Genomic DNA, 121,896 nt, shown 5'->3' on the forward strand with positions numbered 1-121,896 from the left:
TAGTATTTACCCAGTTCCTGTTACATGCCAGGCTCTGGGTGGAACATTTCCTGTGTTGTTGTGTTCTTCACGCACACACAACATGGACATACAACCTTATGAGAATATCCACTTGGTTAAGCTCGGGTGTTTGGATAGTGAGCAAGCGAAGCGAGATGTTGTCTTTTCATTTGTTTTGCTCTATAGACCATCACCGTTTCATGCCAGGGACTGCACTCCTGACAGACAGATGGGGTCAGCCCAGACTTCCTCAAAGCATGTTTGTGACTATCAACAAGGAGAAAAAGAGGCTGAAGTCACTGTTAGCAAGGTGACAGAAAGTACAGATAATTAATGATTGTTCTGTGTACACATACACCCAGACCACCCCCAGGAAACTTGGGGTTTGGATCTGGGGAGATGATCCAGTAAGGAAGTGTTTGCTGACCGACAGCATGAGGAATGAGTTTGGATCCTGGCTTCTGCATAAAGTCTGAGCACTCAGCACCTCCAGTGCTGCGGGGTCGGGAGGGCAGAGACAGACACATCCTCGGGGACGCCAACAAGCAGTCTAGCCAAAACAGCAAAGCCTCAGGTTTAATGAGAGATGCTGTATCAAAAAATAAAGGGAGAGGTTATTAAAGAAGCCATTCCAGCTGGGTGCGGTGGCGCACGCCTTTAATCCCAGCACTCGGGAGGCAGAGGCAAGTGGATTGCTGTGAGTTCGAGGCCAGCCTGGTCTACAAAGCCAGTCCAGGACAGCCAAGGCTACACAGAGAAACGCTGTCTCGAAAAACCAAAACAAACAAACAAAAAAGCCATTCCAGTGTAAACCCCCTGACCTCCACATATACCCAATGGATGAATGTACCACCCCCCCCATACACATATAGTGAGACTTGTCTTGTTTTGTTTTTTTAAACAGGGTCTGAGCCCTCCAGTGGTAGTGCACATCTTTAATCCCAGCACTCAGGAGGCAGAAGCAGGTGGATCTCTGAGTTTGAGACCAGCCCGGTCTACAGAGGACAGCCAGGGCTACACACAGAAATCCTATCTCTGGCCCTCCTCAACAAAACAACAACACGGTCTGCAGGCCAGGCAGCCCTCCTTATGTAGCCAAAGATGATCTCCAATTTCTGACCCTCCACCTCCATCTCTCAAAAGCTGGGGTCACGGGCATTGTACCCCCTTGCTTGCTTGAGAAGTGCCGGAGACCGAATCCAGGGCTTTAGCGCTGCCAGGCAAGCACTCTACCAACTGAGCTACGTGCCGGCCTTCCCACAGAAACAAGACACAAAACAAACGCCTCAAAGTCCCATCTTCTCCCAGACAGCTGAAAGCATGCTCTAAGTTCTATCACTCCAGAAACACCTTTGGGCCCTGCCCTGCCCAGCAGGAGCCACGCTGGGAGAAAAAGAAATGTTTGTTTCAATGGCACTGTCTTATTCAACTGACTTTTTCCCCCCCCAAGCATAACAATAATGCTCAAACATCTGAACACCTAATTATCACTATCTTTTTGTTTTCCCTGTCATTAAGCTCACAGCTGCCTTGTTGGTGTCAAGTGGGACCACAGTGACGTCAGTTCCTGAGAGGCAGAACAGGAAAGAGGCTGGACCTGTAATTCTCAGCAAGGCTGCAGCAGCGCATGCATGGGAGAGACCACTGTGGAATAGACAGATCCTTTCCCTCTACAGGAAGGATTCAGGCTGGGGGCGCTAAGCAAGTCGCCTAGGCTCACACAGCTAGTCACCTTCAGTGCTGGACGTGATGCTCGCCCCTGGTTCCTTGATAATTCTCTTCAGCTGAAGCATGCGCATAGAAAAGTGTGCACATCTAAGGTGTATGTATGGGCATGGAAGTTATCTTTACATGAACACATCAGTAGCACCCGGGCAGGTCAAGGGGCAGATCGTGTGCAGCACCCCGCAAGGCCTCTGGTGCCCCCTTCCCCCTTCCATGAGAGTTCCAACCAGGCAACCGCTGTCCTGGGACCACAGGTTAGTTTGGTGTGGTGATGCGCCTCCCAGAACCAGCTGGCTTATCTGCTCTGCTGCTATTCAAATCTAAAGAAGTGAACTTTGGGCTAGTGAGGTAGCTCATGAGGTAAAAAGGGCCCACTACCCAGACTGACAACCTGAGTTTGATCCCTGCGACCTACATGGTAGAGAGAGAGAGAGAGAGAGAGAGAGAGAGAGAGAGAGAGAGAGAGAGAGAGAGAACCGGTTCCTGCTGGATATCTTCTGACCTCTCAAGAGCACACCAAACAAAAATGTAAATAAAAATTAAAAAACAAACTTTATCTTTCTTTTTTACTTAATTTTAACTTATGTGCATTGGTGTGGGGGTGTCAGATCTTGGAGTTACAGACAGTTGTGAGCTGCCATGTGGGTGCTGGGAATTGAACCCAGGTCTTTTGGAAGAGCAGGCAGTGCTCTTAACCACTGAGCCATCTCTCCAGCTCCAAACTTTATCTTTCATGAAATATATTAAAGTAGGTACTGAGATGGCATCTTGGAGTGAGTAGAGCACCAAGATGGTGTCTTGGAGTGGGGACATGGCTCAGGGGTCTACCATTTACCTACAATGAAGGCAAATCCAATCTCCAGGATTCTGATACAAAATAAGTCAGTAAAGTCACACAAAAACTTGTCTTCAAAGAAAGCCGCCTGCCTGCTAAGGAGGAAGGAGGAAGGAAGGGTCTCCTTCTAGGAGCTGCTTTGGAATAGACAGAGGGGACTGCACTGCACCTCCCAAATACTGGGCAAACCCAACTGCTTACTTTTTAATGGTTAATTCTGTGTTATATAAATTTCATTTCAATTAAAATAAAACCTCATCACTTAAGACATGTGTTTTATAGCTGGGAGCGGTGGTGCATGCCTGTAATCCCAGGGAGGCAGAGGCAGGTGGGTCTCTGTGAGTTCCAGGACAGCCTTGTCTACAAATCAAGCCCAGGACAGTCAAGTCTACACAGAGAAACTCTGTCTCGAAAACTAAAACCAAAAATAAAAAATAAAAAAAGACATGTGTTTCATTGTTTGTAAATTTAAACTAAAAACAAACAAACAAACAAACAAACTCTGCTGGGCAATGGTGGTGCAGGTCTTTAATCCCAGCACTCAGGAGGCAGAGGCAGGTGGATCTCTGTGAGTTCGAGGCCAGCCTGGTCTACAGAGCTAGTTCTAATATGGCCAAGGCTACACAAAGAAACCCTGCTTCAAAAAACCAAACCGAACAAACAAACAAAAAATATACAATTCTTGGAAAAGGATGTCTTCTCTCTGCCAGGGGCCGTCAGTGTATCCCAGATTTTACCAACTCCCCACAGCCTGGCCGGGAAACTTCCTGAGACCCGCAGGGCACCTTCCTCCAGCTCTCTTCTTGCTGTCATCCTCAGCCTCCACCAGGCAGGGGCGTCTTACGAAACCTCATGGTTAGGTCTCTGTCCTCATCTTAGGCAAGTGAGCATATCCCCGCGAGGCAACAATGCACTCGCCTAGGCTTCTGTGACACCACATTGGTCTGTTTTTCTTTCTTCTTCACGGGCTCTTCCTCATTCTTCTCGTTCTCAGAATGGGCTGTTTGTAACTGTATCCCCGCTGTCCTTTAACTGGGTGACCCTGTTCCACTCCTCTCTCTCTCTGTGTCTATGACTTACACGTAAGTATCCCTAGACTAAACATCACCCCTCAACTCTGGGCGCGCTCTGTCTTATGGCCATTTGTCATCACTGCTTGATGTCTCACTGGGCTGAGACAGATACTCTGAATCCCTTCCGACCCTAGAGAAGGCCTTCTCATTTTTGTAAATGACACCAGCATTCGTCCAGCTGCTCAGGCTAAATTGAGTCACGCTTGAATCATCTGCTTCCTCACACCTCGCTTCTAGCCCACAGTACCTCCGATCGCCTCTGCCTCCAGTGTGTCCCGGCCACTCTGCCCTCCCCGCATCCCTCTCCAACCCTGGTCCACCACGCCTTTACATCCTCTCCCAAGCTCCACCCCCCACGCCCACTGCTCCCCTTACTGCAATGCAACCTTCACCCTTCAGCCAGCCGGATGTTTCCAAAGGTAAATCGGGTCTTGGCAGCTCACTGAGTGCCCACTGCGCTCAGAATGAAGTCTAAACAGGATCTAGGCCACCACCTCTGCATGTCCCTCCAGCCTAGTTTCGCTCCTTGTTTCCTCATGCACAGTGCTGTAGCCACAGTGCCTTCTCCGTGTCCCCAATGCTGGCTGCTCTGGCTCCTGCTTTGGATTTGGAGCCTCCCTCCTGCCTGGGATACTCTACTCCAGTCTTTAAACAGCTGCGTCTCCTCATCACATGGCTGCCCCAACTCGAACTCCCCTCACAGAGAACAGCCTCGCTGCTTTCACAGGTGTCTCCTGTTGACTCTTTTTAAAAATATTTTTAAAGATTTGTTGTTGTTGTTGTTGTTATTGTTGTTGTTGTTGTTGTTGTTGTTTGTCGAGACAGGGTTTCTCTGTGTAGCCTTAGCTGTCCTGGACTTGCTTTGTAGACCAGGCTGGCCTCGAACTCACAGAGATCCACCTGCCTCTGCCTCCCAAGTGCTGGGATTAAAGGCGTGCGCCACCACACCCGGCGATTTATTTATTTTTATTCTATGTATATATGACTGGTTTTGCCTGGATTATATTTCTGTGCACAATGTATACAGCCCTAGAGCCCAGAAGAGGGCACAAGATCACAACACAGATGGTTGTGAGCCAACGGTCGGTGCTGAGAATCGAACCCAGGTCTCCTGGAAGAGCAGCAGCAAGCGCTCTTAACCACTGAGCCTCTCCTGTTCAATCTTGATAGTTCATTTTCAGATCTGAATCTTCCCTAGGCATTTATGGCTGGTGTTGATGTTACTGTTAATGGCAGTCTCTTGCTGCTGCAATACAAGGTCCCTGAGGGCAAGGACCCTCCCTCCCTCATGCTCTCTCACAGCGCTCTGGCCGGCACCTTGTAGCAGAAAGCACTGTAAAGTTGATGAGACGGACCTCAAGGACTCTGAGACGACAGAAGAACAACACCTGTGAGGTGTGTCACACAAGGCTTATCACACACCTCCTACTCTTCGTAGAAGGTAACCTTTATCAGGCTCCCTTCTGTCAGCTGATGTTGAGTTTTATGACAAGAGCTGGTTGTCAGGACCAGGTCAAAGGTCTTCCTCTTGGCTTCCCCAGTGCCCAGGCTTCCCAGCCTCCTAGGCTTGAAGCCGGCTGTTGCCTAGCACCATTGTTGGTCTCTCCTCCCCGCCCTGCTCCTTGGAATCTGCTCTCTGGTCAGGCCAGACCTGCCTTCATTTCTTTGGTTCACTTTCCAGGCTACTCTTCCTCTGTCCCTGTGGTGAACCCTTAGCCTAGCTGCTCTTCTCTGGAGATGTTACAGGCGGGCCATGCGGTAGACTGATCTTAAGTAAGACTCCCAAGCAAAACTCCCTCTATGGGAGATTGTCAATCAGTTTAAGGGACACTAGATGGTCTTTAAGTAGAAGGCATCCTCGTGTTGGCTGATTTAAGTAGACAGAAGTTGCAGGCCTGAGCTGGGCCGACCCTCCTGATCCCTTCACATGGACGTCCACACTGGGTAGGCTGTTAGTTTCCTGGGTATGGGAGCATCTTAAGCCTGTAATCTCAGTACTTAAGAAATAGAAGCAGGAAAATTAGGAGTTCAAGACCAGCCTTGGCTACATAGTGAGTTAAAGGCCAACCTGGTCTACATGACTGTCTCAAAACACTACAATAAAACAAAGTGAAAAGAAACAAAGTTTTCCTAACTCTTTTACACTGTGGCCCCCAGCCAGCTCTTTTCTACAGTTCCCTGTCTTATGTCTGGGGGCTGAGATGTCGGATCAGGAACATTGTAGCTTTTCCTCTGAGTCATAAACTCAAGGGACAGAGTTTTCTTCAAGATCTCAGCTGTCATTTCCTTTTTCTTTAACTGCAGAAAGTTATCCTGACAATTAGGTGAATTCCTGAGCAGTCAGTCTGTGGCCTAAGGGTTTCTAGTCTAATCTCTTGTATTGGTGGAACCTACTTGCAACAGTAGAAACAAAAAGCTTGTTTATCTAGAAAAGCTGCTAACCTGACACGCAAGCCAAGTTTTATTCCCACAAGAACATAGACTTGAGGCAGGCATGGTGGCACATGCCTTTAATCCCAGCACTCGGGAGGCAGAGGCAGGCGGATCGCTGTGAGTTCGAGGCCAGCCTGGTCTACATAAGTGAGTCCAGGACAACTAGGGCTACACAGAGAAACCCTGTCTTGAAAAAACCTTAAAAACAAACAAAAACCTGAACAACAACAAAAACATAGAATCTGTAAGGACAGCATCTTTGTTTAGTCATACTATATCCTCAGTCCTCGGCATATTCAATGACTGAATTCATTCATTCATTCATTCATTTATTCATGTCTTTCCTAAGCAGAACACTGTCAGGTGACCCTGAAATAAGAGAAATGAGGGAAAAGGTATCCAGAAGTGTAATTTGGCTACAAGTAATAGAACCAGCTTAATCAACTAGGCAATAGTATCTACAAAAAGACAGCCAAATTTAGACAACTCAGGTATCTGCTCAACCCACACCATTTAGGACCCGAGTTTGTCTGTATGTCTGTATGTATGTTAACATGCGTGGTCCTTCAGTGATGGCAAAGGAGTGGGTCTCCTCTCAGTGGGTTGCCCAAATCACCAATAGAGTGGTTCTCCTGGTCCTCCAAAGTGACGAGCCTTTAGACATTTGTAGTTTTGAGTGTGTGAACACTGCAAGTTCAGCTGCCTAGCCAGCACTGCACACTTAGCTGTCAACTAAGCAGCACCATCCAATGAGTGTACAAATGAGAACTGGCCTGGTCCTCAGAAGAGCTATAGTAATGCCAACGAGCAGATTTTTGACAGATGTCCGAGGCGGTCAGAGGAAAAGCTCCCCACTGGGCAAGTATAGATCAGGGAGCTTGGGAGACAGCGGGGCCTCAGGAGATGAGTAAGTCTTTAGAAGACAGGGGGAGCAGTGTAGCCAGAAGGGCACAGCATGAGCAGGCAGGGGAGACAGGGAACATTTGTCACACTCGTGTGTCATCTTTGTCAGAGGACAAGCTGATCTCTGGCTCGTTGACATATTAGTTTGTGGGAAAGGGAAGTTTGCTCATCTTGAACCAACAACTAAAGAAGCTGAGGTTCATTTCCAGAGCCCAGAGAATCAGTGTGCCCTGAGATTCTTGACGCTTTGCCGAATTGTTTGCTAAGCTTCCTCTTTGAGCACAAGGGGATTTTAAAAGGCAAACCTGGGACTTTCATACACTCGTGTTTTTAAAACCCCATTCACTAAATGGAAAAACCCTGCGAGGTCACCTCTGCAAGCTACCCAGTCATCTTTTCAGACAAGATGGCATGGCCAGTCTTCTTCAAAGCCAACGAAGATAAACAGGCAGAACTAGAAGCTTACTGAAGTGATTAGGAAGGCTGCTGGGAACAGTTTGCAGAGTACCAGAAGTCGGCACCTTGGCTGGTGATTGGATTTCATGTTAGGATGCAATTAGCTCAGATTCGGACCAGAGATGTCTTCAGTAAGTGAGCATGCCAACTACCAGGCAAGGACCAGCTTTGACGATAACACAGAATGTGATTCAGCCAGCCCTGGCTGAGTCAGCCAGGCTGGGACAAATGTCACCCACTCGCTTTGATGGATGCACCCCATTCATAGAAATATGTGGAGAGATATTGATTTTTGTTTTTTTGAACTCCACCATTACTCACTGTTCTTGGCGACAACTTGCTTCCTTGGCTTAGCTTTGTTGATATTATTGTTGCTGCTAACAAATTGCAGGTTAGTGAACCACAAAGGAGTTCCCTGCACGACCTGGACTCCTGAGCAGTGGTCCTCAACCTGTGGGTCACGACCCCTGGGGCTTTCAAATGACCTTTTCAGAGGGGTCCACTGAGACCATCAGAAAACACTGATATTTACATTATGATTCATAACAGTAGCAAAAATTAGTTATGATGTAGCAACAAAAATAATGTTTTGGTTGAGGGTCACTATAACATGAGAAGCTATATTAAAGCGTTTGAAGCATTATGAAGGCTGAGAACTGCTGCTCTGAAATACTGCTTCTCCCAGGTTTCCAGATCCTTACCTGTTATCTAGGATGTAAGAACTCTGAGCTGATCAAAAGAAAGCTACAGGGAGTGCTAGGGTGATAATTAGCTTCTGAAGCAAAAAGAAACCATCTGTGTATCTTTCTTTCTTTCTTTTCTTTTTCTTTCTTTCTTTTTTTTTCTTTTTCTTTTTTCGGTTTTTCTTTCCAAGACAGGGCTTCTCTGTGCAGCCTTGGCTGTCCTGGATTCACTTTGTAGACCAGTCTGGCCTCGAACTCACAGCAATCCACCTGCCTCTGCCTCCCGAGTGCTGGGATTAAAGGCGTGCACCACTACCACCCGGCTCTGCGTATCTTTCAAGTAAGGCCATGACGTAGCCTCTAGAAGAGGTGGCTGCCATTTAGGAGGACTGTGAGAGAGAAAGGAAGAAATTCCTCAGCACACGTGCCAAGCTCCTCTGTCTAGGCTGCAGGCCCAGGCTGTTCTCTCGTTTTCTCACCTGGATATTTTTATCTGGAAAGGATTATTGTAGCAGAACTTGGCTGCTAAGAAATAGACAGGCTCCCTGTAGGCAGCCAGGGTTAGCGCTGTCCCACTCAGACGTTCTCACATCCAACACACCCCATCACCTTCTGTTGGCCACGTTTGGAAGTTCTCTACAGACGGGCACGGGGACGCGAGCCTCAGGGAGAGGACAACACAACACCAGACACAGTAAGATGTCACCGTCTCACCGCGGAGCAGCAGGGAGGACATCCAGTTCCAGGGTGACACGTCAGGGATATTTCTCAAAATGACATGATTCTCCAGCTGAGAGATAGGTACAAAGTAGTCAGAAAAAAACAAAACAAAAACACCCTGATCAACGTCAACAACCCCACAGAGGCTGACCCTCAGCTCAGTCCACAGCAGCGAGGCCCACTGAAGGTGGGACCCTGTCAGGCCCAGTGAGAGGAACTGCCATGGCACCCTAACTGCTGAAACTTGATTTCTGAAGGGATGGGGCCAGCAGGGGACCACTGAACAGGGATAAAAAGTGACAAGATCAGAATTGAGGCTTAAAATGACCATTGTGGCGGGAAGAAGGAGAGAGCAGGGTGACATGTTAGGAGGCCCCTGGGCCATAGCTCCTAAGCAGCTGCGACAGGCAAGGCAGGTAAGCTCTATAGCGGCGAAGCTGGTGGAGCTGACTCCACTGAGGAAAAGAGGATGAGAGCACAGGCGTCCCGGGTGCCCGCGCTAGGACAGCGTGGCAGGTGGCATCTTTGCTGAGGAAAGACATACAGAGTGGGTGCAGGACGGAGGAAGGACAGTCAAGTCCCTTCCCCTGACAGGCCTGAGGAGTGAACCTAGGGCTTCACATAAGCCAGGCAAATGTCCTGCCACTGAGCTGCGTCCAGCTGCAGTTCCACTTCTGACACGTGCTTAGAGGCGCTCAGCTTCTTCTGCTTTCAAAGCGAAAACTCCAAGTAGAGTTCCCAGCCTGTGGATCTGGCTTAGCATTTACTAAGATTCTTGAGCCTAATTTTATGTCTTTTACCAAGTCGGGGAAAATTCCAGGCTCTATTGTTAAACAAACAAACAAAATTATTATTTTCTCTGGATTGCACTAACACGTGCTTAAGATTTTGACACTTACCTAGAGGCCAGTGTGGCTCTATTCTTTTTATTTTGGTCAAAGTATCTCTTATCTTCCGTTCTAATCATTGATATGTTTTCAAAGGTTTACTTACATACATATATATACACATACATACATACATATATATGTACATATATATACATACATATATACACATATATACATACACATATATATATATGTATTCTATGTACATGAGAGTATGACTTCACATTATATAGGGATGGTTATGATCTGCTGTGTGGGGGCTGGGAATTGAACTCAGGACCTCTGGAAAAACACTCAGTGCTCTGAACCACTGAGCCATCTCTCCAGCCTCCTTCGATGTGTCTTCAAATTCACCAACTCTTTCATCTGCCAGCCACAATCTTCTGTGAAGTTCATCAAGTTGATTTCTTTATTTCTGATACTTAAGTGATAAAATTAGAAACAAGAACCTAGGGACGTAAATTATTGGCATGAACATTATTCAACAGAAACTGGGATAAATGCAAAGATTCATGTGAAAAAAAGAGGCCATGAGCTGGAAGGAGAGCAGGGAGGGGTGTGTGGGGATGTTTGGAGGGAGGAAAGGGGCGAATACTGTAATTATAATCGCAAATACAAAAAATACAAAAAAGCAAAGAGGAATGGTCTGTCACCTGTAGCTAAGAAAAGTGAAAAGCCACGTTTTAAAGTTTATTTTTGCTTCTGGAAATTTCTTTCTTTCTTTCTTTCTTTCTTTCTTTCTTTCTTTCTTTCTTTCTTAGTTTCTGATCTTCTGCTAAGATTCCCTTGTTCAGTCATGATGAATGTAATTTTATGTTCCTGCACAGAGTTGCTGTAGCCATTTTAAAATAACTCCGATTTCAACTTGTGTGTCATCTAAGAGTCACCAGTCTCCGTTTCTCTCCTTTTCTCTTGGATATATCTGTGTCGCCGTTTTCTTTCTCTGACTGTACAGTGAACTGAGATTGTGATCTCCACATCATGACTAATATACAGGCTGTAATTTCCGTTAATTCTTCTGGAAAGCTCCAAGTCATCTGTTTTACTGAAGAGTTAATATTGGGATCAAGTAATACCCTCCTCGCCGCTATCTCAGGCTGAACATGCAGCGGCTTTCCAGGTGCTTTCTTGCCCTAAGTGGCTCCATTTTACAAGCAGCTTTTGACTCCACTTTGCGGGAGAAGCCCTAGGTGGACACATGGCACCATCCGTTGGTATCGCCAGTCAGGCACAGACTGATATATGAGTCATTCCTGGGAACAGGTAGGGAGCCTCCAGGTGAACTGATTTGTGGGCACACCATGAGTGTCTTAACATCCTATTAGCACACTTATTGGATATAGCCGAGCAAGGAAAGGATATAACTCTCTCTCCCTTTTGTGAGGGACACTTTTGGCGATAGACAGTAAACCCTGGTGTGGGCAGATTACACACCAGGCCAACACCTAATAGGCCTGGTGTGTGCATAGAGGACCAAAGACTTCCGGACTGTTTCTGGAGCTCTGGCTCAGCACAGTCTCCTGCTGTTGATGTGCCCTATTCAACTGCTTGCCCACCCACCTGTTTGCCTGTCTGGACCTCACCAGCCATTTCTGCTCCAGGCCTGGTTTGGCCTTTACCTCAAGTGTCAACTCATTGTGTCTTGTCTGTTTACTCTTTGATTTTTGTAGATTATTTCCTCCTCAGAGTTCATCATCGTTGTCTGCAGAACAGTTAAGCCGGTATGAACCACTCACTCCATTATTAGCAAGCATAGGACTCCAGGTTCTCAATAAATACTTGTCAAATATAATAAATTCAAGTACATACTTCATATTTCTAATTGACATGAGTAGCTACCACACACTTAATATAGGCAGGTTGAGCTAAACCTCACGTTGTCTCTCTCCTACTCCCCACTTCAGAACATCTGCTCTTCCTCTGGTATCCTGTCTGTCTGTCTGTCTGTCTATTATCTTCCCCATGTGCCCTGACATTTCCATGTGATCCCTGGTCTTTCAAACTTAACAAATCAGAAATGAGCGATTTCACCTGGCTGAGCTGCCTGCACAGACTGGCCCTTCACCAGCAGCTGCCCGCCTCATAATTCCTAATCAAGTCTCATCCTCGGCCATTTTTTGGATGATACTTTCCTGACAGTTCGTTCCAAAATGAATATAATCTATTCTTTCCTTTTTCACAACCTCCCTCTTTTCATTTTCCTCTATGGCACCTATTTGCTAACAATTACAGATCTGCTTTAAAAACTTCTAGTTTCTCCCCTAACAAAGCGTAAGCTCTTTGAGGCACAGCCTTTCCAATGTTGAAAAAAGAGCAGAGCTTGGGTGCGCCTTTAATCCCAGCACTCGGGAGGCAGAGGCAGGTGGATCACTCTGAGTTCAAGACCAGCCTGGTCTACAAAGTGAGTCCAGGACAGCCAAGGCTACACAGAGAAACCCTGTCTTGAAAAAAAAAAAGCAAACAAACAAACAAAAAAACATAGCTTGGACTAGGTGTTCAGTTAAAAAAAATATTTTTTTAAAATTAAATGACCATTGAAGCTACCTGGTTTAAGAGCGAGAAAAGCTGGGCTTGGTGGTACACAGCTTTAATGTCAGATCTCTGTGACATTCTCTCAAGGCAGATCTCTGTGAATTCTAGGCCACCTTGGTCTATATAGCAAGTTTTAGGCCAGCAATGGATACATACACCATGTCTAAGGGGGTGTGGGGAGAGACACAGACAGAAGGTGGACTGATGGACACACATAGAGGGAGGGAGGAAGGGAGGAAGAGAGGGAGGGAGGGAGGGAGAGAGAGATCCTGGTAAGGGGGAACAGAAGCACAGAGGCAAGGTTGAGGAGAGATTAATGTCACAGAAGCTGCATTCCATATGAAAGAGGTAAGGATTCAGAAGATTGCCTGATGTGGAGACTGCAGTGGCTTTGGGGAGTTAGGTGGTTTGGTGACTTTGATTGTGTATGACATTTATTTTGCGGGTGTAGCAGAAGGAACCAGACCACAGTGGGGTATAAAGCAGCAGCCAAAAGAGACACAGGCTCAGAGGCTGGAAGAAAGGGCAGGAGGGGAGTCAAGGGTGCAGCTGCGAGAACAGAGGAAGCAAAGGCAAGAGCGGAAGTGATGAGCTCAGCTCAGTGTTTGCGGCTGCCGGGCGAAGAAGGAGAGAAGATGGTCAACCTGTTTGCTGCAGTCAGGGCTGCTACCCGAGCTGGCACTGCCTATGTCATGTAGGCCAGCTCTAGACCAACTGGAACCTTCTGTCCTCCAAATCACAAGCCCTGGAGAAGAGACGTGGGTTTCTTTTTTTTTTTTCCCGAGACAGGGTCTCTCTGTGTTAGCTTTGGCCGTCCTGGACTCACTTTGTAGACCAGGCTGGCCTCGAACTCACAGCGATCCGCCTGCCTCTGCCTCCCGAGTGCTGGGATTAAAGGCGTGCACTACCACCACCAAGCTCCTTTCTTCGTAAACATGCTAGGCACACGTGCTGAACCAGTGCTCCAGCCCTCTTTAATGACCTTTTATTGACATCTTTGGTTCTATTTGTTAATGAAAGTTCAATATGGCCATTATCACAGTTTATACTCAATAATATAGACTGGATAGTTTATAAAGAGCAATGGTTTATTAAATCATAATTCTGTACTTACAAACTGACTGCTAAAAGCCCATGACCACTGCATCTGGGCTTACAGACTGACTGGTAAAGCTCATGACCGCTGCACCTGGGCTTACAGACTGACTGCTAAAAGCAGTTACTATGTTTACATCAACTCATGAGAGTTCAGGGAAATGTCTCATTTTCATATTTTTCTTTCATATGGGACACAAAAAAGTAAAGTGACTTGACCCTGGTCACTTAACAAGTCACAACAAAAGACAGCAAATGAACGTGGCTTCCGATGAACCCAAGACCACGAGGCCCTTACATCACAAGCACCTTCCTGTCTCAGTTTCATGGAGTTAGTCCTTCAGGGTGTCAGGTTAACTGGCTCTACTTCCTTTTGCCTGTGGAGAAAGTACCTAGCTTAGGCATATAGTCACTAACTGAAAAACTAAACCAGAGATAATGCTGACTAAATGACTCATGACCAAGCTGCTCCTGTGGTCCACACTTTTTCAATCTCTGTCCTTCCCAGCATGTACAAGATTGTAAAACCTACTTCCAATGGCCTGCAAGAGAAAGCTGTAAGTAGGCTCAACCAGACGCTTTGTTCTGAAGATGCCTAAAATACTACTTTTCTCTATTGTACTATAGATCCGGCACATCCTAGTGTTAGAGAAGCTGAACACCAACCACAATTCAGAATATTCACCAATGTTCAATATAATGTTTGCTGATATTGAAAAATTGATCCAAGATGTTCTCAGGAATAGTTCTCAGTCCAGCTAGGTAGGTTACAGAGCCTCCACTAGTGCCATGCAAACCTTGCAGGGGTTGGAGGAGTGCAGCGTGGTTACTGCCCCATGTATGAGGCCAAAGGGGCCTGCTTCTAATACTACTAACTAAGTGTGCTTGTAATAGATGCAAACCCCAAGGGAGTGGAAGTGGGAACTCCAACTCCAGCTCTGAGGCTCGGTGCCCTGGCTTCCCCATCTGGATTCTAAGACATTCTTTTGGGCCGAGTGGGAAGAGGCACCTGAGGTGGAACATACATTAGAGGCAAAGGTAGTAAGGTGCAAAGAGGCAGGGCAGGTCTGTTTTTGTTTTTGTTTTTTGTTTCTTTTTTTTTTTTTTTTGGTTTGGTTTTTTGAGACAAGGTTTCTCTGTGTAGCCATGACTGTCCTAGACTCCCTCTGTAGACTAGGCTGGCCTCAAACTCACTGTGGTCCACCTGCCTCTGCCTCCCAAGTGCTGAGACTAAAGGTGTGTGCCACCATGCCCGGCTAGAGGCAGGGCACGTGTGTACATGGAATACACCGCTGCACGTGGTAAAGTCTGACCACAGCACTGATGTGCTGTGTTCTGAGCTGCTCACAGTCTGGGTGCATAACAGGTGCGTGCATATCTAGAAGGCCAATCTGACTGACACGTGTGGAAGGCAAATCAGGGAAAGAGTCCCATTCTTACATGACAGCATCAGGCCACGCGGGAAGTGCTGATGGCCTAGCGCGCAGAAGAGGAGAAGGAATGCATGCTAGAGACTTTTAGGGGTCACCAGGGGGTGGGGGCAACGCCTCCAGTGGAAACGGAAAAGAAAATAAAAACAAAACGGGAAAAATTCCAGTGGTAACAAGATAAAAGAGAGGCTAAAGCCGGACAAAACTTTCACCATCTTTTGTTTTGTTTTGTTTTTTTAGGTTTTTCCAGGCATGGTTTCTCTATGTAGCCTTGGCTGTCCTGAACTCGCTGGCCTTGTACCAGGCTGGCCTTGAACTCACAGCGATCCGCCTGCCTCTGCCTCCCAAGTGCTGAGATTATAGGCATGCGCCACTAAGCCTGGCCCTAGAATCTTTTAAATAAATGGTTAGACAAGCATTCACTACCTGCGAAGAGGCTGTTTCTGGAGAATATGTATTGCTCTCCACCCCTTCTGAAACATAAAACTCACTCTCACGATGTTTGGTATGCTGAAGTAAATAATCACCAGTCATAGACCGGATGTGGTGGCACACACCTTTAATCCCAACGCTCAGGAGGCAGAGGAAGCCGAATCTCTGGCGTTTGAAGCCAGCTTGGACTACATAGTGAGCTCCAGGCCAGCCAGGGCTACACATTAAGGCCCCATCTCAAAAGAACAAAAGAAAACAAAAAATGGTAATAACTAATTATGTTTAAAAATAAGAAAATTCTTCAACAGAGGAAATGCTTGATTTTCATACCTGAGGTGCTTATGCTTAAGAAAACTCTTCTACAGTCAGCCGCAAACTGGGGACCACCGTGAACCAAGGGGCAATGTCTGCAGGAAGTGCACAGTCATCTCCCCATTAGCTGTCACTCAAGAAAAACACGAGAAAAGGGGGGTGTCTGTCACAATTTCTTTTTTAAAAGTATTATTTCTCTAATTATATGAATGGGGGATGTGTGCACATAAGTGCAAGTGCCTGAGTAGGCCATAAGAGAGCTCCGGAGAGTCATAGTTGGTTGTGAGCTGTACACGTGGTGCAGGGGAACTGAACTCGGGTCCTCTCTTGCAACACTCTGGTCTGCTGGGCCATCCCTCCAGCCCAGGCTTTCATTGTTTCTGATATGGAGAGCTTCTGAGACAAAACTTCCACGAGAGACATCAAAGTCAGGATTCTTGGCTCCTGTGGTGTACACCTGGTCTGCTGTCCAAACTCTCCTTTAGAGTAAGCGGCTTGGGTTTCCCAGCAGCAGGAGCCCTGGCTCTTGATGGAGCAATTAACGGGCTGATGGATTAGGATGGGTGGGGGGATTCTTCTACAGGATTGCCTAGGCCTCCCAGAGCAACTGCCCTTTGCCCCCGCCCAGCTCACTCTCCAATGACCTTAAACAGAATATAAGTAAAAAGCCCAGCAGGAGCACAGAGGGCCTCTCTGGAGCAGCGGTTACAAAACATGAGAATGGTGCTGTAAAACATCTATTAAACGTAGCAGGGTCGGAAGCAAAGTGAGCTGCGCGTCCTAAGCATATTTTAGCAGCGCACAGCTGTGAACCATATATATGGTGGTCTGAAAGGTTTATGAAAGGAGTCGTGAGACGGATTGACGGACCTCGGCAAGCACACATCAGAACCCGTGGATTCACCTACAGCCAGAGCTGGGCGCAGACGCGTGCAGTCTGCATCCTTTGGTTATTTATTTACTTATTTACTATACTAGCCATAGTTAGTGTGCGTATTCATTTTTCCTTCCTCCATCTTCTCCAAAACTTCCCTTTGGCAATGCTTCTAAACCATGGCTTCATCACTGTTAAAAGAGGGGGGAAAAAAAAAATCAGGAGGCCTGGATCTTGACTGCCATCTAGTGGAATTTTTGTTTTGTTTGTTTTTTGGTTTTCCAGACAGGGTCTCTCTTTGTGGTCTTGGCTGTCCTGGACTCACTTTGTAGACCAGGCTGGCCTCGAACTCACAGAGATCTGCCTGCCTCTGCCTCTTGAGTGCTGGGATTAAAGGCATGCGCTACCACGCCTGGCTCTAGTAATTGTTTTATTTTCAGTAAAATGGCTGAATATGGCCACATCAAACTATGGGCTACTGGTCGTGAAAGTGTAAAACTCTGAGGCTCATTTTGGTTCCCGTAAAAACAGGAGTTGCTGTGGTCTTAGGAGATTGCTTAGTTCAGTGGGTCTCAGCCTTCCTAATGCTGCGACCCTTCAAGTTCCTTCTGGTGTAGTGACCCCCAACCTGGGATTATTTTTGTTGCTACTCCATAACTGTAATTTTGCTGTTATGAATCATAACATAAATACCTGATATGCAGGATATCTGATATATGACCCACAGGTTGAAAACCACCGGCTTAGGGGGCTGGAGAGATGGCTCAGAGGTGAAGAGCACTGACGGCTCTTCCAGAGGTCCTGAGTTCAATTCCCAGCTACCACGTGGTGGCTCACAACCATCTAGCATAAGATCTACTGCCCTCTTCTGGTGGGTAGGCACACATGCAGGTACAATGATGCATAGATAATACATTTTTTTTTTAAAAGAAAAGAAAACCAGTGGCTTAGTGGGTAAATCATTTGTCATGAAAATACAAGGACCAGAGTTCTAATCCCTGGAACCTGTGTAAAAGCTGCGCACGGCAGCGACTCTGCAATCCCAGGGCTTCACTAGCAGCACTGGAGGCCAAGATGGGAGGATCCCTGGACCTTAAAGAACCAGCCAGGGAGTCTGGGGCTGACAGCTGTGAGCAAACTGTCTCAAAGTGGAAGACAAGGACTAACACCTGAAGCCCTCTTCTGGCCTCCACATGAATGTCGTGCCATGTGTGCACTCAGGGTTAGGGTTACACACACAGACACACACACACACACAATTACACATAAAAAATTAAAAAGTCAAACGGCTGCCTTTTCCCCTTTCTTTCTTTCTTTCTTTTTTTTTTTTTTGGTTTTTTGAGACACGGTTTCTCTGTGTAGCCCTGGCTGTCCTAGACTCTCTTTGTAGACCAATCTGGCCTCGACTCACAGAGATCCTCTTGCCTCTGCCTCCAGAGTCCTGAGATTAAAGGTGTGTGCTACCACGCCCGGCTTTTCCCTCTTCCCTCTTCCTACAAGTAGGAACACATACCACTGTCACCTGTGGTTTATTAGCTCAATAATCCTTTTGAAAAAATGGTTGTTCTGAGCTGGCCATGGTAGTGCATGCCTTTAATCCCAGCACTTGGGAGGCAGAGGCAGGTGGGTCACTATGAGTTCAAGGCCAGCCTGGTCTACAAAGTGAGTCCAGGACAGCCAAGGCTACACAGAGAAACTCTGTTGCAAAACAAAACAAGGTTGTTCTGCCATACACTGTGCAGTAAAAAATGATGTGAATTATATCCCATTTTCTCTTTGTTCTAAGAGAACAGACGTATAGGCTTCCTGCATGTGGAGGTGGGACATGCCCCGTAAGGAGGATGCTCTCTGGACCTGGGATGCTGAGTGATACAGTAACTCCACTTTCTTTCTTATATTTTATTTTATGTGCATTGATGTTTTGCTTGCATGTATGTTTGTGTGAGAGTACAAGATCCCCTGGAACTGGAGTTACAGACAGTTGGGAGCTGCCATGGGTTTGCTGGGAATTGAACTTGGGTCTTCTGGAAGAGCAGCCAGCGCTCTTCATTTTGGGGTGAACTATCTCTTCAGCGCCAGTAACTCCACTTTCAAAGGCCATCTTAAGGAGTTGGAGAGAGGGCTCAGCAGTTGGGAGCACTGGTTGCTCTCCCAGAGTACTGGGGTTTGATTCCCAGCATCACAAGATGGTTTACAACCATCTTTAACTACAGTCCCAGGAGATCCTGTACCCTCTCTGGCATCCATGAGCACTGCATGCATGTGGTACAGACACAGGCAGGCAGAACACCTGTACACACAAAATAAAAAGTGATGGCTTTAAAAAGCCCCATCAAAGACCACCTTGAATAACTCCCTTGACTGAGTACTTATACGTTCCGTTCGAGCCTTCAAAGCACTCCTGGTGACCACCGCCTTCACTGTCACATCTTCCTGCTGTCTTTCTACTGAAAGGCCCCAGTCGGCTGTCTTTTGTTTGTTTGTTTGTTTGTTTGTTTTGGTTTTTCGAGACAGAGTTTCTCTGAGTAGCCTTGGCTGTCCTGGACTGGATTTGTAGAACTCACAGCGATCCTGCCTCTGCCTCCCGAGTGCTGGGATTAAAGGCGTGCGCCACCATGCACGGCTTGTCTTTTGTTTCTGAGGACCATGTCTGTACTTGTAATCTCACTTTCTGTGCTTACCAAGCAATCACCCAGAGTTTTCCTCCATTCTCCATCTTTACACACACACACACACACACACACACACACGCACACGCACACGCACACGCACACGTGCACGCACACACAATCATTTAAAATCTATTCTTGCCAGGCTATAAATACTTTCTCTCATATTTTCATTTTGAAAATTGTCAAATATACAAGAAAGTTAGGAGGTTAGTACCATGAACTGTTATATACATTCTCCATTAAATTCAATGACTCTAAACAGTTTGCTTTTTAAATTTCATGTGAACACTCACATGAAATATGAGCACAGATATAAGCATATATAAGTATATGTATGAAGCTGGGTGTGGTCGCACACGCCTTTAGTCCCAGCACTCAGGAGGCAGATGTAGGTGTGTCTCTGTGAGTTTGAGGCCAGCCTGATCTACAAAGAGGGTCCAGGACAGGCAAGGATACACAGAGAAATCCTGTCTCAAAAAACAAACAAACAGCCTGGCCTGGTGGTGCACGCCTTTAATAACCCAGCTTTTGGGAGTCAAGAGGCAGGCGGATCTCTGTGAGTTCCAGGCCAGCCAGGGCTAGAGAGAAACCCTGTCTCAAAAAACCAAAAAAGAAAGTATCTTTATGTTCAAATATATGTAAATATTTTACATAATTTTTATTGCTTGAGAAGTCTCATGTAGCCTAGACTAACTTTGAACTCACCACATACCTAAGGCTGGCCTCAATTTCCTTATCCTCATAATGCCAACAAGCTATAGGCATGTGCTGCCACACCCAGCTATGTAATGTGGTATTTGCCCATACCACTTGAAGGTATCCCTAAAGACCTAACCATGAGCCTTTCCCCTAAGTAACTAAAATAAATTTCACACCTAACTAGCAGTTGAGCATCACAGAATATCAAATCCTAGCATCATCTAATACTGTTTATGTTCAAATTTCCACACATAATGGTTTGGGTATGTGTGTTGGGAGGATAACAGGACCTTGTGTGTGTGAACATCACCAGCCTGTCCTGTCCACAGTTTTATTTATATCATCATCATCATCATCATCTTGGTTTTTCCAGTCAGGGTTTCTCTGTGTAGCTTTTCCTCTTCCTCTTCCTCTTCTTCTCCTTCTCCTCCTCCTTCTTCTTCATCATCACCACCATCATTTTGGTTTTTCCAGTCAGTGTTTCTCTGTATAGCTTTTGCTGTCCTGGAACTCACTCTATAGACTAGGCTGGTCTGGAACTCACCTACCTGTGAGTGGTGGGAATAAAGGTGTGACACTACCACCTGGTTTGTTCAATTTTTATAGCCATAGTTTTTTGTTTTGTTTGTTGTTGTTGTTGTTGTTTTTGAGAGTTTCTCTGTGTATCCTTGGCTGTCCTGGAACTCACTCTGTAGACCAACTTTTCACTGTGATTATTTATCCTCTGTGGAATATGGTACTTCATACTTGTGACACTTTGTGTAAATAACCCCTTTCTCTACTTCCTTTCACCACATGACTTTTAGCTCCCATGTGTGATGTCTACGCACTCCAATTGGTCACTATGTCACTTCACTTACTTTTACTGGCTACGCCTATTTTTTACACAACAAAACAAACAGAACTTCCCTTCTCTTGGCGTACAAGGTCCCGCTATTGCAGCCTTGGCTGGCCCGGAACTCTCTATGCCTGCCTCACACTCAGATCCCCCTGCCTCGGCCTCCGCGGCGCTGGGACGGAAGGCACGCGCTGTCACGCCCGGCCCACCCTCTTTCCTCATCAGCGCCACCGCTTGCCGGAAAAGATCACACGAGTTAACGCCCCTGGGAACCACAACAGAGCCACTCGCCACGCCCACCACAAGGCGGAACTGACGTCAGACCAACCCGCCCTGGGCTCCTGGCGCAGCCCAGGCACGCCACTTCCTGCCTATTAGACCCCACCCACTCCGCGTTCTGAGGCCGCAGACGCAGGCAGCTGAGAGGACGCCGCGCGTCACGTGACTCAAGCTCCCTTTCGCGAGAGTTTATATGTTCGCGAGATCTCGCTCGCCTTGTCTTTTCCTCTCGCCTGAGCCCGGCTCTCCTCCCCTCCCCCTTCGCCGCCAGAGTTACTCCCTTTGCGACCGAATCTTCTCGTCGTCGTGGGTGTTTTCCCCGCCGCCGCTGCCCCTGCCGCCCCTGCCGCCGCTCAGCTCGCTTCCCCGACCCCTGCCCGCCGTCCCGTCCCCATCCCCGCCCAAGGTAAGGCGCCTCTGAGGGAGGGCGAGCCAGGCCGGGCCGGGCCTCGGGCTGGAGTTGGGACGGAGGCCCGCAGCCGAGGCGCCGGCACGGGCAGTGTTAGGAGCCGGCTGTCCTCGCTCCCCGGGCGGGCGGCCCTGGCCTGCGTCGGGGCTTCCGGGCCGACGCGGTGAGCGTGGCCGTCCTGGGGGAACCCGTCGTCGGCTGGGCGAGACGCCCGCGCCGTTCCCACTGGGTCCCCTGGGAGGAGGACGGGCCCCGCGGTTTCCATGGGAGCTGAGGGCTTGAGTTTCCTGCTCGGATGTGGTCGGCAGGAATTAGTGGCGGGGCCTTGGAGAGCTGAGTGACCGGGAGAAAAGCTGGCTTATTGAACCCTAAACACCGGAAGGGTCAGCTCGGACGGATTCCAGGGTTCCGGCAAACAGGAATGTTCCAGAGATGGTCCGCAGAGGACGCGTATGTTTTCGTACGCTTTTAGGAGGAAGGTTTCTCTGTGTCTCGCTGTTTAGGGCATCGAGCTGTATTTTGGATTTGGCGAAAGGCGGGTTCGCCTATGTATGAAGAGTATTCGTGTTCTGAGGCACTACGTACACTTGGAGTTGGGTAGTAGAGAAAGGAATTTGTGTAGTTAACCAAAAAAAAAAAAAAAGGTTTATCTGCTAACGTTTCCGATTTTGGCTTTTCCAACTTCTTGTTTTTGACACAGGGTTTCTCTGTGTAGCTTGGCTGCCCTGGAACTCAGGACCAGGCTGGCCTCAGATATGTTTGTCTGTCTCCCAAGTACTGGGATTAAAGACGTGCTCCACTACTCTCTGGCTTCATTTTTTCCCAAAATTTAAGTATGTTGCAACCTTATTTATTTATTTATTTATTTATGTTTTTATTTGTTCAATATAGTGTTTCTATGTGTGGCCCTGGCTGCTGTCCTGGACTTGGCTTTGAAGACCAGTCTGGCCTCGAATTCACAGAGAGACATGCCTCTTCCTCCTGAGACTTGGCTTTCTTCTTCTTCTTTTTTTTAATAGCATGCTCTTTGGGAGATTTTTTTTTCCCCGATACAGAGTTTCTCTGTGTAGCCTTAGCTGCCCTAGACTCATTTTGTAGACCAGGCTGGCCTGGAATTTACAGAGATCCGCCTGCCTCTGCCTCTTGCGGGCTGGGAGCTGGGATTAAAGGTGGGTGTGCCACCACGCCCAGCTGGGAGATCTTTTTTTGTGTCAGATATCTGAAGTATTTGTAATTAAGAGTTTATTGCCTTGAAGTTTGTGGATTAGCTAAATAAATCTGAAGAAAGTAAAACTGAATAAAAAAATTTGGAGCAAAAGTGATTACATTAGGCAGGCCAGAGAAACATTTTTGTGATTGGTATTTGACCTGATTTGTGTGGTCCATTTTCCTTAGATGTCAGAGGATCTAGCGAAACAGTTAGCTAGCTACAAAGCTCAGCTCCAGCAAGTAGAGGCTGCTCTATCTGGAAACGGAGAAAACGAAGATCTGCTGAAACTAAGGAAAGATTTGCAGGTAAGAATAGTGCACAGTTGTAGTTAATGATGTTTGGAAAGAATATTTGTCTTTTTTTAAGTCTGATATTGTTCAGAATCCATAGGCATTCAAAGCATCTGTGAGGAAGGTGCTCCCACTTGACTATACATGTGCACCTGTGTATAGGCACTGAGATTTCTCAAGTTGCTTCCTATATTTGGTGTACATCAACATGAATGAAAAACACAATTTCATGAGCAGAAACCTTGGAACTGGTTAAGTTTTTAGTTTTAAAGACATGAGAAGAAAACCTAGTTCAAAAAGTAGTACTATTAAAAGAGGAGTGTATAACCTGATTAAGATCCCTTTTAGTGACATGAGATTATTTAAAGATGAAATGTGGGCTTATTTTACTAAGCTAATGAGCTATTCTTTTACGTTGTGAACATGTGTTAAGAGGTAACATTCTGTCTGGATGTTATATAGGCATTTGAACTTGACTGTGCTTTGTAGTTGTTGAGCCTTGTTGAAGTTGAATTAGTATCAAAAGAAGATTTAGCCTTTTACTCTAGGATTTAGGAAGAATGAAACACTGGAATTTCAGGACAAACTTAAATACCTGTTGTTACTCAGAACACCAGGTTAATAAAACTACTTGTTGGCTGTTTCTTAATAATTAGACTTTATAAAAGCCTATAAAAGTGGTGGTGCACACCTTTAATCCCAGCACTTAGGAGGCCGAGGCAGGTGTATCTCTATGAGTTGGAGGCCAGCCTGGTCTACAAAGCGAGTCCAGGACAGGCAAGGCAGCACAGAGACCCTGTCTTGAAAAACAGACAAAAAACAAACAAAACAATTAGACTTTATTATACAATCCTATACAAGAAGGAAAAAGGGTTAAAGGGAAACAAAAGTGAACCTTCCAGTATCTGTTTCACGGGACGGATTCCCCAGGTGTCTCTGGCCTGTAAGCTGGTCTCTGCCTAAATCCACGTGCGATCCTGCTCCAAAAGATGCAGCCTTCTCCTCCACCTGCGTGTCAGGCTTGCAATGGCCGATCTGGGTCAGGATCCCTGCCCCCCATTGATTAGAACCAGAGTCCCCCAGTTTACTTCCTGAATTTTAGATCCAGGGTGGCTCCATTCAGTCTGTCCCTGGTGTTTCAAGGACAAAGCCCGCCAAGACTGCTTTCACCTGGAACAAAGTTTACAGTCTTTCCCACAAATACTAAATGTAATTAATAGTGTATATGAAAATTTTGATATTTAGAATGTTCTTGACCGGGCATGGCGGTGGCACATGCCTTTAATCCCAGCAGTCCGGGAGGCAGTGGCAGACTGATCTCTGTGAGTTTGAGGACAGCCTGGTCTTCAAAGAGAGTTCCAAGACAGCCAGGCTACACAGAGAAACCCTGTCTTGAAAAACAACAAAGAATGTTCTTAAATTCTGAGCCTGATCTTAGAAGTTTTCAGATCATGTTTTGATGATCTCTGCTTATTCTGTGTCCCATCTAAACAGTCATTCTTTTTATCTCAAAACAACAAAAACCCAAAACAAAATCTCCCTCACAGAATTTCCAGTGTAATTTACTTGGAAGGGCTTAATAAATTTGGAATTCTGAAAGAGCTTACCTGTAGTTTAAAATGAGTTGAATTTTTTCAAACTCAGATTTTATACTTAAAGTTGTTTTAAAAAAAGATTTATTTATTATGTATACCATGTTCTGCCTGCATGTGTGCCTACTACACTCCAGAAGAGGGCATCAGATCACGTTATAGATGGTTGTGAGCCACCATGTGGTAGCTGGGAATTGAACTGAGGCCCTCTGGAAGAGCATCCAGTGCTCTTAAACCCAAGTATGTGTTATTTTAAAACAAAAATATGTAGGGTAGTTTTACTTTGAATAAGACCCTCCTTTAGTGTCCAGAAGGCAGGCCTATGAAGTGCACTGCCATTCAGTAAGAAGCAGTGTTGAGGAAACAATTCCTCCGCTCCCAGGTCTTCTGTAAAGAGAAACCCAGTGTTTGTTTCCTGTCTGCTCATTTGGTGCAGTGAGGTTAGATGACAGAAACAGACTCATCCCACCCATCTGTCTTAAAGGGCAGTAGGAGGGAAGTTTGATGTAGAAATGTTAGAGCAGGAGTTGGGAGCCTAGTTTCAAAATGATACTATTACCAGGTCTTTTTAACCCTTTCTAAGGTAAACTATCTTGGAGTATGGGCCCAGCTATCTTGATACAAATCTATAATGGAAAAGTATGTATGATAGGGAGAAACCCTGTGGTAAACATAGTGTTTACCTAAAAGGTTTCAGTTAATGATCTGAAGGCTGGTAACGTAACTGCTTAGAGAGTACATAAGGCTCTACAGTTCAATCCCCTGCACTGGGGGGAAAATCAACAAAACACAAGCAAATCAGGCATAGGCAGGCAGATTTCTATGTATTTGAGGCCAGCCTGGTTAACATAGAGAATTCCAGGCTGGCCAGGGTGACATTGAGACTTTGTCTCAAAAAAGGCAAAGCAGTAATGACTTTGAAGTCATTTGTTTACAAAAGTATCTTTAATACAGCCTTTAGAACAACCTGGTAGAATTTGCTTCTGTGATGGTGAATAGGTCCTGTGCCTGCTGTTTCATGCCATAGCCACTAGCCATGTGTAGCCACTGGCTAAATGAGTGAGATATAGCTTGGGTAACTGAGAAGCTATTTATTTGTTTGTTTTTTATTTATTTTAAATAACTACGGTTGATCAAACACCAGATGGTACAGATTTACAAGCTTAAGTAGTGAAAGTATTGGCCCGTCTTCATCAATAATTTTCTCTTATTATTTAAAAGAAGCTTGATTTTAGTTACTAGGTATGATTTGGACTGAAAACTATTGGAAAGTGGAAATCATCTCTTAGGATTAGGTAAAATTATGAGAACTATTTGGATATGTGCTCCCAATCAAGTATTGATATGCGCTCAGTGTGTTTGCATTGAGGCTAGAGAGTAGCTTCTGTTTCTAGGTGGCTCTCTCTACCCACTTGCTGCTGTGGGGAACCTAAAAGCCACTGTTATTTAAATCTGTCTGATTAGATTATTAAGCTTGTAGCTTCTCCATTTTCTTTTTTGGGGGCCATCAAAATGGCTTCTAATTTCTTATATTTATTTTTCCAGCAAGGTTTCCATGTTTCTGTCTTTCCTATAGAATAATAAGTCCAGGCTACAGATTAATCTTTTGAAGTCCTTGAACTGCCTTTTCAGTTTTTACTTAGAAAGTAGGTATAGTAAAATCAGGCTATAGTTAGTTCATTATTTCCCTGGACAGTCTATAGTAATCACAAAAGAGTCAATTTATTAGGCTGTGTTGCTGAATAAACTGGTTCTAAAGGAGGCAGGGGTCAAGTCACTTGTCTCATATATTACAGTGGCTCTCTGCATCCCCGAAACGCCTTCCTTCAGTAAGCAGAGTGCTTGGGTGCACCCCCTTTGACCTGCTGATATGTAGATCACAACACCTGATGCTTCCTGGAATTGCCGGTTACTGTAACTGCTGCCCATCTGTCAATGAAGGAGCAGTTTCAGAACTCAGACTTGGGGGAGGAAAAGTAATTAATGGTATGTACCTTCAAGAACCCCCTCATACATAAAAGGTTTTTCTAATACTTTGGTCCGTCTACACATGTGAAGACAAAAATTGAAAAGGTTCTTCATAAATTACTGGGAGGGACATGTAAAATGACAGTTATAGGAAAGTAGGAATAAATGCTCTGGATTCTGTTTTTATAAGAAAGGCCTTCTTGGCACAGAGCTTTAAAAATTAAGCACAGCTTTTCATTTAATGTATTTTCTTATAAATGTGATGGGGGAAATGTTCTGTCATATAAGAAAAGGTCCTAAACCGAGACTTCTTACAGAGCTAGAATTCATGTTTGTGCTTTAAATACATGATCCCTGGAAGGAGAGGCAACTATTTAATGATAGAGACAGTAGGCTCTGAGTTAGGCCTATTTATTGGCTTATATCCCTGGCCATGAATGTGGTTCAGAGAACAAAATTGGGTAATTTATCCTTATTGGAAACTCTCCTGCTTTGTTTACATAGAATTGTTTAAAAAAATGTTTGAGGGCTATTGGTCTAACAGTAGTAGAGAACTTGCTGGTTTTGCATAAAACCCTCGGTTCAGTCTTCGGTGTTGTAGAACTAATGAACTCATGCATCACCTTCACGACTTAGAAAAGGAGAGGAAAAAAAAGACGTCTACTTGGCAATCCTTAGAGATTTTTTAAAAATTAAAATTTCAGCTCAAATCTACTTTGTTTTGTTTAACTCACAAAACCGACCCTACCTTAGAGGTGATTTTTATTAAATTTTCAACCCAAATCTAGGCCCTGCCCCCCCCCCCCCCCCCAGTTTTTTGAGACAGGGTTTCTCTGTGTAACAACAGCTCTGGCTGTCCTGGAACTTGCCCTATAGTCCAGGATGGCCTCAAACTCACGGAGATCCACCTGCTTTTGCCTCCTGAGTGCTGGGATTAAAGGTGTGTGCTGCCACCACCTGGCTTTGTTTTGTTTTAATTCACAAAACTGACCCTTCTCCAGGCACCTTAAAAAATATTTATTTATTTATTTATTTTAAGGTACAAATACTAGTTTTTCAAAAGTAGCCAGTAAGATGTAGAGTCTTTAGGAGAGGTAATATTTAACTTTCCTTGGCTACTGAACCAAAACAACTATTACTAAACTTCAGAGGGTGCCTGAGGAATCTTAATAGTTTACTTGCACTGTATTTGTCCCCAAACATAGAATGTGATTTTTAAATGCAGCATTGAAGGAAACCAGTAGACAAGTTCTTTGAAAATCAGACAAAGAATAATGTACATCTTCATTAGAACATAGCAGATAGTTAAGAACCTGTTTATAGTTTTTAACTATTCCTAACATACCACTGAGTCAAACTAAACATAGAAGCCTGAATTAAAAATGTCTGCCACACACAGAGGCACTGCCTGCCTGTGTGTTAATTTTTTTCCTTTTTAAAGTGAAGCTGTGCCATGGTGCTTGATAAGTTGGGTGTAGGTTATTTTAAATCTAATTAGATGATTAGCACTAAAATGGGTTGAAAAATTACTGGTTTATGCTTTACAGTATTTTAGTAGAAATGTGTATAAGTAAGAATTTTGTGTTTGTGCTAATGAGACTTTTCCAGTGTTTTGGGGCACTTATAGAGGAGCTGTATTGGATACACAGTTGATATTTCTGCCAAGTAATGCCTTATAAAGCTGTAGTTGCGTGAAATACACATGGCAGTTGTAAAAGTGACCTTGAATCAAATTCAGTCTCTATTTGTGGAAAAATCTGTTAAATCACAAAGGTACTTAAAAGTCAGACATGACTGAAATGTGTGTTGTGTAGTGCTGTTCCTTAGTGTCTATATGGGCATGGGAACAATATTCTCAGTAGCACTAGGAGCTGCATATGCAACATGCACAGCTGCTCTGTGATAAAGAATTGCCACTAAAAGCCAAAAGAAAGTAGTTGACAGTATTAAATTCCAAGTGTTACGGTTTTTGTTTTCTATTTTAGGAAGTTATAGAATTGACCAAGGACCTTCTGTCAACTCAACCTTCGGAAACTCTTGCAAGTTCGGACAGTTTTGCTTCTACTCAGCCTACTCATTCATGGAAAGTAGGGGACAAGTGTATGGCAATCTGGAGTGAAGATGGACAGTAAGTGTAGAAAAACAACCCTTAAGTATAACATGAATTAATAATATACGATGGTAAGATGTTTTTATTCAGTTTGGACTACCGCATTTTAATCATCTGTGTAGGTAATGTGATTTATAAAACTAGTGTAATTCTTGTGTGGTTGCCATTAACACAACTTAATATTGGACTTAGTTTAAGTTTTGGGGAGAAGCATGATTTGGATCCTAAAGGAAAGAAAGGCGAATGGGTGTTTTCTAAAATGATCTGAATTGTTTTTTCCTCAAATTAAAAAGTATAAATGGCTGGTAATTATTACTTAGGACTTTTTTATATCAAGTACCTAACTTTAAACTTTTTGTACTATTTTTTGCCAAAAGGGCCATTTGATTGCAGAAGTTGATTTTAGAGACATGATTATTGAATCACTGCAGTATAAGTCTTGTAGGCTGAGTACTAAATCTTTACTCACCTGCTTACAGCCATGATATCTTTACAGGTGTTATGAAGCGGAGATTGAGGAGATAGATGAAGAAAATGGCACCGCTGCAATCACCTTTGCTGGTTATGGCAATGCCGAAGTGACTCCATTGTTGAACCTCAAGCCTGTCGAAGAGGGAAGGAAGGCAAAAGAGGACAGTGGTAACAAGCCAATGTCGAAGTAAGTGGCTTTATTTTCCTAAGTCAGGCAGACTTTGACTGTATGGGCCACATTTCTCATTCTTTCCTTGGTCGTTTGAGTACTCAGGTTGCCCCAAGAGTTTGGTTAAAGTAACTGACTTTACCTTTTGCATGTTAGAGTTTCTCCCTTTGGGGACTGGAAGTTATCTGCAAAGATGTCCATGTAGGCTACATTGGAGTGAAGTTCTACTATTTAACATTGTTCTGAAGATGTGCAGCATCAGAGTAGTATGTGTGCACTGGGTAAAGTGCAGACTGTCCTGAGTATATACTAGTACATTCACTGAAGAGGACACTGCACTAAGAGCATCTGCTATTATTTTTGTAAGTCAGATTCTAAGGCTAAACTACAGTGGACACGTTCCTTTTTTGTTTGTTTGTTTGTTTGTTTTGTTTTTTTTTTTGTTTTTTTGTTTTTTGTTTTTGTTTTTTTTTGGTTTTTTGAGACAAGGTCTCTCTGTTAGCCTTGGCTATCCTGGAGTCACTTTGTAGAGCAGGCTGGCCTCGAACCCACAGCGATCCGCCTGTCTCTGCCTCCCGAGTGCTGGGATTACAGGCGTGCGCCACCACGCCCGGCTGTGGACACATTCTTGAGCCTTATCTATATTCAGAAAAGAACATATAGGGAAGTGTTTAGGACTAGGGATGTAGCCTGGGTATGGAGCCTAAATTCCTAGTACCACTAAAGGTTCAGGTGTTAAAGGGTAGGGGGACATAAACAGTCACGTGTAGAAACTGAAGGGACATAGCAGTGGTGGTTTTTAGTTTTTGGTTTGGTTTGGCTTGATTTTTTTTTTTTTTCCAGACAGGGTTTTTCTGTGTTGTTGTGGCTGTCCTGGACTCAATTGGTAGACCAGGCTGTCCTTGAACTCAGAGTTCCACTTCCCTCTGCCTGGGATTACCACACCTGGTTGCATGGCAGTGGTTTTAAGGGGACAAAAAAAGAGGCACCATAGTGACCAGTAGTTTCCAGACCAGACATCTAAATTAATGATCAAAACAAAAGTTAGCAAAGTAAACAACGGAAGCACTGTGACATTGGTTACATTACATATTTTGTCTGCCTCTCTCTAATTGATGTTGAACAAATCTAACATCTGCCTCATCTCTAAAGTAAAGTGTGTAAGTTCTTAGCCTGTTCCTGATTTTTTTTTAAGTGGGAGCTACAAAAGTAACACAAATTTGGGACCAGAGGTAGATAAGACAAATTATACAAGACAAGGTTCTGAGTCCATGTGCTTCTGTGTACAATGCAGACTGCTGAGTCCTGTGTTTCATTTTCTTGTGTGTGTAACTGAAAATGTGTTTATGATTTTGTTAACTTTCAAAATTTAAGTTGCTACATAAATGCTCTTGAACTTAGAAAAATATCACTTGTTAAAATAACATTTAAACATCTTGATGAAGAAAATCAGATTGTAAAACATGTTTAATTTCTTGTTTCACTCTTGTCTTCTGTATGAAAAAACTTAGCTTCAGGTTGGTTATTTGGTGGAGGGGAGTCAGGATTTGTTCTTAAAAAACCTTTCATCTTATCAGTTGCTGTTAGCAAACAGACTATTAGTAGCTTAGGCTCTGGTTCCACTTAGAGTCCTATTCTTTGGAGCCCAGGTTGTTGCTGTTTGTCATACTGAGAATATTGGTTGTGCCATTCTGCCAGTCTTGGTCGCTCTCTTCCTCCGATTTTGTTGAGTTTTATCTGCAGTAAATTACTACATACAGTTTTCCCAAGTGTTGCATACATTGCACTTGTTAATTGTGTTTTTAGAAATTGATAAAGGCTTAGCTTTTTTTTTTAAGACTGGGTTTCATGTAGTGTAGGCTAGAGGCACAATTTAAATTCCTGATCCACCTCCTCTATCTTAGAAGTAGTAAGATTATATGTGTATACCATCACATTTATTGAATATTAATATTCCTAAAGTACAACCAGCAAAAGCTGTATTTAAAAAAACAAAACAAAACAAAACAAGTCTTGGGCTGGAGAGATGACTCAGAGGTTAAGGGCACTGACTGCTCCTTGAAAGGTCCTGAGTTCAATTCCCAGCAACCACATGGTGACTCAACGATCTATAATGTGATCTAATGCCCTCTTCTGACTTGCAGGTGTACATGCAGGCAGAACACTGCATACATAATAAGTAAATAAGTCTTTGTTGAAAGATCTGATGTACATTGTAGTAGAGCTAAGTATAATGTACATAGAAGTTTTTGTTGTCATTTTCTGGGCATTGGCATGCTTAGCAAGTGTTCTACCATTGAGCTCTATCTACTTTTGTTTACAGAAGAACATGTCTTAGGAGTACTCAGTGAGTGGCATTGTTTATTTTACATTTATTTACTGTTGGGTTCACATATGCACTATAGTATAAGTGGAGGTCAGAGGACAACTTGAAGGAGGTGAGCCTCCTTCCACGTGTAGGTCCCAGGTTCAGGTGAGCTAACGAGGTCTGGCTTGGTGGCTGGTTTTAGGTGTTGAGCCGGCTTTCTTCCACCTAAACATCCTGCCCACCAGAAGAGTGCACCAAATCTTGTTATGGATGGTTGTGAGCCACGATGTGGTTGCTGGGAATTGAACTCAAGAACTCTGGAACTCTGGAAGAGCAGCCAGTGCTCTTAACCTCTCAGCCATCTCTCCAGCCCTTGTTTTTCTTTTTTTAGTTTTTGTTTTTGGATTTTTTTGAGACAGGGTTTCTCTGTAACCTTGGCTGTCCTGTACTGGATTTGTAGACCAGGATGTCCTCTAACTCTGCCTCCCAAGTGCTGGGATTAAAGGTGTGCGCCATCATGCCTGGCTTGTCTTTCTTTAAGTCATGCTCTGGTGTGTCCCAGACTGGCCTTTAGCTTAGAAGGGGGACTCTGAAAACTCCGACCCTCCTGTTTCCACCTAGGGTTACAGGAATGCTATACCATACCTAGATGCTGGCATCGATTTTTAATGAAAAGTTGTGCTTTCATTAATAAATTAGTATGTAAGTCTTGTTTTTACACTGTTAAAGGGATATCCTCTTTTAATCTTAATAATTGACATTATGTCTGGGGTTTCACACAGAAAAGAAATGATTGCTCAGCAGCGTGAATATAAAAAGAAGAAAGCGTTGAAAAAAGCACAGAGAATAAAAGAGCTTGAGCAGGAACGAGAGGACCAGAAGGTGAAATGGCAGCAGTTCAACAACAGGGCTTACTCTAAAAACAAAAAAGGCCAGGTTGGTACATCTTCATTACTTTGTAGATCTGAAAATGCTCTGTCATTAAAATAACTTGAAAATGAGAAATGGGGGTATAGATTTCCCAAAGGACATGGTTTTAACCAGTTCTTGATCGCCAAGCTTTGTCAGTAGCCATTAACCACTTTTTGCAATAAAACTTTGTATAAGAAATTGTAAGACTGTTTGGTGGTACCGTTAGCACTCAGAAAACACACTGAGCTTTGCTTTTTTAAAAAATACACGTTTATTCTGAGTATCCATTTTAAGTTCCTTGGGTAGAAAATAACTGTAGAATTCAGATACTCAGACTAAGGATGCTCACCCATAGGTTAGCCTCTCATTGCTGTCAAGGGAGCCACTCCACAAGACAGACTGCTTGATGAGCACTGCTGCTTCTCATTGCAGCCAGAGTTCTGTTCATACCAGAATAGATAGCTCAGACTTTAAATAGGGTTGGAGACTGAAAACCTAAAAGTTTGGGACAAGTAAGCTTTCTACTAGTAAGAAGTAGTGATATCTTCTACAAAAGCAGTGCATTTTGTGGAAATTGGAACTTGATTATATTTTTACATTAATGTTTGAGATTTGCTTTTGGACACTGATCAGAAATTGTTTGGTTTTTATTCTCAGGTCAAGAGGAGTATTTTTGCTTCGCCAGAAAGTGTAACGGGCAAAGTTGGAGTAGGAACTTGTGGAATTGCTGACAAGCCTATGACACAGTATCAAGATACATCTAAATACAACGTCAGGCATTTGATGCCTCAATAATCAGAGAAACTGTTGGATTTCATCTCTGCAGGGCTTTACATTTACCTTTTTATCCTTATATTTTTCTAAAGGTAAATTATTTGTTAGTAAGGAAGATACATTGTTGTCTTTGTTTGGCTTTGGTAGACTGACACTTGAAGACATTTGATAACTGCTACCATTTTCCTTTTCATTACTACTTAACCACAATTCTCAGAGTTGTTGAACAAGGCAACTTTTCTAGGTAAAAGCTGCTCAAGCCAGCACTTATGTGACTTACTGAGCTGAGGCCCCCACTTATCTCGTGTTGTGTAGACGTTTTGTAAGTCCTCAGTTGGACTTTCCAGATGCTCTGCACCTGACTTATTCCAGCAGTCCAGTAGATCATTGAGGCACAAGGCCAAACTGCTAATAAGAACTTCTTCAGTTTTATAACCTGGCCATTGTCCAAACAAGCCCCAAAATAGGTTAATTTATAAATGGCAAAGTTTATTTTGAGGTTCTTTTTCCTTGAATTAATTGTTTCCTGGGCCTATTAGGTCACCTCCAGAATTGACTCACCTTGTAGTTTTTGTCATTGAATTTGAATTTTATATTAAAAACCAAACAAACCATGTTTAGGATGTGTTCCCCTTCTCTGGTGTTTATTTGGTGGTGTTTGTTTTTTTCCTTTTTTTTTTTTTAACATGTGGTAGTGGTACCATATTTGGGATGTGTAATGTTTATATGGAAAAACAAAAAACTGATGTATAGCCCTGTATACAATGTAGATATTATTTTTGTAAGAAAAAAAAAAACAAAAAACCCAAGGCTAAATTAATGAACAAGAGTACTGAATGTTTCATGATTAGATTTTTTCCTGTATTTCTTGTGCATTAATCTGACCATAATTTCCCTGTATATTATGTTCATGTAGCTGAGTTTGTAATTTTTATTAACTAGATCAAGTTATCAGCATTTGTTGGTATAAATAAGCACCATAGTTATCCCAGGTTGAGTTTAAGCCAAAAACACAGGAGAACAAAAGGGTCTTCCTGTTATTGGAAGAATATAATTTTTAGGGTGTGTTAATTTCAGTTTTTGTATGTTTAACTTTAATAAATAAAGCGTTTTTAAAATCTCTAGTGTGTTAACACAAGAGCGGAGTCTGCAGCTGCCAGCTTTGCTGTAGTAAGCCTCAGACTCGCACACATAACCACTGTGGAAGAGAATGCTGAGTCTGATGTTTCATAAATTCTCAAGGATTTCTTCATTGGTTATACGAAATTGAATCATGAGCTGGTGAGATAGACCAGTGGTTAAGAGACATCTTCCAGAGGTCCTGAGTTCAATGGCCATCTATTAAAAAAAGATCTAATGCCTTCTGGCATGCACATATACACGCAGACAGACCATTCATATGTAAATTAACACATTTTTTAAAAATGATAAAAGATTACTGTGTGTATGAGATTATTTGTTTTTGTTTCGTTTCTTGAGACAGGGTTTCTCCGTAGTCCTGGCTGTTCTGGAACTCACTCTGTAGAGCAGGCTGGCCTTGAACTCACAGAGATCTTCCTGCCTCTACCTTCTGAATGCTACCACCACTGCCAGGCCATATAAGATTATTTGTAAATTAAACTATTTTATAAATTTTTTTGGTAAATTGAAATGTTTATGGCAGTGTGAGGTAAATTCCTCTTTTCTTTCCTAACCCAGAAGGTTGGGATTTTCTTTGTAAATATGTAGGACAAGGAGAAATACAAGGTACAAGAGGAAAGGGCTCCGTGTGTTGAGGGCAGTGAGTGGTGCTGCTTGCCTAGCACTCACGGTCATGCCACTCACTTAGACCCCCCACTACTGAAAGCTTGTAGGGTGGAGGGTATTAAAGCCTCAAAATTCCTAAATGAAAACTTTTAAATAAAAATTCATCTTGGTATTTTAACAATAACAGGTTATAAATAGCATAACAACAGTTGCAAAGAAATCCTTTGATGAGAGCAAAAACAGTCCCTTGTGTGGCCTCAGAATGGTTTGTTAGAACAGTGTGCGGTGCAGCGAGCCTTTTCTCTGTTTTCCTTAAGGGCTTTGTCTTAGAAAAGGAATAGAAGTGAGCTTGCATATTGTTCTGGAAACAGGTGTGCAGTATAAGGTCAGCAGCTTCTGTGTCCAATCTAGACGTGGCCCTTGGGGATATCCTAGTGCTTTGTTTGACCTCTTTGGACCTGTCCTTAGTGCTAAAGTTGGAAAGATGCTTCGTACTGAGGCCAGTTTACAAATGAGAGGGCTTAAGCTCTCTATTCCAAAACTGAATAGGAAATCTGGGTGTGCCGTGTTTTGCTATAAAAGCTGAAACTGAAACTCCTAAGTAGGAGAATGGTTTTAAGTATCTTCTCAAAGCTTCATTGATTATGTTTTTTTTTTTTTTTTTGAGACACGGTTTCTCTGTAGCCTTGGCTGTCCTGGAGACTTGCTTTGTAGACCAGGCTGGCCTCGAACTCACAGCAATCTGCTTGCCTCTGCCTCCTGAGTGCTGGGATTAAAGGCATGTGCCACCATGCTCAGCCAGTAATAAAAAATTTTAACAGTTAGCAAACTCTGTTCTAATTAACATGTAGCAAGGCTATAGAGCATACTAGAAGAGCAGTAGATGCTAGAACCAGACTGTAACCTGACTAACCACTCAACTAGCTGTATATTTCTTCAATAATTGAGCTATTATGTACTAAGAGAGACAGTATCTGATGGGTGACACCATAGGGATGTTTGCCACTAACTGGAATGACAGTGAATATCTGGTTTCCTTTACATGATACTGCCACTGAAATGCCATCAAGTCAATCCTGGCTCTTAATTTTTACTCTAGAACATACTTAATGGGAAAGGAGTGAAGTTGATAATAAAAACTAAAGAATCCTGTCTGGATCTAACATTGCAGGTGATTCTTGTGTGCATCCTTAGCTGTGAACTATGCTGTAGATTAAATACATAATAGCTTTGGTATATAGCAGGAAACTATATAGTGTTCATTTTATTAGTCTAATTATGAAGATCAGGCATCAAACTAAAAGGCATCAAATTATTCTAACTCAAAATTTAAGTTTTTTTTTCCATAGTGAAGTGTGTGTCTATGTCCAGTGTGGTGTAGTTTTAATGTTGAGTGCTCAGTTTATTTCTCTTAAATACAAAGGGATTGGTGCTCATGCCTGTAGTCCCAGCACTCTGGGAGGCAGAGGCAGGCAGATCTCCATGAGTTCAAGGCCAGCCTGGTCTACAAAGTGAGTTCAGGACAGCCAAGGCTACACAGAAACCCTGTCTTGAAAAGCCAGAAACAACAAAGGGATACCCATTAGGTAACAAAGGACAAATAACTATAACTTGTGTTAATACCTTAGGATTTTATCATTTACAACCAGAGTATGTTGTAAATTGGCTAAAAATTTATTCAAAATTTGAGTTGGCCTTTTTGCCTAACTTGGATAGTAACTGATACTCAAAAGGGAAAAGTAGATTCGAACCAGCAAGATTTTATGTGTTTAAAATCCTTACAGTGAGTGGTCCATGTATCGGCCCAATTGTTTTACTTGTGCTATGGAGCAGTCACTATAAATTTATTTTAGTTGGCAGATTAAACCAAATTTTTACTGCAGTGGGGAAGGAGAGCACGACAGGTTGTTCAATAGTTTTAACAAACAAGAAACCTAGTAACTGAGTTCCCTTTCCTCTCATTTTTAAAAAGCATGCTCACACCCCCCCCCAGCATATACATGTGTGCATAGGTATAGACAGAAGTGATTCTGAAACTGTAGATAGATGAGACATTGTAAAAAAAAAATGGTCTAGCCAAAGTGTTTAATAAAGACAAGGCTTCACTTCTTCCAGCTACCGTCTCAGTTCAAGTACTTTTTGTTGCCCAGTGCTCTTATGAGAATAGAAGGTCTGTAGTGGCTGCTGATTTCAAATTAACAGGTCTTACTCAGTTCCCACCGGTAGCTAGCTTATGCTATGCACTTTTAAGAGTTAATTTTATTTAATAAGTCACTGGAATATTTGTTTCCTAAATTCGTCTTTTAAGACCTAGCTAAATGAGTTGTGGTTAAGCTCATTAGGAAGGTAGGCATTTAAGTTTTCAGTTTGGGACCCAGAGTTGTCACGACTGTTTTGCTAATTCGCCTTCTTGGTTAGGCTAATGTGCTGGTCACCCACCCCACCCACCCTCACGGCCCCCTTTCAAGCTTTGTGTTACTTGATGAAGTTAATCAGTCCACACCACCCCAGACAAGGTTTCTCTGTGTCTCCTGTGTTCCTGGCTACCTGGGAACTCTGAAGACCAAGCCGGACTTGGGATCTGCCTGTCTCTGACTCCCAAGTGCTGGAATTAAAGGTGTGTACCACCCCCTCACCCCACACACAGCAACCTAAGGTGCAGTCAATTTCTGAGAAGAATTAAGGCTTGGAGGAAACATTCGTTTCCTGTATCCTAGAAGTCTAGACCGCAATCCCAAAATCTGCAGCTAGGGTAGACTTTAATATAGATGGTAATTATCCAGTTTTTTGTTTTTGTTTTTGTTTTTTTAAATAATCACTTAGAAGTAGCAGGAAGGAGGAAAGAGTACTATACCTTGTTTTTGCCTGGAATTTGGTCTCCAAAAGTAGGTTGGTTTACCGTAACTTAGAAACTCTGATGACACCATCTACTTAGAACCTCTTAGAGTATCTTTAATGTGTTTCTTAGAAACAATTTATGGCTTGTGCTAAATTTTTAAACAATGCTTTTTGGTGCCTGGTGTGAACACCTAAAATACTCCAGTTACTGCCTTAGCAGTGTAACCTTTAAGCCCTCTATAAACTCCAAAGTGAAGTCAATTCTTTGGTTGAGGCTGAGTACCATGTAGCTCAGGCTGGTCTCAAGTTTGCTGTATCTCAGAAAGTGACTGATGATCCTGCCACCTCTCAAGTGCTGGGATCGCAGGCCTGTGTCATCCCACCCAGGTTATGGATACTGGGGAGGAAGCCTGGTGATTTGAACATGCCAGGCAAGCATTTTACCCAGTCCAGCTTATAAAAGTGTTTTACTTATGCCATTGTTAATTAATTACAGTTAAAAAGGGTAAAACAACCAAGTAAAATTGGCTGGTAGTAAATATACTTGGAACTGTACAACTACACTGGTGTATTTCTTGGAAGAGCATTTATTTCATAGCATGTGTAACAGCATCAGGTTCAAACCCCTAGCATCACAAGACAAAAAAAAAGGGGGGGGGCAGGGGCAAGAAAAGCAGTTTACTGTTAGAGATGGCAAGAGGACAGTTTTATAGCTGAGAATATCACTAAATATTAACTTAGGTCATCACTGTAGAGTGTACTCAGCCTTGGGTTACGTTACAAAAATGAGGCAGTCACTAAAATGTGATAAACTTATCTTACATAGCCTTTCTTTCAGTAAGTATTTTAAGGTTGAGGTGGACCATCTGAAGTTAATAAAGTTTTATGTATATTTACAATATTTAAGAAATTGGACTTTTCCTGTAAAACAATCCAAATAACGAAATTTGAAATTAGAAATGGATTCCTTTGGGGGGGGGGTTAGGTAGTTAGGATTGGAAAGATGGTTCAGTTTTAAAACTTTCCCTTGCAAGCATAGGGACCCAAGTTCAAGCCTCAAACTTTTTTTTTAAAGTTAAGGAGTCGGTCTTTTTAATTCTAGTGCTCTGGGAGGCAAAGGCGGGTGGATCTCTGAGTTCTGATCCATACTTATCAACAGCAGGTTCCAGGACAGCCAATAGTGAGACTTTGTCTCGAGATATTAATATAAGTCAGTAGGTTGGAGAAGTTGGTTCAGCTCTTAGGAACACTGGATGTTCTTCCAGAGGACTGGTGTTCAATTCCCAGCGTTCTCATGGTAGTTTACAATCATCTGTAAACTGTAGCTTCCATGGAAGCTAAAGCCCCTTTAGGGCTCTCTGTGCACTAACCATACAGAGCCAACATATAAGGAAACACACACACCCTACAGAGCTGACATACAGGGAAACACACACACACACACACACACACTACAGAGCTGACATACAGGGAAACACACACCCCTACCTGCAGGGTATCTTTGCAGTTCCAGCACCAAAGAATTATACACTGGAGGATTCCTGGGGCTTGCTAGCTAGCCAGCCTTGTCTATTTGGTAAGTTCCAGGCCAATGAGGGCCCAGTCTCAAAAAATAAGATAGCTGGGCGGTAGTGGCGCAGGCCTTTAATTCCAGCACTTGGGAGGCAGAGGCAGGTGGATCTCTTGAGTTCGAGGCCAGCCTGGACTACAGAGAGTTCCAGGACAGCCGGAGCTGTTACACAAAGAAACCCTGTGGGGGGGGGGGCCGGAATGGCCAAAGTTGTTTGGTTTCCTTTTTAGTACTACAGCTTTCTAAGGGCATGGAGGTCACTTACATGTGTTAGTTTAAACCCTTGACATTTCAAGACCAAGACAATCAAAAGTAACTCTGGTAGCAAATGGGCTCAATGGAGAAGGCATCACACTGGGATTAGGGTAAACTATAAAGTATTAGTTCTCTTATGAGGCTGGTTTGGGTAGGTATGTTGGGAACATTGCTTTGGTTTTAATGGGCGGGGCTTTTTTGTTTTTGTTTTTTGTTTTTTTAGGTGGGATGGCAAAAGGGTAAAGACTGGCTTCAGGTGAAAGAAAAGGTGACTTGAATATTTCAGGCCCAATTATTCCTCAGGATATATGAACCAGGAAACCATATGGCCCTGGGTTAAGGGCTCTGCCTCAATTCCCACTCCCCCCACCCCCACCCCCACCCCCTAGAACAGGGTTTCTCTGTAACAGCTCTAGCTATCCTGGACTGTCTTTGTAGACCAAGCTGGCCTCGAATTCATAGTAATTCGCCTGCCTCTGCCTCCTGAGTGCTGTGATTAAAGGCGTGTGCCACATGTCTGCCTAATTCTCTGCTTTTAAAATCTTTTTCTTTTATAGTTCTTTTACCTCTAAACCAGAAGCCAAGTCCAAATGACTTGCCAGGCTCTTTGGTACACAAGTATGGGAGTTACCTGTACCTCTTCACAGAAGAGCACAGGGAGAAGCAGGCATTTCTGAGGTGAAAGCCAGCCTTTTTTTTTTTTTTAAGATTTATTTATTACATTTTGCCTGCATGTACACCAGGAGAGGGTACCAGGTCTCGTTATAGATGGTTGTTAGCCACTATGTGGTAGCTGGGAACTGAACTCAGGACCTCTAGAAGAGCAAGCAGTGCTCTTCTGAGCTCTCTCTCCAGCCCTAAAGCCTGCCAGTCTTAAAAACAAAACAAAACCCCCACACATTACAGGCCTTAGAATACCCTAAATAAGGTTAACGAGGCAGTGTGAACTAGTAGGCTTCAGTTTCCACATGGTGGCTGAACAGATTCCCAAAAGGATATCTTTTTTTTCCTTTTTTTTGGGGGGGGGGGGCGCTTGAGACAAGGTTTCTCTTTGTAGCCTTGGCTGTCCTGGACTGGCTTTGTAGAACACACTGGCCTCGAACTCCCAGCGATCCACCTGCCTCTGCCTCCTGAGTGCTGGGATTAAATGCGTGCACCAGCACCGCCCAGCGAGGACATCTTTGTGATGCTTGAAAGCCGTTATCAAGACAGGAAAGTACTAGTCAGAATGTGTAGAGCAAAGGTAGACACTGGTTAGGTTTTATAGTAGCAATGGAGGTTGTAATTCATACTGCTATCACTGCTATTCTAAATTTCTGATATAACGCAAAATACATTTAGGAGATAGTTAACTAAATATGTGGCCACTCGAGTAATTTTTCATTCACAGAGAATGGTATTAACAAAAATAACTTGGGTATTCATTTTTTCCTGCATAATTTTTGTCTTTAAACTGGTTGGTGGCGCACGTCTTTAATCCCAGCAGTCAGGAGACAGAGGCAGGCAGATTGCTGTGAGTTCAAGGCCAACCTGGTCTACAAAGCAAGTCCAGGACAGCCAAGGCTACACAAAGAGAGCCTGTCTTGAAAAACAAAACAAAAGGTTCGAAGGTGGCAAGAACACAGCACACCCTACCTGGCTGGAAGTGACTGTAAGGGAAGCCAGAGGGTTTCCCATGATATCCCCAGCACCTGTAGTGTGCGGCAGGTTGCTGAGAACCTAGAGGCAGGCAGTGCTACACACACACACACACACAGACACACACACACACACACACACACACACACACACACACACACCTACTTCAAAGAACTTTGCTCAAACAGCACAGGCAAGAAAGAACACCAGGTAGTCTGTATGCATGACCACGATGGCACATTTCATACACAGAAAAGACAGCTCTGACATTAACACACAACTCGACTGCACTGCTAAATATGGTTGTTTTTATTTTCTTTTTCCTTGCCCAGCCCTATCTAAACATAAAATAAACTACAGGACTGAAATTAACAACCCATTAAAATCAGCAATAAGTTACGAAAATCATAAAGCTTTTTTTTTTTAAGTAATTAAGGGTAGTTAAATTATTTAAAGAATACAAAGTCCAAACAGCTGGGGGTAAGTCTCCAGAAAGGCTTCCCAGGGCAAAGCAGAGGCCCAGAGAGAAACCTCAGAGTTTGAAAGACAAAAGGGACACATGACATCAAAGTGCAGGCTAGAAATTTCACTTAGAAGATAACATTTCTGAAGATATTCATAAGAGCAACAATAGCACCTGCACAGTGGGTTTGTGAGGGAGGAAACTGCCTGTAGAAAATGCAAATCTTTACATTAAATGAGACAAGTGCTGAACTTAACTATGTTAACTATGATAGTATGCCTACTATGGAGATCAGATGGTTAAAGCTGGTAAAAGGGAATGATCCTAAAAGAAAACAAAAACAGCATTGACCTTTGTCTACCCAGCCCAGACCTCATTCATCTTGTGCACTATAAAGAGTGAGGTGTGAGGTGTTTTATCATTATCAAATGCTGCATCAAAATAGACAATTTTCCCCACGTGTTTTTTTCCACTATAAAAGACATCTATGTTTACTTATGGACAAGCTTTAAAAAGATGTCATTTTGGTTTTTAACACATATAAACAGTTATCAAAATCTCAAATAAAAATGCTGCCGTGGCTCAGACCTTGGCCTGCTATACTCGTGCACAACTCTTCAGATTCGCGCAGACAGAGGCACATGGAGCGTTTCCTCCTGTGATACAGGCTGTCATGCATGGGCTGCCCCTCCCGGCTGAAGGGTGGCGAGCGGGTGGCTGGGTGCCCTAGTGCTAACAATGCAGGTAAGGTTAGCTGGCTGAGCATGGAATCCAACAGAAAGCTGAGCTGCATGGTGATCTCTTTCAAAAGGCTTCATGGGAGTCCCTCCTTTTGTAGAGCACAAAATGAGCTTTTTAAAAATTCATTTTTAAAAGAATAATCATCCACAGGCTCCATGATAAACTGAGGCTGAGTTTTAATAGCTCTAGCTATCCGAGGTTAATGCCTGATTATCCTGTCTTTTCCTTACTCTAAGTCTGATTTTGTTTCTAGGGCCAAGAAGCTCAGGAAGGGTTCATAACCCCATCCTTAAGTGTCTACTCAACGTAGCATGAGCCAACTAGAAAAGGAGAATGGAGTCTCTGTTGTCTCTCTCAAGTCAACTCAAGAGAAGGACACGCACTTTCTGCTGCTCTTAGAAACTGCATCTTTCCAATATATGAATATTTGTTCTAGTGGGGAGACTCCACCCCACTTTTTGTTAAGTATTTGCTTAAATACAGGTCTTCTGACCCTTTTGTTCAAGTATAGTTTTTAGTTTTAAAGAGGAGACTACATCATGAACCCAATTTAAGAGACGGTACTGAATTGGCCCAGTGAATATTTTGCCCTGCACTGTTATGTCATGCTGGGTTCTAGGAAGTGAAGGAAAGTTTGACACTGGCACTGGAGTAACCCTCGTCACTCCCAATACTCTGCAGGCTGCTGTGGTCATCAATGTCACTGATGCTGGTGGTGCTGATGCTGTCCACTTCTCCATGGGAGAACTCTGTGCTTTCAACATCCACTTCAATCTCCTCTGCCAAAGGAGAGAGAAAGAAAAAAGCAACATCAATAATCCATATGTGCACTTACCAGAGTTCAAACGGTTATTCAATGGGTTTATCAGTGATCTCTGGGAACCAGGGACTCTTCCACAAAGAGGAATTCTGGTACACAGCAGTGGTCTTAATTTAGGCAGCAAGTTTACTAAAACCCTTTGACGCCAGTCCGTCTAGACCTCCCACTAAAAGCACTTGGCCTATTTGGGAATTAGTACTTAATATTAAAAGATCCCAAACCCAAGTGGTTTAACAACATCTGTTTTACATTAAACCAAAAACTAATTTACAGTGTTGTTTATTAGGGTTGCTTTAAAGGGGGGGTAGGTTGGGGAAATTAAAGATAGAAAACTTATGATTATGCATCCATTTTTTTGGTGGTATTACTCTAAAGACATATCTGTAGATTTCTAAGATTTATCAACAAATTCTGAATATTTAGTAACTAAGTCAACCATGAAGTAGGTTTAGAGATTTGTATTTGATTTTTCTTTCACCAAATACAGCTTCAAGCCATTAACCTTGTGTGTGTGTGTGTGTGTGTGTGTGTCTATCTGTCTGTCTGTCTGTCTGTCTCTATGTGTGGTATCTGTGTATGTGTATGGTGTCTGCTTGTATGTCAGCTGTATGAGTGGTGTCTGTGTGTGTGTGATCTATGTGTGTGTGTCTGTGTGTGTCACTGTCTCTGTGTGGTATCTCTGTGTGTGTGATCTGTGTGTGTCACTGTCTCTGTGTGGTATCTCTGTGTGTGTGATCTCTGTGTGTGTGTCTGTGTATGTCACTGTCTCTGTGTGGTATCTCTGTGTGTGTGATCTCTGTGTGTGTGTGTGTCTGTGTGTGTCACTGTCTCTGTGGTATCTGTGTGTCACTGTCTCTGTGGTGTCTGTGTGTGTGTGTGTGATCTATGTGTGTGTGTGTCTGTGTGTGTCACTGTCTCTGTGTGGTACCTCTGTGTGTTTCAGCTGTATGAGTGGTGTCTGTGTGTATGGTATCTATGTGTGTGTCTCTGTCTGTGTGTTTGGTGTCTGTGTGTCAGCTATGTGAGTAGTGTGTGTGTGTGTCCCCATCCATGAGATCTGTGTGTGTGTGTTATGCTTGTGTAGGGTGGATGTGTATGTGATGCTTGGAGCTGAACCAATGCCTTGAGATTACCAAGTGCACAGTCCTTAAACACAGCCTGAAACAAGTGCACAGTCCTAGCCACACTCACCAAAAATAGACAGCAATACACATTTTAAAAACAAAAGGCAGTCAAATATTGTTTTTTCTCATAAAGTAGAATTAAGAACTCAGGTCTTGGAGCCAGGCATAGTGGCGTACGCCTTTAATCCCAGCAGAGACAGGCAGATGGCTGTGAGTTGTAAGTTCGAGGCCAGCCTGATCTACAAAACAAGTCCAGGACAGCCAAAGCTATACAGAGAAACTCGGTCTTGAAAAACCACAACTCAGTTTTCAATATTCTTCTTCCTCAAAGCCCAGTACTTTATATTTATTCATAAAACAGGAGTGGCAGACTGTTGACAGCTGTTATCATGATGACTGCACACACAGAAGTTTCATTATTTTCATTTCTGTACCTCTGAGTATGTATGGAAGTTTCCACTAAAAAGAGGGAAAAAAAATCAAGTCTTCAAAAAGAAAGTTACTTGTCTAATATTTGAAAATTCTCAAGATTTCGTGAGCTCTGCTTTCCCAAATGTCAGGTTAAGGATCACTGTTATTTAATTCTGAGAATCTGTGGTAGAGGGCAAAGGGGCAGAAGGCAAGGATGAACAGATCAGTAACATCCAAACCTTTTGAGCTTGATTTTTGTTCTTAATTTTGTGAAAGGCAAATGTTCTAGAACACACAGAAAGAGAAATGGTATGGTACTTTAAAATATACAGATAAAAATGAGTGTCACAAATGATAAGACATTACTGTCTGTTTCTGATAGTGAACTGAAAGGCAACCAATAAAATCTGGATAAAGCCTAGGTTGTACAGTAAGCAGCGTTGTATCATGCTAACATCTTGGTTTTAGTAACTGTAGTATAAGGAGAAACGGAATGAAGGGTACTCTCTTTCTTTAAAGATTTATATAATATGTACAGTGCTCTCATGTTAGAGATGGCTGTGAGCCACCATGTTGTTGCTGGGAATTGAACTCAGCACCTCTAGAGGAATAGCCAGTGCTTTTAACTGCTGAGCCATTTCTCCAGCCCTCACCCTTTCCTTTTCGTTTGGCTTTTCAAGACGGGGTTTCTCTGCCTATCCCTGGCTGTTCTGGTACTCATTTTGTAGACCAGGCTGGCCTCGAACTCCTCTCTGAGTATGCCACCACCACCCCACCAGAACCCTGCATTTTTAAACAAAATTTTCCTAAAATCCTAAAACTATTTCTGTATACATGTATGACAATTTGTAGTTCAGAGGTACTGCCAGACACTGTTTGGGTGCATAAATCCCACAGTGGGGAGTCTGGAGTATTGTTTACGGTGGTCCAGTCGGACCGACCCTGCACATGCTACAAGCCGGCTTTGGTCTCTAGCCCCCAAACAACACAACCTCGTGCTGACTAACGAGAGAGCAGATGCAGTGTCTGCCAGTCTTCCCCTGTTTCCAGAGCCTCAGTACGTCCTTGGGGGAGAGGCACCGCCTACCTCGCTCTGAGTCAGAGCGATCTGAAGAGATGGTTGAGCCAATGCTGTCCATTCGTATCCGCTCCATCTCCTGAGGACCCTGCAGCTGCTCCAGTCGCCGCTTTAAGAATCTCTGTTCTCGTTCCAGGTTCTCAAGCTGGTGCTGGCTCTTCCTTTCAGCTTCTTCAAGTTTCTAAAAGAATGAAACTTTGTTTACATTTATAGTTCAGTCTAAAACAACAAAACTGATGTGTTTTTCCTTAGCAGAGAAAATATGAACGGATAAACACACACACACACACACACACACACACACACACACACACTCTACGTGCCCTTATATATAAAAACAGATAAGCACTTATTTTTTAAACACAAAAATAGCTGTCTTTTTTGTGTATGCATGCTACATTACTTGAACAAGATGGAACTATAAAAGCCCATGAGGTAATCTCCACAAAGAGACGCCTCCTGCAGTGTGGTATCTGATGGAAAAATACTGAGAGATGCAGCCAAATAACGTTATCTCCACAAGAGGGCACAACTGCCTTCCTTCTGGGTATCAGAAAGGTTCTTTCCCTAGCATTCCCAGGTCTAAATGGCCACACTGTCCAAAAAACAAAATAAAACAAAACAACAACAAAAAACAAACAAAACAAAAACAAACAAACAAAAACAACCTTTCATTTGTTGACGTTATACTGCTCCATAGGATCAGCTGGCAAGGTTTCATAAAGGTTTCTCTGAGGTCAGTTAGCAAAGAGGATGGTCTAGTGAGCTGTATACAAATGTAACCTGGAACCGGTGCTAATAATTAAAACAGGGCCCAGGGACTGGTGTAGATGTGGAAGCGAAGATTCTCACCTTGATGTGTGCTTTGGCTTTGTTGAGCAGACCGAGTGTCGTATGTCTGGTGCAGTCTGGGCCCAGCGGGATCAGAACTTTCAATCGTTCTAAACACAGGCGCAGGTGAGCTCGTCTGAGAAACACATCAGCCAGTAAGCACAGCCTGGACATCACTAGACACACACAGTCTAAAGACGGCAACTGTCAGCTGCTAGCCAACAACTGTGTTTCACTCTTTACCTGTCGGGGCGTCTGCACCCCATGCCCATCACTGCTGCGCTCCGCAGACAAGTTACTTTATAGTCTATCCCCCCCAGAAATCTGTCAGACACTATATCCTCTAGCCCCCGATCCATAAGCTCCCCACGGTGCTGTTAAGGTGAAAAGGGATTTCTGAATGCCTAAAAACACAGGCCGGAGCAGGGTTCCAGTACAGTTCCTCAAGGAGATTTAAAATGCACCAAGGTTTCCATTTTCCTCCACCTTTTAATTACAGATTCACACACGCCCTCACTGCTCAGTAACTGTAGCTGGCTTATGGGGCTGGCTGGCTGTTGTTTATGTAACAGGTTGAACCACATGGCCACTTCCTGATCCTCAAACATTTCGGTACTTCTAAAAAAACTGGAAATTTCATATACTCCAGCACAACATAAACAACAAAACTGTGTGACTAAGTAGGATGAGGTGGGCGGATCCGACACTCAAGCCCTCCACTTTATTGTAAGTGCACTACTGCTCATCAGTTTACTTCTCTTCCATTCCCATGACTTACCCCAGATTGTCTGCACAAGGGAAACAGGTGACAGAATTGTTTGCTTAATAGTCCTGATTCTCTGGGAAAATCAGAGGGAAATGTTCCTGGAAATGCTACCACAGAGCCTCATGGACTCACCTTCCCCAGCTATGACAACAATGCACACAGCAGAACCCTGCTGCTCTCTGTGCTTCTCAAAGCCCAACAGCCCATCGCGTGCAGCGTGTGGGAACCTTTGGGGCTGTAACTCAGCTGTTTACAACATTCTCAACTGCATTAGGAGTAAAACAAGCCCCCAGCCTCCTCTCAAAAGGGACTAAAGTAACTTCATTAGTTCACCAGGTCTTAATATACAAGAAGTGATGTCAATGAAACTTTCAAACGTAGCGATTTGAAAGAGGGGTAGGAAAAGGTGACAAGCGGCCAATTATGTCACTGACAAGCAGGATGATGAAGGATAGTGAGGTCAGAGGTCTGGCTGGTGCCCAGGGTTTCAGCATCCACACCCCAGCCACGATTAACCAAGCATCTGAGAACTTCAAATATTTTTCCTGAACCCATCATCTCAAGTCTAATACTTGACTCTAGGTTGCAACAGGATATACCTAATGTAGACAAAGGAAGATTTATATTTATATTTAACAATTTTAAAGTTGACCTACTGTGCTAACTACCTAAATTGCCTAGGTTCGTCTCGTTGCTAAGCATGCCAGAATCAAGGCTGAAACCACACACAAGGTAAAGTGCCTTCAGGTCCTCACTAGATCGCTGTGGTGTCGCCTAGCAGCTGCCTTCCTACGACATGGCTGGAGGTCAGACCGAGGCTGGAGGTTTGTTCTCCTAAGGATCAGGGAGGTCTGCCTTCTACAAAAGTAAACAAAGCAACTAGAAAAAGACAGAGAAACAGCATTGCTGACCCCGTTCACATTACTCGGCTACAGAAGTCTGGTGCACGCAGCAATTTATCTTTTAACATTTTAGGTTTTAAAACTAGTTTTATACTGAGTGAAAAAGGCAGGTCACACTCATGTTCTGTCACGCTAAAACCTATACTGAGAGCAACAGCACTGAGGGTGTGACTCAGCAGTACGGTGCTTAGCTGGCAAGTCCCGTGTCCTCCCACCACATCACAATGCAACATGGACAAAATAAAAAAAGAACCAATAACAATATGTCACCCCCCCACACACACACACTTGTGAAGTCTATTCACATGTATCTGCCATCTTTCCTTTGTGTACTCAAACTACTTCAGACATTTCTTTGGTTGAGGAAAGCAAATAATAATAAATACTTTAAAAAAAAACCAAAACTTTGAAGGGCTTATAGTCCCGACTCCAGAGTGTTCCACTTGCTGCACGCTGAGGGAGTCACGCAAATATCGAGCAAACAATTCAAGTACAGGGACATTTGGCTGGAGGAGGTGGTAGACCTTTAAAAGTAGTTGAAACTTGATTTTGAAACGTTAAGGATTTCCCAGGTTATTAAAAGTGGAAAAAAAGACCTAAATATACCCGCTGAGATTACAGGCAGAGAGGGGGGTCCATGGTAAAATCACCACCAAGCACGCCCCGGGCACAGGCTCTCAATCCCTGGGGCTGAACACAGCTAAAAACAAAACACCATACAAAACAAAACCCGGTTAAAGATTAAAAATGCCTTCGCTTCTTTCATACAAGAGGAAACAGCTGAGGTGGCATTCCATCAGGAAGTACCAACTATGTCCAGTTACCGGACCTTAATAAACTACTTAAATTTATTAATTAACCAAGTCAAAAATGTAGTGCCCAGAATGGATAGGGAAGGCAAGGCTCTGTTCTGTATAAGGTTTTCTCTTAGCCACAATGAACGGACATGTCTTCAGTCAAGTAATTATAAATATATTCGAAGATAAAGTGTACAAAGCAAGAGAGCACACCCAGAGGGCCGAGACAGGCCACCTGGTGAATACAGTCGCCCAAAGGAAGCGTCCGTCTGAAGGAGGACGACCACCTCACACTCATCCTAAGGAGGAGGCGGGCCTGTGGAGGCCAATGTCACTTCCTCTAGCTTTTGTACTTCAAAGTGAAACAAGACATTTGCAAAGTAATGAAGGGTTAGCGGCAGTTGAGGGCTGGAGCTGACCAAGCGAGAGCCGTGCTTTCCAGAATCCCACGTATGTTCACACGCCACTTCCTTCTAGGACAGTGGGTACGCTCTGACCATAAATGTACGGTAAATCACCTCCTCTCTTTACAGCGAATTCTGACAAGAGCCGAGCGGCCGCTCCTTACCACGCTGCCCCTCTATACCCTATGCCCCGGGTCTCCATTGGAAAATGGACTGCAAGCTGAGCCACCGACAGCCTACACTGACCTATCTTTTGATGCCATCTGCTCTTTCCCCGCCTCCGTTCACACGTGACTGAGGGGTGGCCGGATCATGGGCCACGAGAGACACAACACAGAAGGCCTGGTTTGATGTGAAAATCCACACTCACTGAGAAAAAAAAAAATCAAATACATAATGATGTTTTTCAAAATCTCCAAGAAGAAGTGATATCCAGAATAAGGTTTTGCAAAAGGTACGTATAGTCCTGCACGTCACATTACAAAACTGATGGAGACACACTTGATGGAAAATGGTTTCTTAGAAATGTTAACTTCCTGGTCAGCATTCACCTGACTTTTACTTGACACATGGATACTCTATAACACACAGTTAGCTCCAAACTATGTTAAAATGTGTTGGAAGTGAGCGTGAATGACAGCACAGCAAGGTTAGAAGCCGATGATCCGCAGCAAGATGAAAACCCTGCCTGCGTGCCCGGACAGAGGGCCGAAGAACAAAGAGAGACATTTGAAGTCTGGTTTGTGTTTTGGTGTTTGTTTTTAAAGACAGGGTTTCTCTGTGTAGCCCTGGCTGTCCTGGACTCACTTTGTAGACCAGGCTGGTTTGGAACTCACAGTGATCCACCTGCCTCTCTCTCCCGAGTGCTGGGATTAAAGGTGTGTACCACCATGCCTAGCTTGAAGTCTGTTTTAAAATGAGATTTTCCAAGTAATTCCTAGCCAACAACTCTATGAAAAAGGTCCTATCGAAGTTGTCCACATCTTCAAAATGGTCTAGCCATTGGCATCTGCCTGCCTTTATTTTGGTCGGGTGGGGTCATTTTTCCCTGAAGGAACCAAATTTTTTTTTCTTATTTCAAGCCTTGTAAACTTCACTGATGAACAGTGTGTCACAAAACAGGGAAGAAAAAGACTTACTACAAATTAGGATACTTTGAAGGGTAGTACCTCAACCAAAAGCACATATATCTATGGAGAGAAAGAATTCCCTTTCAGGAAAAGAAAACCCAAGCAAACAAAAACATCACATGCTGGTGCTTTTCAATCCTGGTGTTTTCGGATCCTCTCTGGAAACTCTAACCCTGCCCAGTGATGAGAGCGCCAGCCCTGCCCGGCCCTGCAGCCGGCGCTGGCTGATGCCCTCGGCCCTTCACTCTTCCGCTGCGGGATACGAAGACTTTGCCAAGTGACTAAATCAGAATGGAAACAAGTGAAGAAACGGAGACAGGGCTTGCATTTTCCTCTCTGCCGAATGTTACGTTACGCAAAGGGTCGCGAGTCCTCCCGTGAGCCGCGGGTCCTCCCGTGAGCCGCGGGTCCTCCCGTGAGCCGCGGGTCCTCCGGTGAGCCGCGGGTCCTCCCGTGAGCCGCGGGTCCTCCGGTGAGCCGCGGGTCCTCCGGTGAGCCGCACTCTTCAAGCTACCCCGGCTGGGGGGCCAGCTCTCACTCCCTACACACTCCTGCAGGCGACAGCGCGTAGCTGCTACCCTACACATTCTATATGCTGAAGCTTCTCTACAATTTAATGCAGAGACTCTCTAAAGAGAAGCACACTGCTTCCTGCTCATGAATTTTATTTTTGAAAACATATATGATCATATTCTGCTCATCTTATTCTGCTAATCAAACAAGTAAGCTGGACAGGCCGCTCCTATAGAGCAGTACCTGGTAACTGTGCGTCACCTACTGAGCGAGGCGCGCTGGCAAATGGCGTTTTCCTACAGCGGGGCTTGACTGTGGCAGCCGCGGGGGTTCAATGACAACAGAAACAGAAACAGGAGAGCTGGGCCCTTCTTTGTGCTTTTTGAAAAGAAACTGCTTTTACTTCATGTTGTTCTCGTTTGGCATTATAAAACAGCCGTAGGGAAAATAAAAAGCCCGGCAATGAGGTTGCAAACACACGCGCACACGCACAGAGTTTACGGCCCTTCTGTCCTCCTGCCCTATCCCGCTAAGGGCGCCACTCTTCCCACTGGAAAGTCTTAAAAACCACTTGCTCCCAATAAATCTGAGTAGCTCAGAGGGTAAGCTGTGTACACCCTGAAGGTTAAAATATGGTATCTTCCAGAAGTCGTACTTTTCTTTAAAAAAAAACAAACGAACATTGTTTTATATGTAAATAAGCACACATAATACAAAATGCACTTATACAATAAAAGAAGTGGGGCTAGAGAAATGGCTCAGGGGTTAAGAGTGGGAACTGCTCTTGCAGAGGACTGGAGTTCCACTGCCAGCACCTCTGTGATGCTGCTCACCAGCATATTAGCTCCAGGGGATCTAGTGCCATCTTCTGTCCTCCAAGGGTATGTGCATTCATATGTGCATACCCACACATACAGGCCACACAAAAAAAAAATTATAAATTTTAATTAATTAAGAATAAAATAAGCCATTAAATATCACATTATTTTAAATATCTCAAGACCTCCAGAGGCCTATGTTCAAGCTGCTGAAGTAGAGTTCTAGACTTAAGAACGTCATTCCTGACTCATGGCTGTGAGGATGGATCCCCAAGGTTTGGAGGGTAGAGAAGAATGGACAGGGGTAAGAGCACGTGAGAAAGAGACAAGGCAAGGGGGGGTCGGGTGGGAGGTGGGAGGAGCGGGCGTGGTGCGGACGTGTGTAAAGAAAGCACGTTTGGCTGGAATGTCAGTCTTTACAGTCCAGAGGCAGAAAGACCACGAAGCCCCAGCTAGTCAGAACCAGTGGCCACCAGTAAACAGTAAGCTCACCCTACCGTGCCTCTGAGCTACATGCTATAAAGATTTCTTAAAGTTTCCAGGAGCGATCTTTGCCTCTTTGAAAATGTGACTTAGCTCTCTACGCCCCACCTCTGCAGCCATGTTTCCCACTATTCACACGCTCACACATGTCACCCACATCCACACGTGCGTCTACCCTTGCCCGTTACTGTTCAAATGGTGAGCATTTAGCATTGAGTTAGATTTTGCTTTTTAAATCTTGCTATATAAACCAGGTTGGCCTCCCTCAATCAACACCTAGCCTTCTGAATGTTGAGATTTTAGGGGTATGCCACCACACTAGCCACTTGCTATTAATTTTCAACCCAAATTCATTTCCCTTCCTGAGACCTTCCTTTACATATGCCTTCAGATAATTAATACTAGTTATATTAATTACATTGTTATTTTTGAAAATTTATTATGTATACAGTGTTCTGTCTGCATGTACTCCTGCACGCCAGAAGAGGGCACCAAATCTGATTATAGATGGTTGTAAGCTATCATGTGGTCACTGGGAATTGAACTTAGGCCTTTGGAAGAACAGACAGTGCTCTTAACCTCTAAGCCATCTCTCCAGCTCTACATTGGATTTCTTAAAAAGATGTATTGTGTGTGTATGCTGCCTACATGTATGTAAGTGCACCACCATATGTATGCAATGCCCACTGAAGCTGAAGATGGCACTGGATTTCCTGGCTCTGGAGTCAGAGATGTAGACCGTGGTGATACAGACCACGTGAATGCTGGAAACTAAGCCCCAATCCTCTGCAAGAGCAGCACGTGCTTAGCCACTAAGCCATCTTATTATATTCTAGTTGAGATTAAGTTAATACTTTTTATTATTTCAAAATTTCCAACATTAAACAGAATGACCACATAAAAGGGAGAAGAAATATAATTTCCAGTACATGCATCTGGAACTCTCTGGCTCATCAAAGTTGATCTAATAATGAGTTCTAGAGTCTCTAAACAGTATCGGGACAACACTTGTGAGACCTGCTCCTGAGGGCCGGAACCCTAGATGCTGGGTTATTCTGACTCTGATGCAATTACAATCGCCAGTATGTTACAGCGTGATGTACCAAACAAACAAGAAACCGACAGGCTTCAACCTAGCTCCTAGAGTTGATGTTTCTTTAATAAAGAGTATATAAACAAAGTGGAAGGTTTAAGAATGTCATTCGGGGCTGGAGAGATGGCTCAGAGGTTAAGAGCACTGGCTGCTCTTTGTGAGTTCAAGGCCAGCCTGGTCTACAGAGTGAGTTCTAGGACAGCCAGGGCTGTTATGCAGAGAAACTTTGTCTCAAAAACAAAACAAAAGAATGGTACTCATGTTGGGCTGGAGAGATGTTGGGCAGTTAAGAGGGCTGACTTTTCTGTTAGAGGACCAGGGGCTCGGGGCCCAGCACTTGAGGGAATGAACGGATACTCTTAACTCCAAGGGACTCAGTGTTCCCTTCTGAGTACTGCGGGCACCCAATCATGTGCACTGCCCCCCCCTCCCAAACTGCACCAATGAACAGAGTGACTTTATCAAAGTGTTTACAGCACAGCACTGCCAAAGAAACTAAAGTGTGTTAAAGTCCATTTTGAGGGTCAGTTCCAAGCTTCTGACTTTGTATCTTCTAGAAAAGAGAAATTAGTTTTTAACTTTCAAACTTTAAGTCCAAGAGCTGGGTAACTGATAAGAGCACATGCTCTATGGGCACCAGGCATGCGTGTGGTAAACATGCATGCATGCGAGCAAAACAGTCACACATAAGATAAACACAAACACAGGAATAAGGTTTAAGCTCAAGCAGTAGTAACAGTTACAAGTATTTGACAGGAAGGCAACCATGAAGGAGAAAACAGAAAACAAATGGCCCAGAACTTCTTTGTCATTTTGTTCCTTGGCAAAGTCTTGGTACTCTACAGTGGAAGAATGGAAACTCATAGTGATAAAAAGGAAGAAAATAGTAATAAAATCCCCGATGGCTTTAACCTTTTCTTGTCTGTTTTGTTTTGAGACAGAGTCTCTCGACATAGCCCTGGCTATCTTGGAACTCCCTGTGCAGACCAGGCTGTCCTCGAACTCAAAGATCCACTTGCGTCTGCCTCCCGAGTGCAGGGAGTACGTGCATGTTGTCAGGCCCAGACAACCATACCTTTGGCTGGCAGGGAGAATGTGTAAACAATTTTCTTTTAATGCTCCGTACTCATCTCTAAAGAAAAATTAACCGTTTTAATATTTTATTTTATTTTTATTTTTAAGAACTGGTAATCTCATCTAGGCCTGATACTTACTGTCTTCATCGACACCGGAAGGAGCTCGGCTTACATAGTTGAGGCACCATGCCTGGGTCAGGGCTTCACTTTAGACAGCCTGCCTCACTTAAAAAAAAGAGAATCATCAAGATCTTGTTCTAGAAGCGGATGCCCTCCACTAGACCTCGAACCGGGAGTCGTCCAGCGACTTAACAGAAACTGCTCACTCACCCGTGAGCATCTTGTGCTAAATCTAGTTTCCATGCAGGCTCCCCCTCGCTTATCTGTCTGTAAGGATTTGGGGTTGTTGGTGCTTTTCTTGTTTTTTTGCTTTAAACAAAAACAAAAAGTAGCTTCATCATTCATTCAGCATATTTCTTCAGTCACACAAGAACTTTCTGTATTCCAGGTTTCAAGGTCTGGGAAATAGGGCTACATCACTGGAGAAAACAGTGGCAATTTGTTCTAAATACAAAATAGCTTATTTTCTTTTGGCGACTCTCCAGGGATCTGGGTGGAGTGAAAGGAGAGTCCTCTCTGGAGAGAGATCAGGCTCTGGACCTGGACTACTGTCAAAACTTAGCTGTGGGTGGGTGGGAGGGAATTTTTTTTTTAATTATCTTTTACATCAGTTTGGAAACAGATTAAAGATTTCTGCCTTATTAACAGTTTTCTATTCTTCAGCCCTTTGTTGGTGTTCATCCCTTTTCTGGCAGCCCCCATCGGCTGATTTAATGGTACCAAGGGGCTGAGAAGTATTACTGTCCGAAGGAAAAAGCATTCTCTCACAGGGGCTGGGAAAGCAACCCGCACTCACAACAGTAGCTACTTGTTAGTCTTCTATCCGAGACTCAGTGATGTCAATAGTATTGTACCCTGCCAGCCACCATGGGGTAAAGGACATTTTGAAACCAAAACAAACTTCCTACGTGCTGGCAAATCAGATGTGAGATGCAGTGATAAGCTGCTACGAGGCATTCTTATTTCCACACACACAATGCACACAAGAAGTGCGTCTCTTCTGTACAAGTTTACGCCTACTCTCACACCACCACTCCAACCGAGAGCTGGGTGCTACTACTGTTATGCTGTATCAAGTCACTGCTCAGCATGACGGAGAAATGGCATTGTTACTGGTCTCGGTAAAGCGGTGATCCTACACAGCACGACCCACCTTGCAGACTGCTTTATAACTTAACTGCTTAGAAGCTAGAAATAACAATAGAAAACTGCGTCCTTAAGAATGGCCCCACTTCTCAGATGTGTGAGTGTAACAGCTCATTTGAAGGGGCCTATAAATGTAGGAGGAAACACATGTCTTATTAAATCAACAAGAGCAAGCCCAGGAATTAATGCATCATGAAAACGTGAGCATTCGGTCTGCGTTGAGAACGAGGAACGTGGCATGGAGAGCTGAGTCACTGACAGTGGGAACCGCGCTTCCTCCGCAGCAGATGGCAAATGGTTTGACATTGCTGGACACCCGCCAGTTCAGTCAAGCTAGCGAGGGAGTATTTTTAAAGTTCCGTTTTATCATAATTTCCCCCAAATCAAAATGTTGTGGTTTTGTTTGGGGGAAGAGGAGGGGTGATGAAATTTGGGGCAGGAAAAGGACAACACAGAACAAATGTTGCCCAATGTGTTTTGCTTCACAAACATTAACCTGAGACTTAGAACCTCTGAGAAAATAAAATTCACAGAATGTAAGATATGCTACTGTCTTGGTAATGATGTAAAACTGATATTTTGGTACACTGGCTTATTTCTTCTAAAGTAAGTAGAACAGTAATGTGCCTTACAAACTTCTGTATTAAAGGGGGGAAAAAAAGAAAGAAAACAAAAAGAAAAAGAAAGGAAGAAAGAAAGAAAGAAAGAAAAGAGAAAGGTGTTCAATGACCTAAATAGTCCCTAAAAGACTTGAGTCAAAATATGTGACCCAAAGTGCACTGTCCCAACACAGTATTCTGACTTGGCTCTTCTGGAAAAGCGCAGGGAGCGTGAAGAGAGAGAGCGCTGAGAACTCCACTCTCAGCTCTGTGGTGTTGATTTTCTGTACAGAGCTTGCTTTATGATTAAACTGTTCCTTGGTTTATTTACTTTTAACTCACAAATAATTGTACACTTTGATTACATCAATAGCTCTGGAAAACAACACAGAAAAATAAATCAGGTATTTCCACAGATTTGAGAAAAGGATGAGCTGGGCGTGGTGGCACACGCCTTTAATCCTAGCACTTGGGAGGCAGAGGCAGGCGGATCTCTGAATTCAAGGCCTGGTCTACCAAGTAAGTCCAGTATAGCCAGGGCTGTTACACAGAGAAACCCTGTCTCAAAAAACAAAACAGAGAGAGAGAGAGAGAGAGAGAGAGAGAGAGAGAGAGAGAGAGAGAGAGAGAGAAAGAGAGAGAGAGAGAGAAAGGGAGAGAGAAAGGGAGAGAGAGAGGGAAAAGGAAAAGCCAAGCTGAGGGATAGTTATTATGTTCTGTGTTCCCTGGCGCTGGAAATCCTCGCTCCTCATCACAGGAGATGATACAGCTCTCCCTCCGGTCTACAGATACCAGAACAGCAAGAAATGAAAACTATTGCTCCAACTAATGAAGCCAATGGGATCTGGAGAGTATGTCTGCCACATGTGTCTATATTTCCTTTCAAATACTAGAGGGTCAAGTTCCTGAAACAGCACTGGGGATCACCAACATCTCTTATCTTCAAAGGTATACGCAGGATCCTTTGAAATGGTTAAACATAATACTCAGTACTTATTCAATTTTTCTTGTAAAACACCAGAATTTAACATTGTAAGCCAAGAAAACCACGTTCCCTCCTTGTGTGACTCAGTAACACCCAGCAGTAAATTCCACGTGCTTCTGAGAGAGCTCTAAGAGGGGTGCAGTGTGCAGCTGCACTCGAGAGAAGAGCCTTCTCCTTTACAAGCCCTCAGCCTGACCTAACCTGTGCCACGTCTGACCTCAAAGGTGGGGTGTTTCTAATTGAAAAAAGAACCTAACTAGAAGAGAGTATTTTTTTTAATAGCTTTGCAAAATATAACCTGTTCTCTAAAGGGATAATTGTGAACTGGGCTAGTTGTGACTGGGCCAGACTAAAATGAACCAAGAAGTTTAAAGACACAGACATCCCAGGCCAAGTCACAGCAACGGTAGGGCGCACTGACCAATGGACAGAACAGCTCAGAGAGTTTTCACCTGGTCATGACCTAAACCTCACTTTATAAAGCCCAAAAGCACTGTTTACAGTTAACATACACTGTATTAAATAGGACTGTCCTTTAAAAAAATAAAAAGTGAAAAAAATGTGAAATTTCTCCTTTAGGCTTTAAAGTTTCCTGATTTGTGTTGTTATTATTTTGGTTTTTATTTTCAGACAGGCTTTTGCTGTGTAACAAGAGCCCAGACTGGCCCTGAACTCACAGAGAGCTACCTGCCTGTGCCTCCCGAGTGCTGGGGTTAAGGGCGTGCATCGTCACGCCCAGCAAGTTTCCTGAATTTTAGGAATTCATGTTTTTGGTGAAAAAAAAAATCTGTGTTCTTTTACATTTTACAAATTACTCACATATACTAATTTAGCCTTTGCATTTCCAGATTAGGAGATTTTTATCTTTCTTGTGTGAATCTTTTTTTCCCATATAGGTCTTTTAAATGAGCCAGACTTGTTCCAATTACTTCAGGATCAAAGTACTGGAAAGTAAACCTGTGTGTGTGTGTGTGTGTGTGTGTGTGTAGTTCTGACATACAATCTCATGCCAACATCAGTTCTTAGGCAAGATTAAGAGAAAGGTTCAGAAATTCTTTTAAATTACAAAACTCTGCATCACTTGGGGCTTACTAGATAGAATTCAAATGAACACTTTCGACATTAGTCCAAACAGCATGGTGTTTAGGAGACTCTGGAGGGTTCGGTAACCGTTCCCCCCTTCCCTTGTCCCCCAGAACTTCTTAAATATCACTCTGTGTTGGAGCACTGCTGTAAATGTTAATTTTACTCTAGTAAGCCCAAATTCAAATCTTCAACATGAGTGTGGAGACCTCAAGTTTTTGTTTATTTTCACAAGACGCTTGGGCCTTCACCAGCATTTCCAGCACGAGACGGCCAGCGCAAACAAACTCAATGGTATTTTTGGAGATTTTCTGCCTACTAATGCTTTGTCTGACGCATCTTTTTTTTTTTTTAAACCTTACTGGTCTTTTGTTTGTATACTATGGTCTCCAATTTTATGGTTTTTTAAATGTGTTTTGCTCGTATGTCTCTGTGTGTTGATGGAGTGTGTGTTTGTGTGTGTGTGTGTGTGTGTGTGTGTGTGTGTGTGTGTGTGTGCGCGCACGTGCCTGTGCATGTCTGAAGAACAGGGGAGGGCATCAGGTGTCCTCCTGTCATTTTTTACCTTACCATTATCCTTTGATGGCCTGAGTCTGATCTCCAGAATCCATGGTGGAAGGAGATCCAATCCTCAAGGCTGTTCGCCACATGCCCATTGTGACGTGCATGCTCACAGCAGCAAAAATGTTTCAACCCTCAGGGTGGCTGGAAGATGCTTAAATGCCTGTTGCTCAAACACACAGCACTAAATTCAGATTCCCAGGGCCCATGCAAGGGCCAGGCATGGTGGCAGGTGCCGGTGACTGCAGCCCTGCAGGAAGAGGTAGGCAGACAGACAAGTGGACCCCTGAAGCCCACTGGCACACGCATGTGCACAGATCTCTTTCTACCGTGTGGATGCTGGGGACTGGACTCAGGCTTGGTACCTGTGGAGCCACTGCTCTAGCTTCCAATTACAAATTTAAAAATCAGGGGCTGGCGAGACGGCTCAGTGGTTAAGAGCACTGGCTGCTCTTCCAGAGGTCCCAGGTTCAATTCCCAGCAACCACGTGGCAGCTCACAGCTATAACTCCTGTCCTAGGAGAGCTGATACTCTCACACCAATGCACAAAATATAATATTAAGTAAATTAAAATTTTTAAATGGTCGACTTAAAAAATTAATGACAGGTAAATGCCAATTCATTTTTTACAAGATAGTAATTTGATTATGTGTTTGTGTGACAGTATGTGAACGTAAGTGCTGGTGCCCAGAGAGACTAGAAGCAACTGACCCCTCTAAAGCTGGAGTTACAGGCAATTGTGTCACGTGACTCATGTGCTGGGAACAGAACTCAGGTCCTCTGGCGCGCAGCATAGGGTCTTCAACACTGAGCGATCTCCCAGCCCATCAATTCATCTTAAGCAAATTAACCCACCAATTTTTAAACAAGCCAAACTCTAAATTGCTGTTAGGCTAAATAATTACTTTAAGCCCAATCTATGCTACGTAATAGAACTTGGCTCAAATGTGAATGAGTGTGTATGTCTATTTTTTTTCATAGCAAAAAAGAGAGGTCTTGTTTTTTTTTTTTATGACATTTATTGTAAAAGTCAGATTGTAACTCAGTACTTGGTCAGCTCTAACAAATGGACCTTGAAAGAAATGAAGCCCAGCATCTGCGACGTCATCCGCCCAAGAGCCTCTGTCCCACGGTGCACGCTCTTCAGCAGAGGGCCCGTCATGAAGCCCAGTCAACCACGCCCTTCCTAAGTGGGTCACATTACCTAGAATACCCTATGGGGACAGACTCTCTGAAGCAGGAGTGGAGAACAAAACTATTTTCTTTGGACGGGAAAGATGTTTGCAGGGTTGCAAATGTCTTGCTTTGTGTCTTCCTAAAATATTTTCCATCTTGAGGTGGCATGGTTCAAGAGGAGGAGGAGCAGGCACAGCTTAATTTGACTCGGCACTGAACTCTTCTCTCCTAGCCTAGCAAAAGATGCGAGCTGCCTCGGGAAGGTATGAACTTCCGGGCACCTGGAGCTGAACGCAGGTTCCGTGTGCCGGGTACAGAAGCCTATGCTCTCATGGGTGTGCACAAGCTCTAGCTGGGGATTAGAAAGTCAGAGCTTCTACCATACCTAGTCATTAACCACTGTGGTGGTGGTGGTGGGGGCATATAGTCAAAAGGGAGGGACTTGAGGTTCACAACTAAGAGACCTTTGTTACAAGGACTCCAACAATAACGTCAATGTGGTATCCTCCCTCAAATCTCACTACCTTATTAGCAGGAGTGCCAACTGACACGTGTCTTTTTTTCTGTCATGTACCTTCCTCACACATTTACACTCACAAATATGGTTTTGCTTTGTGAGGTAAATATGATAAAAACTATAAAAATCTACTTTAATTTTACCTTAAGTATTATTGATTAAGGCATTACTGGAAGTTCTGCCTAGCCAGTTTTTGTTTTTCCTCCTAATGAAACAAGTGTTCGTTTTTTCCAGAATGTGTTTGCTGTGCATGAAAGTGTACAGTCTTTTGTTTTGTTCTGTTTTTTCAAGACAGGGTTTCTTTGTGTACCCTTTGGTGTCCTGAACTTGCTTTGTAGACCAGGCTGGCCTCGAACTGACAGCAATCCACCTCCCTCTGCCTCTCGAGTGCTGGGATTACAGGCATAAGCCACCACACGCAGCTCAGTCTTCTGTTGTTAAACAAATGTCATACAAGCACACAAAACCTCTAGCTAAAACCAAGTAAGAAAGAAACGCTTCTTCCACCAAGGAATCCTAAACTGTCAGGTGACAAAGGTAGACTAAAACATGGGCACAGGGGAGAGTCTGAAGGAAAAAAAAAACAACTACTCATTATCATAACCAAACATCTGCAATAAACAGAACATCAAAAATTCTAATATGGGGCTGGAGAGATGACTCAGAAGTTAAGAGCACTGGCTGCTCTTCCAAAGATCCTGAGTTCAATTCTCAGCAAGTACATGGTGGCTCACAACCATCTACAATGAGATCTGGTGCCCTCTCCTGTCGTACAGGCATACATGCAGGCAGAACACCGTATACACAATAAATAAATAACTCTTTTAAAAGAATTCTAACACACCTTTAATCTCAGCACAAAGGAGGCAGAAGCAAGTGAATCTCTGTGAGTTCTAGGCCAGCCAGGGGTACATAGGGAGACCCTGTCTCAAAATGATTAAAAAAAAAAATTCTTCTAATATATATATGCAGGTTTTCTTCATGAAAATACTTAAGCATTCTCAGTTAATAGAATAAGACCTCACAGAGTACAAACTTTATCAAGGAAACTGGCTCCTTTTGTCTGTGACCGGTCCTTATTTGTGTATTAATGCTCAGAAAGAGGCACTGAACAACCAGAAAAAGTGACTGACTCTCTGCCAGGTAAGAACACCTTTAAAAGTTCCCATTTATAAACTTTTCTCACATAATTTGTCTACATTTCAGTAATTCATTAAATTTTCCATTTCCCTCCATGAAGTTGTTACTCCTGCTGAGATCTCAGAGTATTTTATATATCCCTCAGTTTTCACCAATAACTATAATTTGAAATATTGACCAGTAGACAGACAGTGAGCGCATGCTTAAACCCTGGGCCTCACACATGCAGGTGCTGTTCTACCACTGAGGAGATGGCCGAGGACTGAGAACTACTAATGATTAAGAACTAAAGAAAAAGCTCTGTAAGAGAAGCAGCAAGCACCAAGTCCCCAGATGGAACCAGGCACAGTGCTTCTGTGGGGCTGGGGGGGGGGGGCATTATCAGCTGGACCACAGGAGATGGGACAGAGCAGAGAGACGTGCAGACCACAGGCTTTACATAACTTAACTAGGAAGCAGCTACAGGACTGCACACACAGAAACAACAGCACACTTGCCGCCCTTGAATGAAAAGACCGGACTGAGCAGTAGCAGTGAAGTGTTTCTCACCCTCTCCCCGTCTGTCCCCAGCCAACCTGGGCACTGGCTCTTGTCTCCTCACACCCACAGACCCCCTCAAAAGCACCCAAACGGGGCTCCCTTCTTCTGTAGCTACATTTTATTTTATTATTTACTCCCAATTGGTCTCATGTACCCCAAGGCTGGCCTCAAGTTGGCTATGTGGTAGAGGCTGGCCTCAAGTTGGCTATGTGGTAGAGGCTGGCCTTCAAGTCACGAGGATTCTTCTGCCTCCACCATCTAAGCAGGGGTTTTAAGTACGCACCACCAGCTCCTCAACCCACGCTCTGCTCCTGCTCCATCTTCCCCACCAAAGCCCAAGTCTTCTGGGCTGTGTAACTAATGGCTTCAGTGGTGCACTTACCTCGCCAAAGGCCCTCGGGTTCAGCTCCTAATACTACAAAAACAATCTAAAGCCTCAAATATCACTACCAACAAAACGAAGTCCAGAACAGCCCTGCACGATCTAAGCCCGAACTGCTTTTGTGGTCTTACCTCCTCCTACTGACTGGATGGACTCTGCTACCCCGCCACTCAATGTGGGCGATTCGTTCCTAGACCTTATTTACATTTGCAATGTGTTACTACTGTGTGTGCATGTGCACATGATGAATGTGAGCGTGTGGACACTGGGGCCACAGTGCACATGTGAAGGTCAGAGGTTAACTCTGGGAGAGGAAATTCTGTCCTTCCACTGTGGGGTCCTGGGCTTGAATGCGCACTGTCAAGTTTGTGCGTGGGAAGCACTTGTAACCACTGAGCAACCTCGCTGGCCCATGGGCATAACTCCTTGTGTGAACTTCCTGCTTCTGCATGTCTATTCACACTGACCATTTTCCCAATGCTTCATGGTTTAGCAGACATTCTTCTTGGTGACCCGGTATCTCTTACTACAACATACAACATTTTAACATCATAATTGAGTTTACGCAGTTTTTACAATTCAGCATTTCCCTTCACTGCATGAGAAGTACTGTGGTGCTGTCTGTCCCGTCTTCTTGCCACAGTGGCTCACTAAACCACACATTACTGCTGGGTCTACGTTTTCAGGCTGAGAACACTGTCAGTGCAGTCTGCAGACATCAGCGGGTCACTAAACAAGACCACATCACTGAAAGGGGAGAACTATAAATACCAAGGCATGACGGCTTTAACTTTAAGGATACAGAATAAAGCCTGAATCATATTCTTCACCTTCTGCATCACAATGCCAAGTATTTATGAATCATCACTGAAGAAAAAGATTAATAACAAACACAGCTGCATTTATGATTGGGCAGGAGTGGCTGGGACTGTTCTATGTTCACGTCCATCTTGTTTCAAATTGTGACTGTGGTGGCCAAAAATGGCCAGTTTTCAATAACGCTATGGCCCACAGTTTCTGTTCTCCTACCTTCTGGAATCGAGGAACAGCCTATGTGATGGGAAACGCAGTAAGAACTCCGTAAATTTAACATCATCCTTCCCTGGGGGGGTGTGGACAGCGGTGTGTGTGGAGGATACTATTACCATTCCCGGGATACCATTCTCTTTCACCACCGTCACTCTCCCTCTGCCTAACAACGCGCTCTTACTCCAGGGTCCTCATTCGGCCCTCCCAGCTTTGCTGAAGCCATAAGAAGGGTAAAGCGTGTGTTTCAGCGGACGGCAGCTACTAAGGCTGAATGGCCTCCCCTGCAGCCAGCACCAAGGCTCCTGACCATTAAAGTCCTGTTAAAGTTGGTGACTCTGTTGAAAACATCACTAGTCATCTGAATTAAGAAAACGAAAAAAGCCAATGAAATGGCCCCCAAAATCTGTACTGAATAGCTTCTTCTCTGCCAAAGGACCAAACACATAAGCCAATGGACAAAGTAAATTCTTAATACCTCAACCTCAAAGACTCATTAAGTTTACCGTGAGATAGTTTGCACAGGTTCCTGAGGAGTGCGGAGCCTCTGAGTGTGCCCTGCTTCCCCTGCAGTCATCCCCTGTGTGGGGATGACGTGAATAGGGACAGTACACAAGCAGCATGCTCTGCAGCAGGTGACCATGGCCAGCCTGGTGCTAGGAGGAAACGAGCTCCAGACACCTCCAAAGACGTGTCTGAAACTACTGAAAGCCCCTCAGTGAGCGAGTTACAGGCAGATGAGTAATGGTAGATTTGAACAAGGCAGTATGGGTGTCCTTGGCCCCAAGGCTCCGCCACTGTGCTTGGAGACCTAGGAGTAGGAACCTCAGCAGCTGCTAGCCACTGTCTCTTCAGGGCCAGAACCCAGGCCTCCAAGAGAACAGTCTGGAATTCTCTACTATTAGCCCTGCACACCACTCACTACCACTCTCACGGCATTTGTCTCATACACCTCGCTAACCCAAAGAGCTTTATGTAAAGATCTTAGAACGAACTAAAAAGAAAATGCTTTTTCTGACATGAATATCATATATGTAAAGCGTATATGTAAAGTTTCAAGAATACAAATACTCCAAGAATGCCTTTTCAGGATGAAGACAAACCGACCTGCTGCTTTGATACTACTTTCCTCACTTAAGATCCCGTTCTTTAATCCCAGCACTCGGGGAGGCGTAGACAAGCCGATCTCCTGTGAGTTCGAGGCCAGCCTGGTCTACAAAGCAAGTCCAGGACAGCCAAGGCTACACAGGGAGACCCTGTGTGAAGAAATTCCTGTTCTAAGGCTGATGGCAACGAAAGGCAGAATTCTAACCTCCTTAAAAGATGCAAAATCCAGGCTGACCTCAATGTGGACAAGAACCCGCACTGGAAAACACGACTATGAGGTGATTCCGCAGCAACGGTCTAGGCTCAACTCTCAGACGTTCCTGTGCTGTCTTCCTGTTAAACAATCCCCCCTACGAAGCCTCTCAGTGTCTTTCTAGACCACAAGCTGGTCAAGTTCCAGAAGGCGGGCGGGTACAAGTTATCAAACCCAACTTTTCTTTAGGCGCTGGCTCTCTTACGCATGCTGCGAAAGGTGAAACTGTGTCAGCTGTCAGTGACGCCTCAGGGGACGGAGGAGGAGAGCAACACAAGCCCACAAACACCACCCAAGGACAGGAGAGAAAGGAATCTGAGGAAACCGAAATGAAGGCTGTGTGTTAGCTTTTGCAAGAAGAGTGTCAGCAGCTGACCATGGGGCATGCCTTAAGGAAGACCCGGGAACACAACTTCTGCGACCTAACTAAACTGCTCACGGGGTGTAGCAAAGTGATACTGTGAGGAGTAAGCACCATCTTCATATTTTTACACTGTGATCAAGTCAGAGGTGACATGCACTTATAACTAAAAGACTTGAAAAGTTCTTACCCCCAGTTCCCAAAGTGCCTCTTTACTCATGTTAAGGGTTTTTTCGCTGGGTTTCTAATAGAGGCCTACTAAGAGCCACATCCACACAGATAAAATAATGATAAAATCCACATGTTTTAACTCATGTGGCCCAAGATATTTTCTAATTTTCTTGTTGTTTTGTATTATTTTCTTTGTTTGAGTGTGCATGTATGCATACGTACCATCTGTGTGCCTAGTGCCCAGGGAGGTCAGAAGAGGGATCAGATCTACTGGAACTGAGTTTATAGGTGGTTGTGGCCACCATGTGGATGCTGGGAACTGAACCTGGGTCCTCTGTAAGATTAGCAAGTAGTCTTAACTGCCTTGCCATCTCTCCAATCCAGTTTTGTTTTTGAGACAGGCTCTTGCTTTGAAATGGGCCAGGTTGGTTTTGAACTTATGTAGCTCAGGTTAACCTTGAACTCAAAGTCCTACTATGTCTCAGATTCCCAAAGGTAGGGATGTTCAGATGTGTGACACCTGGCTCTGTGTGCACTGTTTTTATTTTTATATTGTGCAACGCTAGTGATAGAACCCGGTGCTTTCGTGCATGCTACAGTCTTTTATGCTTAGACATTAAAGAGTTAAGTGGTCTTCCAAGATGACCTTTCAGCGAGTCCCCTCGCTTTCCCATTATCATACCTAATACTTTCTCACCCGTAAAATCTGAATTCTTTAAGGACAAGAACAACCTCAAACATTCTTATGTTTTCTAAACCAATTGCTCAGTCTATCTGGCAATGAGATATTATAGCTCGTAATTGATAAGCAAACTACAAAGACTCAATGCACTTGTTTGTCACACTTACTACCTGACTCAGGAACCTGAGCCTAGAGTAAGACCATGTTTTTAAGCCAGGGACCCATCTCAAAGACAGACGGAAGCCATCTGTAATCTCAAATTCAAATGAGCTTAGTGACATGTTTGCTTCTTAAATTTTTTTCCAGAAAATATGTATCACAATCATGACAAGCTATACAACTTAAAAATAACAACTATATATACAATATCAGTCACTTTAGTTTCTCACACAAAATGGTAAGTTTGCTTCCAAACAAACGAAAGCTGCACCTCATCACTGACTCACCGGTTCTTTTCCAACTCATTGTGTGTAGATCTAAAAGAAGGAGGGGGGGAGAAAAAAAAAAGAAGAGCATTAGCCAAACTTGTTCATACGGCTTAAGGCATATCAGCTTCATCAGTTGTGTGTTACAATCAGTGGAGTTAACAATACAGCATCCATGACATGAGTAGCTATAGGAAATGACTGTTACAGTGGCTAACAATTCATACTAAACAGCAAGACACAGGGAGCTGGCTGTCAGGTGAGCGTTTCATGCAGCTCGGGAACCATCCAACTCATGGTGTGGCTGAAAATAGCCTTAGGCTTCTGGTTCTGTCTCCACCTCCCAAGTGCTGGGGTCACAGGCATGCGCCATTATACCTGATTTTATGTGGCACCGGGACTGAACTCATGCACTCACTCCTCAGCAAGTCACAACCCCCATATGTCACTTTACATACTCTTGTTAATGCCAAATGCTTTCAGAATATCACATTACTGACTGCTGTAATTTCACTACCCACCCTCCCGGGCACATAGATATTTAATGCCAGATTCACAAACCTTAGCAAGTATTTTTGTGAACCCAACAAATTGTGGGAATTTACCTATTGTCTTGAGTTTAACACTCAGAGGACGGAGTTTCTGTCTGTCTGTCTACGATTTGCTTTACGGGCACTTTCATAAAGTTCCACAGGGTGAAAAAGACTGACTTTAAAGAGATTATGTTAATAAGAGCACTTCCCTCAAAAAAGAAAAAAAAATCTTATGATGCCTTAAGAGTTCAGCCAAGTAAGCAGCAAATACATGTACAATCCAGGCAGAGGAAACTATAAAAACATACAACTTGTAGCTTAACAGCTCAGAGCTTAAAGCTTCTACTATTCTATGCTTATTAAAAGTTTTGATTTTTTTTTGTTTGCATGAAATGCTCAAACAGAAAAGTTAAAAAGGAAAATGTCATAGTTTATTATTCTTCACTCTTATATTGTATACATGTGTATATGTGGGGGCCCTTGTACCACGGTATACACGGAAGTCAGAGAACAGCTGTGTGGGGGCTGGAGAGATGGCTCAGCACTAAAGAGCACTGTCTGCTCTTCCAGAGGTCCTGTGTTCAATTGCCAGCAACCGCATGGTGGCTCACAACCATCTGTAATGTGATCTGATGCCCTCTTCTGGCCTGCAGGTGTACATGCAGACAGAGTACTCATATACATTAAATTAATGTATATGAGAGAGAGAACAACTTTGTGTAGGAAGTTTCTCCATCCACCGTTACGTGGGTTCTAAGGTTTGTTTTGTTTTGTTTTTCGAGACAGGGTTTCTCTGTGTTAGCCTTGGCTGTCCTGGACTCACTTTGTAGACCAGGCTGGCCTCGAACTCAAGTGATCCGCCTGCCTCTGCCTCCCGAGTGCTGGGATTAAAGGCGTGCGCCACCACGCCCGGCTCCTGGTTCTAAGGTTTGAACTCAGGTTGCCAGGCTTACACAGCAAAAACCATCTCAGTGGCCCCCAAAAGGCATACTTTAGAAATTTAACTTTTAAAAAAATCCTTCAAAATCAATGGTAAGACTTCTTGTGCCCTCCTGGCAAGCAAGTTTGGGTTTAGCTGCATTTCTCTAAAAATAAAACTGATAGCAAGGACCACAAGAATAAGAGACAATCTCTATATAAAATTCCATAGTACATGATCAACAGCAATGATATATTTACAGACTAATAGATGCTGGTTTACCACAACGCATTCTGATCTATCTGGTAACCTCACTGATAGCCATAAATACAAAGGGTAATACATTCAGCAATAGCCAGTGGTAGAATTCCAACATTATATTGAGCCTATTAGAAAAAGCTAGGACTGAAAGAACATAATCAGAGCCACTGCTGTGAACAAAATTAAAACAGCAGGTCTCTCCTGCCTCTCCTGAACAGACTTATTATTTGTCTTATTAAAAAAAAAAAGGGTAAGAATCTGAGCCTTTTCACTAAGGTAGGAAACGCAGGACACACGTCTAGTTAAGTTATACTACTACAGAATGTATCTAGACTCCCAAGAAGCAAGAAACAAAATGGTCACAGACACTAACGATTTCCACACTGCCTTATTCTTCCAATGTCTATTCCTGTGTTGTTTAGCTTTTACATATAGACAGCGGAGATGGTATGCTTTCAGTGTTCAACCTGACTTAGACTACAAGGAATGAAAAATGTCTCTGACTGGTAAATTCACATATGTATAGAGTCATTATAACTAAAGGTAAATAAGTTCATATAGAAAAACACAAATGGCCACAGACGTGCAAAGATGACTTCTGCGTGGGGCTACTGAGAAATCTGGGGGAGAGGCTTGATTTGGGGCTTAAATGATTAATATATCAGTTTTCAGTAAAGTCTAGAACCAACGAAAGGGGTTATTTTAACTGAACAGGTAAGCAAACAGAGTTGTGAAGTCCAAAGCAACACCAGGAAGCACCAATGTGCAGAAATCACACAGGCCCATGGGGGTAGCTAACAAAAGCCCCAAGCCCCAAATCTGTGTAACTTTACGACAGATTACTTAACCTGGTTCACAGTTTCCTATTTGGGAAACTCAAAGATCATCAGGAGAGAGAGAGAGAGAGAGAGGAGAGAAGAGAGAGAGAGGGAGAGAGAGGGGGAGAGAGGGAGAGAAAAGGAGAGGGATGGGGAGAGGGGGAGAGAGGGGGGAGAAGGAGGAGAGAGGAACAGAGACAGGAGGAGAAGGGGAAGAGGAGGGAGAGGGGGAGAAAGGGAGAGAGAGGAAGAGTGGAGGAGAGGGAGGGAGGGGGAGGGGAACACGCAAAAGATTCTGGCACATATCAAGTATTCAGGAAAGACTCGCTCCTAACTGGTTCAAGGCATGGCCTCACCATGTAGCCAAAGCTGGCCTCAAACTCCTGATCAGCCTGCTTCAGTCTCGCTAATGCTAGAACTACAGACTGCACCACTCTATCTAGGTAATTTTTAAATTTTTCATATATATGGGTGTTTTGCCTGCATCTATGTCTGAGTAGCACTGTGCGCCTAGTGCCCTCAGAGGCCAGAAAGGGCATTACATGTCCAGAGCTAAAGTTACAGAGTTGTGAGCTACCACATGGGTGCTGGGACTCGAACCCTGGTGCTCTGAAGGAACATCCAACACTCAGGCCCTCTGAACCATCTCTCCAGCCCCAGTCATTTTATTTTTTAACAAAACTAAAAATATACTACTCTAAACACTGTAAAATATACTACATAAGACAATTTGACAGGTGTTCAGTAACCCATGAAATTCACTTGGAAATAAACCAATAATCCTAACAAGGAAAAGAGAAACCGAAAGACGAGTAACTGAAGCCACCTGGTCATGTAGCCAACTCTGCACATGGTACAAGGTTTAGCGAGAGGTATGAGAGAGAAGAGTGGCCCAAATGATGCTACAAGTGAGTGAATGAGCCTACTGCACACCCACACACGCGCCAACAACCCTGCCTGAACAACCTGAGTGTCCACCTGAGTCCTTCCAACATGTCACGGAGCAGGAATTACAGGCTCTCCGCAGGTCAGATGCTCTGACTAAGCCACTTGGGTAGCTCAGGTGTCCTTCTATTAGAATGCAGCTCTAGAGCAAACACCAGTGAGGAAACCCTGGCTTCCACTCAGACACCTCTGCTTAACCAACTCCCAAGGACAGAAGAGCATCTGTCAGAACTAGCACTGGGTCATGAGCAATCTACTAGTAACACCTCTGTAAGACAGTCTCAGCTGGGTGAACCCCAGGGCTCAGGAGGCAGGCAGGAGGATCTCTGTGAGTTCAAGGCCAGCCTGGTCTACAAAGTGAGTCTAGGACAGGCTAGGCTAGGCTACACAGAGAAACCCTGTCTTGAAAGAAACCCACTCACCCCCTAAAAGCTCCCCAAAACCAACCAAAGAGTCTATGTATCCCATATTTGAATGAGAATAATTTTCTCAAGTAGATCCCTGCGTTTTCTGACTACAACATAACTCTAATGCCTTAACGTTTCAGCGTTTAGGGTGCAGTTTGGTACAGTTAAGGGGCTGACACGAGAGCTGAACCTGTACAAAATGGCTGCATTTGACTCAAAAGTATCACTGCCAAGAAAAACAACCCAGAAACCTGTTACCAGACCAAGAAAGGAGACACCTTTAATTAGTTACGTTTTTGTCATTTGCTTTCTAACCTCTCATGTACCTGATGAATGTGGCTCTCACACAATAGACATAATCTATGAAGCCACCTGAGTAACACAAACCTTAGTTTGTAACATATATATATGTATACGTATATAGTTTTATATCTATCTATCTATCTATCTATCTATCTATCTATCTATCTATCTATCTATATCTGGGACTCAGACACCAGACATAGGGTGGGGGTTGGGTGTCTCTGAAGTAAGTTTATATCCAAAAAGGGTTGACAAGGAAACTGTGGGAATCAGTGGAACAAAACTTCACCTCTGCTCTGCTTAATCAACTTCCAAGAACAGAAAAACATCTCTTTAAGAGACACAGTCTAAAGCAGGCCTGTGGTGGCACACACACCTGTAATCCAGTACTCAGGAGGTTGAGGCAGGCAAATCTCTGTGAGGCCAGCCTGGTCTACAAAGTAAGTCCAGGACAGCTAGGGCTGTTACACAGGGAAACCCTGTCTCAAAAAAAAAAAAAATTTTTTTTTTGGTCTATGTTCCACCAAAGATATATCTTTTTTTTTTTTTTATAAGAGAAAGGCAGTAAAAGACATTAAAGATGATAAATTTTGAATTCTGTAAACTTTTGGGGGGAAGGTCTCATAACATGTTTTTCCTTAATATCAGAACCCTCAACCAACCCAGTAATTATCCCCTTCCGCACTGTGTGACTATCCCTGACTCCCCCACTGACTGGTGGGTAGACATGACAACTGCTTCCAGCTTTTTGGTGACTGAATGGCAGGCTAGCACCACTGATAGACAAGTCTAAGTCACCTTCAAGAACTACGCCTCATTTTTCTTACACTTTATCATTAACACTTAGGCTTACACTTGTGAAAATGGTCAACACCACCAGACACATACTGGTATCTAGTAGGTAAATGCTTTGTTGTAAGGTAAAAGGAGACATGCCACTCCATGTGATGGTTTGATTTAATTGACAACTTGCCATACCTTAGCCCGTCTAAGAGGGCACACCTAGGATCCATTACTGAGACAGGCCAACCCACCCTAGATGTACGTGGTACCAATACATGGGTCCTCTACCAGCACAAACAGGAGACGGCAAGCTGTCTGCCTCCTAACTGCAGACACACAACTCACTGCTCAGGCCCCGCTACCACATTTCCCCACTATGATGAGCTGTACCTCAAACTGTGAACCGAAATAAATTCCTTCTCCTATAGATTCCCTGTTTGTTGGGTATTTTGTCACAGTATTATGTAAGTAATGCACTCAGCTGTTTCTGGTTAACACAAGTCTCAGACTGTGTTCTGTGTTCGCACACACATATAAAGGCCAGAGGTTGACACAGGGTGACTTCTCAATCACTTTTCAACTTCTGATTTTTGAGACAAGGTACATCACTGACTGTGGAATTTAGGGATTTGGCCAGACTGGCTTGCAGCAAGCTCTAAGAATCTTCTGTCTCTGCCTCAGATTTCAAATGTTTGAAAAAAGGGAGGGGGGGGGACCCTATCTCTAATGAGTACACATGCTAAAAAATAAAAATTAGAATGAAGATTTTTAAACATTTCTAGGTTTCTTTCACCTAAAGCAATCAAATAAACCTTACGTTTCCCCAAAAACCTTCCCAATGATGTGTCAATATCTCACCCAAAACACTAATTTCTGTGAGCTTGCTCATATATGCAACAAAAGCCAATGTTTTTTGAGTATCTGCACTGGGAAGATAAAGTGTTCCTATCACTACAAAGTGCTCAGTTCACACTGACCTTTGCAAAAAGTAAATAATGAAGGGCTCATTAAAAACAACAACAACAACAACCACGGACTCCATCTCAGGAAAAGAAGGGGAGGGGGGAGGAAGGAACAGAAAGGAAAAGAAACTAATTCCAGGGTGTAGAGAAACGGCTCAGTGGTTAAAAGCACTTGCAGCTCTTGCAGAGGACCCGGGTTCAGTTCTCAGCACCCACATGATGGCTCTCAGCCCCCTGTAACTCCAACTTTAGAGGATCAGACACTTCTCTGGCATCCAAAGGCATCAGGCATATGTGCAGTACAAACATATACACATACAGGCAAAATCCTCACACAAATAAGAACAGCCAACTGTGGTGGCGCTCGCCTTTAATCCCAGCACTCGGGAGGCAGAGGCAGGTGGATCTCTGCCTGGTCTACAGAGCGAGTTCCAGGACAACTAGAGATGTTACACAGAGAAACCCTGTCTCGAGGGAAAAACACACACACACACACACACACACACACACACACACACACACACACACACACACACCCAAACCAAACCAAACAAAAAGACTAATACACAAGTCTTTTAAAAAGGAAACTAACCACATACCCTTCACACTTACATTGTTAGATAACAGAACATTTACATTTTATCTAGGTAAACCTTGGTTTCTGTACAGAATTTCAGGATTGAGTAGTAAGATGCTAAATTTTATAAAAATACTTGATTAGAGCTTTTGATAATGTTAATACCCCCAATCAACAATGATTCCAAAGAGAAATGAGAGAGGACTATTTTTCTTTATCTTATGGTATCTTCGGGAATACAGTCTGCCAGTGAGGGTTGGTTTTGAACGTCCACGTGAGTTAATGCAGAGTCACCTGGGAAAGGAGGCTGTTTTGATTAGGTTGGCCTGTGGCACACATGTGAAGGCGTTTATCAGTTGTGCTAACTGAGGCAGGGAGGCCACCCTGAATGTGAAAGCAGCACAGCCTAGGGGCCTAGGCACTAGTACATGTGCATGTGGCCTTTCCTCACTTCCTGACTCTGGCTGCGGTGGGCTCAGCTGAAGCTCCTGCTGCGGTGACTTTTGACAGGCTGTGATCGGGAGCTGTGTGAGCCAGGCTAGAGGCTTTCTCCCAGCTGATTCTGTCAGAGTGCTTCATCACAGAAACAAACAAACAAACAAAAAACTCAGGACAGTGCCTTCGAAGGACAACTGACTGGGTAACATGGGATGTGAAAACAATAATACTGCTGTGAGTGTGGCAGTGAGTGCCTGTCATCTCAGCATGTGGCTGAGGCAGGAGGATCACTTCCAGTTCAAGAACAGCCAGGGCCACAGAGTAAGATCAAGCATTATAGGAACTACTCTTAGCACATTCAGCATGGATGAGAACACATTGGTCAGGGTTTTTGTAAGAACCAGAGATCACTTAACTCTAGGTGATGGCAGGATGATGGTGGGGGTCAAAATCAAACACTGGAAAATTCACATTTCTTCTTAGTACCAAGGCAAACCTACTACACACGACCTTGAAATTTCTTTTATTACAGTGTCTTCAAAGATTTATTCGACTGGTTCATTAATTAGACTCGGGATGCAAGATAATCCACAGCTTTAATAAATTTTGACTCATTAAAGACAAAACAGCAGCTTCAGTAAACGGGGGGAAAAAAACCCTATATATATTTAAAGGGTTAAAACAGAGCATTGATAGGAGGCATCAGCCATCAGCCATGGGCCACATGACTCTGGCATCTGACAGAAAGGCAGAATGCCCACATGTAAAAGGCAGGTTTGAGGGGGAGGAGGTCCCCCTCAGTCACAGTCATAGGGGAGGGGAGTAAGGGGAAAATGGGAGAGAGGGAGGAATGGGAGGATACAAGGGATGGGATAACCACTGAGATCTAATATGAATAAATTAATTTTAAAAAAGTTGTATATACCCAATTTTTAATGATAAAAATTTCCAGCTGGGTAAGTTATATTTATATATAAATGTGGTTATATATATATATATGGAGAAAAGAGGTTATGTTAGAGTCAATGGAAAGATAAAAACTAGAGTATCTTGAATAAATATTTTGGAGTTTACAAAAAAAAAAAGGCAGGTTTGGGCTGCTGAGACTTAATTTTCAATAGATTATTACTAAAAAAGTATTTGCTAGTCCTTGAGAAACTAATCTAAGGTCTTTGATTCATCCTCTAGTTCTACCAGGAAGTTGCCTTGAAGTACAAGTCCAGTTTCCTTAAGAAGAAGAAAAGAATCCACTTCGTACAAGTATCTGAGAGAACATGTTACGGACTTTAGAAAGCATAGCTAGCATATTGCATGAGAGTGGTAATTACTGCTATTTTTATAATACGGAATCTACCTCTTTTTCTTCTTTTTCTTTCTGAGATAGGGTCGTACTATGTAGACAAAGCTGGCCTAAAATTCTCAATCCCCTGCCTCAGCCTTTGCAGTACTGGGAATACAGGATGCACCTCTGTGCCCACATGAACACACCCTTTGACACACAATTCTAGTCTTCATGTGTGTAACAAACACGGAATTAAAAAGGCACAGCAAAATTCAGCCCTGCTTGGAATGACATAAAAGCACCTCAGACTATCTGAATGTCATCAAAAGACGTCTGGATTAATAAACTACTACATACTCAAAGCATAACATCCTACAGTAACTTAAGACGTCACAGATAAACATGAAAAAATGTTTAAAGACTACAACTTCTTCAGCCACAAAGAAAATGAAATTCTTATAGGAAAATAGATGCACCTGCAGGTATCACATTAATTGAACTAAGCCAGTTTCAGAAAGACAAGTATGTTTTCCCTCTTAGTTGCTACACACACACACACACACACACACACACACACACACACACACACACATCATATCTGTGACATGAGTGGAACAAAGCGAACTAACAGGAGAGGGAGCGAAAGCAGAGGGAGGTGGGCCAGGAACTTAGCATGCACCATATCCTTGTAGGAAAACTTTTTAAAAGTAAGTTTTTTACATGTTCAGGATAAGAAAGAGCAAGGTTATAACAGGCTCCAAACCACAAAGCTCTCCCTCAGGGAGCAATAATCAGGTTATATACCTCACTGGATTTGTTTTTCCTGTATGAAGCTCATCATATTTTGAAATAATACATTCTCGTGCTTATTTGCTTCTTTCATTAGTTAAGTTTCATGAGAACAGAAATAAGTATGTCTATGTAAATCCACAAAAACATCTACATATGCAAAGTGGGGAGGGAAATGTGCCAACATTTTTTTAATACAGATGTGCTGGTTGGTTAGCTGTTTTTGCCAACCTGACACAGAATGGGGGCTGTCTGGGAGGAGGGAACCTCAGAGTGAGATAATGCCTCCCTCAGACTGGCCTCCCTCAGACTGGCAAGTCAGCAGGGAGTGTTCTTGACCTATGACTGATGGAGATGGGCCAAGCCCACGGTAAGGAGTGTCAGCCTTGAGTGGGCCACCCCGGGCTGTACAGAAAAGTCAGCTGAGCAAGCCGTACGCAGCCCTCCTCCATAGTCCCCCCCTTCACCCCAGCTCCTAGCTCCTGTCTTCACTTCCCCTGAGCACGGACTGTAACTTGTAAGTCAAGTAAACCTTTCCTTTACATGGTGCTTTTGCTCATGGTGTTTTATCACTGTAAGAGAAAGCAAACTAGGACAACAGGAAATAAAAAAAAACATATATAAACAAGAAATGAGAGAGAGAGGAGAGAGAAGTTCTACAATGCATGCTTAGATTACATTAGCTCTATAACAAACTACAAATAATATCTGGAAATGCTATCAAATTAACCTGATTAGATTAATATTTGGAAAACTATCTTCACCATAAAAAAATGACGAAGTATTATGAAAAATGAAGGAGACAATGCCGCTTCGCTTCTAAGAAGAAATCAAGGCGTGAAAACTGTCCTCAGACCACAGTCCCTCCACCTTGATGGACTTATGCCTTGAAACTCAGCTTGCGACTAAAAACAGCTCTAATATTCATACATGCATATAATGTGTCCTGATCGAATCTATGTCTGTCCCCTCCTCTCCAATTTCACTGCTATCTCCTCACTTTCCCCTCACAACTTCCTGTGCTTTTCTTTTTTGAATTTAATGTCCACCAGAATCTTTTACTGCTACCTGCATGCGCACGGGCACAGGGCCACCACTGGAGTGTGAGTGTCCTCTCAGAGCCAGAATCCCTGAGGAAAATGGACTTCCCCTCACAGCAGGGATGACAGCTCCTCAGAGAGGAGTGGGACTCCCGGATCCCCCCCGGCCATTCCGAGACTTTGGCTAGCTTGATCCTCCTGTGCAGGGCCTGGGCATGCAGTCCCAGCCAGTGTTGTTTTCACATGTTACTGCAGACGTCTACTACCCCTGGCTCTTAAGACCTTTCTGTGGTGGTTACTGAGCCTCCAGGGAAGGGATGTGACACGGATGTCCCATTTAGCGCTGAGTCCTCCAGTCTTTAGTCTCTGCATATTAACCAGTTGTGGGTTTCTGTATTAATCACCATCCATTATAAAAAGAAGATTCTTGGATGAGGGTTGAAAGATGTATTAAGCAGAGGGCAGGAACAGGCGAAATGGAGCACCCGGGAGTGGACATGCCCCCTGTGCAGTTAAAGGACCAGGAACCCCTGGCGGGAACATCAGCAGAAAGAGGCCAGCGCAGCGGCAGCCAGTGCCAACCGCCAGCTGCCAGGACCTTTCTCCTCTCTGCACGCTAGCACTGAAATCCTGAAGAAGAGCGCCCAGGAGCTGACTAAAAAAACGTCAAGGGGGCTGGAGAGATGGCTCAGAGGTTAAGAGCACTGACTGCTCTTCCAGAGGTCCTGAGTTCAATTCCCAGCAACCACATGGTGGCTCATAGCCATCTGTAATGTAATCTGATGCCCTCTTCTGGCATGCAGGTGTACATGTAGGCAGAGCACTGTATACAGAATAATAAATAAATATTTAAAAAAATAAAAAATAAAAAACCATCAAGAACAACAGAATTACAAAGATGGTGCGTGTGGCCTTCTGCTAAGAGGCCCCGTCCTAATGACAGTCACCAAGAAAAGGCACAGAGGCTACTGTTTGAGCCACAATGATGTCTGTGCTAACTACTAAAGTGTCAAGGCTAGCCCTGACATAGCCTTAGCAAATTCAGCCAGCCTACACCTACAGTGGATTAAATGTTTGATTTCCAAAAAGAGAGAAAGAAAGATGTATTAATAATCTTAGAGGGCAGTTTAATATGATGCTCAAGTAAGAGCAATAGTACCAGGTTCTCTCCCAGGCTCTATGACTTAGCTAGTCACAGTTAACAGTACCAGGCATGGGCTCTATTTTGTGGAGTGGGCTTTAAACCCAATGAATAAGTGGTTGGTTACTTCCACAACACATGTGCTATACAAGCGGGCGTATAGTATTAGGCCAGTCATTACCGTAGTGCACAAGCAAGGTTCACAGCTCAGGAGGCCTGTTGGCAACTTTTCTCCCCTGGTAGCATTTGTTGAACCTTGTAGCTCTATGAAAGTTACACAGCAGAGACGATGCTTTTAGGTTAATACCTGCTTGACTGTTAGACAATAGGGTTTAATGATCAAGTTCTGTAGGGTAACCAAGAGCAAAGGCAATCATAGCCTGTAACGCTGGGGACCTATGGACCTCGCGGCCAACAACTCAAAAAGAAGTGGCTTTTTACTTAACAGCACGTCTAGGGGATGCAACCCCCCCCCCCCATTATTAAAGTTAATCACTACCTGTGGTATAGCTAAGTCTTAAGCAAATCACTTTACAGCATCTCTTGGCCACATGTGATTTAAAGCAGAGAACTGTGTCAGATGCAACCTAGAATTACCTTTTAAGATACAATCTTCCATGTCATATGTTTACTATTTGGACAAAAAAAAAATTGTCTCTTTAAGTCAGGAGGAGCAGTTTTCTACTGACCTACAAGAAATCATCTTTTAAGTCCTCAAAACCTAAAAGCAAGCTGGGCGTGGAGGCGCACACCTTTAATCCCAGCACTCGGGAGGCAGAGGCAGGCGGATCCTTGTGAGTTCAAGGCCAGCCTGGTCTACAGAGTGAGTCCAGGACACCCAAGGCTACACAGAGAAACCCTGTCTCAAAAAACCGGGGGGAAAAAAAAGAAAGAAAGAAAGAAAGAAAGAAAGAAAGAAAGAAAGAAAGAAAGAAAGAAAGAAAAAAGCAGGGATCCCATGGACTACGTAAAGATCTCACCCACTACCAACCATGTTGGCCTATGCCTGTAACCTCAGCACTTGACAGGTGGAAAGCAGGGGATCAGGAGTTCAAGGACAGCCTTACCCTCAAGGTGAGTTTGATGCCAGCTTACACAACATGAAACTCTGTCTCAGAGAGACCTGAGGTACCACAGCAGATGAGGAATGGCTTCCCCGAAGACGCTACAACTACACTGAAGAGAGAGTGCTCGGAGACAGAGATGATTTGGCAAGGAGGGAGGAAAGTGATCGCCGACAGGGAACGGAGACTCTACAGGGCCTTGGAGTACAAGGAAACATGATAGGTTAAAGGCGTTGAACGAAAGCCAGCCAAGGTAATTCATGAGGAGCGTAGCTGCAAGCACACCACAGAGGGGGTTTCCACACTTGTTCAGCTGAGATGGAGGCTGAGAGTAGGATATTTCTAGTAAAGTCAAGAAAAAAAAAAGAAGATATATTTGAGAAATACTTGTGAATAAATCAGTGTGACAGTAAAGCGGTGGCTCAGTTAGTAGTTTTAAAGCTGACAGATCTTGAGACTTTTTTCAGTTATGAGACAAAACAGTGGTGCTGAGATTCTGAGCTTTGTTGCTCTCCAGAAGACGGATGCCTACTGCAACAAGTTTCCCTGACTGCAGCAACATCTGAGCAAGTTCAATTTTTGGAAGTGTGCCAAAAACTGTGACCAAGATTACAGTAAAACCAAGCATGTATTTAAAAAATAATTATATATCATAGGTCCCACCTCCCAACTGTCAGATAAAATTACTAGCATTTGCAAGATACATTTTATCACAGTATAGCCTTCATTTTTTTTTCCTTTTGTACGTCTGTAAAAATGTGATTTTGAGACTTAGGGGGAAGAGGGGGAAGGAATTTATAAGCCAAATAACTCCCAACATAAATTTACAGAGTAACATTTGTATCAGGAATACTACAGTATATACTTGAGAACATCCGGGGAAAGTCAGCCAGAAAACAACTATTGCTTTATGACATATGGAGTCACAGCACTGGTGACATAGCACATCACCGTTGGGCTAGGAGTAGAGCTCAGTGGGTGGGGGTGGGGGTGGGGACACTTAGCTAGCATATGCAAAGCAATTGGCTCAATCCCAAGTGCCAAACACAAGAGAGAGAGAGAGAGAGAGAGAGAGAGAGAGAGAGAGAGAGAGAGAGAGAGAAGAAGAAGAAGAAGAAGAGGAGGAGGAGGAAGAGGAAGAAGAAGAAAAGGTTATCCATGTTTAAGACATAAAAAAAAGGAAGAATGACTTCTACACAGATGACTGAGCAGGAAATAGCACCACATATATGTTCTGTTCTCATCAGAGATGACAAAGAAACTGAAATTTCAACACATCGCCTTTTTATTTTATGTAAGCAGTATAAATAAAAATCCATTCAATCTAATGGTAAGCTTGAAGGGCAGAAGCGAACAGTGCCCCCTGACAAACAGACTATTTCCAAAATATCTGGCATTAGGAGTTTCCATTCAGCTCCCCTATGTCCACAGACTAGAAATATTACATAAATGGCTAAGAAGAAATAATTTCTAGTATTTTGCTTTAATAAACTACTTCTGTCATAGGTCTCAGCCCAACCTACATAGACCTATAATAATATATCCTAAAATCAATTTCTTTTTCTTGTTTGCTTGTTATTTAAATTCCCATGGGGGGAAAAATACCTTTTCCAGTTTTAAGTAGTCCATGGATATTTTCCCTGGATATTATCAGAACCTAAAAGTGCTTATAGTTTTACAATGTGTCTGACATGTTATGCTAAAACACAACAATTAACACTGTGGCTTCATATAATACACAAGCATCCTAGTAACAGTAACATGAACAAAAATCTTAGTCAACCCCAAGTTAGCGAAGTGCTAGGTGTAAGAAAATAAGGGATGGCCAAGTGGTGGTGGCACACAACTTTAATCCAGCACTTTGGAGTCAGAGGCAGGCGGATCTCTGTGAGTTTGAGGCCAGCCAGGTCTACAGAGCAAGTTCCAGAAAAGCCAAGGCTACACTGAGACACCCTGTCTTGAAAACAACATCAAAACAAAACAACAAAAGCCAAAAGAAAAGAGAGGAAATAAGGGATGAAAACCTTTATATTAATGCATTATAATTAGTAGAATCTAGAAATGCACATCTTATTACTGTCTCTGCTAACTAGGAGCTGTTAGTAAAAATGCCACATGTGCAACGATGGGGAGATACGCACAATTCATTACCTACAGTAACCAGGTCCTAAAGCTGTCAATACAGACTCAGGGCAAGAAGGAAACCTGGTGGGTCTCTAATATAGCTTCTTATTTTACATACGAAACAGTAAGAGACAAGAAGAGAAGTGTAGGGGGCTGGAGAGATGGCTCAGAGGTTAAGAACATTGGCTACTCTTCTAAAGGTCGTGAGTTCAATTCCCAGCAACCACACGGTGGCTTACAACCATCTATAATGTGATCTGATGCCCTCTTCTGGCCTGCAGGTATACATGCAAGCAGTGCACTATATACATAATAATAAATAAGTAAATCTTAAGGGAAAAAAAAGTATAATGAGGTCATATATCTGACCTTTTTTCTTTCTTTCTTTCTTTTTTTTTTTTCTTTTCCAGACAGGGTTTCTCTGTGTAGCCTTGACTGTCATGGACTCACTTTGTAGACCAGGCTGGCCTCTGCCTCATATATTTGATGTCAAGAAGACAGGGATTCAAACATTTGAAACAGGACTGAACCCAGGCCCAGCTTCCTAAATGGCACTCTTCCCATGCATGTTAAAAAAAAACTTTTTATTTTTTGTTTAAATTTTGTGGTAGTTTGAATGAGAACGACCTCCAAGGGTGCATATATTTCGGCGCTTGGTCCCAGTTGGTGAAAGGGTTTGTGAAGGATTAGGAGGTGTGGCCTCGTCAGAGGAGCTATGGCACTGGGGTGGGCTCGAAAGCCTCCGCCATCTCAGTTAAGATCTCTTTCTCTGCCTTGTGCCTGCAGATTAGATGTACACTCCCAGCTTCTGCTCCAGAGCCATGCTCCCCACCGCATGGTGATGGAGCCATTCTCTGAAACAGTAAGGAAGTTCCCAGTAAATTCTTCCTTCTGTAAGTTGCCCTGGTGTTTGTCACAGGAATAGAAAGTAACGATGACAAATCTACATATGGATTAAAAGGTAAATTCCTGAATAGATCTTAATTTCTAACAGAGTAACCAGAAAATTACAGATAAACAAATACATGTTTTTAAATGTATATCATTTTCTATATATATATTTAAATGTACACATATACACAAATGCATACATATTATACCACAGGAGACCATCTAGACTCATAAACAAATACAGCATATTAGGCTTAAGGCTATTTTTATAATTTAAAAAATTATGCTTAAAAATATCATACAGTCTTGAGAAAACACGCAGCTCTAAAGGCATGAATAAAGGGAGGAAAATGAATTCAGTTTTGTCTCAGGGATGTAAAAATGCAGGTGGAAAGATTCAATCTCATGATTTGTAATTGTTATCTACAAGAGCCTAGGGATGCTAACCAGTCCCCACGGCCCACAGGGATCTGTAGTTATCCAATCCCTGCCAAATTCATCATTCTTTTTTTTCTAGACAGGATGGGAAGGGATGGTCTCATTCAACTTCCTCCTATCAATGGAAAAAAACCCTTCTCTAAAGAAAGGTTTCTTGAAAACTGCATATTGACACAAAGCCTTAGGGCTTACTGGCTTTCTGGAACCAAAATACTGAAGAGTCAGCCAGACACTACCAAAAGAGGAAGTCGGTTGCGCCTCGGCTCCTCTAAGCAAGGATGTTCTGGAAAAGAAATCCGTCCGGGAGGACTGGAGTTGTTCTTTATCCTGCTCTAAAAGCCTCCTTGCCAACAACCACTTTCCACTCAACTGTAACACAGCATGTCCTTAACAAACGGACCAGGCCCATCTCTACGTCTCCTTATGTCTTTAACAAAGCCCTTGATTTTCACACATCTATCACCAGGACTATTTCTGGTTTTGAAAAATTCCTCTTGGACTATCAGAAACTTGGGTGGGCGGGTGGAATAAAAGCCGTTCAGAGATTAACTACTCTTAGCATGTGGCTACAAGCATGGACACAGGGTACTGAGTCTCAATTTCCTGTCCCCTAGGTTGATGATGGAGACATTGCAATAGCCAGCAAGAACTATTGTAATTGCCTTTTAAAGGATTATATTCCTTTTTTTTTTTTTCTGTATTTCGCTTTTAAAGAGGAAGTCTGGGGGAGGGGGAGGGTTGGTGCCCTGGAGTTGGCACTGGAGGGGAAACAACACTCCTAGCCCTGGAGTCCACGCTCCGTCACTGTCCCCTAGCCCTGGGGTCCACGCTCCGTCACTGTCTCCTAGCCCTGGGGTCCACGCTCCGTCACTGTCCCCTAGCCCTGGGGTCCACGCTCCTTCACTGTCCCCTAGCCCTGGGGTCCACGCTCCTTCACTGTCCCCTAGCCCTGGGGTCCACGCTCCGTCACCGTCCCCTAGCCCTGGGGTCCGTGCTCCTTAACTGTCCCCTAGCCCTGGGGTCCACGCTCCGTCACTGTCCCCTAGCCCTGGGGTCCACGCTCCGTCACTGTCCCCTAGCCCTGGGGTCCGTGCTCCTTAACTGTCCCCTAGCCCTGGGGTCCACGCTCCGTCACTGTCCCCTAGCCCTGGGGTCCACGCTCCGTCACTGTCCCCTAGCCCTGGGGTCCGTGCTCCTTAACTGTCCCCTAGCCCTGGGGTCCACGCTCCGTCACTGTCCCCTAGCCCTGGGGTCCACGCTCCTTCACTGTCCCCTAGCCCTGGGGTCCACGCTCCGTCACTGTCCCCTAGCCCTGGGGTCCACGCTCCGTCACTGTCCCCTAGCCCTGGGGTCCACGCTCCGTCACTGTCCCCTAGCCCTGGGGTCCGTGCTCCTTAACTGTCCCCTAGCCCTGGGGTCCACGCTCCGTCACTGTCCCCTAGCCCTGGGGTCCACGCTCCGTCACTGTCCCCTAGCCCTGGGGTCCGTGCTCCTTAACTGTCCCCTAGCCCTGGGGTCCACGCTCCGTCACTGTCCCCTAGCCCTGGGGTCCACGCTCCGTCACTGTCCCCTAGCCCTGGGGTCCACGCTCCGTCACTGTCCCCTAGCCCTGGGGTCCACGCTCCTTCACTGTCCCCTAGCCCTGGGGTCCACGCTCCGTCACTGTCCCCTAGCCCTGGGGTCCGCGCTCCTTCACTGTCCCCTAGCCCTGGGGTCCACGCTCCGTCACTGTCCCCTAGCCCTGGGGTCCGTGCTCCGTCACTGTCCCCTAGCCCTGGGGTCCACGCTCCGTCACTGTCCCCTAGCCCTGGGGTCCGCGCTCCTTTATTGTCCCTTAGCCCTGGGGTCCGTGCTCCGTCACTGTCCCTTAGCCCTGGGGTCCACGCTCCTTTATTGTCCCCTAGCCCTGGGGTCCACGCTCCTTCACTGTCCCCTAGCCCTGGGGTCCGCGCTCCTTTATTTGTCCCCTAGCCCTGGGGTCCACGCTCCGTCACTGTCCCCTAGCCCTGGGGTCCACGCTCCTTTATTTGTCCCCTAGCCCTGGGGTCCACGCTCCGTCACTGTCCCCTAGCCCTGGGGTCCACGCTCCGTCACTGTCCCCTAGCCCTGGGGTCCACGCTCCTTTATTTGTCCCCTAGCCCTGGGGTCCACGCTCCGTCACTGTCCCCTAGCCCTGGGGTCCGCGCTCCTTTATTGTCCCCTAGCCTCCTCGTCTTGCTACCTGTTGGCAGTGCTGGTGTTGCTGCTCCCACTGCTGTGTTTCTGTGCCCGGCTCAACCTCCTTGGGGGCTTTGAATGCTGTAGCCGGGGGCTCGGCATGGGGGGGAACGATGAGGCGTAGCCATGTTCACACTCTGAAAACAGTAAGAAAAGAAAAAAGGTGTAAGAACACAGCCTCCCAAACCGCACGGATCCACAGACCCGAGCCCTTGTAGTAACACATGCTCTGAAAGTAGACAAACTAAACCGGGTCTGCTCTCGGGTTAGAAGATTAAAAAGCTTGCTTAGCGAGGTGGTATCCCTTTAATTCCAGCACTGAGGAGGCCAGTCAAGGAGATCCTGAGCCCAAGCCCAGCCTGGATTACTTGGCAAGATCCAACCCTAGGGGGAAAAAAAATCCATTCGCTGTCCGGAGATCAATCTGGAGACATATACAGACCCAACCCACTGCCAAGAGAGGATGTCCATACCTCTTCTAAACCAGTTTTTCCCTCCTCACCAAGAGCTTTTCCTCCAAGAAGTCTTTTCTAAGGTTTAACTTTTACGTGTACATAAGTGTGCAGGAGTGTATTTGCACGTTTTCTGGAAAGCCAGAGGAAGCCACTAATCTCCTGGAACTGGAGCTATAGCTGCAGAGAAAGGGCCAATATGAGTGCCGGGAACTGACCCTGGGTCCCCATAAGAACAAGGAATCTTAAAGGCTGAGCCCCCTCTCTAGCACCAAGAATTAAAAAAAAAATCCTAATTTCTAACACCAGCTACTCATTCACTTCCAAAGATTGCACTTGCCTTAAAAAAGAAAAAAGTAGCCTCCGCATTTTTGCGTGCCCCAGCTCTTTAGATCACAAAGTATTACGAAGGACCTTCTCTCTCCAGCGCGTCACACTCCAATACCCTAGTCTCTACATTCCACCGCCTATCGCCACCTCCGAGGCGATCCCAACTCACTGCATCTCGGATGATCACAACAGTAGGACGCCCCTCCCTCAGCTCTTTGGCCCGCAGGCTTTACCCTCCTCCCCGCGCCCGTCCCCCGCCCCAAGCTCACACAGGCCCCGCCTCCTGCACCCACACTTCCCCAGCAGCCACCCACCCCCTCCAGTCCCTCCAGCAGTCTCAAGCACAAGAGCTCCATGTCCACCGCCCACCGCCCTCTCCACAGGTCCGCTCAGCTGCCCCTGCGCGGCTCACGGGTCCTTCCCTTGCAGCCCGGAGCCCCCTTCCCCTCCGCCCAAGACACGCTCACACCGCATTCACGCACGCACAGATGCCTGTCCCCGCTCGCCAGCTTCTCACGCGCCTCCACTCCGGAACTCACCTGCACTCCTGAGCAAACCTCCCTCCCGGCGCGCCCACTTCTCCAACCGCGCGCGGACTTCCACGCGCGCGCCCCTCTTGTTGCACGCGCGCGGGCACGCGCCTCCCCTCACCGGTGCACGCACTTCCACACACGCGCGCACCTCCCCTCACCAGCCGCGCCGCACTCCCCGCGTGGAGCCCGAGATCGGCGGTCGAAGCGACGGCGCCGAGCCGTTACCTCGCTCCCTGCGCTCCAAAAACTCGGCAGCCTCCAGCAGGCGCTGCACGTTGATCATCCGCACCCGCTCCATGGGCTCCGCGCTCCCGCCCCCGGCCGACAGGAGGCGCCACAGACGGCTACAGTCCCACGACGCCCCGGGACATGTGCGGCGGGCGGGCGGGCCAGCTCGGCCCAGGCTCGGCGCGCTCTCCGCGGCCCCAGCCGTGCCCGCCGCGCCCGCCGCGCCGCCTGCAGCCCGCGCGCGGTTTGTTTACTTCTCCGCGCGAGCACGGGGGGGAGGGACCGGAGCAGCGGCAAGGCCCGCCCCCGTCCGCCCCTTCCGCTGCCCCCTGGGAAATGTAGTCCCGCCCCCGCCACGGCACGTCTGGTGTCGAGGGACACAAGCCGCCTCAGTGCGCCTGCGCAAGGACGACTCCGCCATGGCCTCTGGGAGATGTAGTCTCTCCTTGGCTTTCTTTTTCTCGTTCCAAGGATGGAAAAACTAAAAACTTCCATAGCTTTGCTTCTGAGGAAAAGATTTGGTTGAGCTTTGGGTTTGCTCCCAAGGAGACTCATTTCTTAGCTGGTGCTCCGGGCCTAGAGCATTCATTATTGAACTGATATGGTCGCCTAGTTACTGCTTTCTTGTGGAACCTCAGGGCCTCACGCAGTTTCCTCAACCTCTTAAGAAAGGAAAGTAACATTATCTGCAAGGACAGCACCACAGATACACTTGAGAAGCACGAGTCGCTGTTCAGAAACGAGATCACTTAATGAGAGCCAGAGAGGATGTCCTTATGGTCCTCCTTCCCCTCAGCTGCGACACTGACAAAAGGTTTTCTAACTTCTCTTCTTTTCTGAATTGTATTCTTCCTCAGTGTGTCATTAGTGTTTTTAGACAGAAACCCTGACCTGATGATACAAGGAAAGGATATGAAAATTTGGTATTGTTTTCATATTGGTCTCAGTTCAAATCCGAGCTCTGGCTTTGTGGACTCTTTCAAGCTTCCTTTCTTCATATATAAAATGGATTTAATTCTCCCATTTATGCGCGGTTTTGAGGCCAGAAGTTTGCCAGGCACTGAACTTTATGTATATGGTACTTTATGTATATGGTACTTTATGTATATGGTACTGAGAGAAACAGAAATGGACCTTGTTCCCAGGAAACATATTTAGTAAGCGTCATTGTGAAGTGTAAATGAAGTAATTCCATCATATAATGCATGAAAGCTCTGATGATGACTGCTCTCCTCTCTTCAAAGGCAACTGACAACAGGGACCTTAAAAAGCGGGAGTACCCGCTGCTCTCAACCACCACCCTCTTTCCAGGTCCCTCTTGTAATGGACGCCTTACCCTCGGCATTATTGAACACTTTGGACCCCCTGGCTCCTCCTTGGAGCCAGGTTCTGTTCTGTGCATTGTTGAATGCTCAGCAGCGTCCCTCTCCCTAACCCTAACCCACTAGATGCCAGTAGCACACCACCAGCCCTTGGGCATGACACCCAAAATCCCTCCAGATACTGCCACATGTCCCCTGGGACACAAAACCACCAACGCCTGAGGGGGCCAGGAAAGACAAGACCACGGGAAGTGCTGCATGCTCTCTCTCGGAGCAAGCTGGGAGCTGTGGGAACTAGCCATAACCTGCCTCCCTCTATGTTCACCTGCTGGTGGACTTCCAAGGTGACAGAGCTCTAGCTGAGGAGGGTGTCCCCTTCCTGTGGCCATGCTATTGGCTGAGCACACATGTCCTTACTCCTTCACAAACATCATGGTCTTTGTGCAGCATTTTAACATCCTCTCTGCCCTCTTCCCTTCTTCTTCAAAGTGAGCGATCTCTCCAACGAGGTCACAGGCTACAAAATTCCACCAGCCCTGTTAATTATTATACTTGGCACAACATTTAAGAAGTGGATGTTCATCAAATTTGGGGAGACCCAAAAGGAGAAGTATTCACAAGCCACCGTGGGGGTGGGGTGGGGACCGTTCTAGACTTTGAAGGGACTGTGCTTTTTCAGCTGTTAGGTAGGTCATATGGGTTTTCCGGTTGTGTACTGGTAACGGCCACCCTCCACCCCAGCCAAAGGCATTACTGGAGAGAGGTAGGAAGAAATTCTCTCTCTCTCTCTCTCTCTCTCTCTCTCTCTCTCTCTCTCTCCTTCTTTTATATCACTCACTCTGCCAGGTGTGGTGGCTCATACCTTTAACCAGCACTCAAGAGACAAAGGCAGGCTGTTTTCTATGAGTTTTGGTCTCTATAGTGAGTTCAGGACACCCAGGATTACATAGACTCTGTGTATAATCAACAACACAACAAAAAATAATCATTCCTTTAGAACACCTGTTGGCTTGAAAAAAAAAAGGTGAAAGGATAGGTGTGGTGTGCAAGCCTTAAATTCTAGCACTCTCAGAAAGAGAGACAAATTTCTGTGAGTTCAAGACCAGCCTGATCTACACACCAAGTCAGTGAATTCCAAGTTAACTAGAGCTGTATTGTGAAACCCTGTCTGGGGTGGGTAAGAATGAATAAGAAAAAAAAAGGATTATGAACTTAAATTTTCACTTTTACTCCCAGCACTCGGGAGGCAGAGGCAGGTGGATCAACCTGAGTTCGAGGCCAGTCTGGTCTACAAAGGGAGTCTAGGACAGCCAAGGCTACACAGAGAAACCCTGTCTCAAAAAACCAAAAAAAAAATTTTTTTTTCACTTTTACCATTTGCAGAAACCCCTTAAAGCATTCAATTCCAAATTCCAAAAGCTCTGAGAAGTTAAGTCACCTTTATAGCAGGTAAACTGTGTGGCATGCAATCAAGAAATGTAGAACCTTTTGCGAACTGAAAATGGCTTTAAGTCCACTGACTAAATTATAAAGCCAATGGTAGCTTAGTGGGAAAAGGCTGGATAGGTGTCACAGTTAACCCCACATGAACAAGTCTAGAGCCAGGAGGCAGATAAAGAGATGGAAGAGTCACCAAAGGGCCACCTGCTCATGTGTTAGGGCACTGGCAACGGTGACAGTGGGCTGGCACATCTACAGAATTCTCCAGCCTTTTCCATTCCCAAACGACCAGGCTGCTATCCACCCCCTCCACCCAACCCCCAGCTCTGTGTTAGCCACTGGGAGCCCAGCAACAGCCATGGCTTTGCTTTTGGTCAGAGGAAGCCAGTTTATACTACAAACGTGGTTGGGAAAACAGGAAAGCAAGGGTTCCATGTCTATAGATACAAGAACTGGGATTTTCCAGTCTCTGGTTCCACTTTCTCACTAAAGAAAGTCAGTCAGGGGGCTGGAGAGATGGCTCAGCAGTTAAGAGCACTGGCTGCTATTCCAGAGGTCCTGAGTTCAATTTCCAGCAACCACATGGTGGCTCACGACCATCTGTAATATGATCTGGTGTCCTCTTCTGATGTGCACTGAAAACAGTGTACTCATATACATAAAATAAATACATAAATACATAAAATAAATATTTAAAAAAAAGAAAGTCTCCCTCCCCCCCCTCTCTCTCTGTGTGTGTGTGTGTGTGTGTGTGTGTCTGTCTGTCTGTCTGTCTGTCTGTCTCTGTGTCTCTGTCTGTCTTCCTCCCTCCCTCTCCCCTTTCCCTTCCCCCTCTCCCTCCTTATTTGAAAACTGCAAAAGTCCCCCAGCTTTACCACAATCGAGGGTGGATGAAGCAGGCCAAATTCTCCACTCTTTAGGGTGCCCCCCACACACTCCCTAGTACAGTTAGGAGATGCAAATTCCCAAGTGATGTATTTGCAAACGGATACGTGAGGCTGATTAGCATCTCGTTCTACAGGCAGGCGAGATGGAGAAAGGAGAAGAGGTCGGTGAGGTCAGTTACAAGCCCATAGTCCTTGCTGTTGGGGACCCCTGGGTTGTTGAGGTTCCGAATCTGCAAAGTGCTTACCGCACGTGTAAGCACAGCTTTCTTTAAAGCTTTCAGATAACCAGGTTTGGACAGGGAGTATGAGTTCCGAGGCCCTAGACACTAACTGCATCAACATTACCATTTTTACACCCCCTCCCTGCTCCCACACGAAGACAGCAGCCTCTTCCCCTCTTCTTCCTCCAGGGCCCAGAAACGTGAAAGCCACAGAAAACCTTGGTTCTGCCCAGTGAGTCAGCCTTGTCTAACTTCGTGCGTAAGCTCTCAAGTCAGCGGCAGCTCGGAGCTGCGGGGCTGTGCGCAGCCGAGATAAATTTGGGTCTAAAGGGATGACGTAATGCTAAACCCGAGAGGTGGCTGCTGTCTCCCAGGGCTCCAGTCGCCAGGGCTGCCGGCTGACTCCCCAACCACATAGAAACGCACCGAGCGACCCAGGTGCCCAGGCTGGGGAGAAAGGGAGAGGGCGAGGACGGGGGTGGGGGGTAGCTGCAGAGGAGGCGGTGGGTCAGCCCAGATCGCTGAATCTGGAAGTTTGTTGCTTTTAACTCCAGTTTTTCTGGTGAGGTCAGACCACTGGCGAAGGCTCAAACAGCTGCACTTGACTTCCATTCTGACCCAATCGCTTGCCTGAGAAAAGGGCTTTTTACATTTTACTAAATGGTCCTTATTACAGCTGCCTATTTCAATGATTATAACGGCATAGTAACCTCTCAAACGTCCCCTTCCTCCTTTTCCCCCATGTACTTGGATCCGAGAAGTCTGCATTGCAGGATTCAGTTACTGTGCACTTCTAAGTGGCTTGCTCACCACCTCAACCCCCCGGACTGTTGGGGGGCACCAGAGGGCGGGTGGTAAAGGGACTCAAAAGGATTTTGCTAGAGTAGTGCCAAGTGAATGCTCCCCCAGAACGTTTCATGGTTTGTGTCTTGGAAGTTTCTATCATTAAGCTGAATTCTCCGTCCAAGTGTCCATGTTTTCAGTTCAGAATATCCAGGCTCGGAAGTATGTGAACCTGCCAAAAGCAACAAAGCCAGTACACGGTGAGGGGGCTGACACCCAAACCTTAAGCTGCATGCTCCCTTCAGGGCTAGAATTTTCTTTTTTGAGTGACTCGTGTTTAAAAGAGAGGAAAATGGACTCTCTCTCTCTCTCTCTCTCTCTCTCTCTCTCTCTCTCTCTCTCTCTCTCTCTCTCACACACACACACACACACACACACGGAATACATTTTCTGATATTTTAGGTCTGTGGAACCCCAACCTCAACTCTTTAAATGTCACTATTAAGTTACATTCTTAAAAGGGTCAGAAAGCATCCCAAATCTGCTTTGTTTTTCTGTTCAAGGTTCATTTCTCCCTAAAACAAGGTTGGTCTGTTGGCTGTTTCTCTGGTGGTGATGACCACAAGCCCCAGACCCAGCCTCAGCGTCCCTCTCCAGTGAAATGGCTCCTACCCGCAGCCCTGCCATGCCACCCATCTGCCTTCCTTAGGGATGCCCCTGAGTCCTTTTCTCAAGATCTCATCGCTGTCGCTGGTGTCACTTAATAGTCTCCTGTAATTTGTTTTTGTAGTCATTAGGCTGGTGGCTCTCATGATGTCAGCCACTCCTGTGCACGTGACCTGGTCAACCATGGGACGGGTTTCTCCCACCCGAACCCCGGAGCCTTGCTCAGAGCCATAAATTTATATTTTGTTTAGAATGTTTCACCTATATTCAAGCGCAAGAATAAACTAGAGAAGGCTGGGGTCTGCCTCAGTGATAAAAGCTTGCCTTGCCTTCCTCAAGATCCTAGACTCCACACCAACCACAAAAATAAATAAATAAATTATAATTTTTGTTTTGTTTTGAGACAGGGTCTAGTGTAGCCCAGGGTGGCCTCAAACTCACTATGCAGCCAAGGGTGACCTTGAACTCCTTGATGCTCCTGCCTCCACCTCTCCTAGTGCTGGGATTGCAGGCATGTGCCACCATGCCAGGCTAATTTTCTTTCTTCTTGTTTTTTATTTAGCTATTACATTTATGAGGTTTTGCTAGTGCAAAGATCCTGTTTCTTCCTAATTAACCTGTGTCTGTATGTGTGTGTGTATGTGTTTGTGTACGTGTGTGTGTGTGTGTGTGTGTGTGTGTGTGTGTGTGTCCCCACATCTGTGCATGTGAAAGCATTCCCATTTAGAGGTCAGAGGACGGCCTTGGGTGTCTTCTCTACCACTTTCTGAGACAAGGTCTCCCACTGAACCTGGAGCTTGCTGCTCTCAGCCAAGCTGAATGGCCAACAACCCCAGCAATCCTTGCATCTCTCTCTGCAGCCACTCTTGCAGTGCTGGGGTTATAACGGTGCAGACTTTGCTGTGAGTGCTGCGGAACGGTGGTTCTCAAGCACGTGAGCAGGCAGCTACCTACTGACTGTCCCCTACCCCAGCTAGAAGCAACTTGATTTCAAATCCATCAAAAATAATAAATAAAAGAAAAAAAAAGAAAGAAAAGAAAAGAGCTGAGTGTCTTGGGACACACCTTTAACTCCCGGATTAACTCTGGAAGGCAGAGGCAGGCCGACCACTGTGAATTTGAAGCCAGCCTGGCCTACATAGCAGTTCCATGCCAGAAGGGATATGTAGCGAGGCCCTGTCCAAAACAAAAACAAACTAAACTAAAGACAAAACCAAAAAAGTTGCCAGGGGCCAACCCCACTGCTAAGACTCGGCCTTACAGCCTTGCGTGATACAATCCCAGGTCCCACCGCACTCCTTTCCCCTATGAGGAACTGGCTTGGAGCAGCCCTGTCCCTGCGCTTAGCTCAGGTGATGTCACTACCCTTTCCTGGTGACACAGACTGGCAAAGGCTCACAACAGCCCCAGCAGGCCCTGGGCACGCCTACCCCTTCTGCGGCAGGTCGTCAGGCTCAGCTTCCGGTGCAGCAGTTATGACAAAAACACAGGCTCTTGCTTGTCTGAAGATATGGATGAGGTCACCTCTCCCTCACTTCCGGCTCCAACCTTGATTCTAGAAAGTTGGGAGTCTCGGGAGAGCCCACAGCAAAATGAATCCGTTGACCAACTTGCTGCCATGTAACTGTGTCTCGGCCAGTGCTCTGTTGCTGTGCAGAGACACCCCGATGTGGCAACTGTTATAAAGGAAAGCATTTATTTGGGGCTGCCTTACGGTTCAAAGGTTTAGTCCGTCATCATCATAGTGGGAAGCATGGTAGCACACAGGCAGACATGGTGCTGGATGGATGAGGTAGCCTAGAGTTCTACATCTGGATCCACAAGCAGCAGGAAGAGGGAGTGACATACTGGGCCTGGCTTGAGCAGATGAAACCTCAAAGCCTACCCACAGTGACAGATTTCCTCACTCCAACGAGACCACACCTACTTCAACGAGACCACACCCACTCCAACAAGGCCACACCCACTCCGACAAGGCCACACCTCCTAATCCTTTGACACCTTGCCACTCTCAGAGGAGCCTATGGGGTCATTTTCATTCATTTGCACGCACAGTGCAGCATCTGCATCAGCTCTGTAACCCCCAGCACACCTCTGAGACTTTTACAGAAGAGGCCCCGGAAAGAGTAAGGGATTTGTGGTCACACAGGCCACAACTAGATTCAAAGCTATATCTTTGGACACCACCCATCCCACTCCATCACATAGAATATTTGGCCAGGCAAAACTGGTTAGGTCAAGGGTCTCAACCTATGCTTCTGGGTGGCTTTGGGAATGTGTTAGAATGGGATTCCCATAGCAATTAGTGGGCAGGAAACAAGGATGCTAAAATCCCGCAATGTTCTAGACTAATCTGCACCGTTGTCTAACTAATAGCTCTTGGCTTTTGTTTGGTTTTGTTTGGGGGCTTTTTCTTTTCTTCTTCTTCTTCTTCTTTTTTTTTTTATATGGAACGCTTCACGAATTTGCGTGTCATCCTTGCGCAGGGGCCATGCTAATCTTCTCCGAATCGTTCCAATTTTAGTATATGTGCTGCCAAAGCGAGCACGGGGGGGGGGGGGCTTTTTCTTAAGACAAAGTCTCATTCTGTAGCCAAGGCTATCTAAAAGTTGCTATGTGTACCAGGCTATCCTTAAATCCCAAATCCTCCTGCCTCAGCCTCCATAGTGCTGGGATTATAGCTGTGAACTACCACGACCGGCACAACAGTGTTCTTGTGAAAAGGTAGCTCAGAAAATTCACCATTCGGAAAATATCCCCTAGGTATCTGCCAGAAAGCCCCAGAGAACAAAACCAAGCTCGCTCCCTGTCCTCAGCGTGTTTATATTCTTGCCACCTAGATTGAGGATAAGCAAGGAAAACAACTGTAAATGGCCGTAAGGGCGCTAAGGGGTTAAACGATAAAGAACCATGGTAACCGCAGCAGATCCTGACTTAGCTGAGGTGAGACGGAGCACACGGGAAGTTAAGCCATGGCAGAAGCAAGAGCACCCATCCCATAATATCACTACACTCTGGAAATTAAGGATGAAAGTCACGGCAGGTGTTAGGCTCTTACCCTATGAGAGGCAAGGAACAATCTTTGGAAGGGCTGCACGCAAGTGAGTGACAGGAACCCAGCTCTACTTAACATCACTCTTGTTTCTAGAGCTCCCTTGCTCTCTTGAGACAGGAGGAGGCTGGGCCTCTGCTGTCTGACGGGAACCATCTGGTCCGCACTGTCACTGCAACAACTGGGGCCTCAAGCCCACGTCAGAAATCCACACTGCCTTTCTCCTGTGCTTTCTCTGCGGAAGCCCATGGCACCAAGCACTGGCCAGCCCAGTTGTCCTACAAGCTGGGGCGTCCCAGAAAGTCTTGGAGCCTGACAGGGTGTGGAGCCACAGCCTGTAGGGCTACAGGTGCCCTACTGGTCGGGTGAGTTTCTCAGAGGGTGCTGGCACAGTGGCAGAAGCAAGCAAGCAAAACTACCCCAGACCATCAGCACTCCAGGGAGTGGGTAGAGAAACCCCTGGAAGCTTCTGGCTGCTTCTCTCCATCCTCCTAGGATAAATGGGAGAAAAGGGAGTGACTCTAGGGAGCTATCTTCCTGGAGCCTTCAGTGTGTACCTCAAATATTCCAGACTCCACTTCTTGCCTCTTGTTAGCTCCCAAGCTCCCCGAGGCTTCTCCCAACCCCCTAAGGAAGAACAGTGGACTTAAGTCCCAGCCCCAAGGCTGCTAGCATGTGGCCTTGAGAAAGTGAGGCAGCCTTCCTGAGGCTTGGGGAGCTATAAACATGAAGGTGATTACAGCACCTCCCTACTGGATGTTTGTGAGGATTTAATATAGAGCACTTAGCATTGTGCTGGCCATAGTAAATGCCCAGTAAAAGGGAGCCATTAGCGCCATTCCTCTGGAAAACAGAGGAGACTGCACTTGTCAGCAGCTCGCTCAGGGGCTGGTTATCAGACTCCCAGGAGACAGACTAGAACTGTGTATTGGTTTCTATTTGGCTAATATCTGAGCTGGAATATGCACCTGAACTGGAGAGCTGACACGCTTTACTCCCTGAGGGCCAAGCACAGGCAGAGTTTGGCTCCTGGTTGTTCTAGGTAACTCTTACTGCATTAAACCAGATTCCATGGCTGGTAAAAATGATGATGAAAAGTTATACGCAAGGCACTCAGAGTTTCGGGGACTAACAACTATGACAGGGATAGTGAGGTTGCTGTGGGAGGCAGCACAGGGAGCCATTCTGGCCCCTGTAAAGATAAAAACAAGAATGACACCAGTTCCTGTTTGCCACCCACGGCTAGAAGTCACATAGCCTGGGCCTGCCCTCTACTTTAATACAATAGCCTGCCTATTGGAACTCCCAAGCCATCTTCATCCCTGTGTCCTTGTAATGACAATAAATATACAAAGCAAAACATTTTGAATACTAGACAGTCCAAATCTCTCCTTTTTGGTTTCTCCTAATCTCATCCTCCCTCCGGACAGTGTGTTTATCGAGGTTTGTTCTGCTTCGTTCGGTTTTTTAGGAGACATCGGAGCTGGGTGGCCAAGGGTGTGCTATGCGGGCATTGGGTGGGTAGTGTGACTGGTGAAAACTACCCGAGTGTAGAAGGGACATCATATCTGTTGAAGTTAGGGGGGCAAACATAAGAACACAAAACATTTTAAGTGTTTGGTTGGGGCCAGGAGTGGTGGCGCACACCTTTAATCCCAGCACTTGGGAGGCAGAGGCAGGCGGATCACCATGAGTTCAAGACCAAAGTAAGTCCAGGACAGCCAAGGCTACACAGAGAAACCCTGTCTCAAAAAACAAAAAACGTTTGATTGAGGGCTATGGTGCAGCTGGGGTCTGGGGAGGGGAGGCAGTTAGAAAGGAATCTCCTGTCTCCCACTTTTTTTTTTCCATGAAAGGGTTTCTCTGTGTAGCCATGACTGTCCTGGAACTCACTCTGTAGACCAGGCTAGCCTGAAATTCAGAGACCCACCTGCCTGTGCCTCCCAATTTCTGGAATTAAAGGCCTGCGCCACCACATCTGGTTGGAACTCCTTTTGGAACCTCAGGATGAATTTTTATTCTAACCATATTGGGGGGTGGAGCCAAAGACACAAATCTCCAGTCAGATTTGGCAGCCCACTGTTGGGATTTACTTGGAGACAACTGAATTTCTGAGTAGAGATGAAGTCCGTGCTTGACTCCGCATCTATACCCGATGCGGTAGTGCGTTCCTGTAATCCCGCACTGCAAGGTGAAGGAAGGCAGGTGACTCAGAACTCCAAGGTCTTCTTCAGCCACATAGTGAGTTTCATGGCTAACCTGGGCTAAATGAGACTATTAAAAAAAAAAAGGAAATTGTAAAGCCTGACATTGAACAGAGCACACACTCCATGAACACAATGACCGCACTGCTAGAACCCAGCACCGTGCCAACCTTACGGCAAAGCCGGACTCCGGAAGTGACCGCTTAACAAATAAACAGACCAACAGACATAACTGATTTAGGGAGAATTACTGACCCACAATGTAATTCCGTCTTATCAAAGTAGTTGCCACAAAGCCTTTAAGAGGGATTTCCCTGGTCTAAAATATTTTGAAAGGCATTCTGTTTATATGTGTTTCCTGGAGACCTGTTGCTTAAAGCCAGTCACCTGAACTCTCAAAATGTTTCACAAGTGAGGGGCCTAGCATGACATCCCACTAAGATGAGGAAGCCACCACTGAGCCTCCAGCTGGGATCACAGGGGCAGGTGCCCTGGCTCGGCCAGAGAGTCAAGTCAGGCTTTGCCAGCTTTAAGTCCTCCGGCCAGGCCGCCCAGAGACAGTGTGCCCGAGGCAGTTGCTGCCATACATTTAGAAAAGACCCAGATGGGAGGTCCATCCCTGCTGCCCATGCCAGTCCTCCCTTCCTCTCTCTGCCTCCCCCCCCCCCCCGCACACCGCCCCCCCCACTCTCTCTCTTTCCTCACTCTGAGTCTGGAACCCCACCCAGTATCCTTGGGAAGACTTGAATTTCCCTCATTCAGTCAGGCTTAGAGTGGCCGTCACTGCCACGGCTCTCGGCTCCTTCCCCACCACTCCTCATGTAAGAGAGAAGATATTTTTCTTAGTACAGCAAAGTCAAATGAGCTTCGTTTTGAAAGACTACTTAGAATGTTGCAATGACCTTTGCAATAAGCAGCCACACCCAGGGCTCAGGAACCAGGCTTGAGAACTGCTGAGTTTATGAGCACCTGACCTGTAAAACAAAAGCTGCTTGAGCTCTATCTATGACCCATTCTCCTATCACACAGATGAGAACACGGCACAGAAAGGCCTTGTTCTGCCTCCGCTGTGCCACTGTGGGAAAGCCACTGTCCCTCTCTGGGCCTCCACCTCCTTGTCCCGTAGTGAAGGTGACTGTTCTGTGGCTGCTGGGGCTCCCATGGTCAAGATGTTTCTTTACCACCTGCCTCCTTTAAACACAAAACCGGAAATGGAGGGCAAAAAAGAGTGAGATTCCTGTCTGCTGAAAACCACTTGCTTCGTTTTGTAGGACATCTCGTTCTTACTCAGCTGTTATCTCTTTTTTTTTTTTTTTTTGCTTTCTTTTTTCCTTCTCTCCCTTGAAGAAAAAGAAAAGCCACAAAACCACAACTCACCTCCCCAAACGTGTCACTTGGAAGCCAGGGCCATGTGGGGTTAGGTGTGTCAGGCCTGACACGCGGTGGTATCTAAGTGAAGACCAGGCCGGGGCAAGCATGTGTTTCTCCTCCAGAAACCCAGTTTAAATCAATATTTATCCAACTGTATTTATAGCAAATGGTGGTGGCAGGAATAGAGGATAGGGTGGGGAGCCGTGGGGAATCTAAAAGTACAAGCCACAAGGACTGAGGCAACTCTTAATCTTCCTGGCCAATTCCCTTCTTTAGGGCCTGGCTTTTTTTTTTTTTTTTTTTTTTTTTTTGCGAAAGACTTAGCATTTGATGAACCTGCTGTTGGCCTCAGTACCATAGCAACAGCCCTAAGTCCTTTAATATGACCAGAGACTTGGGGGGGAAAGGCAGCAGGAGGAGGGGCGGTGGTTTCCTAGGAGCCCTGAACTTGAGTCAAGGCCAGGACAGTTGAATAACTAAAGTTGCAGGAGGGGGGTTGTGGGGGAGCCCACAAAAACAAAACAAAACAAAACAACTTCTCTGATTGGCTACCCCGTCTCACGTTTCTAAACAAGGTGTGTACAGGAAGACTTTGGAAGATCAACAGGGTGTTCCAAATACCAGCTCTGCTTCACGTGGCTGGGTGACCTCAAGCAAGTGGTTCCTCCTGTCTGGACTTCATTCCTTGGCTGTAAAATGAGTCCACGTATGTATGGTGAAAAGGTACATGGGGCTCTGAAGGGGGAGGCCCAGATGGCAAACAGCTCTGCCGTCTCCCAGCCACATGACCTTTAAGGAAGTCACTCAGCATCCCTGCTCCTCAGCCCCTCAACCCCCAACTGCAAAATAGAGGTAACAGAGTCGCACGTGCTACAGGGTGGCTGTGGCCTGGAGAAGACACCTCCTGGCTGATCTCAGGCTAAGCACTGTCAATATTCAATAAATGCTAGTCAGCTCTGATATTATGCAACGTGACTAGATGCCACAGCTGCTGCTAGCTGTGCCCTTTATTTCCCTTTTTCACTTCTAGACTTTTGCTCAGCCATCTCCAAATGCACACCCCCATACCTGGGTGTTGGAGTTAGAGACAGAACACATGTGAGCAGCTAAGGCTTTGACTTTGTAGTTAGTTGATGGAGGCCCTCTCACCCCACCCCACCCCATAGCAGCAACAGCCCAATTCGACTTCTCTTCATCCCCCAGTTCTCTGCATCCCCGGAGCCCCCGGTTCACATGGTACAGAGTACCTTGCAGCTCCGGAGTTCTGAGATCCAGAATGACCGTCTCAAAAGTCTCCTCCCTGTGGCATCTATCTCATTTTAAACCTGCACCAAATCCAAAAGCACAGGTTAAAATGTGGACGAAATGGGGCCCTGGTTTAGCAATGATCTTTACACAACTCTTCTAAAAATGAGCCCCCTACCTCTCCACCTCAACGTGACTCAACCCATGGTGTTTCAGGGGGAAAAAGGCAGTCACAGAGCAGACACTCGGTGCTTATTATGGAACCAGTGGGCTCATCCAGAGATACCTCCTGGCAGAGATAGGACCTGCTGGAACGCTAACGGCACAAGTCACTCCAGTCCCCTACTTCCTGAGTAAGAACTCAGTCATTCCTCAGATCACAGCGGTTGACAGAATGTAGATTCAGCTGTCCAGAACTGACCCGTTATCTCCTTGCAGGTCCTGTACTTACTGACCCCAAACAATCAGAACCCAGTATTTCCAGCTTTGGTCATGTCTCTGACCTCCAAACCCAATCAAACGCCATAGGCAAGAAACGGCAAAGGCAATCCATCAAGAAATCTATAGCAAGTGCCCGCTGTACAGAGGGTAAGTACCAAAATACTGTAGTGACCTGATTCTGTAAGACCTTAATAAGTGGGCAAAGAGAGATGGCTCAATGAGGAAAGCATCTGACAATCAATTGTGAGGACCTCAGTTTGGATCCACAGCACCCATAAACAAGCCAGGTGTGTGGTGTTGCCCATTGGTGACCCCAGTGCTGGGGGCAGGACAGAGACAGGCAAATCCTAGGAGTTCACTGACTAACCATTCAACTATCAGTGAGCTCCAAGTTTATGAAGAGACCGTCTCAAAAAATGCTTCTGGCTTCCACAGGACATACATGAGGGAAACACACACACACACACACATACACACACACATAAATACACAGAACACAACTACATGTATGTACATACTACACTCATACACATATAAGATGTTGTTACTCTTCCTGCAGAGATAAAGCTAACACACTGGAAACAATAGAAGTTTGTCAAGCTTTAAAAAAAAATGTGTATATGTGAGTGTCTCTCTGGTATGTAGGGATGTGTGTGTGTGTCTGTGTGTCTGTGTGTCTGTCTGTGTGTGTGTGTGTGTGTGTGTGTGTGTGTATCAAGTCTAAGGTGCTCAAGGAGGCCAAAAGAAGGCGTTGTATTGCCAGGAGCTAGAGTCAAGGCAGACGTGTGGCTAGAAACAGAACTCCAATCCTCTGCAAGAGCATCACAGACTTAACCGCTGAGCTCTCTCTGCAGCCCCGTAAGTTACTATTTATTGAGCAGGTACTGTATTTCGGGTGTACATGAAATGTTTAAAACTGGTGGTGATTGAGGCTTTCTGTGGTGCTGTAAGGGAGGCACTATCACGGTGTTCACATGCCCCACTTTCAAAATGCGGCCTCGGAGAAGGCTGAGCAGTTGTGTCCAAACAACAGAGTAGGAATTTGGACCTCTGCCCCTTTCTGACTGCAAAGCATTTCATTCTCTCAACTAATCTGACTCAAGAATTAACACCCAGGGAGCTGAAACAGCCCATTGGCTTCAAGGGCTTCAAGACTCAGCCTAAGTCATGAAAGAAGGGTTGGACACGGAAACCCTAGGGAGTCCAATGAGGGCGTCCTCACTGAGTCAGGTGCAGGGACATGACTGTGAAGCCTGCTTGCCGGTGGACCTGCTGGACTGGAGTTGAGGTTTCATGGCCAGGCTGAGGAGATTGTCAGGAAGGCAGGGTGGGGCCAAATGACACCACACAGCTGCAACTTCCAGCAGAGGCTTCCTACACCAACAGGAAGAGGCTGCTTCAGGGCCTTGCCCCTGGCCCTAGGAACACACCCAGTCTACTTCAGAAGGTGAACCTGGCCTTCAGTTCTCATCCAATCACTCTTGTGGTCTGATGCTGCCTCAAAGGACCTGCGCCAAACACTGGAAGGTATCTCTCTCTTCCAGGCCGCAGCTACCACTGTACTTTTCTCCATTTACAGGTGTTTTATTTGTTTTTAGGATTTATATGTGCATATATGTTTACACCTATAGAAATGCCCTTGGAGGCCAGAGGTATTGTGTCTCCTTGGAGCTTGAATTACAGGCGGCTATGAGATGCCTGACATGTAACTGAGAATACAACTCATGTCCTCTGTAAGAGTAGCATGCACTCTTAACTGCTGGGATGTTTCTCCAGCCCCTCAACTTTCAGTTTTTATTTGGATAACAATTCTTTTGTAGGTTTTAAGCTTTGCCAAAGCAGAGATAAACCTTTTTTCTAATTAGTACTTCTTAATTGTTACCCTTCCGTTGGATTCCACGCGCAAATAGGCGATGATGCCACGGGCTATTTCTGAGTCTGTGATAACAGGGTCACTGCCCACATGATAAATATTTCTGGAAGCTTTTGAGATTCATAGATTCATACCAGGTGACATTTCAGGAGACTGCACCTGTGCTACCTAGGGAACTCCTAGGTTGCACATGGTCAACACTGGGTAACTATTTCAACTGCTCCCTCAAGAAAATCACCCCATCTAATGGAAACACTTCATCACTTCACTGCGGCCAAAACTTAGTGAACACTCCCAGCACGGAAACCTCAAAGAGGCAATAAAAAGTAGTTCTGGCTACAGTGGAAAATAAGCCAAGTTCCTGCCAAGTTGAGTTCTTTGCAAACACTGAAAACCAAACGTGTGAACGCGTGATCAGACGCTACCGGCGCATCTCAAGAAGAAATCTGGGAACCCGAAAGGGCCTGACACTTGCCTGGGAGAAGAAAGTCCCTTTAAGAAAATACTGGACTAGCTGGCTACACTACTGAGCCTAGTGATTTCCTGGCTCACGTCCTGGCTCCGCCCCCCCAGCCTCCGGCCTCGGCAACGCGTGACGTCATAAGGGGCGGATGCTGCCGATTGGCTGGGCGATGCAGCTAGGTCAAGTCCAGTCGGAGGAAAGAAGTTTGTCTCCATGTGGAAACCATGTGTCTAGTGCTGGGGGTGGGGGTGGGGGGGGGCGAGGAGGCGGAGAAACTGAGATCAAGTGATTAGAGGGGAACTCGCTGAAATGAAGGCGGGGAGGTTGTGCACCTGAACCAGCCAGCCATGCCCTTTGCAGTAGTGACCTAAAAAAAAAAAAAAAAAAAAAAAAAAAAGACTCGCACAACAAACAAAACCTGGGCACCCACCCCCATCACAATAACTACAAAGCATAGGTGGGGAGGGTCTTTACTTCCTCCAAAACAGCCTAAGGCCGGGAAATGCTGGAATCTTATCGGAACGCCCAGATCTTAACCCCCCCCCCCCCGCCCCCGACACACACACACAACTGAATGATGTAAGCGTTTCGGAAAGCAGAGCTCTGGAGCAAAACAAGCCCCGCGCGCGCGGAGCGACCCGCAGTGCCCGAGCCCGGCGCACGCACGACCCGCCCCCCGACTCGCGTTATTGCTGTGCACACGCGGACCGCCGTGACGCGCGGGCATTGTGTGCAGCGAGCAGAAAACAACAGCGAGCGCCGGCTGCGCGGAGAAGCGCCCCCAATAAAGCGAGACAGATGTAGGGCCCTGCGTTTGCCGTACTGGGGCGGGAGGGGGGGTACCCAGACCGCGCGAAGGAGGAGGACGAGAGTGAGGCGAATAAAGTGGCCAGAGTGGGCCGCTTCTGTTAGCAAGGGTGGATAATCTGGGGGTCCGACGGGTGGTCTCCCCGAGTTTGCGGGAGAGTCACCCCCGCCTGTGTGAGCTGCCGCGGAGGGAGCGAGGGCCTGGAGCCGAGTCCCTGCAGCCGAGCCAGGCACGGTGCAGCGCCCCACGCTCTCGGGGAAATCTGGGGGCTGCTGGCATCACGTCATTTCGAGCCAAACAGCAGCGGCGAAAAGACGCGAGAGTGCTAAAAATACTCCCGCGGGGAGCCGGTCGGAGGAGGGGGGCTGCGGGCCGAGGGGCGATTACGCACACGAAGTTGACTTTGACTGGGGTGCAGAGGCTCTGGAGCCCCTCTCTGGGGCCAACGGGCTTGCCTAGCGGACAGCCCAGGAGAGGGGCAGGGAGGAAGCCCCTCAAGTGCACCGGCCTGTGGAGCCTTGGCTTGGCCACTACAGGCCCGCCCCGCGCGGGGCAGCCCAGCCGGGCGCGCCCGGCTCTCTGCTTACGTGACTGGTGGCCACGCCGGAGCCCCGACACGGGGTAAACAAGGAGGTGGAGGCAGCCAGGGCGCGGGGAGGGGGTGTGTGGAGGGGGTGAATAGGACTCTGATTGTCTGCCGGTATGAAGGGGGGGGGCACGAGACGTTGGGGATCTCCGGCCACCACCTCGTTGCGGGGGTGGGGGTCGAGGTTCGCTGAAGGTGCCTTCTTTGAGTGCACCCCCGTCCCCGAGTCAGAGTCGGAACCTCGGGACAGACTCCAGAAACTGGGGATCCGCGAGGGGGGACGACTAAAGAAATCGCGCCCCTCCCCCTGCAACAAAAGCAAACACACCAAACAAAACCACCTCTTCACACAGCTCCCTACTAGCCTGGGCTTTTCAGAAACTATTCTCCAGACGAATGCACCCCCCCCCCACCACACACACACACCAATGAATAATCGCTCGGCGACTCGGCTACGCAGCCTGACTGCGATGCGCCTCTCACAAGCCAGGCAGGCACCCGGAGCAAAGAGACGACGGGAGAAAGAAAAGATTGCACCACCGACCCCTTGTTTGGGTCTTACCACTTCCCCACAATTGCGCTGCCAACACTCGGTTACCTTAACCCTAAAGGCCCGGGCGTTATTTGTTGAAGATGTTTTTGTGTTTTGAGGGTTGTTGTTGTGTTGGGGGGGGGTGTCTTGCAAGATCTGACACGTTGCAATCAGGTGTCTGTCTGTCTGTGTCTCTCATTGATCTACTTGTTCTGACAGATTACACATCTCGTTTTTCTCTTCTCTGTGAGTCTTTCTCCCCCTTTGCCCGGTCTTCCTTCTCACAGCCACAGCTATTATTCCGATGGTGCTGGAGGCGCAGCACATGCGTGCCCCCGTTAGGGTGCTGAGGCGAATGCCTGGTGAGAGCTGGGGGCCCAGACAGGCAGGGACAAAAATGAAACAAATACAAAAAGGAAGCCCAGGCCCGGGTGGGGTTCCTAGCATCGGTGTCCATGGGAGGGGGGGGGGACGGGGAGGGAGAGAAAGACGGACACGGAACCCAGTAAGGCGTTTGCCTTGCTCGCCCAGTGTGTCTCTCAGAAAATAAAGAAAACGCATACAACAACCCACGTCTTCTCCAACTATTGTTTCTGCGGAATCCTAAAGTTTGCTGGTAGCCGCATCCCCCCCTCCCCACCCCCTCGCCAAGTCTACCCCCCACCCACCCCAGCGCGCGCAGGACAGCAGGTCTAGAGAGAGCTGCTGGTGCAGCCTGGTTCCATCGGCCTGTTTCTTTGAGGAGACCAGAGACCGTGGCATCCCAGAGGCAAGGAGGCACAGGGGAACTGTGTCTGTAGACCCGATGGCCTGAGCCCAGTCCTGCTGTGGGGAGGAAAAACAAAGTAGGCTTAAAGAACAGCCGGAGAGGAGTCCACGGCGTGGAGAGCTGTTTGGTGGCGGCGGCTGTTATTGTTGTAATGTGGGTCTATATTTTTCTTTCTGAGCTCCTGCTTAGGGTTTCCAACTTTCAGCTTCTAATTCCCACCCAGCCCTAGAACAGGCGACAAAACAAAACAAAAACACTTGTCTGCCCGAGAAGGCTCCGGAAAGAAAAAGAAAGGAAGAAAGGCGACCTCGGAGAGACGAGCTCGCAGCGGCGCAGCTCAGTTGTCAGCAAACAACAACACTCCCCCACTCCTCGGCCAGGCCGTCCACCGGGCCTGCTCGAGAGCGACAGACCAAGGCACCGACAGGCCCCCGCTCTGTCTTTGTTACATCTTTAGCAGCTTTGTGCGTGCGTGCGTGTCCTTTCTCCAGTGTCATCGGCTTTACTGCCGAGGGTTCGTGTTTGGGTGCGTGTGTGTTGGGGGGGGGGGGTTGAGGGCGAGCCGAGCAGGCGACAAGGGTCGCCCAAGGGGGGCGAGAAAGAAAGAGGTGGGCGCCGGCGAGCAGCCGGGGGCCCCCAAACTTACTTTTGTTTTCTTTCTCGATCTGCTCCAGGTAGCTGGCTGCCTCGAGCAGAATCTGCACGTTCTGCAGAAAAGTGTTGATGTGCTTCTCCATCGAGTTCTCGCTGGTGTTGAAAATGTCCGAGAAGGGGCACCGGGGCTTGGCCCCCGCCGGTTCCTCCGGCTGCGCCGAAGGCTGGGGCGCGGCTGCGGCCGGGGGCATGGCCGGGGGTGCGATGGGGACCAGCCCCGTGCCCTCGCAGCGCGCCTCCTTGCGCGGCCGCCCGCGTTTGCCCATGGAGGCACGGGGGTCCGCCGAGCTGGTCTAGTCCCGGGCTGAGCGGCCGGTCGAGCTGCGGGCCCCCTGGGAGATCCGGCCTGCTGGAGCCGAGGAGGCGCCGGGACACGGAGCCGGCCTGACTTGTCGAGCCTCGCTGCGTGCAGTTGTGAGTGTGAGTGTGTGTCGCTCTCGCTGTGTGGGTCTGTGTGTATAGGAGATTGAATGAACCTACAGGACCGACGGAGGCGCTGTGGCGCCTGGGTCCTAGTGCGAGCCAGTCGCCATCTGACGGGTCAAAATAAATGGTGGAGACTAGGAAAGCAGGGCCCGCCCCTTGCCGATCCCAGCACCCTTCCCCGCACCTCCGCAAATCCCAGCTGCAGGGAGAGCTCTGTGCGTTTAACACGAATGGAAAAAAATACTCGGATGTCTCTGGGTGCATCTGCATAAAAGCAATTTTCTTTACAGAAAAATAACTCAGCACAATGGCTGGCACATAGTAGATCCCCAGTAAATGATGACTGCTAGGGCTTTTTTTTTTTTTAAATAAAAAACCCAGAGACAGGAAGATCTCAAGTTCAAGGCTAACCTGAGCTAAATAGTAAGACTTTATTTCAAAATCAAACAATAAAAGCCCAGTTCTGACGGAAAGAATAGAAACATCACGTGAAACTAGAAACTCCTCCCAACACAAACATTTTGCACATGAACGTGCAGGCACGCACGCGCGAGCACACACACACACACACCTGTGTGTACCTTCACACAGGCAGATGATGTCTCCAGGCTACCCTGTCCGGGTTACAGATTTACCCGCCCCTTCGCAACCCTTCAAATGCAAAGTTCTTTTCCAGGAAGGAGGAGGAGATGTGAGCATCTCTCCATACTCCTCAAATGCAGCTGTGCAAAGCTCACAGCAGGTTATCTCCACAACGGGGTCCCTTTTATGTGGCAGAGTGGCCCAAAGACAGAAGTGGTAGCCTAGGAACCCCCTCCACTTCCCAACTCTCCACTTCCTACGCCCACACCCCATATCCTTATCCCTACTTCCAGCAGGACCCACCTGGCCGGACCCACCTGGCTCACCTGACAGGAGTACGGAAGACACCTGGACAGCTGAGCCGCGTTCTGAAGCCTGAAAAAGAAGGCTTGGAGTTCTCGGTCTGTTACAGGCCGACTGAATGAGTCAAATCCTCTAAGCCATCTTGGCCAAAATTTTCACATCCCTGGAACCTCTAATAAGATGCTTGGGTAAAGGGGTCTGGAGAGATGGCTCAGTGGTTACCGAGCACTGGCTGTTCTTCCAAAGGTCCTGAGTTCCATTCCCAGCAACCACATGGTGGCCCACAACCACTCATGCTGGCAGAATACTGTACATAATAAATCTTCAAAAGAAAGAAAGAAAGAAAGAAAGAAAGAAAGAAAGAAAGAAAGAAAGATGCTTGGGTAGACTAAGTCAAAATGACACCTAGCATACCCTGGGGCATATTAAGAATTTTAAAGGCACAAGCCTTTAATCCCAGCACTTGGCAAGCAGAGGCAGGTGGATCTGTTAGTTGGAGGCCAGCTTGGTGTACAGAGTGAGTTCCAGGACAGGAGAGAGAGAGAGAGAGAGAGAGAGAGAGAGAGAGAGAGAGAGAGAGAGAGAGAGAGTAATTTTTGTTGTTTTGTTGCTGAAGACCAAAGCTGGTGCATGCTTACACTGGGCTATGTCAGCAACCCCTTTCTACGATCGTTTTCACCTGGACCCTAGGTCCCCTTTGGTGATGGAACTTGAATGGAAGCTGGAATTAGAGTAGAGCAGGCTTTACTGCACGTCCCTGCAAAACATTTCTAAAACAAATCCACCCAGACCTTCACCCCGCTTCCACAGAGGATGCTGCCCCCAGAAACACTTCCGTACACGCTTGTCACAGACTGAAAATGGAAACTTTTAAAATAAAGAATATTTTCTTTGCGAAATGCTCTTTAACATTTTCAGAGCATGTATATACACCCCAAGGTCTGCAAGAAGGCTTTGGCATACTTTGAAAATTTTTGTAAGTGAGCCTGTGGATATAACTCAGTGTTAGAGCAGCTTACCCAGCTAGCATGCACAAAGCCCTGGGCGCCATCGCAGGAGCACATGCACACGTTTAAAAATAAATGAATAGGAGAAGAGGTAGCTCAGAGGTTAGGATCTCTAGTAGCTCTTCCAGAGGTCCCAGGTTCAATTCCCGGCACCCACATGGTGGCTCCCTGGGGTCCTCATAATGGGAGGAGAGAAACCTCTCAAACAAACTGTCTTGTCTGCACAAGCGTGTCATGGCACAAGCATGCATTTGTTGCCAAGCAAGCGGTGGTGGTACATGCCTTTATTCCCAGCGCTTGGGAGGCAGAGGCAGGTGGATCTGAGTGGGAGGCCAGCCTGGTCTACAGAGTGAGTTCCAGGACAGCCAGGACTATACAGAGAAACCCTTTCTACAAACAAACAAACAAACAACAAACAAAACAAAAAAGATCCAACAACCACAAACACACACACACAAACAAGTATGCATTGTCTCTATCACAAATGCATGTGCACTGCACATGCGCACAATTCGAGGGAAAAGACTTAAATGTGTACTAACCTGCCCTACGACAGGAACACACACAATCTGGCATTTAGAAACAGATGCATTCACATTTTGGATCAGAATATAGTAATTGTTCACATATTCTTTGCTTGTTTTTTCGTGTTGTGGCAGATTTTGCATGGTCGAACTCTACACCCTTTGGCTAGAGTAAAGCAAAGATCTTGTAAAGAGCTGGGAGCTACATGCTCACATACTCTATTCCCCGCAGAATTACTGACTTTTCTCTTTGTTTCTCTAAGAACCTTCTGACTCTGAACTGTTCCTGTTTAAATGTGCACAAACATCTAAGGACTTTAGGAAAGCCTTATGTAGGCACAATTTCCTGAAAGTTTATTTTTATTTTTATTTTTAATTTTTAGTGCCATTTTGCAAAAACTGATACTTTTGGAAACAGCTCTGGTCTCCTTGGCCCCAAATGGAAGATAATAGGGAGACGATGAGCCAGCTAACCCAGAGTTTCTCTTTAATTCCTTAATGGTGGAATGGGTGACAGATATACAGCACTGCAAACCACATGTACGTATGTACACACCCACAGAGACGGACACACCCACACGAGTGCTGGGGTAGGGGAAGGGTGTTTTGCAATTATTTATTTATCCCTGTTCCATCTCTCATAGGTCTGCGAGCTTTAGAAAACCCAGTGGGAATCTTCAAGCTGGGCCACGGATCTGACCAAAGCCAAAACAAACAATGGCTTGAAGAAAATCTACAAAAAAGTGCTGATTTGCACTATTCCCACAGTCAGCCGCAACCCCCACCATCACTCCCATGGAAAACACCACTGCCTGTGCCAAAGCTAGTTTTCCCTCCATGGAAGGGGCATTGTTTTTTGTTATTATGTGAGTTCTTAGTGCCAGACAATGGCACCACAAGAGACACAGTGGAGGCAGGAGAAGTGCTTTTTTGTTTCACAAAGTCTTTTTGCAATTGTGCCCCCCAGAGTCTTGCATAAAGTTTAGTTGCATATATTCATTTTGGTAGCACGTTTGTGGAACAATGAATGTGCCAAGCAAAAGCCTGAAGCCCCTTCCTTATTTTTTTTTTTCAGAGCCCATCAAGTGTTAAATCATATTAGCATCGCCTTGCTCTCTCTCTCTCTCTCTCTCTCTCTCTCTCTCTCTCTCTCTCTCTCTCTCTCCTTCCCCTCCTACCCTCCAATTAACAGATTGTCTAATAAAGTTTGGCCCCATGCAGAAAGAGTGGCATTTCAGGGGTTATAGCACAGGACAGGCATCCAGGATGCAGGGTTACAAGCTCAGCTCCATTCCCGATTAGCTTTGCTTCCCAGGAGGAACCAGTCAAGCCCTTTGGAACCCCTCCTCTCTCTCTCTGGGGCTTTGATTCCAGAAGTAAACAGGCCTCTTTGGAAACTTGCTGAGAATATCTGCAGAGAACAGGTAGGGGACACGGATGTCGCCGCCCTGAGAAGGAGGTATGTGACCTGGGAAAGAAAAACAGAAACACCCAAGGAGGTCAACGAGGACACTGCGCAGCAGCCTGGGCCCTGTTTTCCCAACCTCCTGTATGTTGGGCTTATTTATTTGTTTGGTAGTATTTTTCTCTCAACCTCGTTTACATATTAAAGTGAGGTTGTTCTCTATTTATCCGTCTTCCCCTAGACATTCTATACTCTTACTTCAAAGGAGTTTCTCTGCCTGTAATTACGCCTTTATGTACACAGAGGCTGGTTAATTACTGAGAAGGGTGATAGGAAGCCTGCAGAGACTCCCCATCTTGCATTGCGATGGATGCTACCTCTGCCATGGACCACTTGGGCTCTCCTGGACTCTTTAACCCTGTCCTTCCTCCCCTCCCTAGCCTTTCCTGCCAAAGCTGCCACTGCACCTCTGGCTCTTCCTTGTACCGTGACAGAATGCTTCAGTCAGGTCTCTCCCCAGTCTTTGTCCTGTGGTCTTTGTACTCGACTTGTTCGGTCCCCTGAGTCATAATCCACAGGACTTTCCTCTTTCCTAGCCTCACTTTCATACCTTTGAAACGGAAATCGCCTGGCAGCGAACTGAGCCAGCGCCTCCTCTCCGGCAGTCTTCATCTTGCCTTTGACTGTCAAGAAGACTCCATGGAATAGAGGGCTAGGAACAGGCCAAGTGGCAGCAGCAAGGACAACCCCAAGGCTCTGGCTTTGAAGGGCTAACTGGCCATCAGCCAATCCTGTGGTATGCTCCCCACTCCCGCCCTCCACCACAGGTCCCCACACTCAGCTTATGGATAGAGACCTGGACAGAAGATAACTAGTTTCTGCCCTACATGAAAGCTCACTGGTGTCACCTGCTCCTAGGGTGGCCATTAAATCTGCTCTCCTTTCTCCAGACCTGGTTCAGGCCAGCTCTGAGCGCCTTCTATCCAATGTCCAGCACATACAGGACTCATTAGACTATGAGCTCATCGAAGGGCAAGAAAGGTACTTCCCTCCTCTGGGCCCCGCCCTTACATACAGGCCATGAAAGACAGAAAACAGCACAGAAAGCAGAGCTGTGCTGGGTCCTGGGGCTCAAAGGAATGGATGCACTTTCCTGCCTGGCCAGAATGGCTTTGCGCTCTGATATGGCGAGAAGAGGCTTTTGACAGTCTGTACCACTCACATTAAAGTTTAAATACTTAAATGCTGTCTTTGTGGGGAAGCCAGAAAGCCATCGAAGCCAGATGGTTGAGGTTCCCTTACCAAAAGGCCCAGAGCCTCTGCGGTCCTCCGTCTTCACTGTTGTGCAACAGATCTGGGGACAAGATGGGGTTCCTCTGTAATAAGGTGCCCTGGTGTAGAAAGTTGGGTTTTGTTTTGTTTTGTTTCGGTTTTTCCTCTAATTACCAGGCAATCAAGACGTGGCCTCGGGCAAATTGGGAATCACCGGGAGTCTTCCCCACATCTCTATGTTTTAGAGTGTTTCCCAAATTCTTTAATACTTATATATTGGGGAGCAGCATTTGAGATAGTCTCTCTATGTTGCCCTGGCTGGCCTTGAACTTGCTATGTAGACAGTGCTGGCCTTGAACTCACAGAGATCCTCCTGCCTTTACCTCCTGAGTGCTGGGATTAAAGGGGTGTGCTGTGGTGCCTGGCTCTTAATTTTTCCATTCTTTAAAGATTTATTCAGGAACTGACAAGATTTAGTGACTGAAGTTCACATCCCCAGAACCCACATAACATGCCGGGTGGGTATGGCTGCCCATTTGCAGTTCCAGCCTTGAAAGGATTGCCAGAGCAAGCTAGCTGGCTAGCGAGAATAGCCATAATAGTGAGCTTTGGGGTTTTAAAAAAATATTTTATTTATTTATTATTTATTATTTATACAGTACTCTGCCCCCATGTGTGCCTGCAGGCTAGAAGAGGGCACCAGATCTCATTACAGATGGTTGTGAGCCACCATGTGGTTGCTGGGAATCGAACTCAGGACCTTTGGAAGAACAGACAGTGCTCTTAACCTCCGAGCCATCTCTCGAGCCCCCGAGCTTTGGGTTTGTAAGCTAGCCCCAACGAGATGTTTGCCTTGGTCATGGTGTCTCTTCATGGCAATGGAAGCCCTGACTAAGACAATGAATAAGGTTGTTGAAGATAATTTCTGACCCCAGCCTAAGGCCTCTACAGGTACTAACACATGCGCCACACACATCCACACACACAAAATGAACCAAAGGGCAGGGGACATGGCTTAGTGGGTGAAGTACTCGCTTTGAAAGCAAGAAGACCTGGTTAGGGCCCCAGCATCCATGAAGACGCCCGTGTGGTGATAGGCACTTGTAATGCCAGGGGTGGGGGCAGAGAAAGGCTGAGTCCTCCATTGCAACCCTGTCTGACCTATCTGCTGAGCTTCAGACCAAAAAGAGATCTGCTTCAAAGGAACTTGTTGGCATTCCTGAAGATGACACTCAAGGCTGTCTTCCGGCCTTCGCGTACATACACACGCACACCTATGCATACACGCACCTGCACATGCATGGGCATGCGCGGACATACACGTAAAAATGAGTTCTAAACACGATTCTAAGTTTCTGCAGTGAGGTGCCAGTGCGTGCCTTTAGCTCAAACACGATTCTTTCTAGAGACATTTTCAATAAAAGGCGGCCTATGCCAAAACCTAAAATAACAAAGATCTAATGATAAATTAGGTATCAGGAAATGGAGGCTGGCAAGTCGGGCGGGGCCTTCCTGCACACACCGACTATGTGACCTTGCATAAGCCGTTTAACTTCTCAGAGTCTGTGTTTTCATCTGCAAAATGGGAAAGAGCCACTCTTGCCTTGTAAGAAGAGAGAGGAAGGAAGCTTGGAAACTGACATGTTAGTGCAAATGCCAGGATAGTGTCAGGTTGAGGTTCCTCAAAGGCTTCTAGGGAAAACATAAGTAAAAGTGACAAAAAAGATGGGGAGCAAGAGTGAGAAGGCCAGGCTTGGAAGTCAGTCCTTCCAGGGCACCACAGTGTGGTTCCGGACAATGTTGCCCCTGGGTCTCGCTGTCCTCAACTTGAGGTAGCAGAGCTCCATTAGACAATTTCAACCTGCACTCCCCACAGCCCTGTGTTAGTTAGTCACAGGCTGGAATGTCACTGCCTTAGACCAGCCCAAAAGGAAGACCGTAACCACACAAAGGCACAGAGACTGGTGTCTAAGCCCCAGTTTACCTTATCTCTGGAAAAGCCTGTTTCTCGTTTGTTTTTTGTTTTGTTCTGTTCGAGGAACGGAAGCTTGAGAGTCACCCATGCTGAGTAAATGCTCTCTCCACAGAACGGTATTCTCAACCCTCTTTCACTTTTTTATTTTCAGAGACTCTCTGTAGACTACCTGGGCTGGTCCAGTCTTGGCCCTGTGAGCCTCCTGTCATATGTGCAGAAGAGCCGAATTGTAGGCCCTGCTCACTGGTTGTGTTTTTGAAAAGACAACAGTGGGAGAAGTCTTCAAGATGTGGAAGCTCAAGACCAGGGGCCATGAGCCACGGGGCTGGGGACTGTGGGAAACTGGCTGCTCACACTGGAATCTGCTGCCTGTAGTCCCCAACATAATGTTTACATGGCGTGTGCGCGCGGGCGTGTGTGTGTGTGTGTGTGTGTGTGTGTGTGTGTGTGTGTGTTCTGTTCTCAAGACAGAGTCTCACTATTATGTAGCCCCAGAACTCACTATGTAGACAGGCTGGTCTATAATTCACAGAGATCCACCTGCCTGTGCCTCCCAAATGCTGGGATTGAAGGCGTGCACTACTGCTCCCATCTTAAATTGCACACACACACACACACACACACACACACACACACACACACACACACAAAACACACACACACAAAACACACACACACACTTTTTTTTTCCAAGACAGGGCCTCTCTGTGTAGCCTTGGCTGTCCTTCTGTGTAGCCCAGATTCGTCAGCGCGCGTTCTGCATGCATGCCAGAAGACACTGTGCGTCTTCCACGTGTCAGGGACCCAACAGTGAGCAGACAGGCAAGGCCTCCTGCCTCACAGGACTCATTTCTCAGCCTCACACACAGAGTAGACGCATGACACACACACAGGCACAGAGGCAGGTTTCTCGTTTCCTGTGTCCCTCTGACAACTGAAATGAAAAGCAAAGTAGGACTGACGCAGTCTGGCTGCCGTGTTCTCTCACGTAGCATAGGAACAGTGGCAAAGAGAGCGAGGAAGGCTTTCTCCGTGTTTTTCCTTTTACTCTTCTTGCTTCTAACTGACCATTTGCACGCCTCCACAGCAGCCAGGCATATTGCATTATGTGCCACATTTGCCTCAGCAATATGAAGACATAATGCAGTCGGGCAGTGATGGCGCACACCTTTAATCCTACCACTCAGGAGGCAGGGGCAGGTGGACCTCTGTGAGCTCAAGGCCAGCCTGCTCTGCAGAGACAAGGCTACACAAAGAAACCTTGTCTCGAAAAAAAAATAATAAATAAAATAATAAATAAATAAATAAATAAATAAATAAAAAGAAAGAAAGAAAGACATAAGGCATGATATGTCAGAAAAGCTAAAAACACTCCCCTCCCCCCACCCCGTGCTGAATGCAGGGCCTCATAAGCTCTGAGCAAATGCTGTAGTACTGAGCCACACCCTCAGCCTCAGAATTGTTAAACCGAGGAAAGTTGTGCATCACCCTAACACACAAAGGCCCGAGTGCAGCTCAGATATGTGTGCCTTGCCAAAGAGTCACGTCAAAACAGCTGTCAGAAATTATAGCCTACCTGCAAACGTCGGGAGTGTAATCAGCGTATTTCCTTATAACTACACTCTAAGCCACCCATCCCAGACAGGCAGGCACATGACAATAACATGTTGGCATACAGATGCAGGAATCTGCTCCAGACTTGTGACATTATCACAGGCGGACCAGGCAGAAAGTTCCAAAGGTAGAGGCTAGGATTGACAATGGTCTCCATTTCCTGGGCCTTTCTTTGATGTCCTGCAAGACTAAGATGCATTAAACACTGCATAGAACTAATGTAAGAAAAATGTCTTCTTAAAAAAAATGTCTTCCTGTATTGTGAATTTTAACCTTGCATCCTTTGTACAAGAACACTTTTGGGGAAGCCAGGTGTGGTGGCACATGCCTTTATAATCCCAGTACTCGGGAGGCAGAGGCAGGCTGATAGCTGTGAGTTTGAGGCCAGCCTGGTCTACAAAGCGGCTCCAGGATAGCCAAGGCTAACACAGAGAGACCCTGTCTCAAAAAGCCGAGGGAAAAAAAAAAAAAAAGAAGACCTTTGGGTGCAGAATAAATAAACACATGCAGTGTAGTCTTATGTCGTTTTGTTTTGTTTCTGAAGTAAATTCTTCTTATATAACCCAGACTATCGTCAAATTCTTAATCTTCCTGGCTTCCCTGTACTGGGAGTATGGGCCTACACTACCACTCTGAATCTATATTACTTTAGAGATACTGTAATTCAGGCTGGTGTGGTTAGTTGTCTACTTCCCATGAAGCTTGGGGCTCGAGAAGGGAAGATCTATACTTTTAAATGCTGATATTCACGTAGTACTTGAAATATTCCAGGCCTTGTTCTCCATGCACAGTGTGTTTCACATTTAAAACTGTCCCATGAAGGCTACTAACCTGCACTCCCAGCATACTCAGGCAATCAATTTTATCCCTTCTCAAGTCTCTGATGGGGTTGAAGACCATGTAGTTTAGTTTTACAATGAAGCTTAGTTGTTTAGGGGTTAAGATGTTTTTAGGTCTAGATAGATGTTTTAAGTTGATAATGACAAGACGTGATGAAGATTGATTTACATTCAGAATTTTAGACACACCAAGATAGGAAAGATGTTTTCTTCAAGGCTGACAAATACAAATAACCAAAACACTAAGAATGTAACATTTATATAATCCCTGATTGTGTCATGGTTCTTCTTGCTATAGGTAGTTTATTGTATATATGTGTAATAATATAAATGTATATGTAAAAAATAAAAAACATTTAATAAAAAGGTACCCACAAAAAAGGAAAAAGTAAAATTGTTCCATGAGTTATAAACATCTTCCTCCTATAGATAAAGAAATGGGTATTGAAGAAAGATAAATTTCTTTTTCTTTTTAAAAAAAACTCTGTATCAGTGTATATTTGTTGTATGCATGTGCATGTATGTGTGTATATATAACTGTGCATATGGTGTGCACTTGGGGGGGTCAGAGGACAGCCTCAGGTGTCAGTCTTCATATTTCATGTTGATTGAGAGGGTCTCTTGTTTGTTGCCATGTATGCCAAGTGAGTAGACCCCAGGAGTCCTCCTGTCTCCACATTCCTTCTCACTGGAAGTGCTAGGATTAAGAACGTGTGCCCGTTCTCCTGGAAATGCTAGGGTTAATGATGAGTGCCCATCCTCCTGGAAGAGCTAGGGTTAATGATGAGTGCCCATCCTCCTGGAAGTGCTAGGGTTAATGATGAGTGCCCATCCTCCTGGAAGAGCTAGGGTTAATGATAAGTGCCCATCCTCCTGGAAGTGCTAGGGTTAACAATGAGTGCCCATTCTCCTGGAAGTGCTAGGGTTAAGGATGAGTGCCCATCCTCCTGGAAGTGCTAGGGTTAATGATGAGTGCCCATCCTCCTGGAAGTGCTAGGGTTAGTGATGAGTGCCCATCCTCCTGGAAGTGCTAGGGTTAAGGATGAGTGCCCATTCTCCTGGAAGTGCTAGGGTTAACCCTGAGTGCCCATTCTCCTGGATTTCCTTGAGTTCTGGGTATCTGAACTCAGGTCCTTGGACTTGCAGGGTGATTACTTTATCCATGAAACCTTCTCTGTAGCCTCAAAACATTTCTTGACCTGGATACATCAAATGTGATTATCTCTATAAAATGCTTAGCACGGTGCTCGCTATAGATGAGGCATGTAGTAAGTAGTTGCTATTATTTCTTGCCCAAGTTTCCTGGAAGCCCCTAACAGGCTTGGTAGCAAAAAGAGAGCAGAGGCTGTTGTTCCCTAAGGGTGTGGCCACAGCCGAGAGCCTCATAGGAAGTCCCTCTGCTGAACACATTGGCTTAGGACCTACCTTTAGGGCTTTGAGGAGAAAACAAAATGATTGGTCACATCTGTTACAATAGAGCTATTCATAGAATAAAGGAAAGGGCCCCAACTGCATGAGTTGTGAGACTGGCAGTAACTGGTTGTGACTTAACACAGGTCATTGCGCCTCTCAGGGTCAGGCCAGATGATCAACTCCATTCAAAATGCTGCAATCAAGCCACCAGTGGAAATTCTGGCCTTGACTTCACAGCCACCCCTGGAGAATTAAGGTGCATTTTCTACCTATTCCCAGGGTTCTGAAATGGAACAGCAGGGCTCACACAGGGTAGAGCGCTTTGAGAGTTGTGGGTTTCCTGCCTTCTCTTTAGATATATATGGACATCTGTTTTGCTAAAAGCGTACAACACACTGTCTTCAGGTTACACTTTTTCTTCAGAGAACAGAGGAGAAACTTTCATACACATCCTGCCTTTTGGCCTTCTTCTTCTTCTTCTTTTTAAACTATGACCCAAAGCCCACAATACTGACCACTGTCAAATTCCCTAGATACAAATGGGCTATTTTGAAGGTGTCATTCAAAGATTGCAGCCCCTCCCCCATCACCATAGCACCCTGGACACACCTGTTCTTTTTCTGTTTGTAATCCTTTCCTAATCCTTTTTCAAATTTCACCTGCTATTGAGAGTCCACTGCTGTTGTCATATTTTTTGAAGGACAAACCCGTTTTTCTAGTGATAATTGCATTGGCCATCTGTCTCCATCAACCCCCCACCTCCCCTCCACCCTACCCCCACCCCCGCTCCAGATACCCAAAGCAACTGAAGTGATAGCGCAATAAAAGACTACATTTTGTCGAGTTGCAACAGGCTGTGTTTTGCTCATGTTGGTTCAACATGAACCTTAGCACAAGCTAGGAGCTGATGGGAAAGTCCTCCCTGGGTTCCCAGTTTCCACCTCAGATGAAGAAAACCGTTTCATTAGGATGCTTTTCGTGGAGAGATGTTTTTGTGGTATCACAAGGGGGTGTGGGTTGCTAACACCCTTCCTGATGGATATGCTGCGAAAAGGTCTGTCTGCATCAAGTCTTGCCCATTGGCTATATGGCCCCCTTTGAAGCTGCACAGGAAATGTCTGACAAACTCTGGCTCTAGGAAACCTCTCCTTGATTGATAATATCCAGAGGTTTGCTTCTGATTTACCTTTGATAAAAGAAACCCAAGAGGAATTTAGCTTATATCTCCAGGAGATCAAACCTAGAAGATGAAGTGAGGGCTGCGGACAGTTAATTTGGGGGTGTATCATCAGCCACTGATTAAAGGTTTGGCATGGGTGAAAGAGGACAGTTTTGGGTGAAGTAAGAAAGTGTTGCAGGCAAGCATTGTGAATGGAAAGCTATCTTCTCCCTTTGAGCTATCAAGATGTAATACCATTTCATGGGGTTAATTTTACTATGATAACAGATTCCTTGGAAAGGGTCCTCAGACTATTTAGGCCTCATTATGCCTCTAGAAAGACGGACTCTCCCAGTACTCGGGAGGCAGAGGCAGGTGGATCACTGTGAGTTTGAGGCCAGGCTGGTCTACAAAGTTAGTCCAGGACAGCCAAGGCTACACAGAGAAACCCTGTCTCAAAAAAAAAAAAAAAAAAAAAAAGAAAGAAAGAAAGAAAGAAAGACAGACAGACAGACAGACTGACTGACTCAAAATATCTATTAGCTAGAGGTTTCTAAAGATGATGATGAGTTAGACTAAAAAATGGAATTAATGACTTTCCACTGTGACTGTGCTTTGGTTTAAAGGTAAACAAAAATAGAGAGGAAAAAAGACCTCCTACTTCCAGGAATAGGAGGATAAACATCCTTTTATCTGTTCTTCCAACCTTGGATGTCACGTATAAAACACACATACAACTTCTTCGAAAGAGAGAGGAGGCTGCAGCCTGGCCAGGGAGCTCAGGACAGAAGAGCACTGTGCTGGTTCTCTGGATTTTATTTTTGTCAGACACACCAGGAATTATAGACCAAAAAAGGCCAAATGAGCAGGAAAGGCATGGCCTATGAAAATAGAAAGCTCTGAGGTAACCACCACTCTCCTCCAGCCACCGCGGCAGGAAGCCTGCGGCCCTGCCCATCCTCCACGCGAAACGCAGGCTTCTAGCATCACCTGGGCCAGAACAGGGAGACAGAATAGGTGAGCTGGCGGGATGGCTCAGTGGGTAGAACACTTGCTGTTCAAGTCCCCAGAGTCCACCTAAAGGTGGACAGAGAGATGGTAGGTGGAGGCAGGAGGATCCCAGGAATCTTTAGAGCCAGCTAGGCCAGTGTACAAAGTAAAAAACAAGACAAGAGACCTCGTCTAAAAATAAGGTAAAGGGCAGGAACCAATATCTGAACCTGTCATGTCAACTCCACATACATTCATTCCCCCGTTATCCAGGCCTTTCCCATCAGCTAGTGGAGGCCACAGGGGCTTCTCTCCCACACCAGGCTTCTCTCCCACACCAGGCTTCTCTCCCACACCGGGCTTCTCTCCCACACCGGGCTTCTCTCACACACAGGGCTTCTCTCCCACACCGGGCTTCTCTCCCACACCGGGCTTCTCTCCCACACAGGGCTTCTCTCCCACACCGGGCTTCTCTCCCACACCGGGCTTCTCTCCCACACCGGGCTTCTCTCCCACACCGGGCTTCTCTCCCACACAGGGCTTCTCTCCCACACCGGGCTTCTCTCCCACACCGGGCTTCTCTCCCACACAGGGCTTCTCTCCCACACAGGGCTTCTCTCCCACACAGGGCTTCTCTCCCACAAGGAGCTTCTCTCCCACATGGGGCTTCTCTCCCACACCGGGCTTCTCTCCCACACCGGGCTTCTCTCCCACATGAGGCTTCTCTCCCACATGGGGCTTCTCTCCCACACGGGGCTTCTCTGCCACACTGGAGTTCTTACCCATACTTTCTGCAGTTAGTTTACCTAAGTATCTTCCCCAGATGTCAGTGGAGGCCACAAGAAAACTTGAACTCTGATCTTCGCTTTTCCTTCACATTTCTCTGCCATAATGATATCAGAAAAAGGTATTTGAGATGGAAGTTTTAAATAAGACTCAAGACTTTAGAACATAGGAGGAAAGTGACCAAGTACAGTATAAAAATCATTCATTACCCCAAGAACCAGGAAGATATTAATGCAAGGAGGAGGGGGTGATACACATGGAGAAAGAGGGAGAATTAGAGATGTTGGTCAAATAATCAAAATTTCAGTTAGAAAGGAGGAGTTCAAGAGATCTAGTGTACAATACAATAATTATCGTTAATAACAATATAGTGTACACTTGAAAATTGCTAAGAGGGTAGAGTTCGTGTCCTTGCCACAGAAGTGACACAGGTATTATTTCACTTAGTCATTTAGCAGAATATACGTTTCAACATATCATTGTACATACAACCTTTATTTGTCAGTTTTAAAAACAGAGGCCAATACCTAGATAAAAGGAACTAGCCATTTTTAAAAAGGTGTTTCATTGTTGGAAACACATGAAAAAAAAAATTAGACACTACAAAGGGCCAAATGGAAAATTTCAAAATGAAAGGTACAGTAACCAAAAGAAAAAGCTTTGTGAATGGACTGCAAGCAGAAAGGGAAGGGGGTGGGACAGAGAACGGAGCACCAAAACTGAGCACTTGAGAGAAAATGGCTGAAGAAAACATTACCAAAGCTTCATAAACACAGTGACGGAGAAGGGGTAGGGGGCGGGGCGATGGCTTCAAAACTACACGAAGGAACAATGACCAGATGCCGAGACACCAAGCCACACGATCGCGTGCTTGCTGCACAAGTGTAGGGACCCACATTAAGAAGCCAGCTGTGGCACTGGGGAGACAAAAACAGGACGAGGGGGTGGGGTGGGGGCTTGCTGGCCAGCTAGTCTCGCCGCAGCAGTGAGCTCCAGGTTGGGTGAGAGGCCTCTTCTCAAAAAGTAAAGCGGAGGATGCCGGAAAGATGGCTCAGGGGTTAAGAACAGTTACAGAGGGCCTGAGTTCAGTTCTCAGCCCTCACATCAGGTGGCTCGCAGGGGCCTCAGACTCCACCCCTAGGGGACCTGACACCTTCTCCTGGACTGTGCGGGTACCTGCGCTAACAAGTGCATACTCACAGACAGACACACATAATTAAAACAATGCAATAAATCTGAAGACGAGGGGATGAAGGAGGAGGTGGCGGCGGCCGTTGAATGAACTCTGCTTTCCTTTGGATGTAAAATGTGCCCCACAGGCTCATGTGACTACTTTGTCTCCAGGAGGCCGGCTGTCTTAGGAAGTGATGCACATTTGGGGAGATGAGCCCGGTTGAAGAAAAAGGTCTCTGGGGGCAGGCCTTGCAGCTTATGGACTGGACTTAACTTTACCTGCTTCCTGACCAGCTGAGATGTGAGCTAGCAGCTGCCACAGGCTCTCACCACTAGAGCAGTGTCCACAGCCACGCCTTCCCTGCCTCCACCGAGGTCTGTCACTCAAACTCAAATATATCTTTTCCCTTGTAAGTTGCTTTAAAAGTATCTGGTAATGGACACAGTGATGAGAATAATAAGGAATGTAAACCGACACAGGATTCATGCAAAGAAATCTACCCCACCACCACCACAATTAAAATTCTAAAATGCAAATACAAAGAAAAACATGCAGAAAGCAGCAGAGAGCCGTGGTGCTCCGTCTATAGGAGAAAATAAACTGAGTGGCAACCGACTTGTTATCCAAACCCACTGGAGGCCAGAAAGGAAGGGCACGATCTTCTTTCTTCAAGTGCTGAAAGTTCTGGAAGGTTCCCGGAGACTCGAATCCCCAGTGAAAGCATCGTTCAGGAATAAAGGGGAAATATCAAAACATTCCCAGATATAGG

At 45.6% G+C, this 121,896-nt stretch overlaps 2 protein-coding genes across 5 annotated transcripts; one reads left to right on the forward strand and one right to left on the reverse strand.

Annotated features, from left to right (window-relative positions):
- Positions 1-21,059: 21,059 nt before the first annotated feature.
- Positions 21,060-34,212, forward strand: SMNDC1 (survival motor neuron domain containing 1). Of its 2 annotated transcripts, none has more exons than XM_084769594.1 (6): positions 21,060-21,287; positions 22,686-22,805; positions 28,336-28,478; positions 28,957-29,118; positions 32,191-32,344; positions 32,978-34,212. In XM_084769594.1, the coding sequence occupies exons 1-6, from the start codon at positions 21,075-21,077 to the stop codon at positions 33,113-33,115; spliced, it is 930 nt and encodes a 309-aa protein (XP_084625720.1). In that variant the 5' UTR covers positions 21,060-21,074; the 3' UTR covers positions 33,116-34,212. The 2 variants fall into 2 exon arrangements, with proteins under 2 accessions (XP_084625720.1, XP_084625721.1); XM_084769595.1 differs by lacking the exon at positions 21,060-21,287 and adding an exon at positions 26,179-26,368 and having other exon boundaries at positions 22,684-22,805.
- A 7,215-nt stretch (positions 34,213-41,427) lies between these two features.
- Positions 41,428-106,129, reverse strand: MXI1 (MAX interactor 1, dimerization protein). 3 transcript variants are annotated; one of them, XM_084769616.1, is made up of 6 exons: positions 105,651-106,129; positions 84,803-84,935; positions 66,888-66,917; positions 46,631-46,745; positions 45,788-45,959; positions 41,428-43,124 (listed from the first exon to the last, which is right to left on the reverse strand). In XM_084769616.1, exons 1-6 carry the CDS (start codon positions 105,922-105,924, stop codon positions 42,961-42,963), a joined length of 888 nt encoding a protein of 295 aa, XP_084625742.1. In that variant the 5' UTR covers positions 105,925-106,129; the 3' UTR covers positions 41,428-42,960. The 3 variants fall into 3 exon arrangements, with proteins under 3 accessions (XP_084625742.1, XP_084625743.1, XP_084625744.1); XM_084769617.1 differs by lacking the exon at positions 105,651-106,129 and adding an exon at positions 86,339-86,611; XM_084769618.1 differs by lacking the exon at positions 105,651-106,129 and adding an exon at positions 86,120-86,184.
- Between the last annotated feature and the right edge of the window lie 15,767 nt (positions 106,130-121,896).

The sequence above is a fragment of the Acomys minous genome (assembly GCF_964271855.1).
Source record: "Acomys minous genome assembly, chromosome: 2".
Lineage (NCBI taxonomy): Eukaryota > Metazoa > Chordata > Mammalia > Rodentia > Muridae > Acomys > Acomys minous.

Excerpts from the sequence above, each read along its gene's own strand:
- MXI1 (XM_084769616.1), bottom strand. The coding sequence starts at position 105,924 with ATGGGCAAACGCGGGCGGCCGCGCAAGGAGGCGCGCTGCGAGGGCACG. Across the intron at positions 84,936-105,650 it reads GATCGAGAAAGAAAACAAAA|AGTGTGAACATGGCTACGCC; the intron begins GTAAGTTTGGGG and ends TACTGTTTTCAG. Across the intron at positions 46,746-66,887 it reads AATGAGTTGGAAAAGAACCG|ACGAGCTCACCTGCGCCTGT; the intron begins GTGAGTCAGTGA and ends TGTGTTTCTCAG.
- SMNDC1 (XM_084769594.1), top strand. The coding sequence starts at position 21,075 with ATGTTCGCGAGATCTCGCTCGCCTTGTCTTTTCCTCTCGCCTGAGCCC. Across the intron at positions 28,479-28,956 it reads ATCTGGAGTGAAGATGGACA|GTGTTATGAAGCGGAGATTG; the intron begins GTAAGTGTAGAA and ends ATATCTTTACAG. Across the intron at positions 29,119-32,190 it reads GGTAACAAGCCAATGTCGAA|AAAAGAAATGATTGCTCAGC; the intron begins GTAAGTGGCTTT and ends GGTTTCACACAG.